The sequence below is a fragment of the Amphiura filiformis genome, chromosome 6, assembly GCF_039555335.1.
Source record: "Amphiura filiformis chromosome 6, Afil_fr2py, whole genome shotgun sequence".
NCBI classification, from domain to species: Eukaryota; Metazoa; Echinodermata; class Ophiuroidea; order Amphilepidida; family Amphiuridae; genus Amphiura; species Amphiura filiformis.
In genome coordinates, this window is record NC_092633.1 from 47,913,271 (window position 1) to 48,031,697 (window position 118,427).

General features: G+C 36.8%; 5 protein-coding genes across 5 annotated transcripts; all 5 read right to left on the reverse strand.

The window, feature by feature from the left end:
* Nucleotides 1–4,760: 4,760 nt before the first annotated feature.
* On the reverse strand, nt 4,761–29,821 carry LOC140155522 (prestin-like). The gene is made up of 16 exons (XM_072178395.1): nt 29,809–29,821; nt 29,324–29,687; nt 26,490–26,600; nt 25,739–25,881; nt 23,983–24,147; nt 23,229–23,411; nt 21,509–21,591; nt 20,313–20,460; nt 18,874–18,987; nt 16,493–16,570; nt 13,333–13,428; nt 10,119–10,295; nt 9,148–9,291; nt 7,413–7,641; nt 6,761–6,894; nt 4,761–4,956 (listed from the first exon to the last, which is right to left on the reverse strand). Exons 2-16 carry the CDS (start codon nt 29,649–29,651, stop codon nt 4,870–4,872), a joined length of 2,220 nt encoding a protein of 739 aa, XP_072034496.1. The 5' UTR covers nt 29,652–29,687; nt 29,809–29,821; the 3' UTR covers nt 4,761–4,869.
* A 16,108-nt stretch (nt 29,822–45,929) lies between these two features.
* Nucleotides 45,930–49,042, reverse strand: LOC140154269 (prestin-like). Its single transcript, XM_072176855.1, has 3 exons — nt 48,934–49,042; nt 47,033–47,169; nt 45,930–46,775 (listed from the first exon to the last, which is right to left on the reverse strand). The coding sequence occupies exons 1-3, from the start codon at nt 49,031–49,033 to the stop codon at nt 46,584–46,586; spliced, it is 429 nt and encodes a 142-aa protein (XP_072032956.1). The 5' UTR covers nt 49,034–49,042; the 3' UTR covers nt 45,930–46,583.
* Nucleotides 49,043–49,854: 812 nt separating this feature from the next.
* On the reverse strand, nt 49,855–64,240 carry LOC140154570 (solute carrier family 26 member 6-like). Its single transcript, XM_072177137.1, has 10 exons — nt 64,225–64,240; nt 62,397–62,507; nt 60,726–60,883; nt 58,775–58,957; nt 56,585–56,667; nt 54,124–54,271; nt 52,905–52,982; nt 51,663–51,758; nt 50,504–50,680; nt 49,855–49,923 (listed from the first exon to the last, which is right to left on the reverse strand). Exons 1-10 carry the CDS (start codon nt 64,238–64,240, stop codon nt 49,855–49,857), a joined length of 1,119 nt encoding a protein of 372 aa, XP_072033238.1.
* Nucleotides 64,241–74,176: 9,936 nt separating this feature from the next.
* On the reverse strand, nt 74,177–99,194 carry LOC140154571 (prestin-like). The gene is made up of 11 exons (XM_072177138.1): nt 98,888–99,194; nt 96,695–96,805; nt 94,093–94,250; nt 92,447–92,611; nt 91,229–91,411; nt 89,017–89,099; nt 87,028–87,175; nt 86,350–86,463; nt 75,808–75,984; nt 75,273–75,431; nt 74,177–74,362 (listed from the first exon to the last, which is right to left on the reverse strand). The coding sequence occupies exons 1-11, from the start codon at nt 99,192–99,194 to the stop codon at nt 74,177–74,179; spliced, it is 1,791 nt and encodes a 596-aa protein (XP_072033239.1).
* A 3,763-nt stretch (nt 99,195–102,957) lies between these two features.
* LOC140154572 (prestin-like) lies at nt 102,958–117,572 on the reverse strand. Its single transcript, XM_072177139.1, has 14 exons — nt 117,278–117,572; nt 115,879–115,989; nt 112,511–112,668; nt 111,214–111,378; nt 109,795–109,977; nt 109,567–109,649; nt 109,267–109,414; nt 108,274–108,387; nt 108,077–108,154; nt 106,804–106,899; nt 105,941–106,117; nt 105,633–105,767; nt 103,298–103,514; nt 102,958–102,971 (listed from the first exon to the last, which is right to left on the reverse strand). The coding sequence occupies exons 1-14, from the start codon at nt 117,570–117,572 to the stop codon at nt 102,958–102,960; spliced, it is 1,974 nt and encodes a 657-aa protein (XP_072033240.1).
* Between the last annotated feature and the right edge of the window lie 855 nt (nt 117,573–118,427).

A 118,427-nucleotide genomic window follows, 5' to 3' on the forward strand; every position in this document is an offset into this window, starting at 1 on the left:
AATTCTCAAGAAACTCGATTTCATGAATGCAGGCCTATGTACCTCTTCCGGGCTTCTACCTTTAAAAGCATGTAAGCTACATTCATACCGATGCCACCAATAGAACGAGAAGATTTGCCCCTTCATTTTGCATACCACTTTGACCAATTTTTTTTTCTGATTTCTTCACAAAATGCAAAAACAAGAAAAAAAATCCAATGGGTGTAGTACCCCCTTAAAGTCAAAATGGTGGAAGTGTGGTTCTTTTTTCGTGGTAAAACATTGATAGGAATGTTCTTAATTACATGAATCAAAGGGGTTATTTTGTTTAACATTTTCAAAAAGGAGGTTCACACAAAATAGCAAAAAGAGGTAAAAATTCGGGTTTCTATTCAGTGTGATTTGACATTTGCTTTTAGGTGTTCTTTATTTATAAATACAACTTTTGGGGTAAAGTGCAAGTGGTTTTTTGAAAAATGGTCAAATCTGTTTGTTTCCAAAAGGGATTAAACCCCATTTTGTCCGAAAATAAAGAAATACATAGAAAATACAGTGAAAATAAAAAACTGAAACCAAACCGAAACCAAACCGGTTTTTAATCTTTAACATATGGTATCTTTCATTCGGCTGAAAATAAACCTAATAAAAGAAGTGCAACATTTTAAATTAAAAAAACGTTGATTTTCTCGGAACTTAACAAAAATGGATTTTTAATCATAAATGGCTAGGCGTCTGCTAGTGCGGAAAAAAATTTCAGTTTTGCCAAGCATTTCCCATTCCCTTAAATGTTGAATCAGTGAAAGTATATACTTACAGAATAATAGGTATTTCCCTTTAGTAAGAATATCTCACCTATCTTCAAAGCTCTGCAGCTCAGCTACATTACGGGGAGCTACACGGAAGCTTAATTCCGGCTTAAAACTGGATTACCGGAAGCTTAATCTCGGACTGAACCGGTAACCTTACTGGCTCGATGTCAACATTATTATGAAATTACTACTAAAAGTAGTACTGTATACACAGGCAATACACCAGTGAGCAGCGCCTTTTGTTATAAAGCGTGAGACCTTGCAAAATTATTGATGAGCCCGTAAAATCGTTCACTTACCGAAGAAGTCACGCAAAATGTATCATCAATTATTGCCAATTTTATGACTGACCACAATTTAATAACCCACCACAACAAACAAGCAATAAAATTACGTAGTATATTCTACATCAGTGGAGGTGGTTTAGCTTGTAAACGCTGAATTTCATTGGTTTCTGCATGCTGTTTATCACACGGTAGAATGTTAGACGGCAGAAGCCGCGTCGTCGCGATACGCTTGTCGAGGTCGCGAGGCCCGAATATACGTGAACGAGATCGCAGTACTCGAAACTAAAACACTAAACAAGTTTCGTTCATTACAGATAATGGTAAATTTTTGCTAACCAAACACAGTGTTTAGTAATTAAATAATATTTAACTGACTAAAGATGTATGTGGATACCGGATGTAGTACCAGCATCCACATGATCCACTTCTCAAAATATTGGACCTACCTGTCGTCTATCACACGCAAGAGGATAGTAAAACGCTAAATAATTATAAAAGGAACTGCACTCATATTTAATAACGATTATAAACATGTTTGCCTATCCGGACCTTGATTCGGTCAATATTGATCGACCTGTGTGAGTGGACACTACGAATGAGCCGTAAACTCGGCAAATTGTATTCTGAGATACAGTGCAAAATGTACGTGAAGGTCGTATTCATAGGTGTCTCAATTAGGTGCGACATGTTTCTCATTTGATAGCGTTTCAACCAATCAATAATCCTATTGCTGAAGAGGATAATAATCTTCTACATATAGAATCATTAAATAGATCTAGTCTTTGTTTGCTTTGGCTAAATCCTGTTCAAGTGGCGGGTTACAATTGCATTGTATTTTGTCTAGGTATGTATAACCAACAATGACAATGAGAGGACATTCCTGAACCCTCAAGGGATGATTTGAAATGACCGCCTATTATGACTTATAAGCAATCACAAGCAATGTGGAAAAAGAGACACATGTCGAACCAAAAAGGCACCATTTTGTTGAAGGAGCAGAGTTCAACAAACCATAACCCCGCTTCTGGATATCGTTTGAAGTCAAATGATATACTATTTTAAAGCTAAATATATATTTTCTAAACACGAAATAAAACAAAATTGACCGGGGCCGACTTTGCGGCTGATTCGTAGTGTCCAGTCACATATGTGATGCGATCAAGCAGAATCAGTCGGAACTCGGAAATATTAAATTTTCAGATTCTTATAGGCTACTAATAGCATTTACAATAGCTGCTTTTGCAGAAAACCCCATTAAAATTGGACAACCAGTTCCAAAGATATTAGCAATTAAAGTGTTTCCAAAACAAGAGGAAACAAAAGGAAATATTCGCTTTGTTTGGCTATATCTCAAAATCAATATTGCCGAGTTCCGACTGATTTTGCTTGATCGCGTCACATATGTGATGCGATGATATGTGATCCAAATTCTATAAGCCGTGATCGTACGCCAAATAGGACTGCAGCGTCTATTCATCTACAGTGATTCAATTGTGTCCGATTAGAGCGCTGACATATTGGACAATTTTGCTAATCAATATTCATAAGATTGCCGTCCAGTTTCCGAAATTGGGTGACTTGTGTTAGGCAAGTGTGAAATATACCTGACTGGGCGTTTTAAGTACAACATCATCGAATGATGATCATTGTTCCAAGGTCCAATATTTTTCATTTCTCTGTTTCCTTTCAGTGTTCTTCTCCGTCTTTCTCATTCACTCTCTCATCCCCTCTTATTTCCATATGTTTTCCTTTTCTTTTCTTGGTTTTTTTTCATTTCTTCCTCATTCTCTCTTCCTCCAGACCCCTATCACACTCACACTCTTTCCCCTCCCTCTATCTTCCCCCCTCACTCCCTACCATCGTTGTTTCTTCCTGGTTTGCTTGCTTAACTGTCTATGCAGTGGCGTAGCCAGGATTTTGCCAGGGAGATGGGAGTAAAGAACGTCGAGGGGGAATTAAGACAGCTTTTGAGGGGAAAATTTGACGAAATGGTCGAAAATAGGTAACAGAAAGTACCAAAAAAAACCATGAAAATCTTTAAGTATCAGGACAGCCACAGGGACGTAGCCAGGGGGAGGGTCGGTGGGGGTTGGGGCAAATTGCCGCCCTACAGACAATTTTTACGGGATAAAATGGGGACGGGCATAGAGTAAAGTGTCCTTAAAGCCATATTGTATCATTTGTTGAGGAGGACGCCCTCAATATTTTTCAATAATTTTTTTTACACAATTGTAATCATAGACAGTATGTTGTAATGTACTTCAAAATATGCCCCCCATTCCCCCGATCAATGTTGTTAGTTGGTTTTTTGGTCATGCACCCCTAGAAACATCCAACATTTATTGGTGGAGCAGGGGGAGGGTTGTAGTAGTTGGAAATGGTTCAGACTTCACATCAAAGAAAGGAAAATTTTAATATGTCAAGTATAACAGAAATACGGTTTGAAACAGTCCTACTTTGACACAAGTGTTCGAACTATTTATGTCCGGGATTGCAATCCCGGTCATAATTGTTCGAACACTTTAACATGGGTACTTCAAATATGCCCCCATTCCCCCCGATCAATGTTGTTAGTTGGTTTTTTGGTCATGCACCCCTAGAAACATCCAGCATTGATTGGTGTGGCAGGGGGAGTGTTGTAGTAGTTGGAAATGGTTCAGACTTCACATCAAAGAAAGGGAAATTTTGATATGTCAAATATAACAGAAATACGGGTTGAAACAGTTCTACTTTGACACAAGTGTTCGAACTATATATGTCCGGGATTGTAACATACCCCGCAATAATCGAGACTTAAGGTGCTGTAGTTTTGTCAAAAGATTCGGAATAAAACGTAGGAACGGTTTACTAATTACGATGGAAATAACGAACGTGTACGCGATGTTCATAACATAGTACGTACATGGCGTGCGAGACGGTCATACACAAGGTCCGTACCGAAGCATTACCGACGGAGTGACGCGCATTGTTCTGCTCAAAGTTATATCTGACAGTAAAAGCAAATATTTTATGAAAAACAAATAATGATATATTAGTTATGGAAATGTTATAACATGGCTTTAAGATGACTAAAAATGCGACTAATAATTGACGAACGGGGACGAAAATCCTGGTTATGCTTCCAGCATTCCATTGGGAAGGCAAGACTTCTCACAGGGGGACAAGAGGCGCATTCCTTCTTTGCCCATCCCTCTTGTCTACGCCATTGTTTTTATGCCAATCCCCACATGCCTTCCTCACGGTGAGTTTGGAGCCTCCAAATTTTGGTCTGGCCCTGGTAATTCGGCCATGCCTTCTAGCATCTCTTTAATCAGCGCTTATTTCATTTTCTCTTAGCTTGGGGCCCCTGAACCCTCGGGGCCATGGACTTCGTCCACCCTTCTCCCCCCTCCCCGCTCCCGCTTGCTACGCCTTGACCCAAATTAATATTTAGCTCGTGCAGACCCCTTCCGGACCAGTCATGGACTTTTGCGGAAAAATATTCCATAATTAATGTCAAGTCTGTACATTAATTTATCTTGTCTTTGTATATTGTTGTTTTTATCAATAATTATGACAGTTAACATGGTTAATAAGCTAAAATGACTGAAAAAGCTCATTAATATGTAATTTTGATATTTTGATAAAATCAATGCATACATTTTCATGGTAGGCCTACTTTTATTTTGCAGACCTTTGCCTTGAAAACTGGTCATAGTGTTTCTAATATTATGTTCTTATGTATTATATTGTCTGGCAGCCCTCTAATTTACATTATGTAATTAGTTAATTTGCATAAGTGCTAATTAATCGGTTTAAAACACTTTAAATTTGCTGTTTGTTATCTTTTCTTGCATCACGGGTTGTGTACTCGAAGACATTGTACTTTCAGCCATCTCAACCTAAAAAAAACCAAAAAGAATTAATAATAATTATAAGTTCACCATGAATAAAATTGAACTTGTATCATTATTATTGTACTTCATCAAATAATAATAAAAACTAGACATTGTGCTCACAGAACACGGCCCTTAGCCAGTGATGTTGATCTTTTATGACCTTTGACCTGGAGTTGTTCATGTGACATTTGTACCACCAGCCTATGGTTCATGGTGGTGACGACATTGTACTATGTAATCTTCGGCAACTATAACACACGCGAATACTTAAGGAGCACGGTGGTCCAATGGGAAGCACGGTGGTCCAATGGTTAGGGCGCGAGCTTCATGATCGGAAGGTTGCGGGTTCGAGCCCCACCACGGCCAGTGTGTTGCGTCCTTGAGCAAGATAGCTTAATTCCCAATTGCTTCACTCCACCCAGGTGTAAAGTGGGGAGCTGCTGGGGGTAATCACAATCTAAGTCGCTGAGAGTACCTGCGCATCAGTTGCGGACTTGGTGAAGCGGAAATGATTCTGATATATCCTAATGGCAGCGGAATAATTGTTGAAGTGTGCTGATAATTGGGCCATGCCTAGCTGAAGCGCACGTTAAATCAAACAACATTTATTTTTATTTATTTAAGGAGCTATGGATGGCGGGAACCTTCTAAATACGCCTAAGATAACACGCCTAACCTTATTGACCAATGAAATATTAGACGCCTAAGATTTTACACGCTTAAGATTTCTTACACCTAAGATTAAATTGTAGTGATGGACGGTATCACCAATGTGATACCTTACAAAGGCACCTTGGAAGACTACTGGCAGCTCGTATTACAGATACCATGCGCAGTGTCGATCATATTAGAACTAGCCCCGTTCTCAAACCGCGGCGCCTCTCGAACAGCGAGCGCAGCGAGCGTAGCGAGCTAGTTGGAAAATCATCATACAGGTATCAGAGTACAGCTCAGAAGCCAGTGCTAGATCATATAAAAGTACAGAAGGATAATCAGTTCAGTTCAGTTTATATACTTTTTTTAGTTACGAATATTTTATTCACTATTTTATCAGCGAAGTGCTGTTATAATCCGGCAGAATTATGGCAAATTGCCTCCCCATTTTGTATCAGGTGCATGTAGTAGAACAAGTTGACCATATAACACGACCGCCAACAATGCCAACACAGCCTGCAACATCAGCTACACCTGGGTCTGGCTAACAACCGGGTCAACATCAACAAGCGCCAGTAACAAGTGACACCGGTCTAAACAACTGCCGTCCATCGTACGTTTTGATCGAATTTGCGATACCATCCATCACTAGTCACGGTAAATGGTCAATCTTGGACGTGTAAGAAAAATCTTAGGCGTGTAAAATCTTAGGAGTCTAAGATTTCATTTGTCAATAATTGAATACGCCTAAGATGATTGGTTGTTTGGGATTTCTGGTCATGTGATTCGTTGATTTAAGTCTACCGCGAAATTTGTAGACGTCTAAGATTGCATCTTAGACGTCTAAGATCGAATCTTAGACGTCTAAGGTTAGGCGTTTTATTTTAGGCGTATTTAGAAGGTTTCCGACATCCATACGGAGCTTCCTAATACGGCTGAGAGTCTTCGGTAACTTAAAACAGCACCATGTACAGAAACATACGATAATACTTTCGGAACTTCCTGACACGGCCATGACGGCTGAGAGTCTTCGGTATTAACACAGCATTGTGCACAGAAACACAATAAAATATTTACGGAACTTTCTGAAACGATTGACGGTCTTCGGCAACTTAACACAGTATCGTGCACAGACACACAATAGAATACTTACGGAACTTTCTGAAACGATTGACGGTCTTTGGCAACTTAACACAGCATCGTGTACAGAAACATACATCCGATCAAGACCGATTTCACCGCTTTGATTTATGGACGTAATAGTGAGTAATGCATTACGTACTGATGCTGCAATTAATTAAATGTTTAATAATTAAAGATTATGATCGAATCTATATGAACTGGATCCAAGGATTTCATGTACATTTATAGCTAATGGTTTGTTGAAAGGTGAAATTAGTGAACAGATTTAGGATTGAACGAGATTTAATATAGTCATCATGTAGACGTAGCTAGTAGGACACAAGATCATAAAAGATGTAAAGTATTATGGTCAATCTCGATTTGAAATTTTCAATATTTCATAATGAAAATAAATCTTTTAGATTTAACTTTACATCTCAAGTCGGATGGCCCTCAAACTACATCTGACACAATAAATGTGGTTATTGATCAGAACGAGTCTTACACTAACACTCCCGGCAACCCTTTAAAAGCGAAACGTTTCTTCTTAATATTATAACAACCGCGACGACAGAAAGAACAGTTTAACCCACCCAATGTGTTACTTACAATAATTAAAACAAGCGAAATTAATCAGTTCCAGAGTAAACTACCGATAAGACATGACACACTATTATACCAACCTTTACAGCTTGCAAATATAACACGGATATCAACTTTCTCAAAGTCAGCTACAATCGTCTGCAAAGTTTTCACTCCTACGACATCGACGTAAGTAAACATACCACATTCTATGATCACCGTATGTACATTTTGAGACATTGTCCGCGACAGTGTTGGATCTTCAGTATCTTCTGAGAGTGATTTGTATTTAGAAAAGAGCCTGCTGGTAAGAATGCTTCGTTCACTTGCCTGAAACAAAACAATTTAAAGCCATATTATAACATTTGCTATTGAGGACGCCCTCACTGATTTTTTAAAATTCATTTTTTTACACGATTATATTGTACTTTATTAAACCAATATACCCTGCAAAAATCAAGAATCTAGGTGCTGTAAGTTTGTGAAAATCCGAGATTTTGAATAAAGCGCCGGAACCGGCGTCTTATTATTACGATGGAATTATTAGTCGAACGCATACACGATGTTCATAACACACAGTCATGACAGTACGTTACATGGCATGCGGGACGGTGATCTACACAACAAAGGGTCGTACCACAACATGACCGAAGGAGTGGTACGTATTGGCGATTTATACGCGCTGGTAGTAAATTCAATTTTCTTTGCTTTGCCGTAGTTGTTCGGCTCAAAAATAAAGGGATATATCTGACAGTAAAACTAACATTTTATGTCAAAGAAATGCTAATCTATTTTGTATGATAATGTTATAATATTGCTTTAACTATTCGATATACTTATGTGTTTGAATATAGGGTGTTTTTGTGACACTAGAGCTAGTTTGGTTCAAAACTAGTGAAGAGTCAAATTTTTGACTCAATATCTACATCAACTGCGCGCTGTATATGCCGACAACCATGCATTTAGGGATGACATCAAAACTCGACCGGTTGTTGATCGCCTGTTCCGCCCGGTTTCCTTTGTTTAAAACAAAAGAAACAGGACAGAACTGCAAGTCGAGTTTTGATTTCATCCCTTATTGGTTGTCAATTATGCAGCGCGTAGTTGCAGTCGATGTTAAGTTAGAACTCAACAGTTACTGCCCATATCTGATCAGCGGAGCCGCATAGGAACCCAAAAACTTAACCTCGTATAAATTGTATTATCCGTGTGTTTAGGGAAATAATGATAGATTGTAAAGATAAGGGTAGCTATGTTTGTGTGATAGCAATGAGAACCAATTTATGAACAGCTCATATCAATATAAGCGCTCTTTAGCAAAGTCATATATAGTTCATTGAATTTACAACCGTATGACAAAACAGTAACTTTTGCACACAATTTGTAATTCAAAGAGAATTGGCCATTGCTCATTCTAATGACGCTAGTACATGGACAATATAAATGTGCTTTTTTTTATTTAATGACATAAAATGTGAAAAATATTGTAAGGAATACTTGAGGTTTTGACTTTTAAAAGCTACATTTTGGTCAAAAATGTGCTTAGATAGGTAGTTTTCAACATATTTACCACATTCGCCTATAACATTGAATTGCATTATCTGTTGACTTAATGAAGAAAAGTGTTTTTAGGGAGAAGTGTTAGCTTTCGTTTGATCATGAAATTTAGAGCCATCAATAAACCAAATTGGCTGAAAATGCACCAGAATCTAAACTAAATGGCTGAAAATGCACCTCGAATCTGCTGCACATCCCCGGACCCTCATTTCCACTTAAAGAACACCCCCGGGAACGGTCATAACGTCAATCAATCTGATTCACCCGTTTCTTCTTTACCTGTTTGCTTTCATTCCTTGTGATTAGTACATCTTTGGGATTGATGCCAACCATTTTGTACAGTGTTTTCTTGAAATGTTCAGCGTTTATAAAGCTCAGTGAGGAGGAGCTCTGGAAGATTTTAATCCCTGAGAGTTCGTCAATCTGGAGAGTAATATCAGATGAAATAAGAAAAAGTTTATTTTCCTTGTTAATGGCGATTTTGAAACAAAGCAAATTAGTAGACGCGTATTCTCCATTTAACATCTATGTTGGTTATAAAGTATGTATGTATCATGTGCGTCAATCGCGGGGGTGGGGGGGACAGGGGACGTGTGACCCATTTTTTTCTGTTCAGCCACATTTTGACAATTCAGACCGATTGCCTCCCCACATTTCAAGCAGGAGTGGCGGTAATAGTACGTGTTACGTTTATAACATTCAAAAATATTTAAACAAAATGTCATTTAAGCGTCGACAAATATTTAGCAAACATATTTGCCAAAATTATTCTTTTACATTGTTGTTGGTGTATTTTGTTCAAAACGTTTTAAAAAAGTTTTCATTGCCTTTATAATTATATTTAAAAGAATACTGATCTCCTTGGAATAAAGTCAGGTACATAGCGAACAAAACTTTTCCCCTCCTCTTTACCCCAAGGTCACGGAGATAATATGATTACTGGAAGTCTAAATTAGAGGGATTAGATCCATATGGCCGAGGTACCAGTTCTGAGGCGATTCTCTCTACTTCTAATTTCCATGGTTTAATGAACCCCTCGCTCTAAGACATGCGAGACAACTAGACCTTTACTGGGACAAACTTTGAATACATGTTAAAAGGGGACAATGTGATCAGTGAAAACTAACATTTAAATAAGAATCTATTCTTTATGCAAATCACACATTATTTCTTTGAAATATTGCAATAAACTGTCCAAAGGGCTATATATTACAGATTTTTTCCTTCATTTACAATTCCACTTTACTTACACCCTGTATACGAGAAATATCTCTGTATATCTCCGTATTTGGAATTCGTCCCATAAGAGCACAGTATGGACTCTGCGATCTGACGATGATAGTTACCAATGCAAATAACACTCCAAGAAGAAGTCCTAAGTCTACACCTAGTAAAACTACTAGTAAAAATGTGACGAACCATAAAAGCTGTGAAAAATATGACACACAAAATGTTCTAAGAGTTGTTATTGTTACATATCACTATCGACTGAACATCGAACCTTTTCATGTCTTTAACCCTCTTCGTGCGGGTGTCGACTGCAGAAGACATGTTTCAAAAAAATTCTAAAAATTCAACAATTTCCGAAATGTAAATTTTCATTAGCATATTTGGAATCAGCATGAAAAATGCATTAAAATGAGTACAAACAAGCCTAGTATTGGTTCAATGCATCTTTAGATAGCTCTTGATATTTTGAGAAAATATCTCAAAATTTGGACTTTTTATGTTGAAGCCTATGGCTAGCACGCAGAGCATTAAGGACCACTACATACTTTGGGATGTAGAATATTCGATGTAACATAAACTGGGCTCAAAAAGAAACTTATACTTTTTCACAAGATCATATTATAAAATCCTGTCCATAAAAATGAACCAAAAATTACTTCAATACTCTAACACATGTCAATACCCACGCAGTTGTACAACTGGCACAACAGCATTTACAGGCGAATAATTGGCACCCAGCAAAAAAACAACAACTTTTGCTTTTCACACACTTTCTTGAAGAAACATGTCTTGTTCCACACTATTCCACTTACTCACAGATTTCTTGTGTTGGGTGGCAATTATTGGGCTGTGAATGTGGTCCAGGATGCTCTCTCATGTCAGTGCATTTTGCTGTTGTGTCGGTTGGTTAACTGTTTGGTTACTGACCACTGAGTAGAGTATTGAAGTAATCCTGTGTGCAATTCTGGTTCATTGTTATGGACAGAATTTTAAGATTATGAACTTAAGAAAAAGTTTCTTTTTGAGCCCAGTTTACATATCCTTTAGAGAATAACAGATAGGATCTTATCTTTTACCTATCGTGTCATAATGGATGGGCTGGACAATATTTTGAGTAGTAGATGCCGGTGCATCTTTTATTCTTGTTCTTATTCAGTTTAAGTAAAATATTTATAAGTACAACTGCTTTTTTCCAGAAAAAATAAAGTTACTTTTGTGAGGACATCTCCGTTGTTTTATATGAACGAAGCCGTCAGGAACATCTAATCCGCCAAACCGCGTTTTTATTTCTCGCACGTGTATTACGCAAACGCATTATCGCGCGATCATTGAGGATCTACAAGCCTGTGGCCGTTGCGTGTCGACGCTCGCGCTGTCTTATATGACTATCCACTATCGTGTCATAATGTATAGGTGAAACCAATCAAATTGAGTGTATTCTTAAGGACGCACCAACTGAATTAGAATGTTATTTAATTTTATTTCCCACGTTTTGGTAACTGTAAAGTCATATGCAGGATGTTGTTTGATATCGAGCAAACACGAAATTAAAGTCTATGTGTGAAAATATATATGCTCCAAAATGGTTCCACTTTATTATCAATATTTTTTTAACTCTCAAACACCACGTTCGTCGCGCAAGTCTATTAGACGGGCATATTGTGAGGTCTATACTGCGATAAAATAATAGTGTAAACATGTGCACCAAATGGCTTCATTGTGCCTTCATTCCAACTTTCATTGTTTATTACACTGTCACATGGCTTCAATTGGGGTATATGTGGAAGTAAATAAAATAAGTCCGTGTTTCAAGACGGATTTGACGCCCCTGAACGTGAATTATTTTACCGTAGTTAACATTTGAATAGGGAGCCCGTTTAATTAACGCGGCTGTGTACTCTAGACTTTGTTTCTTTCGCGAAATTGAGCTTTTTTGAAATGCATTTACTTTGTTATGTTTTTTATAAATACAAGGAAAGAAAATCCAGATTTGTTAACTCCAACTGCTCTATTTTATGGATTTTATTTCACTATTTCATCAGGTTCCGCAATTTAAAAGGAAAGAAAATCTTTGTTGTACCATCGGGGTATACGCGCGCAACAGCGCATCGCGTTTTGTAGACACGCAATTTGTTAACGCACAGATACGCTACACATACGCAACGCTTATCTGCATGCGCGGCGCATCTTATGGAAGCACCACGGAAGCACTGATTTCATAAAAACCTAGCGGTCAAATGGCTCCGTTTTAGCTGATCAAATGTGAATTTTTTCAAGTTCTTTCCCCGGATTTAAACATCAAGATATGAATAGATTTCCCCCAAACTTCTCAAGGGGCTGTGGATTTACCCGATGTTCACGTAATGTAAGGTAGAAAAACGAGAACTGTCGCATTCTCCTGTGAGCTTCGATCAAAGTGCAAAATGTGACCACTTGACCACGGCCTTTATTTCAATGTTCATTTTCTCGGTAAAATGACGATTTAGGTACACGATAACTCGATAAATACAGCATCTATAGGTAAGCAATTATGCTCATCATAAAAAGCATGATCGACTTAAGAAACGGTTTTCTCATTTTTTTATATTTTGGTCTATTTCCGATTTTAGGCATCATTTTGTGCAAATAGGCGTTTGTGAATTTTAAAAAGTTCATTTTGATGCCTTATATGGTCAATATCTCAAAAAATAAGGCCAATATCAAAATTCTAAAAAAAACGGTTTTTGGAATGGTAAATGGTGTCTCAAGATTAAGAAAAAAACAAAACGAAAATTTTTGGAAAGAGTGTTTTTTGTTATGATGTACCAAACAAAAATTGCCAAAAACTCACTTTTTTGTGATTTTCTTCATAATTGTTGTTTTTACACCAAATCTGTATTTATATTAAGATTCATTGATGTATTGCCTTTATAAAAATGTATACTTTTATATGTCTTGCGTGAATAATTACAAAGTTATGGCACTTTTACTACATGCATATCTGAGAGTACACAGCTGCCTTAAGCAGCTGTATTCGTGTAGTCCCGCACAAGCACATTTCATTTAGGGTTATGTTAGGGTTAAGGTTAGGGTTAGGGTCCTTCTATTCAAATGTTAACTATGGAAAAATATTGCCCCCTGGACAGTGGGAAATTGCCACGCTTTCAGTACGTAGGCCAACGATGACATCATAATTATATTTTTTTTAGATGTGACCAAAGTCATGGAAATAATTCAAGAAAATACAATACTTACAAAATCTACAAGTGAAGCTTTCCACAACATCAGTAAGTCTTTAAGTTGTCTGAACATTCCACGTAAAGCAATGACAATGATAGAAGCCAATACGCACTGCAAAATTATCATATAAAATAAACATTGTGCTCGATTTTGTTCCTGGTCTATGAGTGTATAGAGTGTATGCAATAAACCCAAGCGGAACGAGAGTTGCTAAGTAACCGCTAACCGAACCATAAACACATGCATGATCAGAGAGCGAGTCTTCAATTTCCCCATAGCTTCCCACGTTGTACACACGTCAGTCGAATTTGGCGGTGTTCGTTTGTTTGTCCTCCAAGTTATAGCATTGTTCACTTTGTGTTGAACATTGTAAGTGGGCCTCACTAATGACATAAAGGTTACTGTTATATCATGTCAAGAGGCCACTTTCATGAATAAGCTAAACAGCCTATGTGGAGGAATTGTATGCATGAGCAATCACACCAATGACGTAGTAATGAATACCCTCTATAGCAGTATTAAGGTACGGGTGTACAACCTGATTCAAAAAGAAGTAAACTCATGTTTGAGGAGCTGTAACAACAGATCTATAAGGAATCCGCTGTAAATGAAAATATCATTGAAAAGAGGAAGTTCTAAACGTTGAAATATAAAATTGCTGTTATTGCTCACAGCAAGCCAACGTTTTATTCATTTGAATAAGTCCCATTTTTTAGCTGCACTTCCCAAGTACCTAGTGTATTGATTGGTAAGGCATATATTCAACATAATGTGACACATGACCGAATATGTACAATTATTGAACCTTACCTGGCTGGTAAACTAACTTTTCCCACATTATCATAATTTCGGGCAATAATTTATTTGTCTCAATTGTTATGAACTATATTGCAATGATGTTTGTCACGAGAACTGCATCATGCATCGTACATGCAATGATGTATTTCTTTTATAAAGAGAACCCTTCCAAGAACGTAACAGTGCGCATGGTCCAAGAGTTACGAACGATCCAATATTTACTTGCAATTTTATTCATTTAATGTTGTCGGTTGACCTACTTGTGTTTCAGAAGTTATATAGAAATGGATGAAAATCAATCAGCCGTGTGCAGCTACTAACAGTGTTTTTATTCAAATGGGTGTAACCCGGGTTTGCTACGAATAAATATAATAATTTGTTTTGGTAAATCTGCTCTTTCCCATAACATTTTTCTTTACAGCGGTTTCCTTATAGATCTGCAGTTGTAGCCCCTCAAACTTGAGTCTACTTCTTTTTGAACCAGCCTGTATAGTCATGGTAGTATGGCTATCAGAGATGCCCGGAAGCACCGGCAGGAAAACGCCGGTTGCACGAATCTTAACATGCACCGGCTACTTCATTATACAAAAATCGCAGCTTATTAAAATATATCAGATATTAATTGATAAAGAATAACATTATGAAATTAAAAACATCTTAATCTTTACAATCTTTGCGGGCGAGGGAGAATGTACATGGACGCTGTTGCTCACGCAAGACACCCTGGGAAACACCACCGCCTACTTGTTTTCTTTCTCCGGCTACTTCGAAAACTTTGAGAAATCCCTGTTTTTCAGTTCCAATTTAATGAGGTTTTTGATGTACTTGCACTAGGCAATTACGTAACAACTATCAGTTGAAGGTGTGTGACCAGTTGATAGCCTTACCCCGAATTTGTCCTCATCAAAACAGAGATTGTGGTATCAAAAGAAAGCAAAGCTCATAATTCACATTAACCCCAGGGGTCCTAGACATCAGACAACCATGACACCCTCTTCATTCAATTAGACAGTCTTGATTTCATAGGGATAGAGACCTAAATGGCCCTTGCAGGTCAAGCAGATTCAGAATTATTGTCATTTCATCTGGCTAATATGATGATTATCTAGTTACTATGGGCGGCCATCTTGAATCTCAGGTGTCCTAGACCTCGGACAACCATGAAACCCCCTTTATTCAATCAGAAAGCCTTGATTTAGTGGGGATAGACACCTTAATGACCCTTGTAGGTCAAGCAGATTCCGAATTATTGTCATTTCATCTGGCGAATATGATGATTATGGTTGCTACGGGCAGCCATCTTGGATTTCAGGTGTCCTAGACCTCGGACAACCATGAAACCCCCTTCATTCAATCAGACAGCCTTGATTTAGTGGGGACAGACACCTCAATCACCCCTCTAGGTCAAATAGTTTCAGAGTTATTGTCATTATACCTGGTTCATAAGTACATTTTGGCGGCCATTTTGAAAAAAGGCCATATACAGAGTTTGCCCGGGTTTGGAATTTTCCACCTAGTAGAATTTGAAAGACCTATGCATACCCTACTCGAATCAACATTCAAACTTTCTTCCTGAAAAATTGTATACGGGTCTGTAGGACAGGGCCAGGACTAAGTTACACGTACACATTCTAGCCTCTCATATCAAAACCGTCTGGAGCAATATAACTCAAAATTCTAGTTAAAAACACAATCTGAAAAATCTAACCAACAAGATTTAGATAAGATGGATATCACTCGGTGCCTGGCTTGTTTTGTACACGAGTTTGAATGTAACTGTGGTTCACGAACTACGGAATTTAGCAGAAATATAATTAAATACTTATAATTAAATTCAGTCAATATTTGCATCAATTAGCACACACAATTTTCATTATCTGAATCAATATATTATTGAAAAATAACACTTTGATGTTTTGCAAAAGGCCATTCTACATATCATATACTTTGAAAACTTGCTTAATTTATTGTTGTTAATGAGTTATGTACGTTTTATAAAAGTGTTGTTGTTTCAGCCCTCTTTACAACATAACTCAAGCACCACAGGACCTACAAAAGTATATCTGTGATATTTGAATTCTTCTATACGCTCGCTATGACTTGAAAAATACAATTTTGCTAAAGCTCACTACCATTCGCAAGATGCTATGAACTACTTTTATTCTGCTGCTTCGACCAACAATACATGTCATGTCTCTGCAAAAACGGAAGATATCGTATGTATGATTTCTGTATATTCAATTCGCACATCCATAAAAGTCTGAAGTCGTAAAAATCATTGCATAAAATGCACCTGTGAAATATTGCATATTTAGATATATCATCCCTAGCGCTCTTATCACTTATGGAAATTAATATCTAATAAAAATGGTAATACCTCAGGTAGTTGTGTCAACAAGGGTCCTAGCCAAAGTAAAATGATTAAAACTACCAATGAAGAAACGATGCCTGCCAGCTGAAAAATAAAAAATGAGCAAATTAGGAAGAGAGTGGCTACTTTGCATTGATTCAAGCCCGCAACCTAAGCCACTATATTTGGCTATAACTACCCAATTTTTAAAGCAACATGTTGCAAGGCAATATCAAATATAGTTTACTATTATATTTATTTTGAATAGTATATATATTCAACATTAATAAAAATAATGCATTGAAACTGACTGTCTTTTCCTCGAAAACCTGAACATGTGTTTATTCTTGATTGATTTGAACTTGCTCTAAATGGAATGCCCTTATGACAACCACAGTAGTCTAACGCAGCTGCAAGACCTTTTTTAATGTTATAATTTGCAGTTGCTGATTTGATTTGTGTAATTTGTGTAATTTTTAATTGATCGTTAGTTCTGCTACTTTATACTGTACATGTACTACTCTGTATTAACAATTTATCTCCTCTAAATACACATACATTTTGTGGTTGATACTATACAGCATACTGTGTGATCTGTAATTTACAGTATTTTTGTGGGACCTGAGAGCACATCAGCCACACAAAATTGCATTGTGAATACGAGGAATATCCTTATGATAATAATAAATAATTTTTATACTTTGAAATTCGCCATATAATACACTGAAATTTAATGACAAGTTATTAAAAGTTGATATTGTTGATATACGTAAACTTTGTAAATCTGATGATAAGCTGAATCCATCATTTGAACATTTTGACCTTTCGTATGGAAGATAATACATTTCTTCCCAAAAAGCCCTAACATTTTTAGATCTTTTTGAGGAAAGAAATGTATATCCTCTATAAGAAAGGTCACAATTTTCAAATGATGGACGGCTTTTCCTCCCAGCTACATACACTGTAAGTACATATCATTAGATTTATATAGTTTGCTTCGAGGACTAACAAAAATAAAAAAATTAAATTTTTAATGATTTGCCATAACATTTGTACTATATCACGAATTTCAACAACAAAAACAACAAGAATTATATCAGAAGGATATTCATCGTATTCAGAATGCAATTTGATATATTCTAATAATACATCAATCGCAAAACACAATAATTGAACCACATTTAACTGGAATTTAGACATACATCTCCTTACAATAAATTTTCAATACAATAATTTAGCATGCTATCATTAAAGGGGTACTATACCCCTCTATAAATTTGTGTCTATTTTTGCATTTTTCTCAAAAACTAATAACACAGTGGTAACAAAAGTTATGTATATTATAGGGGCAAGGAATCCAATTACTACACTGGGATTTCAGTGACCCAAGACAAGCAGTTCGTTATGTATGATAAGAAATAAGGTACCGCTAGGATGTACCTCATTTCCGATCATATAAACTGAACCGCTTGTCTTGATTCACTGAAATTTCAGTGTAGTAATTGGATTCCTGGCCCCAATAGTATACATAACTTTTGTTACCAGTGTGTTATTATTTTTTGAGAAAACTGCAAAAATATTTACTAAATTACCACAGGGTGTGGTACCCCTTAAATGTGACTGATCAAGCAGGATAAAGACGACTCGGAGTTGTCGGCAAAATTGTCGGCAGAGGTGTGAGCTGATTTACCATTCAAATCCGTATTAATACTTAATTATGGCTTTGAAATTGTTTGATTGGCGTAACCCGACCGACGCAAAAAATATGCCCGACCCTTTTTTCTTTTGCCAAAATAAAAAAAAAAATGTGAGAGAAAAAAAAGAAGAAAAATCAATCAAATTATAAAAAAGAATGAGAGAAGTTCAAAGGCTTTTATCACACGCAAATTACAGCTTTAAAAGTTAAAGAAGAAAAATATCACTCCCTACCTACACTAATTTTTTTTATGTTACATAATCGAACAATTTTAATGCCTAATCAAATAGACATATAACTGATGTTACAAGTAAATGATATTGTTACATCAAATAAAAGCTCATAAAAATGAAATAAAGGTGAATATCAAACAAAATTCTGAAAAAAGAATCCTTGTCACAACATTGTCCTTATTTTGCTTGATGTATACTTTGATCAGCTCGTAATCGACGGGCCTTATAACATCGCGGATTAATATCAATATGTTTTATTTCGAGAATTGCCTTGTGACATCTCGCCAGAAGTATCACAAATTATTTATTCAAGCCCTATTACTTTGTCTACTTTATTTAACATGCACAATAATAGACCAGGCAGGTCAACTAATCACTCTAAACGTGGGTCTACTTTTCGGCGTAGTGGTAAAAGCCTAACAATTCCCGCCGATTAAGAGCTGATCAAAGTATAGTTATCGCATTATCTTTATATTAACCTGTGTTCTGCCGCCAGAACCTTCCTGGACCGCGGTTCTTGACATTGATGTCGCATGTGGAAAACAAAGGAAAAACGATCCAACTATATGGCTATTTCCAATTGCTATTAATTCCTGTTAAAATAATTATGAGAAGAGAAATGAAGCTGACAAAACGTTATCTGCCTTAATCAATTTTCAGTCCTTCGGAGGGGACGTTAAGCCGTCGGTCCCGTCCCGCGTACAACTAAACCTTTACACATCTGATCGCGCATTCAGTTTCGAAAAGAGTAGGGTCCTAAAGCCCTAGTGGCGTATGTACACTCTTAGAAAAAAGTGCAATTTAGAACCTTTTTTGGCTTGTATGCATAACCCTAAGCAGTGATAAGGTTCTATGAAGAACCTTTTTCTTGGTTACAGAACTTTTTTTTTTTTTTTTCAGAACAAAAAAAATTATGTAGCCAAGAAAAAGGTTCTTTGTAGAACCTTAAGCTTTAAGGAACCATTAAGAAAGAACCCTCAAAGGGTTGGGCGGGTGGTTAGTTGATGGCGGTAGGGATCAAACATATTTCCACACTATTTTTCGAACGGAATTTAAACCAAGATAGCGATATGTTAACAACATAAGACAGCGCCCGCGCCACGTGCATAGTGCACCCCAATTCATACTGCAATAACGGCTATTTTATTACTTTTCATGTTGAACTTAATTTTTCTTTGAGCCCATTTTTTAAACCATTTAACTATGAAAAGGCGGTGAAAATAATTGATACCTTAATTCTTTTGCGGACTGTATTTACTTAAGGAATGGGATATTAACGTTTAGCGACGTTTTCACGTATTTTTTGTGGGAGCTGGGATGAAAAGCCGACGATCAATTGACAAGTTTGACCGTTCATATTATTGATATACGTTTTTTTCCCAAAATACCTTTTTTTTGTGTGTGTTTTTCAATTGATCGTCGGCTTTTCTTCCCAGCTACATACGATTTAAGTACATATCATTAGATATATAAAGTTTACTTCGAGGACTGTTAAATATCAAAACATCATTTTTTAATCATTTGCCATAAAATGCAATTCGATATGCCTGATGTGCTCTAATGTCCCACAAAAAATACTGTCCAAACGCCTATCCCTTATTACTCCTTGCTCAAACAGACCGGAGACATGCCCTGCTTCGTAAATGGTCATTACAAGTGTAAATGAGTAGATGACCTACGAAAGAAAACTAGTAGCCCCTTGTTTTAGATAATTCTCGCAAAGTGTGTGACAAATATGTTACTCTGAAGTGGTCTACCATAGAAGAAGGTCTTTTTAGACACGGACTAATCTTTCGCCCACATGTGCTCTGGGCCTGAGACATTAGCCTCTGGCCTCCTAAAACCTTTGATGCTCTCTCCATTGTTGTCGGACCTGATTATAATAAGATAAGTACAGTAACTATGATTACAGCTTCACCTGGTTAGAGTCCACTTCATAATTGTGCTTCTTCGCATAGGTTTGACCCAGAGAGATGACTATGGCAAAATTAACGATAGCAATGGCAAATGCATTACCGATTAGATCACCGAAGTATTTGGTGGATGGTACTATCGGCTTCGGCAATCTGAGATATAACGGAATTTGAATGAAAAAATAACGATAAATTGATAAAAGTGATTATGACGAAGACGATGATATAAATAATGATGGCAATAATCTAGTACATGAATCCTAGAACTACAAGGCGTACCAACAACCCTAAGATTTCCTTTCCGTCATAAATAAATCCGCATGTTTACGCCCAAACGACCTAAGCTAATCGTAGATCCATCATTTGCGCTCATTTTAGTGATCACATTTTTACCCCAGCACCTTACCCGGGGTACTACCGGCCATAAAATATTTACCATAGGGGGAGAACGGGAGAAGGTGAGGTGATGGTGAGGCCCACCAATATTATTCCCACTGATCTTTTTCTTTTTAGAAGTTGAAGAATTTTTAGTGGAATTTTTAGCCGAAAATCAATTTTGTCTATACTTTTGTACAAAGCCATAATGTCCCAAATTTGCACGGGCGTGCCCATAGTATGACGTCATAGCGATATTATATGGGGAGTGTTTGTGCTTATTTTGCTGTCACTAGATAGAGGAGGCCCATAGCTTACTTTGGTATCAAATATATACCGGTATATGACGGGGGTTGCAACAAAATATGGCTTAGTCGTTCGAGGGTTAAAATAATCTTAAAGTGCTAAAATTGAGCATAATAGCGCCATCTGTTTTGACACAATAAAATACACAAATGACTAAATTGTTTTAACAATAAAGTTAGAGTATCCCTGGCTGTAGCGAAGGTGGATGATGGAAAAATAACTAAGCCACAAGCCATCAAGACTGCCCCGCAGGGCTAAAAGAAACAATAGCCTTCAAGGGTACCTGAAGAATGAGGGGTAAATATAAAAAGGTAATAATAATAATAATAATAATAATAATAATAATAATAATAATAATAATAATACTTAATGATGATAATAACCCCCTGCTGTAAAATACTCCTTCGTGTACATGCATCGGGAACCAGTTTTAGGATGTTTTGCAAAAGCTAGGTGATTTGTGGTGAAAATCTGCTTTGGGTGAACGGTAACTCAACTTCAACAAGAAGTGTATACTTACCCAGTCGGTATATCGCCAACTACCGGTAAATCGTACTTGGATTCAAAGTTTGCCAAGTACGACGCTGCTGTTGAAACGATAACCTGTAGATAGGAAACTCAAAAACAGGTAATAAGCAAAATTGGCATTGAAATTTGCAATACATTCATTGTGGGACAGATTTTTCAGTTTGGGGACACTTTGAACTCTGAGCTATCAGGAAAATTGTTTTTTGTGCGTACATAATTTTATTTACAAAGTTTATTTCAAATGTTTTACTAGAATAAGAACTGTTTAAAAGATTATGTTTCATAGATTAATTATTAAAAATATTGTTAATGATAACATTATTACAATAATATTCGAAGGAATAATAATTACAGTAATTTCAAAGATATGTCAAAGGGCAAAGTGTCCCAAAACTGCTCTCAAAAACAGGAAGTTACAATGCCGATTGGGCTTATTGTCATTTACCTTTTGAATCCTTTAATATATTTGGATAAGAAGTGAACGAGAAAAGAAGAAGACAAAGAAGGAGAAGAAAAAGGAGAAGAAAAATAAAAGAACATGATGATATTAACTCAAACTATATTTACGTCGAAACCTATAGAAATCTTATAGTGACCTGACACCTCATTTTATGTTTTTTTGTCATTCCATACACCGGATCGACTGGGCGATGATAATAACAAAACATTATGGTTTTCGTAATCAAATTAGACGCATAACTTTAAATACAGGTTATCCACTTTACTCATGTGTGACTTCTAACAAAAGGCGCTGGTTCCCTTAGTATTCCTCATTTAAACCAATTCAATGCATGACTTCGGTGTTACCTGTATGACTTTGGCGGGCTATTTTGAAACAGCAGAAACAGTCATTATTAGTTATTACAGTAAAATAAGTTTACGCAAAATACATCATATTTTTTGATTGGCCTCTTCAATATTGCCACTTTTAAATATGTTTATCCACATAACCAACTTCTTTCAAGTCCTGTGAACACATAAAACATATTCATAACCATTCATACTGTTGTGTCATAAATGATAACAGCTATGGGATATATCCAACATTCCTTGCCCAAAAAACAACAAATTGCTTCACGTTCAAATTATTATTAAATTACTCGCTTTGTTTACAAATGTTTACAAAAGAAGCTCAATGCTTCAGAAACTTATTAAAATAAGTTTAAGAAGCTATCCACATGCCCAAATATCTGAATGGTCTTAGTTATTTTCAGTTTTGTACGTTTACTCTTCAGATCCACTGAAATGCATGTAGGGATAGCACTTATTGCTGAGAGGAATCTTGTTCTCATCTGATCACAAATATATCCTACCTATCTCAATATGCAAGAGGTGTCAGGCTAATATAAAATTACTTTAATAGATTTCAATCTTCGACTCTTTATGTGCTGGCTGCTATAGGCAGGGACAGGTGATTTGCGCGGAACTTTTTTTCCGCGCAATCCCGCGCAATTTGCTTTTTTTCCGCGCAAATCGCCTGTCCATAGCTAAAGATTAAAATTTATTCATATATTCAAATCTATTTGGTTCGGCCATTAAAATACCAACAAAATATAAACATAAATAAATACAAATATAAGTAAATAAATAAATGAATTCAAACAGTACATCTCTTTTATATAGATACACTCAATAGAATTACGGAAAGAAACACCTTACAGGTGATGTATGCATCAACTGTACGGTGTATTATTTCACGTAAAGCGACTTACCACTACGAGTTCGGACGGTAATGGTAATTTCTTTCCCTTTTCTCCATCTTTTCTTAACCAGCCTTTATTAGCCTGCAATTCATTAATTTCGCCGATGGAGGCAAGAAGTATAAGCGATAAAACGCTAATGATAATCGCTGTAGGGTTTGCTGTATATAACACGGAAAAAAACTCAACATACGTCTAAAAAAGAAGGAGAAAGTATTACTTGATACATATTACAATTGTTGTAACGTCATTGTGCCTTATTACGGTAAACAAATATGAAAAGTTGAGATATTGGCACAATCGAATACCAAGAAGATGCAAAAAGTTGCAATTTTACTCAGTGGCGGCCATTTTGAATTTGGCGGCCATCTTGAAAAGAAATAATTTTGGTCCTTACTCCAGATTTATTGAGCACATCAAAATCTACAGCTGAGCCAAATGTAGTACTATTCCGAAAAAATGCACAATACTTTCACGCATCTGCAAGACTAGTATGTAATAATGTATGTTCATGTTTTGAAGATGAAAACATTATGTCTCTAAAACTAAGTTTTTTCTCAATATCTCAAAAACAGGTTTGATGGAGTTGGGCCTTTCTTCCTCTTAGGTATTCAATTTTGTTTCAAGTTTTACCGAATGTTTACTCAGCTTCTGAAACTAGGAGTTCTTGATTGATGCATAAATTTATTGTACAGGTTATATACTTCTTCTTGTGAAAGTTTCATCCGTAAAAGTAATTTGAACTAAAGAAACTACATAATCTTACATAAACTAAAGCAAATACTCCGTTGTATCTTGTCACAGTTATGCCGACCATCTTGGGGAACTGACTAGTAAAGACGTGCACTGCTGCTCCTGTAGTAAATCCTCTAATAAGAGGTTCGGATAAATAAACAGTGACGATGCCAAGCCTTAATACACCCATTGCAACCTGTAAAATACAATTTCATAATCTCATGCGATCAAGCAAAATCAGTCGGAACTCGGAAATATTGATTTTGAGATACAGACGAATCCAACGAGCCAAGGCATGGTCATGATTTCGTCGGCCATTATTGGGTCCCCGGAACACCACACTGGTGTTGTGACTGCCCAATTGGGTGGATTAAAGCCACTTAAAATTCGATGTTAGATTATTTTGTGTTATGAACTGTCATCATTCTTTTGTCTACGTGTAACACGGGTGATAGAATGCAGTTTAAAATACCCTCCAACATGTCCAAGACCGCATCATTTCACATTTTAGGTGAAATGGAGCCGACGGGGACCCACAACCTTGGCGGAAATTCGTTGCCACACCAGCCCGTGCTGGTGTTAAAATAAAGCAATCGCCAGAGGTAAATATGTCACAGTACCGCATTATCTTTGTATAATAGTTGCAAAAATGCATGCACACTCAATTTAGACTCCCCTTCCCCACCCCCTTCTTTCAATGTTGGGAGACTGAAATGTAGACACGATGACGATTTTGTCCAAATCAACATTTCAATAGGGGAGCGGGGAAGGATGTTGGCCAATTAACGCTCAGGTGTGGCAACCTTTTTCGCCAAGGTTGCAGCTATAGCTGCCATTGAGGTGTAGGAATGCGTGAAATTGGATTCGTCTATAGCCAAACATAGGTTTTATTTCCTTTTGTTTCTTCTTGTTTTGGATACTCTTCAGTTGCTCATATCTTTAGAACTGTTTTCTGCACAATGCAGCTTTGTAAATGCTTTTTACTATCATATAAGAAAATCAAAATATAATATTTCCGAGTTCCGACTGATTTTGCTTGATCGCATCACATATTATGTTTGAGGTCCGTCTACGGTTGGTTTTATAATTTCATTATGTACTATAATAGATTACAATAGAGCATTGGGTTTACCATTGACCAGAATACGACATAATAAAAATATTAAGTTATTTTTGACCTCTTAATATATCTGCAACTTAAACTACCGTATAGTGTGGGGTCAATGACCCCAAACCTGTACAGCTTCCTCGCGAAGTGTAGACTAAATGTAGAATTTTGATAAAAATATGTTATTATTAATCATGATGAACGCATTCTGTTAAACTCAAAATTATACTGATGTTTATTACAATTCAAGTGTTCAATAGTAAATGGTCATAAAGAGCTTATATAATTAGTAAGAGTAAAAGTAAAGTATACGCAGCCCTGCCTACTCACTTCAATACTGAACAATTCTGATTTTGGAATCTACCAGTTTATTATTAGCGAAGGCACGAGTAAAAACATCTTCAATACAAAATTTTCACATGATGGTTGCCGTTTTCTTCAAGCTATATACACTTTAAGTACATATCATTAGATTTGTAAAGTTTATTTCGAGGACATTTATATGATGTCAATTTTTGCCATAAATTATTTGATATCAGAAGGACATTCCTCGATTCAGACTGCAATTGGATGTATCTCTCATGTGCTCTCAAGCCCAACGAAAATGCAAAAGTGAGTTACAGAGCCCTTACGACAATAAATGTTCCAATTCATTGTCTGCTAAATTTAAAATTCATACCTGAATAATGCCAACAAGTAGACAGAGAGAAATAGCAATTTGTACTCTGAGTTGCGTATCTGAGGTTGGTTTACTTTCCTCTTCCTTCGCTATGATCTCGTCAATTGCACCATCAATCATAATACTGGTAATCGCCCACGTCCCTAGTAGTAATATAATAAATCATATAATATAATACGGGTGGGGCCGTGTGCAATCTGGCCGGCACCGCTCCGCTGGTTGCCGGGGTCGGGATTCATCGGCTCGGATTTCTCGGCCGTGTACTGCGTCTTGGGGGCGGCGGGTCTGTGGGGGAGTGTGCCCTTTATGTTCCACCGCGTGGGGGAGGAGGCCGGGATGCTGCAGCCGACCGATGATAATATAATATAATATAATATAATATAATATAATATAATATAATATAATATATTATAATATAATATAATATAATATAATATAATATAATATAATATAATGCGTTGTAAAACAATGCATTTAAAGGTTAATAAAGGTGTATTACTTGTTGGAAGTGAAATTCTATAAAATAATGCACGCGTACAGAGATGTTGATGCGTCGGCACGAATTTTCACAATCTTTTTTTTAAAAACATACCAAAGTGTTCCTCTTGTCATAAGGATTCGGAAAAAGTATAGTTTGTCCTATATGTGATGTATAGATGATTGATTTTTATTACACTAAACGTTTTAGATATAGTAAAAAAGACTAAATTGAATATGCGTATTAAATCAAGAATAACAAATGCTCTCATACCAATTGATATGTGCTTAGATGTCCCGAATATTGCGTACACTAAAACTGTGAAGAAAGCAACGTAGAGTCCATACACAGCCGGTAATGTGGCAAGAATCGCATAGGCCATAGCTGAAAAAGAAAATGGCGAAAGTAAAACCGAACAGAATATAGGCAGTACGTACATTATCATTTTTTTTGGTTGAAAATCAATAATAAATAAGCTACATAGCTCGTAACTTACATAGAAAGGTGACATATATGTGTTGAAGATCAAAGGCACAGCGCGAGCAAAACTAAACAGGATTATGATTCCTCTGAAAATCTGCGCTCTCAACAAGCAAATTGCAAGCATTTTGAAATTGTGCGGCTGGACGATGGTAATAAAGGATCTATATATGTGTTATGATGCCTTTGCACTGTAAATTACACACATATACAGTTTTCGTCCATTTTCAGTAATAGCAATGTCACTCCAAAACGAATCAAGCTACTTCCATGAAATTCGCAGAATAAGTAGGAGACAATAGAGAGCTTGCGGAATGAAGTTACTGGAACTTTAACGGCAACTTCAAAAATATCGATTCGATTTCTTGCTCAACTTCACTTCAACGCGAACGTCAGATTGGTTTCTGTAGCGTCTTGTTGTTTAAACTAGGGGAAGTGTGTCAATGGGTGATCAAAAGAAGGGTATGTAAAAGCGACTGCATCAAATTTCTCCTTTTGTTTGCTGAAGTGGTTTGTTGGTAACACTTATTACAATAGGCGCTTAGTTTGAATAAACATGGATTACATCTCTTGGCGATGACCAATGCAATGGGAATTAGGCCTATGTTATGAGCTATACGCTAATATTATACTTCTAAACATGTTTCAATTAAATATTCTTGTGATATGCCTATATTATTGTCCCGGATTATTATAATAAAAGCTCAAATATTATTCCAGTAAACGTCAGCTTTGTCAATTTTATATTTCCATCAGGACATAAGCCCATTTTATCTGTTTGCCCTCCCTTGCCCCCCCCCCCCCACCACCATCACCACCTCTCCATATCATCCCCTCCCTCCATCTATTCATCTATCCTCACTTTCCCACTCCCCAGCGGCGTTGCCAGGAGTTTTCTTTTAGGAGGGCAAGGACTCCCCTTTGCATTCTGATCGAATTAAATATATCTCCCCGAATGATCCTCATTTTGTTCTTTAAAAACTCCCAGAATTTTGAATTTCAACCAACATATTTCTGGATGCTCCTTTTCTGACATTCTTATTTTTTGTAACAAATAGGCCTCCTCTTTTAATAATGAATAATTTGGTTGACATACAATACCGTACCCATAGGCCTATAATATGCGTATAATAGCGTGGCACATGTTAGACCAGCTTTCTGCTGAATTGGGGTACATAATATAGGCCCGGGGGGGGGGGGCACTCAACACAAATGACCATACGGGTATGCTCCCCGGAAAGACCCCCCCTTTTTGGATTTCGCAGCTCCGAAAGAGCCCCTATATTTGACCAAAATAAAGCTCCGAAAGACCCTTGATTTGATAATTTCATCTCTAAAAGACCCAAAAATTGCTCATTCCTCATATTTCTTGTTTTTTCAGGCGATTTTCAACGAAAAAGCCAAGAAAGACCCTTGATTTTGACTTTTCGCAGCTCCAAAAGACCCCGTTTTACTTGTTCACAGCCCGGTTCGCAGCTCCGAAAGACCCCCTTTTACCGGTACGCCGTCAGCTCCCAAAGACCCACCACCTCAAAATTCCGGGGGAGCATACCCACCACAATTGTTTGATGTGCCCCCCCCGGAATATAGGCCTAAACGAATAAAATAATAATTAAATAAAATACCTGAACAGTACAAACATATTTGGTTATATAGAGGTGTAATTATAAGACACGCAACGTTGTAAAAAAATGTTCCAGTAGCTGCAATTCGCACGTCTTTACTAGTCAGTCCATTTTACTGGAACTTAATCCCCTTGGCGTTGAAGTCAAGCCAAAAACTTGGTTCCGCAAGCTGATTTGGTGTACGTCATGAGCACACACAAATGTATCAAGACAGTGTGACGTTTGGAACAAAAGTTATTTTGATCTAATTCAATCAGTAATTTTAGCATCATGTGGCATGTTTTTACCCAAACCAAATTAGATTTCCAATAATTGGTCTATTAACTAGACAATACATAAGTGGTAATTATGTAGTCTATGAAGAAATATGCAAACCATTGTTTTAATTATGACGTATTTTCATCATAATTTACGGCACACTATAGATTCTGGCGTTAACTTTAACTTCAAGCGGCTTTAATGGCAGAATGGTTTTGAATACATAATCCTCTATAATCCTCTAGACGTTAAAGTTAAAGTTAAAGTAACTCCATTTCGCAAGCTCTCTAATATGTACCATTGCACTTATTAAAATTAGCTACACTGTTGACTATATATTTTTAATATTTTTTTCAAACACGGTATAGATCATTGTGGGACACTCTATATTATTTATAAACGCAAACTGCCTTTTATTATTGCACTTTTAGAAAAAAGTTCCGAGTAGAACAGAAAGGTTCTAAAGCTCTATGTCCTTACAAAGAAATAAAAAGGTTCTACAAAGATCAGAAAAAACAATTAGACATAAAAACAGTTCCGTACATGGTAAAGGCCAGACAGAACCATTTTGGGATCCTTGCAACTTCCTAGAACCCCTAGAATCCTAGTTGTCATGTTTCAAAACTGGACTGGCGGTTGATCGCCGGTTCCGTGCGCTTTACATTGTTTAGAACAATAGAAAACAGACGGAAACGGACAGAACCGGCGGTTAACCGCCGGTCGAGTTTTGATTTCATCCCTTACCTTGCGGAATCCTCATAATAGCCGTAGTTATTCCCGATATTATATCACCTATTAGATCATCTTTCAGATTATAACTTGGGATCCAATGAAGGATCGGGAGCAGTCCTAAGAGAAATGTCCATCCTCCCCTAGGTGAACAATCGATCTCCTTCAGTTTTCTCTTTATTTTCTCGTACGCTCCAATTTGGTCTTCCGTATACGTATAATGTTGTTGGAAATCATCCTCCGAGTAAATTGGACGAGAATCCTGCATACCCTTTTGCCGACGCCTGCGTTTTTTTCCGTCAGCACTGTCATTTTCATCTTCAACAATGAACTGCGAAGGCATGATGTATTTGATTGCAAGGTAGACACAAATCGATCACTGTAAAAATAAATGAAGTATATTACTTGTGTATAAACGTTGGCCAGAAATTAAATACACATTGAACTTGAACTCTAGTTCACAACGGTTTGTTTGCATTTGGTTTCGCATTAGTATTTACAAAATTATTATCATACATGCAGCCAAACAAGGCGCCGCTCCAATATCTGGAAAACATATCAAATTGGGAGCTGTGTAAAGTTTGGTGGTAAGATGTGAAAATTGTCTTGATTACATTTAAGTCTACTTATTTGGGTTAACATAATATTTGCGGACACATGCAAGGACAAACATATAGTGGGGTGTCAGTTGATTGTATGGCAGACCTGGAATTCTTGCATAGTGAACTTTTTAGAATTTTTAGAACTGAACCATGGAGAATTGTGTTTAAATTATAATTTCCCCCATTAATTGACATTGACCTATTTTGCTGTGTTACCTTGGTAACGAAACTTCAAAGATGATGTAATCCTATCCTTATTTGATTTGTTTTATCAAAACAAACATTTTGATACCTCTTTTGGCAAAATAGGATCACTTTGATGTTTTTTACCCCATAGAGCCAAAAACCGTGACCTTTGAGACCTTTTTTTGGTTATAACGGTACGTAGTAGATAGTTCGAACTATACAATTTCTGAATCTTTTGACTAGAGGAATACCCCGGGAGGAATACATTGGACTAGTTTTTAATACAATTTGAGCAAGTTTGAAATTTGACCATGTGTAAAGTTCGATGACCTTCCCCCGCCCCCTTGGGGCCAGTTTATATTTTTGGGAACATCCTGGTTGTGTCTTTGGGTCATCTCAGGAACCTACAAAAGTTGGTTTGGTTCGGTTCTATGGGGGTGCAAAGGAGGTGGTCCTAGCTCCCCTAGTAGTATCAAACATAAAGTGAACAGTGTTTCCCATCCGCGCGTGAATGAGAGCCTGACTATATTTTTAGTCAGTGGAAGTGGTTTAGCTTGTAAGCTCTAAATTTCCTGAATTTCATTGGTTTCTGCATGCTGTCTATCACACGGTAGACGGCAAAAGCCGCGTCGTCGCGATACGCTTGTCAAGGCCCGAGTATGAAAATACGTGAACGAGATCGCAGTACACGAAACTAAAACGGTAAACAAGTTTCGTTCATTTTAGATAAAGAGGAGTTTGCAAGACGGTAACTTGCTTGGTAATTTTTTGCTAAATAACAAGTGTTTAGTTATTGAAATATATAATATTTAAAGGAGTGTTTCGTAATCCTAGCATCCTCTTTTTATGACATTTTCAGTACATATCCACGAAAAAAGCCTATTCCCAAAATTTCAGTTGATTCCGATTTTGCGTTTGCGAGTTATGCATGATTATGTGTATTACACTGCTCCATAGACAATGCGTTGTAATTTCGTTCTGGTGCACCAGAACGAAATTCAAATATCACGATATCTTTGCAAAACGAATTAATCTGCAAGAAATATTTTGTACATAAACATTATGTAGCCAGAGGTTTCCAGTGATATAAAAATCTCAACATTTTTTGAGAAAAGTGGGGGGGATGAGGTTGTGGATCACGAAATGCCCCTTTAACTGACTAAGCATGAGTAGTGGATACGGGGAAACCGGCTGTGGATACCGGATGTAGTGCCGGCATCCTCTACTCAAAATATCGGACCTACCTGTCGTCTATCACATTAGGGCAGCAGAACATAAGCTGTAACACACTCGACTGGAAAGTTGGGTAGATAAAGGTTTTTTTGCTAAATAATGCAAGATAGAAGTCCAAAGTATTATGAAATGTTGTATTGTATCGTAATGGTTATTAGTACTTGATCGATTGTGGGCCTATTTATAATCATTTAATTGGTACTATCTTGAGCGCAAAGTTTACTAGTTTACTGAATCTTATGCGACCGTTGTTTGAATAGTTAGTATGTACATATTTAATATGTTTTAGTTAAAACCATATCATTAAGAAATAATATGCTATACGTCATGTTTAAGAATAATAATATGTTGGCAATATTGCATTTTGATTTTATAATGTTGATACATCATTATTGTACTTAACACTTAAAAATGAAGTATGATCCAAACTGGTGATGAATTTCGATCTTGAAGCTTTATGAAAAAGAAAACCACGTGTCCAAGGCAAACGAGGACCAAATTTAATATTGTGAAGCTGAAGAGCCTGAAAAGATTGGCTTCGTTTCTGAGCAACTCGGCACTGACTGGTACAACATGAGCATGCAGAAAAATGCACAAGCACCGCTGTATTGAGAAGCGGATGGTCACATTAAAGAGCATGAAGAAAATATATATATAGAACGCTGGATCAATGTGTGGAAATTGAAGAGAGCCTGACCATTAACAGCAAAAAGGCATTGAACCTAACAGCATATAAAATGGGATGTTCTACCTCAATCCCAGAACAAAATGGGAACAGGAAATTCACAGTAGATGGACAGAATATGACTGAGAGCTGGTACACCAAGAGGTTTGGATATTAAACTGCAGTATTTAACAGCCAACATCATTTTAAAATCGGTAATTTTTAAGGGTCTTTTCTGTATTTTTCAGACAAGATACATGATTAGCTCTATTTAGTGTATTACTTATCTTGTAATGTTGAAGACGTCTAAAATAAGTACAAGACACCATTGCTAAGACTTGAACTTCTGATACCTAGGTTATCTACTAACAAATGCCTTATGAAAGCTGAATTATTGAAATTGTGTCTAGACTCTAAAAATTATTATCAGTGTAACTTTGATTATGTTTGATCAGTATCTAGTAAGCTATACGTTTTGATATCACTGACCCGATGTTCATTCAACCCAGTTAGTGGTATAATCTCTTTGATTCAACTCCATCCACATCTTAATTTAACAGTCTACTATAGACGAATCCTTTTGGTGCTGGGTTTCCCATGGGTGTTTCTATCTATCCCAATGGGTGCTCCGTTTAAGGGTGGAAGGAAATGGCAAACCACCACCTTTCACTTATTCCATCTGTTATTGCCATGTGGAGAGGGCTGGTTCTTTACCAGAGTGAGGATGCGAGCTTCCTCTGCCTCCCTAGCTCATTCCTCTCTGTCACTCTTTCTGCAACTTTCTTCTGACTAATTTTATTTGTTCTTCTCTTTCGCAAGCCAGTTTACCAGGATAGGTAAGCCAATTTAGTTGGCTTTGTTAGTTGTTCCATCATTCATTCCTTGGTTTGTCTGGGATACCAGGCTTTTATCCTACTGCTAGGGTTAGAGGCGCCTGATCCGTGGGATAATCATGACTCAATTATTGATTTCATTCTGGGGTACTGGATACAGATCCCCAGTCTGAAGGTGACGGCGCATCCCACATGGACGACACCCTACTTCTTTGTGTTGTCAGGTCAAAGCTAGTGTGGGCGCAAACTGGTATTGTGACTATCTCTCCTCTCTTTTTTGTATATTTATTTATCCATTTACACCACTTCTCCCCAGCTATGGGTTAAATAGACGTTGTTAGGATAGACCAACTCAGTTGGTTAGTTAAGCCACTGGGCAGCAGCAGTGGTGGATGGGGTCTGGTGGCAGAGATCAGTCTTGATACTACCCTGATAATGGCAGCAGTCCTTGAAGATCCTAGTTAGTTGGATTTCTACCAGAAGTTAGCTGGTACTGCGGGGCAACCTGGATCCTTCCCAGTCGTCACACCTCGGTGTTCCATTGGATCCGAAGTATTCCAGGTCCAGAGAGTTTCAGAGCTGGTGCGCAACAACTCTGGTACTATAAATTGTAGCGTAGGCGTATGTCGGAGCTGTGAAAAGCCCTGTAGCGAGGCAGAGAAGGTGGTGATGGCAGGCTTGAGTGGCTGGAAGCTGTTAGCTGTATCTGCCCATGCAGGCGGGCTGGCTTGTTAGGTCGCAGATTTTCTGATGGATGCCAGAAACCTGTAGGCGCCATTCAGCATGACCGAGCAGCCCTATTTAGGGATAGCACTGCTTGCCTCAACCTGAGGAAGCCCCGATAAAAGGAGGGGTAAACAAAGCTCATCTAATTGACTCTGGCCGGCTAGCCGCGGTCGGCGGATCCTCCACCTTGCGGTAGAAAACAACAAAAGAAAGAAAAAGAAAGAAGAAACTAGAAACCGCTGTTCCATAGAACAGGTACAAGCCGACTCTTGAACTTTGACCCATAAAACTTGACCCTGGGTCACGGATGGGGTCGACTGCTCTTGCATTGTGCTTAGCATGTCATAAGAAATATTTCTGGTGAATTTCAGCTTAATCGGAACTTATACATGGATTTTGGATTTTTTTAAAATTTTTGATTGACCTTTTGACCCCCTTAATGACCTTTGACCTGAATGAAAAAAAAACCTAACGTACACCGACAAAATGCATTGTTCCAATTTTAATTAAAAAATTCTACCATGTTTAGTTGTCGAGATAAAAATTCTCAAAGTTATTTAGCTAAAAACAGGAAGTGACCCCTTAATGACCTTTGACCCCTAAAATAAAAATACCATGAATACATCAGGTAACACTGATTCATGTATGATGGTTATATTACTCTGGTCTGTTTACATTTTGAGATAAAAGTTTTTTGAACATTTTTGATAATTTTGGTTTTTGACCGGAAGTAACCCTTTAATGACCTTTGACCCCAAAACTGTAGGCATCCTAAAGACCCTGGCTAGTAGCGATGCATGTGTGCTAATGGCGACTCTCTGCTATGTAATTTGTAAAGACAGTGATTTTTTGAATATTTTTTAGACTTTAACCGGAAATGACCCCTTAATGACCTTTGACCCCTTATCTGAGCACACCCTATAGACACCGACTAAAGTGGAGTCACATGATATAACCATGTCCTCATCGCATGAAATTTGTGGAAGGAGTAGCATTTTTGTGAAATCACATTTTGACCATTATAGCTAGGTCAAAGGTCACAGCAAGGTCAAAGTCAAATAGAAGGTTTGGCCTATCCCAGTGGTCTTTTGGGTCAAGTTTAGTTGAAATCTGTCAATCCCTTGCGGAGCTAGATGCAGTTGATTGGTTGCCAGAAGAAAGAAGAAGAAGAAGAAGAAGAAACTAGAGTCAACAGACGCTGAATACAAGCCGCAATTTGACCCCTATAACTTGACCCCTGGGTTACGGATGGGTTCAACTGCTCTTGCATTGTGCTTAGGATGTCATAAGAAATATTCCTGGTGAATTTCAGCTTAATCCGGACTTCTACATGGATTTTGATTTTTTGAAAATTTTGATTGACCTTTTGATTTTAATGACCTTTGACCTCAATGAAAAAAACCCTTATGTACACCGACAAAATGCATTGTTCCAATTTTAATTAAAAATTCTACTATGTTTAGTTGTTGAGATAAAAATTCTTAAAGTTATTTAGCTAAAAACAGGAAGTGACCCCTTAATGACCTTTGACCCCCAAAATAAAAATACCATGCATACATCAGGTAACACTGATTCATGTATGATGGTTATATTACTCTGGTCTGTCTACATTTTGAGACACAATTTTTTTGAACATTTTTGATAATTTTGGTTTTTGACCGGAAGTAACCCCTTAATGACCTTTGACCCCAAAACTGCAGGCATCCTAAAGACCCTGGCTAGTAGCAATGCATGTGTGCTAATGGCGACTCTCTGCTATGTAATTTGTAAAGACAGTGATTTTTTGAATATTTTTTAGACTTTGACCGGAAATGACCCCTTAATGACCTTTGACCCCTTATCTGAGCACACCCTATAGACACCGACTAAAGTCGAGTCACATGGTATAACCATGTCCTCATCGCATGAAATTTGTGGAAGGAGTAGCATTTTTTGTGAAATCAACATTTTTGGCCATAAGGTCAAGGTCAAAGGTCAAAGCCAGGTCAAAGTCAAATGGATGGTTTGGTCTAGCCCAGTGGTCATTTGGGTCAAGTTTGGTTGGAATCTGTCAATCTCTTGCGGAGCTAGATGCAGTTGATTGCGGTTGCCAGAAGAAGAAAGAAGAAGAAAGAAGAAGAAGAAAGAATTGAGAAGAGACAGCACAAGCCGACGTTTGACGTCGGCTTGTAAGAATTGGAAGAAGACAGAACAAGCCGACGTTCCGTCGTCGGCTTGTAAGAAGTTGACCTTGGGATCGTGGAATGTACGAACTCTTCTTGATAACTCCACTAAACGACCTGAACGTCAAACGGCACTGGTTGCTCTTGAGCTTGGGCGCTACAACATTGACATATGCTGTCTTCAGGAAACACGCTTCTCTGGTCAGGGCCAAATTTGTGAGAAAGGTTACACCTTCTATTGGTCTGGGAGAGACCCAAATGTTCGCAGAGAGCCAGGTGTTGCCTTTGCTATTTCCAATAACATCGCTAAGGACTTAGTCTCTCTTCCTCAAGCCATCTCTGATAGACTTATCAAGCTGAGACTGCCTCTAAGCCAAGACCGTTATATGACCATTATTTGCTGCTATGCTCCTACGATGTCACACACAGATGAATCCAAAGAAATCTTCTATGAAGCCCTTAGAGCTAGTGTGAGGAAGATCCCACATGAGGATAAGTTGATGGTTTTGGGAGATCTTAATGCCAGAGTGGGCAGTGACATTGCCACTTGGCCATGTATCCTTGGGAATCATGGGAGAGGTGCTTGTAACTCCAACGGGGAACTACTGCTCTCATTCTGTGCTGAGAATCAGATGGCTGTGACCAATACCTACTTTCAGATGCCTGACAAATGGTACTACTCATGGCAACATCCTCGCTCAAAACGCTTCCATCTGCCAATTGGGTGGATTAAACCCGCTTAAAATTTGATATTAGATTCTTTTGTGTTGTAAACTGTCATCATTCTTTTGTCTACGTGTAACACGGGTAACACGGGTGATAGAATGCAGTTTATAATACCCTCCAAGGCGGCATCATTTCACATTTTAGGTGAGATAGCTGGGTCCCCGTCGCGGCTATGGCTGCCATTGAGGTGTAGGAATGCGTGAAATTGGATTCGTCTATAATCTAAGCGATGATAACGTTTGTTTTCTGTTTTCAAGTAACCAAATATGCTTTTGCCTGTATTTTGCAATTCAAATTTTGTAATCCAATTTGCTTCACAATTTTTAACAATTTTTTTTACAATTTTTCCCTTTTTCTTTTATCCTGCATTTGTTATTTATATTTATACAGGGTTATCCTTCAGATAAATATGCTATTACAGGGGCCCTGTGTCATGTCATAAAATATAAAGTACATAATAATTGGTAGAATTATATATATTAGAATAATTAAAAATACAAACATCCAAATAGAACCATATATCAAAATACATCAAATATCAAAAGTCATTAAAGTCATAAAGTAAAAAACCTTGGCCAGTTATTTACATTTCTCTGCGTCATAAAATAAACATGTAATACTAATACACATAAAATAATTAATAACTCAAAACATCCAAACATACATCAAAATACATCAAATAATATCGAAAGTTATTAAAATTATATATAGTAATGACCTTGGCTAGTTATTTACATATTCACTGGGTCATAAAACATAATATAATGTAAAATAATGAATAATACAAACATTCAAAACATAGACGCATACATTAAAATACATCAATCTTTAAAAGTCATAAAGTAAAACCTTGGCGTATTATTTACATTTTTCATATTTACATATTACAAAATATTAAAAGTGCAGAAATTATTGTTTGAGTTGTAATTTATTAACCTTATATGTTGTGGCATCTCATTCCACGCTGTAACACCTCGATAATGAAAAGTTATTTTTCCTGCTTCTGACGTCGCCTTGTTATGGTAAATAAGCAGGATACAATAAAAGTCTATTGTTCTACAGTTTTTTTTACTAATGCCTTCCGTCTATCGACGGCCTTACACGAACCGACGGCCATACTACGCCACACACCGACATCGCCTGGCTAATAATTACTTGGTGCAGCAGAGATACTAAAATCAATACCAGGGATCGATACACGTGAATGTGCTATGCACGATTTGATATTCAGACGATAAATCTTTGGATACCGGGATAGAAAATGATGAATATCTCCCGTATTTTTTTTTATTCTAAAGAAGCCATATTTATTTCCTTGCACTTGAATATATGTGTTGAACGGATATGATAGTTGTTAGCGTGCGTCTTGAGAAAGAACCGTGCGTCTTGAACACAAAAACTGACAAAAATTCTGATTTTATATGTGCCGGACTATAGCGCAGCGTAGGCTAGCTGCTCTCACTCGTGGAGGCAGTCTAAAAGCAGATGACCTCTTCATGGCGTACACATGCTCACTCACACAGAGACAGGTCAGTTACCAGGCTATTGTCAGTAGCCTTAGTCGGATGTCCCTCGGCTTATTATGCGTCTCAAAACTATTAAACAAGTCTGAACAAAATGGCCATGCGTGGCTGTTGATTCAACATACCATGGCGATTTCTGCCATGAAGATATTGGGGCGATGACACTGTGCGCTGTACGTGAAAAATCCTATATCTACTTCAAATGTTGGTTTTTCGTTAAGTCAATATTGATCGATTTGAATATGCTTTTGCTGCATGTCTGCATGGCAGAATGGTTGACTGCAGATCCGTCGCAAAATGAACTTGGCTGCTTGGATGATGTCACGATGAGGTTAGCATTTATTCCGTATTGAAAAGCGTGTTCCGACGGATCTGCACTCGACAGCCCTGATTGTATGATACGAATTCTATAGACCGCTTGTCATTGCCCGACGTCATGGCAATTTCCATTCACGGTTCTTTGCCCTGCAGTGTGCGTACGCATCGTAGTTTGCTCAGGACACGTGTATTTTAAATCGCCCACCACACACAGTGTCATCGCCCCGATATCTTCATGGCAGAAATCGCTATAGTAGGATGAGTCCACAGCCACGCATGGCCATTTTGTTCCGACCTGTTTAATAGTTTTGAGACGCATAATGGGCCGAGGGTCATCCGACTAAGACTATTGACAATAGCCTGGTGACTGACCTTTGTAGATGTCATTGGGCATGGTATACGCCATGAGGTCATCTGCCTTTAGACTGCCTCCACCAGTGGCCTATGCTGCACTATAGTTCGGCACATATAAAATCAGAATTTTTGTCAGTTTTTGAGCTCAATACGCACGACTATCATATCCTCTCAACGCATATATTCAAGTGCAAGCACCAATAACACAATTACGGGAGATATTCATCATTTTCTAACCCGGTATCCAAATATTTATCGTCTGAATATCAAATCGTGCATAGCACATTCACGTGTATCAATCCCGGTTATTGATATTAGTGTCTCTAGTGTCTCTGCTGTACAATGTAATTATTAACCAGGCGATGTCAGTGTGCCACATTTCATGTAGTACAAGAAAGCCATTGAACAGTATAGCGGCTCGTTCAAGCATATCGATAGACAAGTCCCTCGCCTTTGTTGATAAACAATGATAAACAGGAGGGTGAAAGTTCATAAGGGCAATGTCGCGTCGTGAACTTACGCCAACAGCCATTTTTGTTAATTGTAACGAATGGTTCTTGTTCTAACTAGAAAGTATCGGACGGTCTGTGGCTAGTAAGGAATCGGCTCGGACCATGCGCAGATAAAATTATTGACATGTATTTCTATGATGCATAACACCTGTCAATCATAGGATAAATATCATCGTCGCGTTGGTCATGATTTACTATAAATTAGTTGTTATAACATGATTATTTATCGTATTGATTAATGTGACCAAAAATGTGTGAAACACATGATAATATTATCATCTACGGACTTGGCTTGGCCTTGGCTACTAAGCATGCCGGGAAGGATACTGACCTTTGTCAATTCAAGTCATAGAGATGAGGTACCACTTGCGACCTTTGTGACCTTTTCCAGTCGCCTATCCCTTTATTTTGATCCCTGGCCGTGATCGTACGCCCCAAAAGACCGCAGCGTGTATTCATCTAAAGTGATTCAATTGTGTCCGATTAGAGCGCTGACATATTGGAACATTTTGCTAATCAATATTCATAAGATTGCACAATCAACGTCCAGTTTCAGAAATTGTGTGAGTTATGTTAGGCAGGTGTGAAATATACCTGACTGGGGGTTTTAATCAATGCATTGCAGGGTTTATTGTTCTACTGTGTCCGATTTGAGCGCTGACATATTGGAAATTGTTGCCAATCAATATTCATGAGAGTGTACATTCAACGTCCAGTTTTCAAAATTGGGTGACTTGTATTTGGCAGGTGTGAAATACATCTGACTGGGCGTATCAATTACGTAAAGCATAAAAGCATTGACATCATCGAAGGGCTGCCTTGTGCTGTAACGTAATTAGTTTATATAATCATTGTTCCAAGGTGCAATGTTTTTCCTTTCTCTGTTTCCATTCATTGTTCTTCCCCGTCTTTCACATTCTCTCTCGTCCCCTCTCATTTCCATAATTTCCCCCTTTTCTTTCTCTTATTTTCTTTCTTTTTATTTCTTCCTCATTCTCTCTTCCTCCAGACCCCTCTTACACTTCCCCTCACTCCCTACCCCCAGGGGGGGGGGGGTTCTTCCTTGTTGAAGGTATACGGGGATGTGACACGGTTTTGGGGTACCTTTTCAGCGATTTTGGTATATCGATAGGTGGGTTTTCAGTGGAGACCAATGCGCCCAATTGGGCGCATTTTGGCAAAAGTGCCCTTAAAGCGCCCAATTATGGCAAATTTGAGTGCTTTTTGGGTGCTTTTTTCTTGAAAATTGGTATACTGATGGGTAGCAAAAACAGCAAAAAGTAGGTATAGAGAAAGTCAGCATCCGAAAGTCTGCGTGGCACACCCTCGTACAAAATGTTTTGAAGAACCCCCCCCCCCCCGGGTTCCCCCATCGTTCTTTCTTCCTGGCTTGCATGCTTAACTTTGTATGCAGTGGCATAGCCAGGACTTTGTCAGGGAGAATGGAGTAAATAACGGAGAGGGGAAAAATGTGACGAAAATGGTCGAAAATAAGGAACAGAAAGTACCAAAAAAGTATACAAATCTTAAATATCAGGGCAGCCAAAGGGGCATAGCCAGGGGGAGGGTCGTGGGTGTTAGGGGCAAATTGCCGCCCCACAGAAAATTTACGGGATAAAATGGGGACGGGCAAAGAGTAACATTTGCTGAGGAGGATGCCCTCAATATTTGTCAAAATTTTGTGTTTTACACGATTGTAATGTACTTTATTAAACTAACAATAATCGAGACTTCAGGTGTTGTAGTTTTGTCAAAATCCGAGATTTCGAATAAAACGCAGGAACCGTTTAATTATTGCGATAGAAATATTAGTCGAAGGCGTATACGGTGTTCATAACACAGTATCTACATGGCGTGCGAGACGGTCACATCATATACAAGGTCTGTACCGTAGCATTACCGATGGAGTGACACGCATTGTTCTGCCCAAATTTAAACGGAGTCATATCTGACAGTAAAAGAAAATATTTTATGTAAAAGAAATAATAATCTATTAGTTATGGAAATGTTATAACATGGCTTTAAAATAACTAACAATGGGACAAACAATAAGACGAATGGGGACGAAAATCCTGGTTATGCTACTGGGAGGCAAGACTTCTCACAGGGGGACAAGAGACGCATTCCTCCTTTGCCCATCCCTCTTGTCTACGCCATTGTTTTTATGCCAATTCCTTAAAATAACATTAAATGGAATTTCAACAATTTAGCAGTTATGAGCCACAAAAGGTTCCATAATTCCAGGGTTATAAGACCATGCACCCTAAAGAGATCTTTAAGGCCCCGTATCCATAGGCTGTTCCCTTGTGGCGTGTGCCCTTGTTTCGTGTTCACTTGTTCCCATGTGACCTGCCACACAGACAACGAACCTTTGTTTTGCTTAGTGGCCGTATCCATATGTTGTCTGTTTGGCAGGTCACATGGGAACAAGTGAACACGGAACAAGGGAACAGCCTATGGATACGGGGCCTAAGCGGGCCCTTGGACCCCACGCCGAATTTTACAATTTTCTGATCCTTAGATACGAGCACGTATACTTTTGTTTATCTTATCCCTACATGATGGGGACATTTTCAGGGTCCCTGTTTTTAAAGTGATGGAATTGAACAGTTGCTAGATTTTACGGAAACTTGTCAAACACAGATATATATATTAAGGGATCGGATAGCAACATTTACACAGTATCTGATGATATCAAATTTTATTTGACCTTTCGTGTTGAAGATAAACATTTAATGTATAATATTCTATACGAAAGGTCAAAATTGTCAAATGATGGACTGCTTTTCCTCCCATCTGCATCAAATCAAGTCTCACTTTGTGGTGGTTTGATGCAAATTTCTTTTGAATGATACATTATCAATCCTAATCAGGATTTTCATAACTGTATACTTCCGCAAATATATAGCAATGCCAATTATTAAACGTTATAACGCGTAACACTAGAGGTCAACTTAACCATAAAAATAGTCACACTTTCTTTTTATTAATTTGTTTCATTTCATTGTAATTGTTAATAATTACAATCGTTATTTTGAACGTTCTGTCCTTTTACATAATAAAACAATATTTAATGATGTGATTTGGTCATTGAGTTCAACCTACGCTTATTTTGGAAGTACAGTACCATCTAAATTTGGCTGTTCCATTTGAAAACCCTACAGTACACCCACTGTGGACAGAGTTTGGAATCTTCAGGTTCAAGCGGTTTCATCCAAAAAATGGTAAAAAGGCGTGAAAGGTTTTGTAAATATTGTCTAGTTCTAGGCCAAATTGTGCAAATTTGAAACGGATTTTGATAAATTACAATCATTTTCAGGTGTAATTTCACGTCTGGATTGACCATAAGGTGCACGCAACTGGAATTAAGTTGACTGCACTGAAGCTTATTCCTGGGAACAATTTTCGCTGAAAGCAATAGAATCGACAATATACACAGGCGGCGGATGACATGATCGAGCCGGCAACCTGTGAAACCGCCAGGCCGTATGGCATTTTCCAATATACTCAGTTAGGTTTGTGGGGTTCATTATCGAACCCCAACGGTTTTAGCTTGTATTTATATTATTTATCAACATAGGCCTATTTGTTTGTGATATTTCAAGCGTTTTAAAATTTCAAAATAATCCCATTCAATTACACGGTTGACGATGAAAATTTACTGAATTTAGAGAATGCAATGCGGCCACCACCTGAATATACACAAAAATAGCTTGTAGTATCCTGGAGCCACCATCCAGGTAACCCCATTTGAAACTCACTCTCCCTGTGTGGAAGACTAAGGTCATATCTTCCATAGAAGGTGTATGGATTTCAACTGGAATAGCCCATAGCTGGTCTATATTTACATTGTTGCACTTTTTGAGTGTATATTATGTGTAACAACAAACAAAGCTGACGCCATCTGTTGCCTCTGTTCTGCACTATTAAATCCAAGGGTTCATGCTAGCATTGGATTGCAGAGCAATTTTAATGGATTTTTGCTCAGTATTTCAATGTTTGTTAAAGCCATATTATAACATTTCTGTAAAAATAGAATAGTATTTATTTTCCATAAAATGTTAGGTTTTACTGTCAGATATGTCCCCTTTTAATGTTGAGCCGAACACGTGAGGTAAAGCATAGAAAATTGGAATTTACTACTAGCGCCAATGCATGTTACTCCCGCGGTTGTAATACGGTACGATCCTCTGGGTGTGTGTGTATGTGTATCCCGCACGCCGTGTACGTACTATGCATACGTGTTCGACTAATATTTCCATCGTAATAATAAAACGACGGTTCCGGCGGTTTATTCAAAATCACGGATTTCGACAAAACTACAGCACCTAAAGTCTTGATTTTTGCAGAGAATCTTTGATTGACTAAAGTACATTATAATCGTGTAAAAACCAGAATTGAAATTTTTTTGAGGGCGTTCTCCTCAGCAAATGTTATAATATGGCTTTAAGTTGAGTGAAGATCCTTAGATAATGCCTATTTATCACAGCGTATCATGTTTACGGATAAATAAGATCCGTGTTGATGAGATGATTGTCGATAGCGAAAGTCATTCGGACCAGCTGTGTATTACGGTTTTGCAATGACGTGATTGTACAGAGCAAAATCGTAGTACAGCTGCTAAGCTGAATGATTGTAGCAAAGTTGGAGCAAGTTGAAATTTTCACCCCTGTACAACCAAAAATGTGCTGTGTTTTTTGTAGAATACCTCAGTCTGTAACAATAGGTCGTAGATAGCACAAAGTATACATTTTTGAGATCCTTGTGATCAGACAAATAATTTGGTGTATCTGTCGACATGATTGGAGCATTTTCTCCTGTGTGACCTTTCGTGACCTCTGACGGTCACTAGGGGTCAAATCCAAAATGGCACCACATCTTAAAATAAACTTCACGTACTTCATGTGTGGAAACTCCCATGCTTTTATCACAAAATGTACAATTGTACCAAAATTGGGAGCTTAGCAGCTAAACTATTGTGTCAAAGTTTGTATTTCTGAAATTTTCAAGTAGATTCATGTATTGTATTGACTGTATAGGTGCATGATAACAGACAACAAAAACAATAAGGGAAGTATATCATATGTGACAGTCCGCCACAAACCGCTCGTAAAGTCGGCAAATTGTATTCTGAGCTACAGCGCAAAATGTGTATAAAGGTTGCATTCATATGTACCTCAAGTTCGTGCGACATGTTTCTTATTTTGTTAGTGCCAGTCAAACACCTATAAACAAATCATTAATCCTATTATTGAACAGGATAATACGCGTCTACCTATGTATAGAATGAATTCTTAAATAGCTCTAGTCTTTGTTTGCTTTAGCTAAATCCTGTTCAAGTGATGGGATTTAACAATTAACAATGAGAGGACATTCCTGAACCTCGTTGACTTGGGGATGATTTGAAGTGACCGCCAATTATTACCAGCAATATGGAAAAAAGGTAGACATAGTAGCACTGAAATAAGGCACCTTTTGCTATAGGAGCAGTTTTCAACAGAAACTCCGCTTCTGGATATCTTTTGAAGTCAAATGATATATTATTTTAAAGCTTATGATATACCGTAAAACCCCGTCTACAAGCATATAGAGTGCTTCTGATGAAAGCTAATTTATTCCAGGCGCCATTATGGAGTTTGAACGAATAAATTACAGATTCAAGCATATAAAAACAAGTATTATCGTAAGACCAATCTATTGTATTGGTATATATACACGCCAAAGTAGTATAAGTTAAGCTTTCATAAAAAACCCATATATGCTTGTAGACGGGGTTTTACGGTATATTTTCTAAACAAGATTGACCGGATGCCGACTTTAAGAGCGTTTTGTGGTGGACGTCACATATTGCATTTAATGAAGTCGGCTACCAGTTCTCCAGCCCTTTATGCATAGACGGGTCAATACTAACACATCCAACCGCAATCGGAGGTCCCGGGTTCAACCCTCTCTAACTTAATTTCACCCACTGATTGCTCTTTTAAACTTTCATACATCCATCACGTATTTATTTACCTATGAAAACAAATCAGAACATCTACCAAAAAGTAATTACCCCCCTTTATTATGAGATAAAATTCTAAATCTATGCATTCAAATTTAAAACTGAAATAGCAAATGGAAATCCAGGTTTTTGTTTTACAAATTTTGATACCTCATTTGTCTTAATAATAATAGCCCAAAGTTTGTTGCCATGTTGAACCTTTGAATGAAAAGGATGCCTATTAAAAAGTTGCACCTAAACCCATTGAAAATATTGCTTTTGTAGCCGGTAGAGTGGTCGTCACTGGTCACCGCGGGACATCCTTGACCAGTCATGTAGAGAACCTTTGAAAATACATCTTTTTTCATTCAAGGATTCACTATGGCTGCAAATTTTGAGCTATCATACAAATGAGGTATCAAAATATGCAGAATTAACCTGGGTTTGTTTTTGCTATTTCAGTTTTTGAATTTGATGCATATAATTTGAGTTTTGCCTCGTAATAAAGGGAGATAGTTACTTTTTGGTAGGTGTTTATAAGAGTTTGAAAGAGCAACCAGTATGCGGAATTTTAGACGGTTGGAATAACTTCCCGAAGTAATCATGTCATTAGTAAGATTTGATCTTTCCCTAGAGAAGTCCTTTTGATCTTTCCCTAGAGAAGCCCTCTCAAAAGGACTTCTCTAGGGAAAGATCAAATCTTATTCATGTTTACCGACCTAGAGTACCAAGTAATTTCAAATCGTAATCATGTCATCGTTTTTGTAATTTGAATCGTTTAATATAAATGTCCCCAGTAAAAAGTACAAGCCCTGTTTTAACCTGAAATTGAAAATGCGGCTTCGTACGATAAGCATGAAATACTTCGCATAAACTATATGTGAACTGCTCAGTCCATTTTAAAATTCCATCAAAATTGGTTCCCTCCAATATGGTCCATTGTAGGATTGCGGGTCACTTGATCAGATCGGCTTGTATGTGAAAGACGATATTTGAACGCATTTTTTATTCAATAAAATGATTAGTCCAATGTCCTTACTAATACAAGTATCATGTTCATGATCCTGGTTGCGAAGGTTATTTGTGGAATGTCTAGGGTGTGCGCTCTTGAAGCAGCAAAGTCCCTGAATTGTTGTTTAATGGTTTATGGAATGATGTGGGGCCGTAGTGGTCAGCGACAACCTGTAAAGTGTGCTGAGGCTTGCGGATCAACGTCTAGGCGTTGTGCCTGTGCGTAGCGCACTATAAATCACTGCGCTTTTTTTTATGCACTTATATCTATTATGCGTAATTTGTTGTGATTATATTGACGAATAAGCCGTCCTTTTGTATTGTATTAAACCAAAGAGGGCGACATTTAACACCAATTTGTTACGATGCAATGTCAATTTTACCAAAATATCCGGATCTAAACAAACTATTTCACTCTTATCACAGGGTACGTCTGTAATTATTACAAATGTGTGTTTTCGGGATCATTTTTTGCTCCAGGGTCCGGTGTATAACTAATATTAGTAATTCCACCATTTCTACCCGCATCTATTTCACCTAATTGGATGTCAGAGGTCATCGTCATCTCCATGCTTGCTTTTTCCGGATTGTTGTTAGTAGCATTCATTGCTGCCGTGTTTTCCAATACTTCGAGCTATGTATAAAAATCAAAAATATGATGTTTCAAAAATTCTTTACTGAAGTCTTTAATCATGTTAATGATAATCTGCCTGTAAATTTATTAATTTATTCTTACTAATAAAAAAATTATTACAGCGTACGTGCGACACTACACTATACAATATTGTGTCCTATACCATCATACATAATCCATATCAAAACAGATTAATTAAAAAAAATTAAATAAAACAGTCTATTCAGTTCAGATCTATGTATCGATCTCTAACTTACGTAAGTGCCACGCCTTAACCGACCGCCATCCATACAACTCAATACTGCGTCATGTAAACTCACATACATACGACCAAGATCTATTTCATTTTTCTTGTTAATAGTAGATGATTTCAATAATGATTGGCGAACTTCAGCTGAAAAATAAGAGCAACAGAAACAAAATACAAAATATATAATAGACCTATCGCCAAGAATGTTCAAGAAATCTGGTCTACGTTCAGTCAAGAACAGATTTCTTGAACAAAGACGTCCAAGCACCACTTCGTCCGAGATTTCCAACTACATCCATATTGAGTCACCGGTCCGTCACGTTGACCTGAACAAAGTCAGAATTTTGGATAGGGAGCCCCGCTGTTTCAAAAGAGGTGTTAAGGTATAGCCATCAACATTAGGGACAACCAACCATCTCTGAACAAGGACGAAAGGCGCTATAAGTTACCAAAGGTCTATGACCCATTTATTACGTCACACTTCAAATGTGCTCGATCGTGTCATTTCGCTGTAGTAGTAACAGCTGAAAATTACGGAGGTAAGTACGTATTTTTGTATTGAAGGCAAAGAGTTAAAATCTGTCCATGGATTACCAATACAGATGAACTTTCATGCTAAAAGCAAGTCTATTGTAAAGGGCTGCAGGTTGATAGTCCCCAAGGTCCCATTAGTACAAAAATCCAATACCAACTTAAAACCCTAATCCTGACATAATATTGCCCAAACCCTAACTTAAACCCTTTCCAGACTAATGGATCGTTCCCTTGTAAAGTTGAAACGTCTTTTCAAATAAGAGCGATGGCTGTTAAACGTTAACAAATACATCGACGGTTCAGAACCAGAAAGCCGTAACTGACTATGACCAGCTCTCACAAAATGAGCATCAAATTGGCTCCTTGCTTTTGTCTTCAAAAATCAATATTTCCCCACAATGTCTTTTTTGTCATGATTAATTGTCATGATTTGTCATGACTGTATCTTCTATAGTGCCCTGGCGACTTTATGCTCATTTTACGGGAGTAGGTGATTGTGAGATGAGAGTTTCTGGCTGTCAACCCTGGGCATTTTAGATGAAAAATAAATAGGCCTACTTCAAAAACAAGACTGCTTACAGATACTGGATGGCATACTTACAAATTGAGAATAAAGAGAGGCGAATGGAAGGGGCAATGGAAATAATATCAAACGTAGGATTGGTCTTGCTATGGGATCCATGCAGAAGCTGAACCCCATTTGGAAGTCGAAAGTCAAGAATTCAACCAAACTTGAATTATACCGAGTACTGGTCCTATCCATCATCACATATAGTGCCGAAACCTGGTCACTCAAGAAATCAGATGAACAGAGACTGCGAGTGTTTGAAATGGCGTGCTTGAGGAAAATATTAGGAGTCACAAGAAGAGACAGAATCCGAAACACTAGCATCCGGGAGCGGCTGCATTACCACAAAGAACTGACTGCAACGATCATGACCAAAAAACCCAAATATTTTGGTAATGTGAAAAGAATGAACAACCGCCGTTATCCAAAAATCCTGCTCGAAGGTCACATAGAAGGCAACAGACCCAGAGGAAGACCTGAGAAAAAGTGGCTTGAGGATATCAAGCACTTCTGCACAGAGACAGGAATACCATCAGTCGCAGCGACAGGACACCTGCCAATCAACAGACAGCTGTGGAGACTCAAACTAGTTGGGAAGCCATTCCCGGGACCTACCACAGGAGGACGTCTTTAAGTTAAGTAAGTCAAGTGGAAGGGGCACATACAATGATCAGTGATAGATACATACCCACACTATGTACCATACCCCACCACTTCCCCATGCACAGGTGCATGCACAACATGCATTTTAGATTTTTATTAAATAGTAAGTAAAATTAAATGAAACAATAAGAGTACACACAAACCTTTGCAATTAGCAAAAACGACTTGGACATCTAATTTCTGATAGTCTGCAGTTATTGCTTGTAGCGTCTTTACTCCAACTAAATCAACATAAGTGAACATGCTGCAATCAATAATCACTGTGTGTAGACCGCCTGAAGATGTTGAAGACACGATATTATCTTGATCCGACTGAAAGTAAATGATGAAAAATAGTTCAATATTTAGGGTACTTATTAGACTTAGTCTTACGATATAATTATAAAGTTTGAAAAGTATTTTATTTTATTGCATATGTGTACATCCATATCAAAACGATGCACTTTTCGGCTGCTTCATGTGTCTCTTTTTACATAATAGCGAGGAATAAATACCAGACTCCTCTCAAGTAGAGGTCACTTCAAATCATCTCCAAGTCACATGGTTTAGGAATACAGGGATCATTCCTTATAACCATGTGACTTGAGGGATAATTTGAAGTGACCACCATTTGAGATTAGTCTGTTATTTTATTCCTAGCTATTCTGTGAAATGAGACACATGTAGTAGCCGACAAGTGCATCGTTTTGATATGGTATGTATTCTCTGATTATCCATTGAAGAACTCGCCGATTTGATTGGTACTACTCGTATAACTTACTGTACTGTAACTTTAAGGATTAAAATTAGGATTAAGGATACGATTAGGGATAAAGGATTAGGATTAGCACAAAAATTAGTTAGAATTATAAAAATGTTACCTTTACTTGATGCTTGTTCTTATTTTCTTCTTTTTCTATCAGTAGTTTTTGTGGGTTAAAACCAGCTTTTTTATAGAGCGAGTTTTTGAAATGGTCAGCATTAATGAAACTGAGCGAGGATGAACAACCAAATATTTTGATGCCAGGAAGTTCCTCGACCTTCAGGAGAAAACACATGCGTATTTTGTCATTATATGCGTATGATCATGGATTAGCTTCCGAAATTGACATTCCCAGAATCCTCTGAAATATATCGTCATTACGCACGTTGAACTACGCAGTAACAATGTGTGAATGAAGCATTCGTACATGTAAAAGGGGCATATTAAAGGATCTAAAGTACAGTAAACAGTTGTATTTGATTGTTTGTACCATATGTTTGCTTCCTTACTTAAAATAATAATGTTCCTTTCTCACGTTTGTCCGTACGATATCGATGGACTTAGAGTTATATGTAATAGTAGTGAATACCGCTTACTAAGCCGTCAGCCTTTTCCGCGGGATCCGCCATCTTGTGGGTACTGCCGTTCTGCATGTCATGCGTTAGACATTACGCCCCCGATTACGCGGAAGTTGCAGCGAGTGAAGCACCTCTTCAGTCAAGAGTCAACGCGGTGATCTTAGCAACAAGGCACTCCGTACCCACAAGATGACGGTGTTGACGTCACAATGACTACCTCTATACCTTTGGCTTGAATAATTCGTACATTATGCGACAACATTGTCAAAATATTTTCTTTTGCATGTGTAAGCTTATAAATGTCACTACTAGTTTTAGTTTCCAGAGTTGAGAAATTATTTATTATTTGGTTCAAAAAGTTTCAACATTTAAAAAAAAATCAATGTTACTTACATCTTGTACAAAAGAGATATCCCTGTATATATCCGTATCAGGCACTCGGCCCATGAGGGCGCAGTATGGACTCTGATTCCTGACGACAATAGTTATTAAGGCAAATATTACCGCAAGAAGTAGGCCCAGATCAACTCCAAGAAAGACGACAAATGTGAAAGCAACCAACCACATCAACTGTCAAACCAAAAAAGATGACGTTACAGGGTCATTCCGTGTCAGATCATGCAATGTGTTCACCGTCAACGTAACATAAACATCTCAAAAAAAAGTAACTAACCCCCCTTGTATAATGGGCATTATTCAAAAAGAGGCTATTGTATTTACAAATCTGTAAAATGCGTTGCAAGCAGAATTTATTTCTGCGCATTTTTGACACCTCATTTGATACGATAGCTTAGAAAACAATAAAACACCTGTCAATTTAATGTAGTGAGATCCAGATCTTAAAGTTGCACTTACAACAATACAAAAACACTCATATATCATTACACAGATTTCATTCCATTATACTGAATACAAAATCAATACAATTTACTGCAACTTTCAAATCTTGGGTTACATTGATTTAAATATACGCTGTGACGTCAATACTTAGTCAATTGCTACAAACGAGGTCTCAAAATGTGCAAAAATAATTTTGCTTCCAACGTATTTTATAGATTTGTAATACAAAGCTGGTTTTTTAATAATGATCATTATTTAAGGGGGGGGGGTTAGTTACTTTTTTTGAGATGTTTATAGCAAATAACGGAATATACACTTTTGTTGATTGAGTAGTTAACACCCTTTAAGAAAAGACGTTTGAGTTGAAACTGCATGTTAGTTGATGAGTAAATAAGAACAATGTCTACGAACGACGCACACCTACTTGCATATTAGACTTTAATTTGGGTAGACAATGAGCAAGAAGCACCAGGATCCACAATATGCTCATCTATCAGGGCACAGTTCTTCAACTCCAATACATTTGTACACTGCAGCTTGAGGTCAAATTTTGCACTATGATTGTTTAATTGAGGTTATTGAACTATGCTATTGGCATGAGGCCATCGTGGTCAATAGTGAAGACACTGCCAACATTAATTTATGTGACAAGGCAATATTACTTTTGTCTTTATTAATGCCATCTGACAATGAATAAAAGAAATTCACTTACGAAATCAAAGATGGACACTTTCCACAGCATTGGTAGATCAGATACCTGTCTAAACATCCCTCGTAATGCGATTACTATGATGGCGGCAAGGACGCACTGCAGTATAAAGTAATATGTCCGATTAAATGAGAGATTTGACATTAAATATGGAGTATTTTTTTTCAAATTCCAAGACTAGTCTGGAAGGGCCTGCATAAACCGCACGGGCTAAATATTATATGGGGTGTGTTGGGAGATGATGAAAAATAATTGTTTGATACAAAATGTGCTTTCCATGAGTTAAAATTATGGTGCTCATTGTATAGCGAATTTACCTAAAATAAAGGAATTTAAGGAGGCTGAATTTTAGCTTTGTAGGGGACAAAATGTTGGACTTTATGCAACATTGTTCTGTTATTATCAAATTTATTGGGGTTTTAGGTGAGATTTTAGCAATTGGCAATCAGAGCTGAAATGCAATTTCAATGTGCCATTTTTAAAAAAATTAGAGGAGCTTAAAAATATGATGGCTCTAAAAAGTGTGTATGTATTCAGAAAGTTTGAATGGCCACTGGGGTCAAATGTTATTCAAACTTTCTGAATACGTACCACTTTTATGAGCCATATTTTTAAAGCTCCTCTCGCTCTCAAAACTGGCACATAACAATTTATTCAATTTTAATGAACACATATTGATATTAGGTTCAGTGCTAATTATTACTTCAAATCTCAATAAATTTTATGTAAACATAATACTATAATACTGTACTTCACATAACGTTTTGCCCTGGTTTTTAGTTATACTACACCAGCTTTACAGAATATATTATTGATCTTTTCGGTAAATCCCATAAGCCTTTGCGAGTAGACCTGAGATGTCGTCATTTGAAGTCGCGCCGATGCACACATCGTTAAGTGAACATTTCTACTGCGCATTTCAAAGCCGTGAAGTACGCAGTAACAATGTGTGTGATGACATCACAGGTTTACCCGCAAAAGCTTATGGGATTTACCGTGAAAGTCAATTGCCGAATAGAATACAAGTATAAACCTTTCACCGCTAAAAAATCAGTAACGTCGCCCTCTGTTGATAGTACAAAACAATACCACAGCTTGATCGCTACTCGCGCTCGGCGAATCGTCTGAAGTTTCTTACATATTAGATTAGGACGGTTTATAGCAAACTGCTATTCGGCACTATGTCGTGTTTATAACGATATAAATTTAGACTAAGGATACAAGTAAAGGAGACAAAAACGTTACCTCAGGTAGCTGCGTTAACAGCGGTCCCAGCCAAAGCAAAATAACCAACACAATGACGGAAGCCAAGATACTTGCCAACTATAATTCAAAATTCAAATAGAAGTTAAAAATATATGTATAGCTGCAGAAAAGTAAAAAATACTTTTATAACAAAACATTTGAAAAAAAGCAGGAAACACATAAATGTTTCGGGTTTAATTCCAACGACCAAAACATGTATGCTTGCATAGTGATCTCACCTGTGTTTTTCCACCGGATCCTTCCTGTACAGCAGTCCGTGACATCGAGGTAGCCGAAGGAAGCATTGAAAAAACGAGCCCAGAATATTACTGCTCCCGTATGCAATCAACTCCTGAAGTTCAGAACGACAATGATGCAGATCAGATGCAGAAGGAACGATACAGAGAAAGACAGAAAGATAACAGGATCGACATAGAGACAGAAAAACAGAAAGAAAGCCGAAAGGTATGAGGTATTTCAAACTATAGTAGAGTATCTTAAATGCTGTGCTCATGTTCTCCTTTTTTCATTTCAAGTTATGCCGATATACGTGTCTTCCAAGTTCAACTAATTATCTTATAATATTATGTCTGCTATTTTAAGATTTCAGTTGCTAACACTAAACAAAATGTGAGTGGACACTACGAATGAGCCGAAAACTCGGCAAATTGCATTCTGAGTGTAAAATGTGCGTAAAGGTCGTATTCAATCTCAATTCGGTGCGACAAATATCTCATCAAACAATGTTTAAACCAATCAATATTCCTATTGCTGAAGAGGATAATAAGCTTCTACCTATTTCTATAGAATAGTTCTTGTCTTTGTTTGCTTTGGCTAAATCCTGTTCAAGTGGTGGATAACAAAGCATTGTATTTTGTCTAGGTATGCATAACCAACAATTAACAATGAGAGGACATTCCTGAACCTCGTTGACTTGAGGATGATTTGAAATGACCGCCAATTGTGACTGTTTGATATTCATTACCAGAAATGTGGAAAAACAGTCACATGTAGAACCAAAAAAGGTACAATTTTTTGAAAGAACAGAGTTCAACAAACCATAACCCCGCTTCTGGATATCGTTTGAAGTCAAAATGATATACCATTTTAAAGCTTATGATATATATTTTCTAAACACGAAATAAAACAAAATTGACCGGGGCCGACTTTACGGCTGATTCGTGGTGTCCAGTCACAAATGTCTGATCTGGAACATTACCTGGTTCGCATCCACTTCGTAATTATATTTCCTCGCAAATAACTGCCCCATAGCAATTGATATGGCAAATCCTACGACAGCAATAGCGATAGCAGCGCTGATGAGGGAACCGAAATATTTGGTTGGTGGTGCAACTGGAAACGGGAGCCTGTAGTACAGAATAAAAGGTGAGATTACATAAAACAAAGCTAGTACATGAGAAGAGAGATTGCGATGTTCAATACGGCATTCAATACGTGCGTACCTCGGTTCCAAGTTGCACGAAGGCGGCTCGTTATCGATATGGTCACAATAGGGCGGCACATTTAAAATTTAGTTGCCTCCGCGTCTTATTTCTACATCATGCCTGATTATGACAATAAACCAGCAATATTAACATTCCGCTTTAATGCTTTTAGAATAATATGGTTGCCAAAAATCCAAATATTTTGGTAGATTAACGACCACTGCGTGAATAAATCATGACTTTATTTCCAAAATGATACTTTTTCGTGGGGATATTAGTCGTGTTGCATGAACCGCGTGACGCCTTACAAACTTTTCAACTTCCACCGTGCGTTCACTTTTTTACACGTATTTCAATGGACAATTTCTATGTATGAACCACACGTATGAATGAAGGCAAGTTTTCACACCATAATGTTGCTTTATTATAACAATTTCTTACATATAAAATGGGTCATATTAATAGCCCGGGGGGGGACACTCAACTTTGGAAGTGACGGGTATGTGCCTACCGGAGTCGCGAAGTAGGGGCCTATTGGGTACAAAGCGTTATTTATTGGGTACAAACAAAATAAAAAGGGGGTCATTGGGTACAATATTTTGAAACAAGGGGTTCATCGAGTATAAGATTTTTAAAAAAGGGTCATCGGGTAGAAAATTTTGAAAAAATGGAGCAAAATTTTGAAAATTTCGGCATAATTTTGAAAAAATGGAGCAAAATTTGACAGTTTCGGCATTTTTTGTTGCATTTTGATGATGGTATTCTAGAAAAAAGGGGGTCATTGTGTAGCCGCAACTAAAAAAAGGGGGGTCATTGGGTATGGCTTTAAAAAAAAGGGGGTCATCGGGTATAGTCGACTTCAAAAGAGGGGGCCTATTGACAGGCACATACCGTCACTTCCAAAGTTGAATGCCCCCCCCCCGGGATTAATAGTGTGTTCAATATTCTTGATTGTCTGTAGTATATCGTTAAACGGACAAATGTTTTGCATTTTTGACGTTGTTTGCACGTTGATTTTGTACGTGCCGAATCGTCCACACTGGCTCGATACGTGACCCCTCTCCGTTACAGGAGACTGATTTTGAATACATAGGCGTGACGTACGGCGTATGGAAATCGTAACCTCTACAGTGATTGGCTTTTGACAGCGTACATGTATATAGAATCTATACCCAAAACCGACAAACACAAAACATACAAAACGAATATCAGCGGACTTCTCCAATAGGCAACCACCACACTCAAAGATTGATTGTCTGCTATACCGGGTATATTCCAATAAATCCCCATAACAATCGTGCAAATCATGTTAAATTTGCTGTATTTGGCAGAGATGGATTACTTATAGCTTTTATCAGGCCGGCTATGGAGGCATTTCCTTAAAAGGTCGTTGGACTATTACACAGAGGTCAAGTTCAAAGTTGCTCGGACTTGGATAAAAACACACTATTCATAAGGATTCAGAAAAAGTATAGTTTGACCTATCTGCGATGTACAATTATGGAGTTATGAGCAAAAAGGTAACATTGTGACGTCATAGGTCTATTTTTGGCACCACATGGAGCAAAATTGAAAAATGCTCCGATTTTGTTGAAAATTGTCCCAAATTATTGCTTTTTCCATGATAAATCAGAAAAACAATAGTTTAGGATGTAGGATGTAGGATCAAAATCGACAATACCTGTTGAGTTGCATTAAGGTCTATATTGAATTAATTTGACCTTGGCAAATTGTTGTGTTACTGCCAAGAAAAAACACACAAGATAGTTAAAACTACCCCTGATTTCTTGCAACAAGACCAGTTTCATCAAAATCAGAGCAAATTTCATTTCCCCCCAACGGGGACAAAATTGGACATATGACGTCACAATATTACTCTTTTGCCCATTACTCCATAACCGTACATCATAGATAGGTCAAAGTATACTTTTTCTGAATCCTTATTACCAGTGGATCACGATGGTGTGAGTGTTGAAAAGTCCGAGTAATTTTAAACTTGACCCTCTGTGCAAAGTTCAATATTCAGTATGGAGTATATAATATTCAGATATGGTGAACATTGGAGATATGTACCCGCTTATTAACACATCTGCAGCCTGGGGGGCATTCTGCGGCCTCCAGAATGTCCACCATGACAAAATAGTGATCGATCTGGTCGATTAAACTTTTTAACGACCTCTTTCAAAACACATGCATCCATGCCTTGGTGTTTGACATTTACATTTGTATACTAACCCAGTTGGTATATCACCGACAACACTTAGATCATATTTATCTTCAAAATCACCCAAATAAGAACTCAAAGTAGCGAGTACAACCTATATTAGAGATGTATCAAAATCCAATAGAAAATTGATTAGGCAAAGAAGTCACTGAACGAGGCTTCACAGCTTAGAAATATGGATGTTGTATTACTCATGAATGTGTAAATGTTACATTTAACATGGACTGATTATATGTGATAGAATGAAAAAATTTGATTTAAAGTATATTTTGTCCTATAACCAGTTAAATAGGGTATTAAGGTGGTACGAAAGGCAAAATCAAGTTGCTCTGATTGAGATTAAAATAGACTTGTTGCAGAGAGATATGCAAAATAATCTTAATTCTAAAATTTGAGCCAAATCGGACAAACGGTTTTTGAGATATTGCTGTTGAAAGATTCTTTGTATTCTATTGTTTTTGCCAATATATTGATGAAGTTAATGAAGAAAATTGGCAAAATGTGCTCATTAATATTAATTTTTGCCAATATTTTCCCAATATTTTATGAATAAACCTTCATACTACTTTTACCTTTAAGAATTTTGACCTGAAACTTTGCCAATGTGTCTCTATGACCTAAACCTTTAAAGGCCCATTCAGTGATTTGCTCATCCGGACGATCGTAAAAATCATCAAAATTCAGATTTTGGTACCTTTGTAATTGGCATAGATGTGCTAACATAGCCTGCTAGTGGTTCGGTCGAAAGCCGTGTATTTTAGACAAAATAAAGCATTTAGATGATTCTGGACTTTTGATACTGACAGTACAAAAAGTCCGACTCGAGATCAAAAGAAGCTCACTCTCCACGTACCAACACGCGTTGCGTATTGTTTCTACTACTTATTACATCAGTAGCTACTATTTTAAACAAAATACACAATTTTAACTGTTTTTCATATTTGAATTGACCGTTAGTTTGCCTCGATGACCTTTAATTGCTTATTTTGTTTTCTACTACAAAATTGTAGCTTAAAAGCGTCTGTTTTAAATCAATTTAGACTCTACTTCCCCGTGTTAGAAACACTGGACTAGGAAGTTTTTCCAGTCGATTGGCGGCGCACTGTACGAAAATCTCGATTTTCTCAGAGTTGAAGTAGAAAACCTTTCTAAAACTTCTGTTTTTGACTAATTTGTCGATGTATTCAGGGAAAAGTGGTTTAATGAAATTCTGTAGACTTATTCTTTATTTCTAAGCAACTCTGACAAATTTCCATTTTTTTAATGTTCCTGTGAAATCACTGAAAGGGTTTTTAACATGTGATTTTCCTGCAAATCTAATTTAGATATTTGCATAATTAATTAGCCTTAAGTATAATGCTAATTAATTATGCAAATATGCAAATTAGATTTGCGGGAAAATCACATGGTAATGTTTTAGGCCATAGAAACACATTGGCAAAGTTTCATGTCAAAATCATTTAAAATAAAAGTAGTATGAAGGTTTATTCATAAGATATTGGTATAATATTGGCAAACATGAATATTCATGAGCACATTTTGCCAATTTTCCTCATTAACTTCATCAATATATTGGCAAAAACAATAGAATACAAAGAAACTAAAAACATGCATATCTTGACAACCGTATGTCCGATTTCCTTCAAACAAAAACTATTTTGCTCAGTGTATTTAGCTTAACTTATTCAATCTATTCAAATGGTTCTAAATTCAGTTTCTGTTTTCCAGAAACATCGTTTCGAACCCCCTTAAATAAAAGGCACTAAATTTAATGCCCACGTGACCCATGGGCGCCGCCATACCAAAACCACCAAGTGATCAGTAGATGTGCTACAATGCTAAGAGATAGGAATTTTTCAGACAAATATCATCAATATTGCTGAAAATTTAATAGGCAACTTAATTATACATACGGGGATCCTGTTTTTAGTATGTTTTCAAGAACTAAATTTTGAAAGTTTTGGTCGACGGAAAAAAGTTATCGACGGAAACTCTTACAATAATAAAATGACAAATTTGCTAGAAAATTTGGACATGCGTCTCGCGTTTCCAATTGAAATACACAGGAACACCACCCGCTGTGCCAAAGGTCACTTTTCCAGACATCCTGCCTAGACGCTGTAATGTCAGCGCCCATCTTGTCACGTGGGCATTAAATTAAGTGCCTTTATTTAAATGGCTTAAGACGACTGATAACTTACGACTAGTAGTTCAGAGGGTATTGGCAGTTTCTTCCCTTTCTGGCCTTCTTTCCTGAACCAGCCTTTGGCAGCTTGTCTATCATTGATCTCACCGATGATAACGAGTATCAGAAGTGATACTATTGATACGATAATTGCACACGTATTAGCAGTATATAACTCGGAGAAAAACTCGATGTAGGACTGAAAAATTGCATTTTGTTTCAAAACATTGATTAATTCGTATAACATTGTGATATCTAGAACTAAAAACACTTTAGAAACACATTCTTTGAACTGCCTAAGGTGACGAAGACATCATAATTAAGTTTTCATAATGATAATAGTAAAGAAAACCCAAACCAAACAAACTGATTATAGTATTGGCGATCGGCAAAAGGGGAGGACCTTTGACCTATTTCCGGTTACGTGATGCAATCAAAGGAAGACCTGATACCTATATTGGAGAAAAGAAATTGCAAAACATGACTTTTACAAGGTTACATGCCACTTAATTAGGCATTGTTGACACGGGGTTTGCTCAAAGAAAGTTTCCTATTACTAAAACCTTACTTTTGAGACGGCTTGTTGAATGTTGCAAAATTAATAACAGCCCAGTCAGTAGTAAAGCTCAAGTTGGTCTTTCGTGAATTAAAGCTCAGTTAAAGCCATATTATAACATTTTCAAACAAAATAGATTAGCATTTCTTTGGCATAAAATGTTAGCTTTTACTGTCAGATATATCCCTTTTATTTTTGAGCCGAACAACTACGGCAAAGCAAAGAAAATTGAATTTACTACCAGCGCACATGTCGCCAATACGTACCACTCCTTCGGCCATGTTAAAGTACGACCTTTTGTTGTGTATATCACCGTACCGCACGCCGTGTACGTACTGTGTGTTATGAACATCGTGTATGCGTTCGACTAATAATTCCATTGTAATAATAAAGCGCCGAATCCGGCGTTTTATTCAAAATCTCGGATTTTCACAAAACTACAGCACCTAGAGTCTTGATTTTTGCAGGCTATATTGGTTTAATAAAGTACAATTTAATCGTGTAAAAATGAATTAAAAAAAATTCAGTGAGGGCGTCCTCCTCAGCAAATGTTATAATATGGCTTTAAGTTTTTAAATTAGAAAGTTTAAAACTGTGTTCTTTGGCTCGTTATTACGAGTCTAATAACTTACGTAGACGAGTGCAAAAGGTCCGGTGTATCTTTGGACGCTGACTCCAAACATTTTAGAAAATTGACTGGTAAATACGTGTATTGCCACGCCTGTCGTAAAACCTTTAATCAATGGTTCCGATAAATATCTTGTGATGAAGCCAAGACGAAGTATACCCATCCCAACCTGTATGTATAAATTTCGTTTTGAAAAAATGTCGTTTAATATTCATGTCATGAATGTTTTTTTTAATCTATTGCAAAATGCATTGTAATAAGTAAAATTATTATAATTATCTATTATTATTATTATTATTATTATTATTATTATTATTATTATTATTATTATTATCATTATTATTATTATTATTATTATTATTATTATTATTATTATTATTATTATTATTATTATCATTGCTATTATTATCATTTTTAATATTATTATATACGCTTTATTCTTTTGGTCAGTCACATGGTTTGCTTTTTTAACCTATGAGTTATTTTCAATTAAACAATGAGGGCTGGTTGATAAATAACAGATTACTGTGTAAAGTACACCGATCAAGGTTTATCATCGTACAAATACAGTACAGCCGTCTTAAAGAGTGTTAGCAAACATTTGTCATAACATCTTTTGACCAGTGCGGACACTGGGACAAATTACAATTTTCGATCTTTAGGTAAAAATATGATGTGAACAGAAAGAGGCAAGGTATACCAATTGATGTTGTCAAACCATAGACGAAGGTATGGAGTCAAAATGTTTTGGTTTAAAAATCGTGAAACTGTGAAAGTACTTACCTGTATGATTCCAACAAGTAAACACAGCGATATCGCCACTTGTATTCTTAGTTCGATTTCTGCGTCATAATCTATTTGCTCTTCTTGGTTATCTTTTTCCGTAGCCACTACACCATCAATTGCATCAGCAACCATTATACTAAGAACTGCCCAAGTACCTTGAAAAGGAGACACATAAGTCAATTAGGTGAACAATGGTGGAATAATTTAACCATGCATCTCATTTGTGTGCATTTTATAACAATATTTGTATCATTACCACCCTTAATCATCGATTGGGCCATTCCTGTTGCAATCCATAAACCTCCATTCCAGAAAAATACAGCACTAATTTTTTTGAGTGAATAATTGAAAGTCAACGTTATTCAATCCTAATTGCATTGCACAGAACTATCTTTACAGTAGTTGATGTTTCAGCAATACCTGAACCATTGTGACATTTCCTCTTCAAAAACCCCTTGCATCATTCTGCAACGCGATAAGGATTCATAGATTGTAAGGATTTGTTTTAAATTTACGATAAAATAAAACAGGTGATGACTGTTTCTTGATAGATGGCGATAGTGGTTATGTTACATCTTACATGCGCGTATTTTGCGGGGGCTTTGGGGGCGCCAGCCCCCCCGGGGTCAAAGCAGGGGGCGGCCAAAACGAATGGGCGGCGGGAAGAAGAAGGGCGGCAAAAAGAGGGGCGGCGGAAGAAGAAGGGGCGGCAAAAAGAATTAGTAAAGAAAAAAGGGCGGAAAATGTGAAAAAATTGTACTATACATCAAATTGTGTTGCTTTTGGGGCGGTAGCGCCTATATATCCTTTTTTTTTTTTTTGCTCTTCACTTTTTCAAACGACCGTAAAAAAATTGGGGCAACCTTTTCGGGCTGTTGAGGAAGGGGCGGCAAAATTGGATTTTCTTCAGCCCCCCCACTGTCTTTTGGCTAACAATAGACTTAACTAGTGAACAGAACACAAGTCAGACAGCGAAAAAGTAAGCGCCAAGAGCTTCACCCGGTCATAAAGAAAACTATCCGCTTCAGAAATTCCAAAATCTGCCATTGCCGAACATGTTGCCAACCAAAACCACGTTATTGGGTGGGAGGAGGCTCAAGTTATTGATCAAGAATCCGACAAAACTGCACGCTGGCTAAAGGAAGCAATCTGGATCAGGATTGAGTAGGGGAAAAGACACTATGCATAACGACGAGGGGACCAACCGACTGGACAAAATTTATGACCAGGTCATAAATACTCGGCAACAAGAAAGTTTGGTGACGTCATCAAAACCAAACAGAAGTATTGCCGGTGCTAAAAACATCTAGAAACACCACTACTAGAGTGAACAATATTCCTGATAGGAATTGAAATATTTCTGAGTGAGTTTTACCTCATTTGTTTGGCTCGAAATTAAAAAGGTGGCAATGTGTTCAGTAGCTATCAGAAAAATCAGTGAAAACTAACATGGGATATATTTTTTTATGCAAATCACACATTATTGCTTTCACCCTAGAATTACTGAGCCATATTTCGCAAGACGGACTACAAAGGGGGGAGGGGGAGGAGTTATTGTAAGCCACCTAATTTTCAGTTGTTAACGTCATCCATCCGCAACATTTGGAATTGCCCATATAGCAGTAAACCAAATCTTATAGATAGTTGTTATGAATCCCCGATACTTACCCACAGATATATGCTTTGACGTCCCTAGGATGGCATAAGTCAATACCGCAAAGAATGCCACATAGAGACCAGTGACTGCTGGCAGAGTGGCTAGGATAGCATAAGCCATTTCTGCAAAATAATAGCGGGAAATCATTATGATCACTATCAAAATCATTATAATCGCCACCACTATCGGCAGTATCATCATCATCATCATCATCATCATCATCATCATCATCATCATCATCATTATCATTATCATCATTATCATCATCATCATCATCATCATCATCATCGTCATCATCATCACCATCATCATCATCATTATTACCATCATCATTATTACCATCATCATTATTACCATCATCATAATCGTAATCACTATTATTTACATCATCACATTAATCAACAATCATACGATTCATAACATTATCATCACATTATCATTACTTTCATACATGCTGTGTCAAAATGATTGGTACCCATCAGCTTCCTGTGATTATGGACAGGACTGCCATCTCAAAATGCAACATCGGAGCAACCTTATTTTAAAGATGACTGTTATATAAAAGGTCCTGGGCATTTCAAGAGGATCCAATGTTGCATATTGTAGGAGCAGGCTTTTCACCAAACACCAAAACCGGATCAATTTTATACAGCCTCTTTATCAGTAGCAGAGTACTAGCAGCAGCAGCATCGACGTTGTAGTCTTCATGATCAGCATGAGTAGCAACCAAAAATCAGCATTGCAATGCTTTTCATCATTATACTACAGGGTCCCCCCCCCAAAAAAAATAGACCCTCTTTTTCTCCTTTTTCAGAAAAGTTGATCAAGTATATGTTGGTATGTAAAGAAGTCATTACCCGTTAGCTTTAATAAACCGAAACAATTATTTCAATTAACTCAAAACTTTTGAAGATTTGCCCTTTTAAAGAAATGTATCCGTTTTTCACTCTGTCCACGGAGTAGGTTTGGCTACTTCAAAGAGTGCATGAATATAAAACATTCCTCGATGATAACTTTATAAAATAACAACTTCATTTTAAATGAAATGGGCTTTACCGGTAGGCTTTAAGTGTCATTAATTTAGGCGAAATTGATGTGGAATGGGACTTCTTTTGCTATGCTTGCAATTACTTATGTTTTTCTCGGTTATTTTATGCCCTTTTTTGTTTTATTATGTTTCTTACTTTCTTACTTTATTGTTTCTTGCTTTCTTTTTATTGACAATATAAGTCATTTCTCTTTTTGGAATAAAAGGTAACACTGAAAAGGGCTATTTAGTTTGTCTTTTGTTCTTTTGAAGTGAGTTTACTGTGCTGCTCTGCCCTCTACCTGGTTGCCTCCTTGACGAATACAGGTTTCAGCGCTAGTCCTCATTGCATCAATTGCCACAAATGAAGAAATCAAGTGGTGTGAGGTTTGGTGATCTTGCAGGCCACTCCACAGCATGACCCACCCCAACCACTCAGTTTGCTATCCGTGGACACAGTGAAAAACGGGTACTTGTTTTTAAAAGGACATATCTTCAAAAGTTGTGAGCCGATTGATATAATTGTTTTGGTTTATTGAAGCTAACAATTAAAGGTTTCTTTACATACCAAAATATATTTGGTCAGAAATAGGCGAAAAAGAGGGCGCAATGAGGGGCCTCTTTTTTAGGGCACCCTGTATTAAACCATCATCATCTGCACCTCATACTCCCGGGCTCATGCTCCTATTCTTCATATATTTTGGTCAAGTCGACTTAATATATTTCAGTACTACTTACAATTGAGCAATTTCTGTCCCATAACTATAAAACCATCTCTCTTTTTTTCCTGTCTCTGTACAATTCAGACCTACCTTGAGGAACTCTCATAATGCCTGTGGTGATGCCTGATATCGTATCTCCTACTAAATAACTCTTGATTTTGTAGTTAGGTAGCCACTTAACAATAGGAACTAGCCTTTGAATAAAACGCCATAAACTCGACGGTGTTAGTTCTATTTTATCAACTCTCTTTTCAGTTTATCAAGATTTGATTCGTCTTTTTCTAAGTGCTTATACTCCTTCTGAAATTCATTTTCACTGTAGATTGGTCGGTCAATTTCGAGTTGCACATGCATACGCTTCCTTGTAACAGGATCTTCGGTGTTACTTGTAGCAGGCATTCTGACCAGAGATTTTATTGTTGAAATTACCTATATCTGTTAATAATAATAATAATAATAATAATAATAATAATAATAATAATAACAATAATAATAATAATAATAATAATAATAATAATAATAATAATAATAATAATAATAATAATAATCAGGATGATAGTAGGATATAAATCGTCTTACTAACATGCAAAAACATTTTAAAAATTTGGTGCAAATGAGTCTAACATAGACCTAATTTTATGTAAGTGTTAGCAAATTTTGTGCAAAAATCTGTGCAAAAATCTTATATAATAAAATGTTGGCAACAGTTTTCAGAAAAATATTTTTATGACCTCTATATAACCCAACATTTAAACGTTATTTAAGCCAAAACCAAACCACGTTTATAACGTTTTTAAATCATTTTTATGTTTGCTGGGAGCTTTGATTGTCGGGTGCAATTCGTTAGAATATGGCCGTTGCTAGGTTTACTGGATCACGCTTTCATTGTTACGAACCACTGATCGAAATGATCACAACACAAAGCCTGTGGCATATCAAAATTCGGAACAGGTGTATGAGCCCAGGTTTGGAGCAGTAACCAAAAATTACTAACGTGCACTACGACAGCGATTTATCCTCTCAAATGATTTGCATTGTTCAGTGCGATGTTCTCCTTCTTGAAGTTTCTGCAGCAGAACAAACAAACCCACTCTAACTTACCTTATGAACCAAGTAATTGAAAGTCAATTAAAAACGTATTCCATTGAGCCTCCTTTGGCCGTAATTTAATATATAAATTATTTTCCGATACATGCACAATTCAGGATTCTGTTAGCCTTTGTTATAAGGTTTGTATGAAAGGGTTGATAAATCATTTTATCTCCTTCAAAAACTGCCACCGGTATTTGCTCTAAAGATTAATGCTCACATTATCTAAGAGTTAGGCAATCTCGTGTTAAACCATACGTTGAACGTCATACAACCACGGGGTGAAGCTGTACACTATGTATTAACATTCATGTTTATTTCGTCACAGAGCGTATAGCACGAGATTGAAAAGCATTGGACATTGACATAGGAGGTGAACATTGAACTATCCAAATGAGCATCTTTAAGATTGTGATATGATGTGCTTTGGGCATTAGTCAGCAGTCTTTAAAGACCCATTCAGTTTTGTTTATAAATTGCTTAAAAGTGAAGGATAAGTCATTGAAATTGTCATTTAGTATTTTTGAAATGACAAATTTGGCAAAAAAACGAAGAAAACAGCAGTACTGACGAAGTAATTACTTACAAATATATGTAGCTAATTTAGATACTGTCAGTATCTAAATTACAGATTCGTGTAAAATGTCTTATTTTGTCTTAAATATAAGGCTTTCGGCAGAACCACTCGCAGGCTATGTTAGCACATCTATGACTATGGGCAAATCATTGAATGGGCCTTTAAGTTATATTAAGAAATGTAAAAATCCACACACACCCTGTAGAAGATTCACATGGCCAGATCAGCGTGAGCGCAGGCTGTTCGCTAGTTCTATGAGAAATTCCACCTAAAAGTTGTTAACATTAATAACACCCAGTTAAATGGTGCACAATATTGCCGACTACAGGTAAATTAAGTAATTCTTGGCCAATCTCAAAAATTATGAACGCTAGTGGCTCCGCGATAAACACATGCGTGGTACAGAAGAAAGCATACACGCGTCTTACATTGCGTACTCGCTTAGTACGCTACATGGACGCAACGCGCATGTTCCAGCTTGGCCAAGAATTACTTAATTTACGTATAATCAATTTTGTTTGGAATTCAAAATCGTCCACACCTTTTTATGGATAAAGATGGATGGATCGTGAACAATTTAAACTGTTGTATTTTGTTAGAATTCAGAAATCTTCTGCAATGGGGATGTCATTTTCAGGTAGAAAACCAATTATTGTTTAGAGCATAAAACATTAAATATTAAACTACACTTTTCATTACAAATTCAAAACTTGGCCAGGTTTTTTGAATAATTCAGATTTATCGATTCGAGAAGACGTCGAGAAACCAGGCCTTTCCAATTTTTTTTGTTTTCAAAAGATATGTAATTTAAAATTTAAAATGAACAAAAATCAGGTTTGTGATGGAGTTAAACATATTTCTGTAGATAAAAGAAACATAAAAACCCTCGTTCTGCTACAACCAATGGGTCAACCTGTACATAGTCTTATCGTTATTGGATGCGAAAAAGCCTAAAAATGGGCATCTACCAATAAAGATGTATAAAAATTATGAAATAAGTGAATTTTAAAAATAGCCTAGAGAGCTCTGTTGCAACTTGCGACCAGTTTTTAGCAATTTGAAACTCAAATATCGAGGGTTGAGAGCCAGAAAGCCTCAACTCAAAATCTCCTGCTCCCACAAAATGAGCATTAAGTCGCCAGGGCACTATAGAAGATACAGTCCATTAATCATGACAAAATTCAATAGGAAACGAAAAGACATTGTGAAGGAACTATTGAATTTTGAAGACCTAAGCAAGGAGCAAACTTTATGCTCATTTTGTGAAAGATGATCATAGTGAGTTACGGTTTTCTGGTTCTGAACCCTCGATATGATATATTTGACGTCATTAATCCCTGAACTACGAAACCTATTATGAAAACTGACTTGAAAATGTTAGGGATTCGTGTATTTTCCGGTCAACTTTTTGAGATTTATGTTTTATATTTTACTATGACTTAACATTACTCCCTGGAGATGTAATAAATTGTACCATTTAAATAAAAACGAATGCACCGTACAAATGTTCAGGGTACGGTAACAAGTGTCATCGGTACCTCTTCGGGCACCGATAGTGATATAGTACCAAAAACGATGTTGAGCCTAACAGATCGCTGGTTCGAGTCCCATTAAAACCGTGGAATATGCATACTTGTATTACGATTCATGAAATTGAGATCTGCAGGATAGCTGGAACCAGAGTACCCGATGTTTTCTTTAATGTTTTACGAAATTATTTATTATGAAGCATCATCAAAGTAAGTCTTTTTCTTGTTTAATTGTAATTGGTCGTACAAACAGCATTTTGTTTCATTATTTTTTGACAAATTAAACTTATTATTAATTTCAGTTTAAAACAAGCCAAGTCGGTTGAGAGGGTGTGACGCACACACCTCCATTGGCAAAATGCTACCATATATATAGACATCGAGAGGGTCCAACATTTTGAAAATTCCCCACCACTCACAAAAAAAGTAAAATAAAAAACAAATCCTGTGGTAGGTATAAAAAATTCGATACAAAAAATTATGACATATTTCAAAGCACCGAAATATTAATACATATACAAAATTGCACTTAAAAAGCGAGCAATATTACTGGGTACTGGGATTGTATAGATGACAATACCAAATTTTTCTTTATTTATTTCTATCTATTTCTAAAAGAAACTATATATTATACAAATTCTTAAAGGATTGTTTATTCATAGAATCTTTAATAGAAGAATCAACATTGACCCACATATTTTTTCCGCGGAAAAATTCTCCAGTTACGACAAAGATGTCACGATTATTTCTTCGGGGATTTTTTTTTCCTTGGCGTAATTTTAATTGACTAAGAAAATAACCTAACAACACAAGGTTTTGAATTAAATCAAATACTGGAACTTAGATTATTTGCAACTTGCTACGTTGCGTCTGAAACCATCAGATTTCATCAGACTTCATGACCCGATGGGCTGGTCATGTGACACTTTGAGACGGCTAGGGATCGGGATAACCTAATAACCTTAGTATACATTATAGCTTTCATACAATTTTTGATAGCAAGAACCAATCAGAGCAAGCGTTAGAAAAATCCCAAAACATTCATTGATTGTGTATAGACCTTTTTCTCAGACGTCACCAATCAATCGATATTGGGGTCCAGCATTCGAGTGATCAGCACCCAAACGCAAATACCGCGCCGGCGCGCGCGATCAACTTTGCGCTACTCTAGGCGTCTTGCGCGGAATTGCCAGCTCGCAGTACGCGTTTAGTTCTTCACGGTGTAAAAACAAAACTGTGAAACAAAACAAAGATTGAATTTTAAATAGCATCGCGGTTTTTCCGTATCTTTTGTATTTTATGGCATCAAAACTAACTGGAACAAAGGTTACTAGTATACAGTTCCCGTAAACAATTATTTTATGGAAGCTAACGTGAAATATGACAAAACAGAAAAAATACGCAATATTTGGTGTTTTTACATCGTGGACATGTGAGAAACGCATGTTTGTTTACATCTCAGACCACAATATCAATTAGGTGACGTCATCAGAAAAAGGTCTATATTGTGCACTCCGCGTACTACGCGCAGTGTTTCGCACACTTCGCGTCCCGTAGGCTTGATTCATTTTCCGGACGGGTTGATGCATTTACATTTGTTTCTATTTTCCAACATTTTTAGTGATAATTTGTTATTAAAATAGAAAAAGCACGTGTTTATTTTTCTTCTCGTGTATGAAATAGGTTAATGAATGCGTATTACTTGTTGCTCGAGAAATTAGACCAAATAATGCACACGCGCTGATATTGATGCGTCTAATGCACGAGCCCCGAAGGGGGAAGTGCATTGGACACATCAACAAATATTTGGCTACGAATATCTCCGCGGAAAAATAATTAGTTACCAATCTTAGTAAGAAGAGCTACGATTGGTTATAATTCTCCCCGGAGGAATTGAAATGCCTGCAGGTATGACGCAGATGACCAATGAAATTGGTAAGGGGTAGCTCTAAAACCCTTAGATTTCTTAGGAATATGCCTATTTACGTCGTCAAACATATTATGCTACATAATATATTATTATTCATAGCAGGCTTTTGAGCGATACAATAAAACTGTATATTGTACAATTTTGCAAAATACCTGGATGCAATAATGTTTTTAATAATGTGCGAGTATCTCGTACGCCACGCGCGTTACTATGGTGATAGCACCTGACAGCACCAGCACGCGCCACAATACAACAGCACAGCAATACAGACACCGTATCGGCTCACAGGTGATTTCGTACTGTATAAACAAGTAAAGTCACAAACTTAATTTGCGGCAATTCTGGATGATGATAACCTCATAAATATATATATAAATATAATCCACATAATAAACCTGTATATATTCCGAAATTGTCTTTGGCGAGTAAAGAGCAGAAAACAAGAAGATCAAAAGGTGATCTTTCATTACAATACACATTAGTTAGGCCCGGTTTCTAAGTAAGCTTAAATTTTCATTTTACCGCATAGCAAATGCCTGATATAAATAATAATAATATTGAATGTCAAATTTTTTGATATATCATATATAGAATTTAGGACTATATAGAACTTTAATTTCATTAAAATTTTATAAACATGATACTCATCAGTTTTATGCATACCTTTCATTGTTTTACCCTTTCTTATTGCATATATTATTAAATCATCACTGATATTCTTTTTGACTAGACTACATTCACCTCACATTTCATGATTAAGCTTAACATAAGCTAGACTTGTCTGAAGCCCACTTGCCCATCGTACATACTCTAGCTATTACATTTATCCATAAAACACTGATCTTTTCAGTGACCATACTCCCTCTATTCGGGAACTAAAACGGTAAATTTAAAAGATAGCCATTGTCAGGGCCTAATGCTATTCAATAAACTGTAGATGTTGTGTACAAATTCGCGCTTCTCTGTACGAATCTGCACTCAAACTGTAGATTCGTGCAGAAAAGTCAAAGTGTTGACTCGATAAAATAACCTTACTTTTACACCATTGCTTTCACTTATACTGGCGTGATAGCAATGGTGTAATACTTTTAGTATCACAGAGTACGTTTGTAATTACAACGGTGTGTTTTCGTTATCATGCATGCGGGTATTTTTTGGGGCGGGGTGGGCTTTGGGGGCGTGAGCCTGGGGTAAAAGTAGGGGCGGCCAAAATGAAGGGGCGGCGGAAGAAGAAGGGGCGGCAGAAAACAGGGGCGGCAAAACGAAGGGCGGCAAAAAGAATTAGTAAAGAAAAAAGGGCGGAAGAAATGGAACTATACATGAAAATGTGTTGTTTTTAGGGCGCTAGAGCCTATAATCCTTAATCCTTTTTGTTTTTGTTTTTGCTCTTCACTTTTTCAAACCACCGAAAAAAAAAATTGGGTCAACCTTTTCGGGCTGTTGACGAAGGGGCGGCAAAATTGAATTTTCTTCAGCCCCCGGGGTAGGAGCGGCCACGGTACGCCACTGTCATGTATTGCTCCAGGATATGTATCAGGTATATAACTAATATTAGTAATTCCGTCATTCACTGAATTGGGTTTCAATGGGTTTTTCTTTTACATGTGTAGCGTTTCCTTCAATGCCAGAAGGTTTTCCAGGTATATCCATCTCCATGGTCAATTTGTCGAGATTGTTAGTAGCACCCATTGCTGTCATGTTTTCCAATACTTCAAGCTATGTATAAAAAACGAAAGTAACAAAGATCTTACTTAATTTCAATAGGGCACTACATCATATTTGGTCCCATAGCATAGTGTTATTGTTTTTCTTTTTTATAAAAAACGAATGTACTGTACAAATGTTCAGGGTACGATAAAAAGTGACATCGGTACCTCTTCGGTCACCGATAGCGCTATAGGACCAAAAAAGATGTTGTACCTAAGTATCTAAAAATGTTGTTTCTTTTAATATTTTGATTTATTCTTGCTAATGAAGATTTAAAGATTAAAAAGTTAAAAATTATGCTGGAATTTACATGCTTATTTAAACTTACATAAGTACCGCGCCTTGACCGACCGCCATCCATACAACTCAATACTGCGTCGTGTAAACTCACATACATACGACCAAGACCTATTTCATTGTTTTTATTAATGGTGGACGATTTCAATAATGATTGACGAACTGACGCTGCAACAAATAAAAAAGCAACACCAAACAAGATATAATGATCATGAGGGGAAATTTATAACTTACAATTAAAAATGTAAAATATGGATTTGCATAGCGCGTTAGAATCTAAATTAAATGGTCATGAAACCGCTTTACATTTCGTCCGCTACTACAAGTTTATATCACACCATTTAGCAACTAACCAGTAACCGATATGATATGACCCAATTCTAAGGATTATTGGTCAATATAGGGTTGTGTAGGGCTCATTCGAACAAGGCAGTCCAAGAAAGCTAACTGATTGTACTTATAACTTTCCTGAGTACATGTGTTTCTTAATCAGTGGACTTCGGGTATATATATAAATGCGCTAATATAAATGCGCACGTGACATCTACAAGTCGCCATACCGTGTTCAACGATGCAAGGTACCCGGATGTACACAAATTCCACACGCAGGTTACAAGGAAAATTGTTTTTGCAAAATAGTGGCATTGATTGCAAAGGACAAAATAATTTGAGCGAAACATACACTCTTTATTTAGATTTTCCATTACGGACAAAAAAAAATAATGACGGAAAAGCTAGATATAGCTAATTTAAAAACTTGTATTTCAGTATTTCCGTGCTAAATGGGCGTGGTAATTGGCCATATTGATGACGAAATTATTAATGGCATTAAGGTCAGAACTGAGTAGCTGCCGATGATGTTATTTGATAATTTTTTTTTTTTTTGATAGGGAACTTAGGGGCTGCCATTTTCTTCAGGAGGAATGGGTCATGGATTTATTTATTTGGGAGTCAAGATAAGTATTTCCACTCCCCCCTCGTAGTACCGCCACTGAACATAACCCTGACCCTAATTTTAACTCTAATTTTAACTTAAATTGACGAAACTATAACTTTAGCCCTTTTCGGAATAATGACCCTCTCGAACTTAATAGGCTAGTTGTCCCCGCCCAACTTCCTCAACCCCAACTTACTCATTCGCTCGCTCACATTTAATTAAGTATCAAAATGGACCAAAAAAAACCAAATTCAAAATGTGTTTTTAAGCACCTTTTTGTGTCCCCCATGCTAATCGGTAATCTGTACACCCTTTGACGTACAATTTAGAGTATAAATACGTAGATGACTGTACATGATCTAATCATCCCGGCTGGAAGATGTTGAGGAAGACTCGTATACTATACATCACGCTCATACGTTATATGACAATTTGACGTACAATCACGTATGTTATGCATGGTTTATTCTTCTAGTATGGTCGTCATACACATTATTGTCATGGTATTATATATTGTAATTGTATACGTCAATTTTGTTCAGTTTGGTTCAAACGGCTTATAATGTTTTACTTTACACGGAAGGGGAAACTTAGCAAAAAACAATTAATTTATGAGTGTAAGGGGGGAGGTGGGTTTTGCTTAGCCGAAAGGGGGAACAAATAATATTTGTAAAATTATAAGTGAGGCTAAGAAAAAAAAAACTCTGTTCTACGGGCGGACGGACCTTTCAAGTAGGGTCGATCGGTCGGTTTTTGTTGTTGAAATAACCCAAAAAATCACCAAAATCTGTAAATAATTTGCAATTTGAGAAAATAAAAAAACATTTATTTGTATCGAAAAAAATTATTTCTATTTCTCAATTTGTTCAAAATCTGGGTCGGTCGGGCCCGTAGAACAGGGTTTTTTTGTCGCCTAAGTACATAAGTAATAATAAATAAATAAATAAATAAATAAATAAATAAATAAATAAATAAATAAATAAATAAATAAATAAATAAATAAATAAATAAATAAATAAATAAATAAATAAATAAATAAATAAATAAAAAATAGTTATGTTTGTACATGGGGGGGTGCTGTGCAATAAATATGATCCTTCGATGTCCATGATTTATCCTTGCAAATTTATAGCATCGAACCTCCAGCCAATGTTCCTTGCCAGTGCTAGCCACGAAACAAGGTCAAAACTATAGCCACTCCCTCAATGGTCGTCATTTCAGTGATTGACAGAGATGTAATGCAAATATGGCGCTGGCCATCTGGTCACGTGCGCATTTATAAAAGCGCATTTATATATATAACCGAAGTCTACTGTTAATATTGGAATCAACTTGATTGATATACTTGAAAATGTTGATATACTTCATTCGTTTGCGGGTCTGTTTATAGTATTGCTCTTTTGTACGACCAATACGCTATCCGACAGATAAGACTCAGATAATTGCTCAACATTCAGATTTGTGCGCTCGTTGATGTCTTCCAGGGGCTTGATAGCTGGAGTGTCTGTTACAACATCATTCGACGGAATAGATATAAATAGCGCAAAACGCTAACTTAATGTTCTTATCGATGTCCGCCAACCCTGGACTTTCTTGAACTTGGTGGAGTGGGGTTGACTAACGGATCACGCTTCCTGATTCCATAGTTTGTTTGTAACTTGAGACGCGTTTGTAATTTTCAGATGATTTCCTTGTTAGCACTTGAAATCATGATCCCGAGGTGTTAGGTACCACTGCGCAAGAGCCCTGTGAACTACAGTGCTTGTCCCAAGCTTTAGCTTGTGTTAGGAGGGTAGGCAAATAGGGAAAACTCTTGCAATATAAGAAGTAGCAATAATCAGGTTTTATTCCCATGGGAGGTGCCATTTTAGATCAGACGGCCAGCGGTGTGCCAAGTTGCCAGTCGTAACGACGTAAGCCAGTTGCCAAAATGAAATAACCTAAATCAAATATCCCCACATCATGGCTCCAAACATTCATAACAAATACGAACCTTTGCAATTAGCAAAAACGACTTGGACATCTACTTTCTGATAGTCTGCCGAGATTGCCTGTAGTGTCTTTACTCCAACTAAATCAACATAAGTAAACATGCTGCAATCAATAATCACTGTGTGTAGAGACCGTGAAGATGATGAAGACGTTATAGCCTCTTGATCGGACTGAAAGTAAAGGAAGAAAAGAAAATAATGAAGTGTATTATAATTTTTATCCTTACTTTTTGGTGTGATCACGGCATATTGCCGAATTCGCCATAGAAGTGTTGATGTAACATGATTAGCTACAATAGGTGAATACAATTTTGAAATAATAGTGTATCGCTCTTCACTACAAGTATATAGGTTGCACTCATCACATCATAGATTAAATCCAATACCGCTCTTTTCAAAGATACTAATCTAAGGTGCGAGTGATCAGCATTCTATAGAATTACGATCCAGTTCTTTGTCCCTCTTCTTTTTGGTGTGATCACGACATATTACCGAATTCACCATAGAAGTTTTGATAAAACATGATTAACTACCATAGCAACAGGTGAATACAATTTTGAAATACTAGTATATCGCTCTATGCTACAAGTAGGTTGCACTCATTACCAGCGTATGTCTGCAATCATAGATTATATACAATACCGCTCTTTTCAAAGATACTAATCTTATAGGTGCGAGTGATCAGCATTCTATAGAATTACGATCCAGTTCTTTGTCCCTGCACCCCCACACATAACCTTTTATTAGTTAATTAACTATGTACGTTCCTCAAACCTGAGGGGTGCTGATAACTGACTCGGGGTGATACCCTACTCTCTTTTTTTAAAAAGATTCTGTGTCACAATGTATGCTGATTACAACGTGGCTTCTGAACCACGGCCGCAGTCTAGATGGTCTGAAAATTTCAATTTATATGTCTCTATTGATCAACAAACAAACAGACAAACATTTCGGCTTCCAACATTGTACGTATAATGTGAAGGAAACTGGAGAAAGAATTTCGTGAAAGCTTGTCACTCTACATCAGTTTCGTCGAGCATACAAACCTTCGAATATAAAGAATTCTTCAATCTAAACTTACATTTACTTGATGCTTGTCCTTCTTTTCTTCTCTTGCTATCAGCATTTTTTGTGGGTTAAAACCAGCTTTTTTATAGAGCGAGTTTTTGAAATGGTCAGCATTAATGAAACATAGCGAGGATGAACAACCAAATATTTTGATGCCAGGAAGTTCTTCGATCTACAGAAGAAAAGACATGTATCTTTTATCATTTTATGCAGACATGATTTGCATTTACAATTGCAATACATGGATTAAATTTAAAAACTGGCCTTTTTGATAATTTCTAGAATTCTTTACAGTTATCGATGCGCACTTCATTGTTGTGCACGCTGAACTGCGCAGTAATGAAGTGCGCAACGATGACGTATAATAATTTATCAAAATGGTCTATTGAAGAACTCAGATAAATGGGTGTATGTAAATAGCACCACGCAATAACACCATCTTTTTGATGGTCTTTTGTTTATAGATACAGTCGATTTAACTTACCAGTTTGTTTTCTCACTTTTAGCAATTGTTACGTATTTTTAACAAATCAATATAGCTTACTTACATCTTGTACAAATGAGATATCCCTGTATATATCCGTATCAGGCACTCGGCCCTTGAGGGCGCAGTATGGACTCTGATATCTGACGACAATGGTTATTAATGCAAATATCATCGAAAGAAGTAGGCCTAGATCAACGCCAAGCAAGACGACCAATGTGAAAGCAACCAACCACATCAACTGTCAAATCGAAAAAGACGACGTAACGATAATTCACCCATAAGCCTTTGCGAGTACATCTGAGATGTCGTCATTTGACGTCACGCCGACTTGCAATGCGCAGTAACGATGTTCGATAAACGATGTGCGCATCCGCGCAAATCGGCGTGACGTCAAATGACGACATCTCAGTTGTACTCGCAAAGGCTTATGGGATTTACCGAAAAGGTGAATTGAAAAGGTTGTGATTACTGATGCCTTGAACTTACGCTGCACCAGTGTAACTATTCACAAACAATCGCTCTCCTTTGGATTTATTGGTGTTAATCTCATTGTATTGATTAAAGGAACACTCCAGCAATCACAACATTATGTCTCATTATGTTAAAAACAATTATTAAGTACGAATCACACGCTTTTACTTAAAAACAAACTAATATTGACCATAAAAACAACCGGCTCTCAACACGCGATCTTCAAAGTTCCCGCGACGAAATTGTCTAGACCAATGACGTCATACCTATTTGTGCTCAATCGTCAGCCTTCATTGTGTTACTGGAACGTCATTGCCACAGGCAATTCGGTACCTGACAAATTTGACTACCGCGTGGTAACAGACGGCTGTTTATTTGTTTTAAAGGTCAATATGAGTTTTAAAAATAACCAAACCACGTGATTCGTGATTTATAATTATTTAACATATCTAACATATAAGGCATAATATTGTGATTGCCGGAGACTTCCTTTAACTATCGTATGCGTAGATGCTATAGTGTTGGCGTAAAAAAATAATTTTCTGTCAAATCGAATACTAGCGAGGTAGAGGTAGACCAGAAGTATGGATGTTGTGATGTGCCCTGAGTAATTTAATTTAATTTAATTATTTAACTTTGTTTACAAGCTGAAAGTATGTCATGAGATGGGAAAGCCCCTTGTACGTGCAAGATAATGATGTGGAAAGTCGTTTTGGAATTCCCCCAAATTATTGTAAACAAAGTCAGAGCTATGTTTGGAACTTGGAAAGCCCCAGTTCATTATTGCACCATCAGGAAAACCCCCCAGGAAGTGATGTAATGTCAAAGGTGAATGTATAATTAATCTTGGGAAATCCCAAGATTGCAGCAATGTTGTGAAAATGTGATTGAAGTAATGGTTTATTAATAGATGACGGGTTTTTTGCATGAGTACTGATATAAAAAGCTTGAGGCTTTTGTTGGGACTTTACAGAATGCCATGGGAGATTGAAAACTCCACATGTGTGTGATGGTCTTCGTGCTTCAAAAAAGAAGTACATTCTAACCAGTTTATATAGCCAATAATTGAGCTAATTTTAATACAGCAACGAAGAAGACAGCGAGCACACAAAAGTGCTCTTCCTCATCAAAGGATTAAAAGTTCTTCTGTCAAATTGCTGGAGTTTGCTGGGTTTGTGAAGGCCACGCATCTGTCGAAAACAGCGGAGCTGTGTTAAAGAAACCTGTTCCCTGGAAAAAGAGTGATTGGTGAAAGAAACACCATTTTGGAGAAAGCAGCGCAAAGAGATATATTGCGGAGAAAGCAGCGCAAGGAGATGTATTTGTGGAGATAGCAGCGCAAAGGAGATTGGAGGAAGCATCATCATTTTCGTATGAGGATTTTAAGTGCAAGGATTTGTAAATGCAAGTGTACGATGGACTTCGCTGATTTTCGCAGAACAAGTGAATAAGGATATATTACATCAGTCGTCCAGAACATTGCAAGAACTCTAGGATCACCAACAAGAAGACAGCTGGTTAAGTACTGATATAGTAAAACTGTCATTGTGTGATTTTATTGTGTATGCGATATTGTTATTATATGTACCAATCATACTCTGTTTTCAATTAAAGACTTAGATTGTGTTAGCTTAAACAAACAGTGTATTTGTGTTGTGCATTCGTGTGAGTTCGGGAAAAAGGTGATTTTGGCCTTGAGTCAAGTACGACTCGTAACAAAAATTGGGGGCTGGCGTCCGGGAAAATACACTGTAAAAAAAGTTTACATTAATTTACTGAGTCTTAAAAGTGAAAGTACAGTATGGCAGAGTTCAAAGCAGAAGAGTTTCTTGAAACTATAAATTGGGAGAAGTTTGATGAGTTGAAGAAGCCTGATTTATTAGCATTTGCTAAACATTATGACTTGAAAGTAAAGCAAGCTACAAGAAAGCAAATAATCAAAAATGCCTTGATTGATGTTTTGGTCGGGGAAGATATTTTGATGATTCCTATTTGGAAGAGAAACGTGCAGTAGAAACTGAAATTGAGGATTCGGCATTTAAATTGAAAGAGCTGGAAATTCAGTTAGAAATGAAGAAAATGGAAATGGACCAAAAGAAAATAGAAATGGACCAAAAGAAAAACTGGAAATGATCAAGTTAGAGAATGAAAATAAAGAAAAACAACAGAAACTAGAAATGGAAGAAAAAGCACGCCAAGAAAAGATGGCGCTTGAGCATCACAAATTAGAAACAGAAGAAAAGGAAAAGGTAGCAAAATTAGAACTTGAAAAACAAAAATTGGATATGGAAGAAAAGGAAAAACTAGCTAAGATTCAAATGGAAGCACATTTGAAAGAAAAAGAAATTGAGTTTGAACAAGAGAAGTTAGCAAAACTAGGTGACAAATACTCATCAAGTTTCTCCTCAAAGTCAAAGTCAGGGTTTGATGTTACAAAGTATGTAAAGCTTGTGCCTAAATTCAAAGAGAAAGAAGTTGACGAGTACTTTCAACATTTTGAAAAGGTAGCTACAAATTTGAAATGGCCTCCAGAGCATTGGACCCTACTGTTACAAAGTAGTTTTGTGGGAAAGGCCAGGGAAACTTACTCAGCTCTACCAATAGAGAAGTGTAATGATTATGAAGAAGTCAAACAGGCAGTTCTCAAGGCCTATGAACTGGTGCCTGAAGCATACAGACAAAAGTTCAGAGATTCAAGAAAGCAAGCAGATCAAACCCATGTAGAATTTGCTAGAGTAAAAGAACAAATGTTTGACAGATGGCTTGGGTCAAAAGAAGTCAAAGATGATTTCGGCCAACTTAAGCAATTAGTTCTTATAGAAGAGTTCAAGAAATGTGTCCACGTTGACATAAAAACTCATTTGGATGAAAGCGCTAGCAAAATTAAGACGCTAAACGAAGCGGCGACAATGGCGGACGACTATGGCTTAACTCACAAATTGAATGGGAGTAGATTTAGTCATAACAGAAGTTATTCAAACAGGTTCAGCCATAATCAACCTAGAGCAAATCAGGGTGGTACACAAGAAGTGAAACCTCAGTCTAATTCACAGCATAGTGCTGGTGGTAGAGGGACCCCAGGGAGTTCAGGTAACAGAGCAAAATTTGGGACTGAATTTAAAGCCAAAGTAACTTGTACTCATTGTAAGAGACCAGGGCATACGATGACCCAGTGTTATTTCTTAAAAGGCAGACAAGACGCACAAAAACAGCTGCAAACTGCTAGTAATACTGTGGGATGTGCAGTGTCACTTGAGTCAAAGAAAAAGTCAGTCAAATCAAGAAACAAGAATTTCTACAAAAGGGAGGTGAGACAGACAAGGTGTGTGAAGAATTTGAACCATTTGTGTTGGAGGGAGTAGTATCACTTGGTGAGAATGGTAGTCCAAAGCCCATCAAGATTGTGCGAGATACGTGTTGTGCACGGTCTATGATTCTGGAAGGAACTTTGCCCTTTAATGAGGATAGTTCAGCAGGTAATGCTTTGATCCAGGGTATTGGGATGGAAATAATTAGTGTACCTCTCCACAAAATTAACGTGACATCTGACTTGGTTTCTGGTCCTGTAACCATAGGAGTTAGACATGAACTACCAGTCAAGGGAGTGTCCATGTTGCTAGGAAATGATTTGGCAGGGGGGAAGGTTTTTCCTGACCCAATAGTCACAGATAAGCCCTGTATACAGGATGATAATAGTGAGAAAGAGGAGATATTTCCTGCATGTGCAGTGACACGGGCAATGAGTAAGAAGGCCTCATTACAAACAATTGAGGACAACCAAATTGATGACTTAGGCTACAATTTGGAAGACACATTTGTGTCAAAGTTGAATGAGAAAGAAGAGAAACTTCTTTCTCCTGGGGATAAAAATACCCCTAAAAGTGACACAGCCTCTGAGCATGAACAAATTGGGGAAACCATGAAAGACCCATTAAGTCATGACAAGCTGATTCTGGAGCAACAAAATGACCCAGAACTCAAAGAGATCAATCAAAGGGCATTGACCCTAGAAGAAGCAGAACAAAATTCTGTCTGTTTTTACAAACAAGATGGTGTGCTAATGAGAAAATGGCGCCCTCTTGATGTTCCTGCCGATGAAGAGTGGAAGGTAGTGCACCAAATTGTGGTACCAAAAGTATACCACACTGAAGTAATTAACCATAGCACATGATAGTCCCATGGCAGGGCATTTGGGTGTTAAGAAAACTCATGAAAGAATTCTGAGACATTTCTGGTGGCCCACTCTCAGAAAAGATGTTTCTGAATATTGCAAAACATGTCACATATGCCAAGTAGTAGGGAAGCCAAATCAGAAAATACCTCCTGCTCCATTGAAGCCAATTCCAGCCTTTGATGAACCATTTAGTAGGGTTATTATTGATTGTGTAGGGCCCCTACCAAAGACTAAGTCAGGTAATCAATACCTTCTGACAATTATGTGCGCGTCAACACGCTTTCCTGAAGCCATACCATTGAGAAATATTAAAGCAGTGACCATAGTGAAAGCTTTAACCAAGTTCTTCACATTTGTGGGGCTCCCCAAGTCCATACAGTCAGACCAAGGATCAAACTTTACTTCTGGAGTATTTCAGCAGGTCATGTATCAATTAGGTATAGAACAGTATACCTCAAGTGCTTACCATCCAGAATCACAAGGTGCACTAGAAAGGTTCCACCAAACATTGAAAAACATGATCAGGACATACTGTTTGGAATTTCAGAGGGACTGGGATGAGGGAGTACACTTGTTGTTGTTTGCTGCTAGGGAAGCTGTTCAGGAAACTTTAGGATTTAGTCCTTTTGAGTTAGTGTTTGGACACACAGTGCGCGGGCCCTTAAAGTTGTTGAAAGAAAAGTGGCTCAATGAGAAATCAGATATCAATTTATTGGATTATGTCTCCAATTTTAAGCATAGGCTTAACAGAGTAACTGATATTGCCAAAGAAAACTTGAAACAGGGTCAGGCCAAAATGAAACAATGGTATGATAAACATGCCAAAGAGAGAGTGTTCAAACCAGGTGACAAAGTTCTAGTATTGTTTCCAATTCCAGGACACCCATTACAAGCCAGATATCATGGCCCATGTGAAGTAGAGTCAAAAGTGGGTGAAGTAGATTATATTATCAAGACTCCTGGTAGACGCAAGAGCAGGCAGTTATGCCACATAAATATGCTCAAAGAGTATGTTGAAAGAAGTGACAGTGGCATTCCAAAACCTGTGTGTACAGTAAAACATGCTGATAATGTAGACAAACATGCCGATGTAGACAAAATCGCCAATGTAGACAAGAGTAAAGATGACAATTCTGATGTCACATATGACCAGGAAAAAGAGCTAGAGCACAAAGAGTATAATGTGAAATTGAACAATTCTGATGTGCTCACTAATTTGGACTCAAAGTTAGGTCATCTTTCTCAAGATCAACAAAGTCAAATTGCAAATTTGATTCACAAATTTGACAATATATTTCCTGATACGCCAAGTAGAACAAATGCTGCATTTCATGATGTACTGTAGATGTTGGTGATACAAAACCAATCAAGCAGCATCCTTATAGAGTCAATCCATTGAAAAGGGAACATCTCAAAAATGAGATCAATTATATGCTAGACAATGATATCATAGAACCAAGTAGTAGTGAATGGAGTTCACCGTGTATACTTGTTCCCAAGCCTGATGGTTCATACCGATTGGTCGCAGACATGAGAGCTGCAAATGTTCATTCAAAGACAGACTCGTACCCAATTCCAAGAATTGATGATTGCATAGACAAAATTGGAAATGCAAAATTTGTTAGCAAATTTGATCTTTTGAAAGGGTACTGGCAGGTTCCACTCACAGACCGTGCCAAAGAGATTTCTGCTTTTTGTACACCATTTGGTCTTTACCAATACAGAGTTATGCCATTCGGTTTGAAAAATGCGCCAGCAACATTTCAGAGAATGGTGAACCAAATTGTGGCAGACATAGAGGGATGTGAAGCGTATGTAGATGATTTGATTGTTTACAGTCAAACTCGGGAACAACACATGGAACAACTCCATCAATTGTTTGAGAAGCTGTCAGAAGTACAATTGACAGTCAACCTGGTAAAAAGTGAGTTTTGCCATGCCACAGTCACATACTTAGGATATGTTGTAGGTCAAGGTCAGGTGAAACCTATCAAAGCCAAAGTTGAAGCAATTGAGCAATACCCACACCTGTAAACAAGAAGGCACTCATGAGATTTCTAGGAATGGTTGGCTATTATAGAAAGTTCTGTCCAAACTTTTCAGAGATAGCAAGTCCTTTGACTGATTTGTTAAAGAAAGAAGCAAAATTCATTTGGTCAGAACAGTGTGAAAATGCTTTTCACAAAGTCAAATCTATACTCATGAGTTCACCAGTGCTTACTGCACCTGATTTTCAGAAGCAGTTCAAGTTGACTGTTGATGCCAGTGACATAGGCTGTGGAGGTGTTGTGATGCAAGAGGGTGAAGATCAAATAGATCACCCTATTTGTTACTTTTCAAGGAAATTCAACAAGCACCAGAGAAATTACTCCACAATTGAGAAGGAGTGTCTAGCATTGCTATTAGCATTGCTACATTTTGATGTGTATTTGGGTACCACAGTATACCCTGTGCTTGTTTTCACAGATCACAATCCCCTCACCTTCATCAACAGGAAAAAAAAAAAAACCAAAGACTGGTGAGGTGGAGTTTGACCTTGCAAGAGTACAATCTGGACATCAAACATATTAAGGAAAAGACAATGTAATGGCTGATGCCCTGTCCAGAATTGCATAAAACTTGACAAACAAAAATTTCCTTTAAAAGGGAAGTTGTGTGTGACAAGTAGTCACTGTGTATGATGAGTTAAATACTCAAAGTTGATAATATGTTGAAGTTGATGTAAAAGAAGAAAACATTTAAGAAAGTTTTCATTACATTCGAACTTTCTTCTTTTAAGGGGAGGTGTGATGTGCCCTGAGTAATTTAATTTAATTTAATTATTTAACTTTGTTTACAAGCTGAAAGTATGTCATGAGATGGGAAAGCCCCTTGTACGTGCAAGATAATGATGTGGAAAGTCGTTTTGGAATTCCCCCAAATTATTGTAAACATAGTCAGAGCTATGTTTGGAACTTGGAAAGCCCCAGTTCATTATTGCACCATCAGGAAAACCCCCCAGGAAGTGATGTAATGTCAAAGGTGAATGTGTATAATTAATCTTGGGAAATCCCAAGATTGCAGCAATGTTGTGAAAATGTGATTGAAGTAATGGTTTATTAATAGATGACGGGTTTTTTGCATGAGTACTGATATAAAAAGCTTGAGGCTTTTGTTGGGACTTTACAGAATGCCATGGGAGATTGAAAACTCCACATGTGTGTGATGGTCTTCGTGCTTCAAAAAAGAAGTACATTCTAACCAGTTTATATAGCCAATAATTGAGCTAATTTTAATACAGCAACGAAGAAGACAGCGAGCACACAAAAGTGCTCTTCCTCATCAAAGGATTAAAAGTTCTTCTGTCAAATTGCTGGAGTTTGCTGGGTTTGTGAAGGCCACGCATCTGTCGAAAACAGCGGAGCTGTGTTAAAGAAACCTGTTCCCTGGAAAAGAGTGATTGGTGAAAGAAACACCATTTTTGGAGAAAGCAGCGCAAAGAGATATATTGCGGAGAAAGCAGCGCAAGGAGATGTATTTGTGGAGATAGCAGCGCAAAGGAGATTGGAGGAAGCATCATCATTTTCGTATGAGGATTTTAAGTGCAAGGATTTGTAAATGCAAGTGTACGATGGACTTCGCTGATTTTCGCAGAACAAGTGAATAAGGATATATTACATCAGTCGTCCAGAACATTGCAAGAACTCTAGGATCACCAACAAGAAGACAGCTGGTTAAGTACTGATATAGTAAAACTGTCATTGTGTGATTTTATTGTGTATGCGATATTGTTATTATATGTACCAATCATACTCTGTTTTCAATTAAAGACTTAGATTGTGTTAGCTTAAACAAACAGTGTATTTGTGTTGTGCATTCGTGTGAGTTCGGGAAAAAGGTGATTTTGGCCTTGAGTCAAGTACGACTCGTAACAATGTACATAAGAGAGCTTGTGATTTCCAAACGTACGTATCCATGTATCATACGCCCCTGCATCTATTCAAAATCCCGTGAGAGTGATAAATGCATGGGTGTTACGAACGTTTGGAAATCGCAAGCTCTCTGTTATCTCATATCAAATATAACAACTGATGTTCTGCCAGGACACAGCAGATAGGCCGCCCTCTCTAATTATAATTAATTTACATTGGCCGTGATACATTTACGAGAGAATAAAATCATTACATGTTCAATTCGCCGGTAGATCCGCCATGAGCTGTTGTGGCGTGTGGTGGTGAGCTGATCGACATGTAATCGTCAGTGCACGCTGGTTCGAATCCGAACGGTTCTGATTTTTTCTCTCCTTTATTATAATGCCAGTTTGTCTGAGCTCCATTTCTTTAATCTTATATGAAACTTAACTTAACTTTCCCCTTTTCATTAATAACTCCAGCCTTATTAGTCGTAGGTTGGTCAAACTATATCCCGAATCCTTGTGAGCTGCGGAATATTTTGGTATAGCTTCTACTGCCTTTATAGTTTTGACCCATGTATAACCTTTGACCTTTTATTGCTCAAGTGTGCCTACTGATCACCTGCTTTTTATTTGTGTACTCTCAACGTGTTAGGTATCAACTTTATGTACGCAACTTTACACTGATATAAGGGGAAACAATAAAACTCGTATACTGAATCAATACACAAATAAAAGAAATACTTACGAAATCAAAGATGGACACTTTCCAGAGCATTGGTAGGTCAGACACCTGTCTAAACATCCCTCGTAAGGCAATTACTATGACGGCGGCAAGGACGCACTGCAGTACAAAGTATTATTGGCTCATTATTAAATTAGGCCTGCTAGCTATTGTCTCTGGTGTCGTATGGTGATAAAATACTCGGAAGCACTCGGAGTAAGGACCACCTCAGTTGCATCCCTTGAGATTATGATTTAATGTTTTTTAAAATATGAACCCATGACCCCGGGAATTATATAACATTTTGGACGTCATTACTGCTACATTGTTAGTCTAAATTATGTAAAAGTATACACATTTAAAGTGAGGTTAGTAAGAATGTTGATTTTGGGAGAAAATCATAAAAAAACACAATTTGTACCTGAATTTATATTTGGGTAACATAAAAAATTATTTCTTCAGTTAAACACACTTCATAATAAATTTCAAAAATTAGATAATTATGAAGATCTAGGTAAGGCAAACTATTCTTTTTTACGCTTGTCACTAGCGGATTATGTTGGTATAGATAATTATGGAGATTATACCTCAGGTAGCTGCGTTAACAGCGGTCCTAGCCAAAGCAAAATGACCAACACGATGCTTACAGAAAAGATACTTGCCAACTATATTCAAAAGAAATAAAAAAAGGATTAACAATATTATAAATAAACATGTTTATTTATTAAATTCCCGTCGATCATGCCACTGTTTTCCGTGTAACAATATTATGTTAATGAAAACGGATGGATATACAATTTTCCGTCTTAATTCCAATAAATAGTTATGCGCATTGCAATCGCCAACACAAGGTCCGAAGGATGACTGGACCGTAGGCATAACCCAACATACTGAATCTCCCCTATACATAGTATAGGTGAGATAAGGGGAATAATTTGCCCGACCGGGGAAAAGCAGCGGCTGCTTCAACATAGTGAGGAGACCAGTGGAACCCTAGCGAGCAAAACGGAGCGACAGGAGGTTCACTGTTCTGGCTATGCGAAGCGAATTGGGGCCTGTGAAAAGTCACCAAGCGCTGCCCGATCGCCTGAGCAACCGATTTCCCAAAACAAAAAGAAGATAACAAACTCTGAGATGAGAACACCAATGAGAGCATAGCTTAATTGGGTGGAGAAGGTGGGAAGTAGCAGCTAGAACACTGAAGATGCTGAAAATATAACAGACAATTGTGGAGTCTCGACAATAGAGGGCGACAAACATAGGCAGCCAGAGGGGCTCTGCACTGCTGAACAATAAAGCAAGTTAGAAATACTAACTTTCCCTTACTCAAACTCCCAATTACCTGAGTTTTTCCACCAGCACCTTCCTGTACCACGGTCCGTGACAACGAGGTTGCCGAAGGGTAGCATTGAAAAAATGAGCTCACAATATTGCAGCTACCGTATGCAATAAATTCCTAAAGTATAGAACGATAATGATACAGGTTAGAAAAGAAATGGACATACAAAGCGAGAGAGACAGGGACTAAAAGAGAAAGACAGAATGACAGAAGGAAAATATAGAAACCTAGGATCTTATAATCTACAAGAAAATGGTTAATTTTAGGAAAAGATAAAATAAGTGTATCAAAGATAATGAGATTGTTAAATTAGTTTAAACGGCGGTACCCGGTGTCCCCTTTTTATTTGATTGATGCCGATAAGCGTGTCTCTAAGTTCCTAAGTTCTCAAACTAATTATCTAAAAATAAACATCTACCAAAAAGTAACTACCCCTTTAATGAATGACAATTATTTCAAAACGGTTGATTGTATGCCAAATTTGGATGCTTTCAAAGCATAATTTATTTCTGCAGATCATGACATTTCATTGGTTGTAGTGGTCTCAATATTGATGTCGCAGCGTACATTTAAATGAACATAACCCAAAGGTTTGAAAGTTGCAGTAAAATCCCATTGTCTTGTATTCAGTATTCATTAAAGGAAATCTGTTCAGCTCTCATTGGATTATATTGACCATACCTGATTCGCATCCACTTCATAGTTATATTTTCTTGCATATAAATGAGCCATAGCAATTGATATGGCAAATCCTACGACAGCAATAGCGATAGCTGCCCCGATGAGGGAACCGAAATATTTGGTTGGCGGTGCAACTGGAAAAGGGAGGCTGTAAAACAGAAAGGCAAGGTATTAGGGTAAACCAAGCTATAATGACTGGCTTTCAACAGCACACATGTAAACTATGGTCTTAAAAATAACACACAATGGCAGACAATGGATAGCTGTTATTATTATGGGTCTCTTCTATCCAGTACGTATAATTAATTATTAAAGCCATGTTATAACATTTCCATAAAAATAGATTAGTATTTCATTATTTACAAGGTTCTAAAACAAATATAATAGAGCAGGTGATGTTGGCATACCTCAATGACGTTTCGTGCTGTAACACAGCACGTTCTCAAATTGAATGATCAGATTTGACCTTTCTCGTCACTTGCTTCCTGTTGGTAGCTGACGTAGATGGCGCTGTTAGTAACTGGTCATATATACGGAAGGAAGTAGTTGCCACAATCCTTGTTGAGCGTCCCAGCAAACACAAAACGTTTTCGACATCATTCGCAAAAGGTTATAAAAGGTTGTCAGAAAACGTTTAAATGTCGGGTTATATAAAGGGTATATTAAGGGTATAAAACGTTTTCATAACATTAAAAATCATTTTCTGATAAACTACTGCTCAGCAAACAAAAATGTTTTACAGAAAACGTTTAAATGTCGGGTTATATAAAGGGTATAAACACGTTTTAATAACATTTCCAAAAACATTTTTGAAAACTTCCAAAAACCCAAACAGAATGTTATTTTGGGGTTGAAAACATATGTTGCGAAAAATGTTTGCCCAAAATATTTGCAATAACGTTTTTAAAACGTTTTCATGACCTTTATATAACCCGACATTTAAATGTTATTAAAACGTTTTGAAAAAAACATTTTTAGAACATTTCTGTGTTTGCTGGGTGCAAATATTTTAACATAATGTTATTTAAGTGTTGACAAAATATTTGGCACCAATTTTTTGCAAAAATAGTTTACAATAACATTTTTGAAAACATTTTAAAAATATTGTTGTAGTGTGTTTTCATATAAAACGTTTTAAAACGTTTTCATGACCTTTATATAACCCGACATTTTAATGTTATTAAAACGTTTTTATGTAAACCAAAAGCCAAAATATAACTTATTAAAAACGTTTTAAACGTTTTTGTGTTTGCTGGGGTATTAGCCTGCCCCCTCTTTCGTATCCAAATTTATTTCTTTAAGTGTCTTCTTTTCCTGTTGGTTTCAATGTCTCTTATTTTGGCTTCGTCCCATCCAATCAAGTGGTTGTCCTCAGGACATGATATGGAAGAGCAGATTTCTTGGGGGCGCTTTCGACCGATGTTTTTCGTTGTGCCCTGGTGTACGGTTTTTGCGAAGCTGCATCCGATTCAGATTTATGATCTTTCTTTCGCGAGCCAAAGAGTCTTGAGGTTTCACCGATGTACGATTTTGGGCAGCCTAAACAGGAGATTTCTCCCATAGGTAGCTCCCATCTACGTCAGCTACCAACGACAAAGGTCACATCTGGTCATTCAATTTGAGAATGTGCTGTGTTACAGCACGAAGCGTCATTGAGGTATGTCAACATCACCAACTGAAATTTACTACCAGCGCAGATGCCCGCGCAGATGTCGCCAATGCATGTCACTCCTTCGGTTGTGCTACTGCACGGGCCTTTGATGTGTGTGTGTACCATCCCGCACGCCGTGTACGTTCTGTGATGTGAACATGTGTACGCGTTCGACTAATCGTAATAATAAAACGACGGTTCAAAGTCAATAATTGGTCGAGTGTTTGAGATGGCACGAGGGTTAAATTTTACTTAGTAGTAACTTTTGTGACATACCTAAGAATGACCTTAATATCAAGACACATTTGGGTGCATGACATTTGCCTGTGTATACTAACCCGGTTGGTATATCACCGACTACGCCAAGTTCATATTTCTCTTCAAATTCGCCTAAATATGAAGACATTGTAGCGAGTACAACCTATGTTAGAGATGAATAAAAATCAAGATAAAATATCGCGAATATGTTAAGGGATGGGGTATGAACGTTTGGACAGTATTTATTGTGGGCCATTAGAGCACATCAGACATATCGACTTATCTGAATACGAAGAATATCAAATAATTTTGATTTTTTGAAATGTAATACACATTGTATGGCAAATGATTAAAAATTGAGATTTATAAAATTCACTTCGAGGACTGTTATATATCAAAAATATGAAAAATATCAAATTTTAATAATTTAACATAAAATTTGTATTATATTGTAAATTAAAAAAAATGAAAATTATTTGATATCAGGAAGACATTCTTCGTATTCAGAATGCAATTCGATATGTCTGATGTGCTCTCATGTCCCACAAAAAATACTGTCGAAACGTTCAAAACGCGCCATTCCAGATCCCTTAATATCACACCACAATCTCGCATCCAGCGAACACAAACATGTTTTTTAAAACGTGATAAGCGTACCCTTGTCATAAACGCGCTTTGGTTTTGGACAAAACGTTGTAATAACATTTAAGTATCAGGTTATAAAATTGTTAACGTTTGATATTATATATATAATTTTATATATAAAAAAAAGCAAGACAAAAAAAAACCAATAAAAACAAAAAACAACACTACAGCAACATCATAAAAATGTTGTCAAAATGTTATTGTAAAATGTTTTGGGGTAATCATTTTTGGAAAATATATTTTATCAACACTTACTAAGATCACGCTAAAATGTTTTACATAAGTTTTCGCGATGTTTTTTGAATGCTATTAAAATATTTTATACCATAACCTGACATTTAATGTATAAATAAAATAAATTTTATGTTTGCTGGGTAGGTACAGTAAATAGCTCGCATGGGCTACTTAATGAGGATTAACAGCATAAAATTGTGGACGATATGTTATAATTATACTGCGCCAATAAAGTATCCTTACAGTTGAAAAAATAATCATAATTTCAAAACTGAACAATATTGGGGTATATTTGTTTTTTTAATAGATGCACTATCTAATCCTGCACATTATGATACCACATTGAATCCAATGTGACCTCAAGAAGTAAAGTTATACGCAATTGATGAGACGATGGTCCCGTTTTAAAAGGGACAAACTGGCCTATACAAGGCGCAAAACAGATTCCAACAAGCACAACAAGAGACACACAGTTTCTTCAATGAAGCGTTATTCAAAGCAGTTTTTATTTCAGTTTTTTTTTTCCATTTTTATTCCCTGTACTTGGGACTGGTGGGTGGAGAAAAGTTACAGAAAACCACCAGCCCCCTTCTTCATGTCAGCCATACAATATTATAAACAAATATGCAATTATTCCTTTAAGCCCAAATTAAAGTTTGATATGCAGTTACACTTGTAATTATTGACACCCACCACTCACAAGTGCTGTGATGTACTTCTCTGTACTTTTCATAACTTCCATTTTATTTGTCAGTTCTTTTGTTTCAGTTTTCTTTTGTTCCTTTTGTTTTAAATTAAAGCTAAGCGCATAAATTAGCCATTCAACACTCCCAAACCAGATGTCTAGTCCGTGGAGTTTTGAATATATATAGGCTAGTGTGTCACTTTTAAAACTGGACCTTCTTCTAATTAAATGCTTGTAACTTTGCTTCTTGAAGTCACATTGGATCCAATGTGGTGTCATAATGTGCGGAATTATTACCCCAATATTGTTCAGTTTGGAAATTGTGATTATTTTTCCAAGTGTAAAGATACTTTATTGGGGCAGTATATTATACTCGCGTATAATTTTACATTTCAACTGGAGACCGATTCTTTTATTATAATTACCTAGTACACAACCTATACACGCATACACAGCATTGTACATTATTCACAATACACGTGCAATCAAAAAGCCATGAACACACCCACAGCACATTTACAACTCATTAAAATATGACATTAACAAAATATATTAAATCTATTATTTGCAAAGTAGGATTTATTGTCGCTGGATGTCCACGCGAAGTATTGTAAATCAGAGTCATATAAATACGCAATCAAATCAAAAACAACCAAACCGGCCAACACAGCCCATGCCCCTCCCATTAACCATACACCACATGGAAACTACATGTTTGTCCTACTTACGACTAGCAGTTCAGTGGGTATTGGCAGTTTCTTCCCTTTCTTGCCATCTTTCCTGCACCAGCCCTTAGCAGCTTGTCTATCATTGATCTCACCGATGACAACGAAAATTAGAAGTGATATTATTGATATGACGATTGCACACGTATTAGCAGTAGCCAACTTGGAGAAAAACTCAATGTAGGTCTGCAAAGATATTAAACCGTAATGGAAACATTGAACATTGTCTCTACAGTTATAAGAAATGATACTGAAACACCTTAGTCTCATCAAATACAATCGAATACCTTGGGATTGAGAGAGCGGGTTTGTTTTGCGCAAGCAGCGATTGTTCCCTCGCCTTGTACCATTGAGTTCTTGGTTTCAAGCTCGATCCATGCTCGCTCTGGCAGTTTTTCTCCGGGATCTCGTTGATTATCGTTATCAAAAACTTCCTTCACCCAATGGAATTTGGGGAGCTGCACAGATAATTGGTGGATGTTACAATCTAAGTGCTGATAAGTTTCAGCCAGATTCGGCTGCAGCCGGCTTGATGTGATCTGATTGTGATGATTCACCAGTTGCAGCGAAATTACAGAGAATCTTCCGGAAAATGCACGAAATATGCCATTTACAAAAATGAGTTTTATTGCCAGCAGACTGTTCGTTTTTGTGTGTGAAAGAACTGGGCAAATCCACTCTAAATAATCTAAATAAAGTACACTTGGTTTCCATTGAAAAATGCCCAACTCCATGGTATTTCTTCCACAAATATTGGGTTAAAGAGAAGCATGAAATCTGCTTTTCACTACAATAAACTTTTTGTTAACATATTACATACTTCTACTTATGCAATTTATAGATAATTACTAAATTTCTGTAGCTATTTATAACACGGAACTAGCACTTGCAGTATATTATTAGAAGAAGGATCCTATCATTTCACATGTTTATAATAATGTATGTTCATGTATTAAAAATCCCTTTAAAATTTAATCATTCTGTTTCTAAATTTTTTCAAATATTAAGTTTTTTCTTAATATCTAAAAACAGTTTTGATGGACTTAGGCACTTCTTTCTCTCAAGTACTCAGTAATAATGTGACCATAACAACATAAATAATAAGCATCATTTACTAAATGAGCCAATCATTTAATTTGATAGTTAAGAAATTTAATTAGTTTAATTAATAGTCCGGTTTGTTGCCTGGCTGGCTGGTTATTCGAAAGTCAATTAACCTACGTAGATTAGTGCTAAAGGTCCACTGTATCTTGCGACGCTGACTCCAAACAACTTAGAGAATTGACTGGTAAATACGTGTATTGCTACGCCTGTTGTAAACCCTTTCACTAGTGGTTCCGATAGATATCTTGTGATGATGCCCAAGCGAAGTATACCCATGCCGACCTGAATGCAGAAAGTTTGTTATAGAATATGCATCGTAATAATTAACAGTGTAATAATTAACTGTGAATGAAGATTTATTTGTGACGTGTCATGTCAAAAGGAGACACCTTTGGGCAGGATCGTAAATCGAGAAATAACCAAAAATCTGCCCGGGGTGATTTTTTCACAATTTGGGTTTGCTATATTGCGAATTTGTGATGCTATTAATGTAAAAAATATTGTGTGATAGAATCAGACCTGAATATAACTGGCTTCTTGTATTTTTGGACACATTTTTAAGGTAATTCCTACTCTCAATATTGTAAATTTCCAATTTTATAATTATAATATTTACGAACTCAATATCTTCGCTTGGAAATGTCCGATTTCATTTGGGAAAACGGCGTTGTGGAGCAAAATATCTCTTTATTTAAGATATGTAAAAACCTGAAACTGTCCAGTAGTGTCTCCTTTTGACATGATACGTCACATTGAAGTGTAAAAATCAATTAAAAAACATACATTTGCACCTACTTTAAGTAAAATTGCTTTGACGTAATTGACACAAATGACACCTATTTCTGTCATATTTGATAGTTATTCTTTCACAAAAACGGAGTAAAATGGAGTAAATAGGTGCGGACATTATTAATCGAAACAAGATTAGTATTTTCAATGTCAATAATAAAGGTTTGGGTTTTAAAAATAACAAAAGTAACAACAACAACAACAACAACAACAACAACAACAAATAATGATAACAATAAATAGTAAACCTGATGCATCTTATTACATTGAATAATAATAACTTGAATAGTTAACAAAACAGACAATCATTACTAATTTTTTAACCACTGCGCCCACAAAATGCCGTAGCCCTACCCTTAGTAATAAACCCAAGAAGGTCATACTTTTAAAAGAAATACTTTTAAATGGCTTGAACTGACGAACCCTTTCCCGGGGTACTTATATTAAAATATAAATTTCGATGTCCGATCTTGTTTTTAACAGATTGCTTTCATCTTTGCTCGCTTCAATAGTACTATGATTGTTTCAAAAATGTAAAATCCAAATTTTGATTAAAGCCATAATGTACGATCTTATAATATGAAATTGGTTAATTTTTTTCAAACCTGACTTTTTTGCATATTTGTAACGTTTGCACCTAAATGGAATCGGCCAAATTTGTTGTCTTTGTAGGTCAACAGAACAAAGTTAGACATATTATCATAATTTAAAAATTATGACAATATGTCCTCCCATAGAACTGCACGTTAAAAGGCCAAAATTTCTTTCACGTTACCTTGTTATTTCAACTTAAAATGGACAGCAACCCTTACCGGCAGTTATTACAAATAGTATTTCAACATTTTGAATAAAGAATAACAAAGTAAAAATTTGATGGAAATCGTACATTAAGGCTTTAATTTGACGGTGTTATGGTTCACACATCACAGAAAAGACCTTTAGATATGTCCTCAATAAATTATTTCGGAGTGTACCTGTATGAATCCAACAAGTAAACTCAATGATATTGCTACTTGTATTCTTAGTTCAGTTTCATCATCAGCGTCTAGTGGTCTATCTCGATTACTTGTCTCCGCAGACACTACATCATCAATTGCGTCACCAACCATTATACTAAGAACCGCCCAGGTACCTTAAGAAGGCGACAAATAGATCATGTTAGTAACAAATAGTTATTTTATGTTGGACAATTTTGTTATCTTTGCTATTGTACATTTGTTAAAATTATAATCTTTGATACCGTTAATCAACGAGGACATTATTGGCCAGACCCAATTAGCAGTACTGGTTAAATACCACTAATAGGCCTGGGCGATACATTGAAATACGACGAGGAACTATTTGTTTTCATGGCATTCGAAAAGACTGCATTAAAATCGCTGAAATTGATCACGTTATACAGCCAAAAAAGTACTTTTTAGAGTTTGATGCTTCAAAATGGTACATTTTCTCTAATTATATGACATTTTTGTTGTAATAGTACCAAAATTCATACGCACGGCTTCGGTTTTTAGTAAATATTCGCCCTATCATATTGTAACTTTCAGCTTCGAGGGCGCACTGTCATTTTAAGGTGTTTACGGTTCAGTGCGTTAAAACAAGAAAAGTCTCAGGTCAACCTATGTTGAATTTTTGATCATTTGGCATCTAAATCATATAGTTTCACCTGATATTAGTGGCATTGAACTGTGAGAGTTCTGAATATGAGAAAATTCCACCCGGAATTAGGCATTTTCCCATTGAAACCCGTGTAATACATAATTAGTGGTATTTAACCTATAGAAACACTGAATTCTATGGATCTGATATTCGTCATGAAGACTTTTCTAGCTATTTTTTGCTTACATATCTCAATATTTAACTGTATTTGCCCTGGCAAGAAAGCGTGCATCTTATTCGACTACTAAGGTATGTTTTTAGAACCCGTTGAGGTAGTAACGAGTTGGGGGGGAACTTGTGGCATTAGTATTGGGTTTACCGTACGGCTGGTTTCTGTGATTTCAGGGCTTCTAAATTCAACAACCTTCGCTTGCCTGCGTATACACATAGATAGCTTAACGATGATGAAAAATCAATGTTGATGATCATATAGACATGCCACTTTGTTAATTAGACCCACATGCACATTTTGTTGGTGATTTCCTTGCCCTAAATATCGTACATAGGCCTATACGTGTAAAATACAGTATAGGCCTAGGCTAGGCATTTTGCTTAAGCTTTAAGGCGCATGTAAGGCCTATAGTCACGTGTAAAATAAAACCTAGTCTTTGTGTACACGTTGTCTATGGGCCTTTACAGCATCCTGTATGGCCTCACTCTATCCTAACTCAAGCCGGAACCCTAACTTGATGTATAACTATATTTTAAACCCATATCTAATCCTCGGACCTAGCCGTATCTCTATCCCTATCCACGAGCCTAGCCCTATAAAACCCTATTCCTAATGCGAACCTGACCCTAATCAACAATTCTAACACTAATCAGCAAGCCTGAATCGGAACACTAACCCTAAATCAATCTTAATCTGATCTGATCGTGCTAGGACAGGCTACAGATACGAATCTCCAGATATAGTCCTAGGTTGAAGCAAAAACAGCGAAACAGTCATCATACAGGGTGTCCGAAAATCATTGATATTTTACTCGTCATGCTGTTTTCCAGAAATTTTCTTGTTAAAACATGTATTGCAAATGTCAATGTTTACATTCATGGCATTTTACCCGAGATTGGAGCACCTTTGTGCTTATATAGGTTAAATACCACTAATAGGCCTGGGCGATACATTGAAATACGACTGCATTAAAATCGCTGAAATTGATCAAGTTATACAGCCAAATAAGTACTTATTAGAGATTGATACTTCAAAATGGTACATTTTCTCTCATTATATGACATTTTTGTTGTAATAGTACCAAAATTCATACGCACGGCTTCTGTTTTTAGTAAATATTCGCCCTATCATATTGTAACTTTCAGCTTCGAGGGCGCACTGTCATTTTAAGGTGTTTACGGTTCAGTGCGTTAAAACAAGAAAAGTCTCAGGTCAACCTATGTTGAATTTTTGATCATTATTTTGGCATCTAAATCATATAGTTTCACCTGATATTAGTGGCATTGAACTGTGAGAGTTCTGAATATGAGAAAATTCCACCCGAAATTAGGCATTTTCCCATTGAAACCCGTGTAATACATAATTAGTGGTATTTAACCTAATCCATTCAAATCCATCAAGATATGTACGTGACTCTCACTACTCTAAATGATCTTTCACTAGGATCATGCTCATCAATCAGGGCACAATTCTTTGACCCCAATACATTTGTACATTCATTGAATGACCTTTAACAATTTGGGTGTAAAAACTCATATTTTGCAACTTGAGGTCAAACTTTGTACTATGATTGTTTAAATGAGGTTATTGAACTACGTCATTGGGATGAGGCAATTGTGGTCCATAGTGTTTGACCTTACTTCATCACGACAAGTGTCATTGGTTCATGGTGTCAAAGTGTCAAAGAGATATCAAATACCATCCAATTAAACAAGGTTCCCCGAGATCGAGTTCCAGTAACATACCCACAGATATATGCTTTGATGTTCCAAAGATGGCATAAATCAGCGTCGAAAAGAAGGCCACATAGAGACCCATGACGGCTGGCAGTGTGGCTAGGATACCATAGGCCATTGCTGCAAAATATGAGCGGGAAATTTGAAATGATTAATAATAAACCACTCTGTATCATATTCTGTGAACCTTGGAAGAGCGCGTTGCTAAGTTGTTAGAGTTATGGCTTTTGGTGAATGATTCCCGGGTTCGATTCCCTGCTCAGGAAACCTTGCTGGAATATTGACTTGGACAAATTATTTGGCAACATCTGTAGATTAAATTTTGCACTACATTTCCACTCTCCCCATGGTGCATTTTGAATTGGATAAATGAATAACGAGAGAATGTTGTCCTTCGCAGGGGACGTTAACTTCGTTCCCATATACAGAATAGTCATACCTGTACATGTAGTTCGCAGTCAGTTTCGAGAAGAGATAATTGTTAACCCCTGACTGTCCCAACCCGTACCCATGTCCAAATATACCATGTTATTTCAATTGAAATAAGGTTCTATAAGCGGTTTTTCTCCGATTGTCTAGGGTTGCCGAATCCGATATTAATCAAATCAAATATTCTCATTTCTTCCCGACTTGATTTTCTCTTACAATTTCCGTCCCCTTTGTTCTAATTATACCACTTCCTCATTTTTCATGTTTCACTGTTATCACAGCAGAGGAATTAAAGGCTGCTGGTGATACAGGAATAGACATGATTCATAAATTATGCCGAAGGATCTGGGAATCCGAATGTGTACCAGAGGACTGGGGCAAAGCAATCATTGTCCCCATTTTCAAAAAGAAGGACAAATTAGACTGTGCCAACTATAGAGGCATAAGCCTACTAAGTCTCGCAGGGAAAGTCTTCTGCAGCATACTTCACAGCCGGATGAAAAGCAAACCGAGGAGATACTCTCCGAATCACAAGCAGGGTTTAGACCAGGCCGTAGCACTGTTGACCAGCTTTTTACACTAAGACAAATAACAGAAAAATAACAGAAAAATAACAGAAATAGACAAGGCGCTGTATCTCTGCTACATAGATTACCAGAAGGCCTTTGACACCGTGTGGCAAGATGGACTATGGGCAGCAATGAAGCACCTAGGTTACCCGGACAAGATAGTTCGACTCTTACAGGCTTTGTATGGCACATCGAAAAGTGCAGTGAGGGTGGACAAAGATATCACAGAGTGGTTCAGGACTGCCACAGGAGTAAGGCAAGGTTGCATCCTATCGCCACAGTTATTCAACATACTGCTGGAATTAGTCATCAGTTTAGCAATCCAGGACCTGGACACTGGCATCAAAATCCAAGGCAAAACCCTCAACAACCTGCGGTTTGCCGATGACATTGTTTTAATGGCAGATTCAGAGGAAGATCTTCAATCACTTGTAACTCTAGTCCACACTCAAAGCAAGAAATTTGGCCTCAATATAAATAAGGGGAAAACTGAAGTTCAGATCATCAACAAAGTCAGCCACCCAATAACCATCTTCATAGAAAGTGACCAACTGAAGCAAGTCCAAACCTTCACCTACCTGGGAGGAGTTATCACAAAGAATTCAACCAGTACGGAAGACATCAAACAGCATGCGGAAGTTGACCACAATATGGAAGTCAAAAGAAACTAGTATCAACACAAAAATGGAACTCTACCAGGTGCTAATCTTTTCAATAGCAACATATGGGGCAGAAGCTTGGACGCTCAAGAAAAGAGACGAGAAGATATTGTTGGTGATCGAGATGTCTTGTTTAAGGTGGATAATGGGAGTCTCCAGAAGAGATAGGCTACGGAACACATCAATAAGAGAGGCAGAAGCAGCCAGGTCACAATACTAGACAAAATCAAAGCCAAACAACTGTTCTACTTTGGACACATCGTACGGATGCCAAATGACAGATACCCTAAACATGCCCTTGAAGGTAGAATACCTGGACACAGACCTAGAGGTAGACCCCCAAAGCGCTGGCTTGACAACATAAAAAGCAGCTGCCAAGAACTTGGGATTACATCAATCTACAATGCAAGGAGTATGGTGACGAACAGAGGCATATGGACTTCCATGGTGAAACGGCTGCTAGCTCCAAGGTTCCCTGGATCCGAGGGAGGAAAGCAATAAGTCCAAGACTGTAATTATAATTATTATTCATATTATGTACCTACCTTGAGGAACTCTCATAATGCCTGTGGTGATGCCTGATATCGTATCCCATAGTAAATCACTCTTGATTTTGTAGTTAGGTAGCCACTTAACAATAGGAACTAGCCTTTGAATAAAACGCCATAAACTCGACGGTGTTAGTTCTATTTTATCAATTCTCTTTTTCAGTTTATCAAGATTTGAGTCATCCTTTTCTAAGTGCTTATACTGCTTCTGAAATTCAGTTTCACTGTAGATTGGTCGGTCAATTTCGAGTTGTACATGCATACGCTTCCTTGCAACAGGATCTCCGTTGCTGTTGACGGACATTCTGACCAGATATACTGAAATTGCCTGTATATCTGTTGGAATCAAGTTCAATATAATTACAGTAGGTAAGATTAATAATAATAAACAGACAATGGGGGATCCCAATTATTTCAAACATATCGAGCAACTTTAACATTTTTAGGAGGGATAGTTTTGTATTGCAATAATTTATGTATAAAAAGTTATATGTTGGGACTTTTGGTTCTTCGTCGTGAGCTTCGATGGTCTGCTGCGATTTCTTGCGGAAATGATTTGCATTGCTTAGGGCTTGCTTGGTTCTTCTTGTTTACGTTTTCAATGGATAGGGCTGCGGCCAATGTTTGTCGCGGCAGAAAATTAATTTCTATGTCTGTCGCAATGGAAAGCACTTGGAAGACGTCGGACTATACACTAACTTTAAGAGTCAGGTAATTATAAATTAATTAATAAATGTATTCCACGCGCCTCATTTTAACATTGAGTTATTTAAAATGTATGTTACTTACCTGTACAATTCTGGATTCCGTAAAAACTCGATAGTTAGCATATGTGCTTACTATTGAGCGCTTTTAAAAATGCAAACGTGAAGAGCCCCATCCACAAAAGTTTAAAGCGTTTTGAGCAAATCATCAATACACATAGTTATATACGTACAAGTAAACTTGCAAATGTGTGTCTCAACCCCATTAGCTCAGTTGGTAAAGTGTCGGACTTTGGTACAACTTTTTGAGATTATTAGTGTCATTTTTATTATGTTAAACTGTATTTTTATCTTGTATATTGATGTATTGATGATGCCGGTGTGAGGTGCACCGACAGTCCCCCTGGGGATTTTGTCGGTGGGCCTCTCACTGGTGTTACTCTTGCCATTCTAATGTTGTTTGCTTGCAGCTGGTCTGCTGTTTTATGCATATTATTGTTTGTATAATTCTTAAGTTAAAATCATTTATTGTAAATTAAGTTTGGTAGTTTTTAAATCTGTAAAGCGCATTGAGGAATCTGAGATTCACAATGCGGTATATAAATGCTGTGTTATTATTATTATTATTATTATTACACTTTTATGTTTTCAAAAGAGCTCGACAGTAAGCACATATGCTAACTATCGAGTGTTTACGGTAAATAGTTATGAATGAAAGGTTTGATAAATTCAGGCTGTATACGTGCATTATATCTCCTTCTGTCAACGCTAGAATGTATGTCAAATCTATAATTATTATAACGGGTCTCATCTATCCAGTGATACCACAACAACTATTATTTCCCCCGTCTATATGACGACATAATGTGAGCGCGACCTCGCAGATTGGAGGGGGGTTGTTCTGACAAAAGTGTATGCGATTTTCATCTAAAAGTTTCTAATAACTATGAAAGGAAATTACTATTTTAAGGAATAGGATAGCAGATTTTGCACAATAGTTTTGTGGGACATGGGAACACATCAGACACATCAAATTACATGAATACGAGGAATGTCCTTCTGATATCAAATAATTTAGATTTTATTGAAATTTGCGATATAATACAAATTTTATGGCAAATCATTAAAAGCATTTTTTTTTCAAAAAGACCTAAAATTATAAGGTCTTTTGGGGAAAAATATATTTCTTCAATATCAATGATCACAATTTACAAATAACAGACGCCTTTTCATCCCAGCTACATACACTTTTAATTACACCGTTAATTATTTAGTCGCACTTGCCTTAATGTAAATAATCCTCGTTACCTTCCTCTAATTTAGAGCCATAAGTTTTCCGTCTTCTACTTTTAACATTTCGTTTTATCAAATGTCTCCACATCTACGTTGAAATATAGCATGATTAGATAGGCTTTGGCAGCGATGTGGAGGTTGGTTGGGGTATTATTTATCGCACTTTTTACACGTTTATGTTATTAAAAACATCAACAGACACACATTTTTAGATTTTTTTCTCTGTATTTGATTCACTTTTTTCAATAATTTCACTTGAAATCCGTTTTCTACCTCGGATTCCGTGAAATTCGTCCGTTTTCCGTATCGCGGAAAATGTATGGCTCTACTCTAATTTCTCCACAAAACAACCCCAAAACAAACAAACAAACAAACAAAAAACAAACAAACAAAAAACAACAATATATTAATAAAGGATCCTAGCAATAAATAGCTCAATCAATTTAAAACTACTATAATATTTTTCAATATTTACCGAATGCCAAGAGTATTATTTCGTGTATGTACATTACATCAATAACACTACCATAATTATAACATATTAATTATTATGTGTGATTTATGCACCATACTCGTGTAAGCTAATTTACATGAAATATATTAGTTCCTCATGGCCAACTGCACAATCACAATTATATATTTCACGCTCTCTTAATATAGACATTCATATTATTATCGGTGCAAACAGTACATTTATATATATTTCACTTACACAATAGCCTCTGCTTTGGATGTTTTATTTTGGCGCCCGGGTTTTGGCGTTGAAGTTTCAATTAAAGAAACGATTCATTATAAACACACTGAATCGCTTGACAACTGTATTTGCTAGCCTGCGATCAAAGTTCGAATCGCAACATTGTTGATATCATAAGTCATAGTTCACTATTGTGTAATTGAATACATTGAAAATAAATTAATTCGTAATATGTGATACGACCAAGCAAAATCAGTCGGAACTCGGAATTATTGATTTTGAGATATAGCCAAACAAAAACATTGCCTCCTGTTTCTTGCTGTTTAGGAAGCTATTTAAGGTTATCAACTATTTTAAACTGTTGGATTTGGTAGTTCACAGCATCTTGCGAATGGTAGTGAGCTTTGGCAAAAATTGTATTGATATTTTCATAGCGAGAGGATAGAAGAATTCAAATATCACAGATATACTTTGAATGCTGGAATTGGTAATAATTCGTTATATTCTTGAGACACGCCTTGGCGCAATAGATGATTGGAAAAAGACACACTTGTATGGCGTGCAATAGGTGACTGGAAAAAGAAACATTTGTAAGACGTTCTCTGCATGAAGAATGGAATAATTCCTTTTCTTTTAATTGTGACTTTTTTTACAGTATAGTGACAATGCTCGTAATCGGCGGGAATTATTGGGCTTTTACCACTAAAAGCCCAATAATTCCCGCCTTTTTCCAGTCACCTATTGCACGTCATACAAGTGTGTCTTTTTCCAATCATCTATTGCGCCAAGGCGTGTCTCAAGAATATAAATAATTATTACCAATTCCAGCATTCTTGTTCACATCTTTTTCATTTAATTGGATATCAATGAATTTTCCCTCTATAACTTATCCTTCAATGTCAGAGGTTTTTCTGGGTATATTTAGCTCCTTAATGTTTCGAGGTTTATAGCACTCGTTGTTGTCACGTTTTCTTCAAGCTAAATGTGGAGGAAACAAACGAAAGAAAAATGTTAAGAGCTTTATTGATACATATCTAAACAATTATGTGTCTGTTATTATTAAGATTTACTCTTGAATCTTGAATGAATATTAGATATTAAAAAGTATAATTAAAAAAAAAAGAAGGAAAAAAGATTGATTAAATAAAACAGTCTAACCCATTACTTCAGGCTCAATTTACCAATCTCTAACTTACGTCAGTGCCACGCCTTAACCGACCGCCATGCATACAACTTAACACTGCGTCGTGTAAACTCACATACATACGACCAAGATCTATTTCATTATTCTTGTTAATAGTGGATGATTTCAATAATGATTGACGAACTGTTGCTGTAAAAAAGCACGATCAAACTGAATATGACGAGAAAAGTGTCTATAATAGGGTGCCTGAAATAAGGGGTTATAATTAAAATGATAAACTTATTGTATGACATACTGGCAATTCCCACAGTTGTTTGATGTAGTCATTTATTCATTTCTCGAACAACATTATTATAATGTTCAATTCAAGACCTGGACAATACCAATGACTATCTCACTACTATAATATATTTAGCTATTTTTAACATAGATTTTTTTTTTCATCAACTTGTTCATTTTTTTTTGGCTTTTTTGTGGTAATTTACTAATTATTGTTCTGTAAACTGGCACACCCCATACACATAGAAGCCATTTGTAGTATTTGTAAATTTGAATGAAATAAGAACACGAACCTCGGCAATTAGCAAAAATGACTTGTACATTCACTTTGTTATAGTCGGCTGTTATTACTTGTAGTGTTTTAAGTCCAACTAAGTCAATATAACTGGACATGCTGCAATCAATTATCACTGTGTGCAGACACGTGCTAGCGTCATGATCAGGCGATGATATAGACGTGCTTACGTCATGATCAGGAGTTGATAGAGACGTGCTAGCGTCATGATCAGACTGAAAGTAAAGGAAGAAAACAAAACCGTTGTGTTACAGAAAGTGAAGCTAGAATGTTTTAACAGTTTGCCTCGCACTTCACACCTTCGGGTTGAATTGTTATTCGACATTCTACAAAAGTCAATATACTGCGCCAAAATCATATGAAAGGTTTAACTGCAAAAAACGATTCTCTTATAAATGCATCTACGCACAGTTTTTCACCTCGATACAACCGGGCACACAAATATTTCCAGCACAGCAGTCTGTGTTATACTACACGTTTGAGTGGAAAGCATCATAAGAGCTGTGTGAGATATAGTGGAAAATAGGATTCTGTGATTCTGGTTTTTGTCAAAACCTCAAGTGTTCCCTTCGTCCATTCAGAATTTATATCAAATGAAAGCTAACACTTCATCCTAAAACACTTTTCCCCATTTGGTCAACATGCATAACGCAATTCAATTTTATAGCAAGGCGAATGTGGTAAGTCTGTTGAAAACTACCTATCAAGCACATTTTTTGACCAAATGTTTTATGTCATTAAATGAAAGAGAACACTTATATTGTCCATATACTAGATTCATTTAAATGAGCAATGACCAATTCTCTTTAAATTGCAAATCTTGTGCAAACAGGTACGATTTTCGCCTTAGCTGTTTTGTCATACAGTTGTAAATTCAATGAACTATGACTTTGCTAAAAATTGATATGTGTCCAAACACTTAAAACAAAAGCCATATCTTTATGACATTAAATCTAAATTACAAAGTACAGATATCGATAGATATAGAATGTTGTTCTGCGTACTTTGATACCTTATTCGACACGATGCGATTTTGTTCCACTAAACTATACTCATATGAATGATAATGGTCGAGTTTCAAAAGTGACAAATTTACATATTTCCTCCTTTAAGGCGATAATATTCGTTGGCTGTATTCCATAGTGGCGAATAGTGGGAGCACCGCGAATAAACAACTCTTTGAGAAAATCAGGTTTGAAGAAATGTCAATATGAAATCGAGTGATTATATTTCATTATTGATGTGAAATTTCCGTAGTAAAATTAGTAAAATAAACATATTTTATCATCTATACTTTAAAGAAAATAAATAAAGACATATTGTTACTGGTTAAGTGAAAACAATAAGTACAAAACTATACGTCACTATGGAAAACGCGCAAAACGCAATACCCTAACCTACGCCACCTTAGTCGCCGTGTAATCCCTCTGGCCTTACTTTTCGCCGGTTTCATTCTATAGTGGCTTATCGGTCCGATACGTCACTATGGAAAATACAAAATACGTCATTATAATATATATGCCAATTCAAAAACGGGTTCAATAAAGCGGATGAAAACTTATTCCGCTGTGATCAATATCACTTGTCACTTTTGAAAAGCTCTCTTTTTTATTCAATTTAGGGGAACAATTTTGGCACCTTTTTGTCCTCATAAAATGATTAAAAAAACATAAGAAATCAAACAAATTTAAAGTGATGAAAAATTCTCACTTTTTTCCTCACAAAGTAATAAGAAACATAACGAAGGGAAAAATTTCTAAAGTGTTAAAAAAAACCTCACTTTTTCCATCACAAAATAATATGAAATATAAAAAATTTGCAAAGTGAGGAAAAGAGTGAGGATTATTTTTCTCATTTTTAACTTCCCCTAAATCGTGCCTCAGCTGATTCAATTTGCTGTAAGTTCAAGTAAAATAAAGTCGTATTGTACCGAATGAGGTATCAAAATTGGTTTTAGTATCTTTAAGAAGTTGCTCTTGTTTTATGTATTTGGCTACTTTTTGGCGCAGTATATTAACACTGAAAAATATTGTTATCCTTGTGCATTATACTTATTGATACGTTAAGAACACGTCGATTTATACTGTTACGGTTGGTTCTCATTATTTTGGATGTGATATGTGTGTCAATCATTATTGGACTCAAAACAAACATTATTATTAACTCATCCAAAAAAAGGTGGCCTCAACCCAAACAAACAAAAAACTGGTATGAAAACATTCAACCGAGCAATGATATATTACAAACAGCGCATTTAGACCGCACAGCCACCTCGTCAAATAGACCTACCTTCACCTGTTACGAGAAATAAAACTCAATCAATATCACCTTACCTTTTCATTTGGCATCAACGGGTTTTGTGGGTTAAAACCAGCCTTTTTATAGAGCGAGCTTTTGAAATGAGCAGCATTAATGAAGCTTAATGAGGATGAAAACCGAAATATTTTGATGCCAGGAAATTCTTCCACCTGCAGACAAACAGACAGACACAAACCACCACCATTGTGGTCATTTAGAAGTAATAGTGGCATCAATAATTAACTTTCAACACATTTGTACTCTCAAAATGAACATATTTGATTATTTACAATTTTACATTTGTATTTTGTTCCAAATAAAAAACAAATGTGACCTAACTTACACCTGGTACATATGCAACATCCCTGTATATATCCGTGTTGGGTACTCGGCCCATGAGGGCGCAGTATGGATTCTGATTTCGGATGACAATTGTTATTAAGGCAATTATTACTGCAATAAGTAGGCCCAGGTCAACGCCAAGCAAGACGACAAATGTGAACGCAAACATCCAAATTGACTGTCGAACAGAAAAACGACGTTTATATAAAATTGAAGCTTACAGTGTTTTGGGTTAGCGTTAGAAGTCACTATTCTCTAATTTGTAATATTAAAGGAAGACATTATGACTTATATAATCGAATCACATGGTTTTATTTAAACAAACTCATATTTGCCATAAAAAAAACGAATAAAAGCAGTCGTTTCTCAACAAGCGATGTTCAGAATTCCAGCGCCGAAATTGCATAGTGCAATGATGTCATGGTTATATGTGCTCAATTGTCGCCAGCCTTCATACTGGGACGTCATTGCAATTTCGGCGTCCGGGAATTTTGAATATCGCGTGTTGAGACACGACTGTTTTTATGGTCAATATGAGTTTGTTTTAAATAAAACCATGGGATTCGTGCTTGATAATTATTTTCCTAACATATAATTCATAATGTTGTGATTGCCGAGGACTTCTTTTAAAAGAGCAGGGGTAGGAGATAGTTGGGCTAGTTGTAACTAGACGTTAAGAAAGACGCATCGACACAAGTTTCAAAAGGGTACATTTGGATGCATGTATTAATTCCAGTGACTGAAATGGTAAAGATTGACTTGAAATAACAGGTTGAATGAATAATAATGTAACTGTGTCTGATTTGTCTGATGAAAGTTAGATGTAGGACTTATTTTATTAATGAATAAAAGAAATTTACTTACGAAATCAAAGATGGACACTTTCCACAGCATTGGTAGATCAGATACCTGTCTAAACATCCCTCGTAGTGCGATTACTATGATGGCGGCAAGTACACACTGTAGTATAAAGTAATATTGTCCATGGATCACGGTTGTTTGATGCCTGTAGAATTGGCTTCATTATTAAGCAAATGCAAACTATAAGTGGCGCTATTTATCCTAAATAATATTTCGAAATTTGCAAGGGGTAGGTAATCAATACTGCCATTAAAACAGATGGATTAGGCGAAACAAGCAACAAAAACATTTTATAAACACATTTCATCAAAAAAATAAAATGAATTATTTTATTTATATTAAAAGCTTGAAAGAGTAATTTCCAGTAACTAAATAGCGTCACCAATCTTGTCATAAATAGATACATCTTATATCCGAAAAAGCTTTTAAAAATGCTTTGAAAGTGAATAATGTTGTAAATAACAGGACATTAAAGTTGAAAAGCATCTGCATACATTAGCATGATGCCTAAAATTAGGTAGCACATGAAATTTTATTTTGAAAAACTAATAAATGATCACATCAAACAACCGTGGGATTAAAGTAATTATTGTCTATTGATTAATTTTAATTCGATCAAAGCATGCAGTGCAGAAGTATTTCAGAGAAAGGTCAGGTGCAGAGGTGAGAAAGCAGTGAAAGTATGGCAGGAATTAGATGAAAAACAAATGGGGTTCTTTGTAGAACCAACAACAAGTTCTGTAGCCAAGAAAAAAGGTTCTTTGTAGAATCTTCAGCTAGAAGAACCTTTATTGGGTCCATCAAGAAAGAACCCTCAAAGGGTTCTAAGTAGAACAGAAAAAAGGTTCTTTATCTAAGAAAATGATTTTTAGTCCCAAAAAGGGTTGACACTACTTTTCACTCTTCTTAACTTTATGATGAGTCCCTGAATATTAAGTAATTAGACCGTTCCTAAGTCGATTCAAATCTTAAAGGTTCTTTGTAGAATTTTTGAAGGTTCTTTACAGAGCCTTATCACTCCTTAGGGTTTTGTATGCGGGGCAAAAATGTTGCACTTTTTTTTCTAAGAGTGTACGGCTTCGTAACCTTAACGTAATTAACTAATGCCTATAATAATGTTAAGGGGATGATTATTTCAGGCCTTAGGCCACAGCATCCCCTCTCTAACATTGTGTACATTCTGTTGTTGTTGTATATATGTATTTGAATGAAAATAAAAGATACGATAATGTTAAAAGAAGAAACAGAGAAAGGTTACAAGTTACAACAACGTTACCTCAGGTAGCTGCGTTAACAGCGGTCCCAGCCAAAGCAAAATGACCAACACAACGATTGAAGCAAATATACTTGCCAACTGCGAGTATTAAAAAACAAGATTAGAGATATATGTATCGCTGCTAAAACCAAGATGGTATTAATATTTGAAAACTTTATAAGATTTGTAGTTATGTTTGTGATTCATTATGAATTTACCTGAGTTTTTCCTCCAGAACATTCTTGTACCGTAGTCCGTATCATCGAAGTAGCTGAAGGGAAGCATTGAAAAAATGAACCCACAAAATTGCTGCTCCCGCACGCAATCAATTCCTGAAGTATAAAATGACAAGGGATCAGATGAAAAATAAAATGGACAGGGAAAGAGAGAGAAGCACACCAAAAAAAAAAAAAGATGGTGACAGAGAAACCAATAGAAAGATAAATATCAGTTTTATAATATGGATGGAATTTGCTACTTTAGGATAGGACAAAATTTGTGTATCAATTTGTACGATTTCAAACTATCATTACTATATAATAGAATATTTAAAAACCCTTTTCCCTATTTTATTTTAAGTTAAGCATGTGGCGTGTCTCAAAGTTCCCAAACTAAGAAACAAATTTTATAATTATAATTATCGCATTATGTCTTTAGTATTTGCCTGTTATAAAATCGGCTTATCACAGAGCCATAATACAGGGCTCTGTTGAAGAGTCAAAATGGCCGCTCAACGCTCGACGTTCGAAATTATCAGTGATAACAATGTTTAAAAAAAATGTAAATTACTTCAATCCTACAACACATTTTATACCTATATTTTTTGCGTAAACTGTTCGATTTACGCCCGAATGTAAAAAATCTGTGAAAGAGATACGTAATTAGATTATTCAAACAAGGTGGGAAAGAGCGGCGGTATTTTTAATGTCGTCTGCCATATTTACATAATTCATAGCTCATTACCATGCAAAGTCCAGTTCTTACACTGACCAGCTCTTACACAAGCTCCCGCTCTAATGATTTAGTATTCATAACAAATGGTAGTCATGTTGGTGAACAGTGTCAGAGGGACAGGTCTCTAGTTTGATTCCACATCTATGCATACCTATCACCTATTGTATGGGATTTTTCATGTGAATTACGCCGTGGAGGCCACTTGGTGGACAGACTTTTATTTAAATGAGGATGTGTGACGTAGGGTGGAACATTACCTGATTTGCATCCACTTCGTAATTATATTTCCTCGCAAATAACTGAGCCATAGAAATAGACATGGCAAAGCCTACGGTAGCAATAGCGATAGCTGCAGCGATGAGAGAACCGAAGTATTTGGTTGGTGGTAAAACTGGAAACGGGAGGCTGCAATTGAAGGCAAATCAAGGTAAACTACCTTAGTGATTGGCTTTTGAAACTTTTATTACTATATTTATTGGGTTGTTACCAATTAAGGTAAGATTTACCCTGTGATGAACATGAACGAGTTAAACCATATTTATTGCACGTATACTAACCCCGTTGGTATATCACCGACTACACGAAGGTCATATTTTTCCTCAAATTCTCCAAAATAAGAAGACAATGTTCCGAGTACAACCTATATTAAAGATGTATAAAAATCAAAGAACAAAATCGGTTACCTTTTGATATTACGTCAAATATTCACACCTACAGTCAGTGGTGGCGCTAAGAATATTTTTCTTGGAGCGGAGAAGGGGGGGGTGAAATTTTGTCCTACTTACGACTAGTAGTTCAGAGGGTATTGGTAGTTTCTGTCCTTTCTGGCCCTCTTTCCTGCACCAGCCCTTGGCAGCTTGTCTATCATTGATCTCACCGATAACAACAAGTATCAGAAGTAATATTATTGATACAATAATTGCACACGTGTTAGCAGTAGATAACTCGGAGAAAAATTCCATATTAGCCTGAAAAGGTGAATTGTTCAAAAACATTTTAAGTGTAGAAAATTAACTCTTAAAGTCATATTATAACATTTCTGTAAAAATAGATTAGAATTTATTTTCCATAAAATGTTAGCTTTTACTGTCAGATATGTCCCCTTTTAATTATGAGCCGAACAAGTGAGGTAAAGCATAGTTACCAAAATTGTTATTTACTACTAGCGCCCATTACTCCCGCGGTTGTAATACGGTACGATCTTCTGTGTGTGTGTGTATGTGTATCCCGCACGCCGTGTTCGTACTGTGCATACGTGTTCGACTAAAATTTCCATCGTAATAATAAAACGCCGGTTCCATCGTTTTATTCAAAATCTCGGATTTTGAAAAAAACTACAGCACCTAAAGACTTGATTTTTGCAGAGTATCTTTATTGACTAAAGTACATTACAATCCTTTAAAACCAGAATTTAAAAATTTTTTGAGGGCGTTCTCCTCAGCAAATGTTATAATATGGCTTTAATATAGCATTACAAAATAAATTAACTCTTAATCATAACATTGCATAATTTCTACACTTTTAGACAATGATACCAGTTATAAAGAAACACGTTAGTTTTCTTCAAACACTTTCTATAAAGGGCGTTATGCTATTGTTCCGTTTTGTTCCCTTTTCAGCAGTTTTTCTTAACCCTGGAATTATGAGTCTGCTTAATTGTTGGGCTAAAGTATGTAAAAGTATACATATCTAGAATGGCAAAGTCCGTCCGCGAGGTCAACTTTGGCCAAAACATTTCAGTTTTGGAGATCATCTCAAAAAAGCAGAGCTTTAATTTGTCCTTGAAATAGCCAGTTTACTAGTTTGTCATAAAAATAAGGGACATAAAACATGACCCAGCGAGGGAATCACTTCAATCAGATGACATGCGGCAAATCGTCATCAAATGTTGACAGTTGGTAACAGGTGTCATGTTGTAAGCATTTTTAGCCATATTTTGGTTTAATGTCTTAGCTTGGGGTGGAAGTTTCTTGAAAAAAAGTTCGCCCACCTTTAAAAAGTTAACTTTTTTCGTGTCACTGATGAGCAAAAAAAATTCCTCCACCCCATCCCAAAGTATACATTAAAATCGACCCCCCCCCCCTGACTCAAGCTTCCATGCCCTCTATGAGATTCAAACGGTGCGTCCGTAAAGTGGACTGATTTGTTTATGCAGTTGGAAGTGTAATAGCCTGGTTGGTTGGCTTGGTAGTCAAGTAACTTACGTAGATGAGTGCAAAAGGTCCGGTATATCTTGCGACTCTGACTCCAAACAGCCTAGGAAATTGATTTGTGAAAACGTGTACTGCCACGCCTGCTGTAAACCCTTTAATCAATGGTTCAGATAAATATCTTGTGATGATGCCAAGACGAAGTATACCCATGCTGATCTAAATGTAGAAACTTTGTTTTGTTAAAAATACATAGTAAAGGGCGGCTTCAAAACTCAACCACCAGTTGCCTCCGGTTCCGTTCGGTTAGAGCCGATTTCTGTTGTTCCAAACAATGGAACGTAGTTCAACCGCCATTGACCGGCGACCGGTGATCGTCATTAACATTATGCATACATGAAGATAGTGTGGTGTGGATATTAATCATTGAGACAAAAGTTTCTACGTTAATATCTATCAAAAGATACACAGACAAACTACACAAATATTTGTTAAAAAATACTTGCTTTTTCCTCAACATTTATTTTCAAAAGTCCATATACCCTCCTCGAGACAGTAATTTAAACTCCTACAAAAATGAGCAGTTTTTGAGAAAATTACAAAATTTTATTTTTTATTTTATTGCCTCGTGGAAGGTATACGGACTGAAAGCGTGAGATTGGTAATCACTACATATCTTCTATACATAATAATTGATTGAGTTTAAATAATTATATTTAAGTAGCTTGTTGCCTCAATTGCATTAAGGGTAGACGCGGTATTGTTGGTCGAAGCAGCCAAAATATCGATTCTCATTATCTAAATCAATACATTATTGAAAAATTATACTTTGATGTTGTGCAAAATTTCATTCTACAAACCATATACTTGATTTATTGTTGTTAATGAGTTATGTACGTTTTACAAAAGTGTTATTGTTTCAGCCCTTTTTGCAACAACAACAGGATCTACAAAGGTATATCTGTGATATTTGAATCCTTCTACACACTTGCCATGAAATGATCTATGCAATTTTTGCCAAAGCTCACTACCATTCGCAAGCTGATGTGAACTACCAAATTGCAACAGTTTAAAATAGTTGCTAACCTTAAGTAAGTACACCTTATAGTACAACAAATTCAAGTAACTCAAACTATATCGGGTTATGACTTGTGGCTAGTAAAGCCACTTTGAATTCGGTCGTTTGACAAAAATAATTTTTTGGTTGTCTTCAGCCCAAAATTTTGGAAATAAGTTTTTTAACTTACGTAATTAAACAATATTTTGGATTCCTCAATCAAAATAAGGCAACAAGTACCATCAATTTAATGAAGTATTAAAGTTCAGCAAAAAATAAAGTTTAGGAGTATACCTGTATGATTCCAACAAGTAGAGACAACGATATAGCTACTTGTATTCGTAGTTCGGTTTCCTCGTTAAAATCTAACTGTCCATTTCGGGTACTTATTTCCGCAGACACTATATCATCAATTGCGTAACCAGCCATTATACTAACCGCCGGCCAGGTACCTTAAAAAAGCAAGTAAATTTAGCGACATAATAATAGAAATCGTTATTTTGTGAACGATAAACTTGTTATCTTCGGTCGCATCACACACGGTTCTATTCGAGATGCTTGACCTTATTGATGTGTTTGGAGCTCTTCAAATCCACCAGCTTACAGACTTTATTCCTTTCTAATTAATGAGATAAAACATTTTGATTTTGGCCTATTTGCTGATATTTCTAAAACTTGTTTCACATATAGCACTACTCAACAACGCAAGGTACTTTGATGCATTCATTTTTACGTATAGATGAATAGACCTCAATTTTTATCAACAAAGGCACTGGTATATCGATATGCTTGAGTGAACACCATGGAACCACTACACTGTTGAATAGCCTTATTGTGATGTGGCGGGAGTTTTAAAAACACGAGTCCTGAACAAAATATGATGCGCGCGCATACTGTCAGGCAAAAAACAATGGAAATTATGATGATGCGTCCGAATACTGCCAGGCATTTGACGTCAGAAGTCAACTCATCTATACGGTGCTCTCACTTTATGACGTCACAGCGCCATATTATGGAGCATGTTGTTACTTATTTTGGTATCATTGAATAGAGATAACCTATAGCTACCCGTTGATATAGAATAAAATATTAGAACCTAAGGGTGTAGAATGCACACAGAGAAGCTGGTACCCCTCCCACCTTAGTTAAGAGCGTAACCAAATTATCATAGTGCAGTTACGTCCACGGCAAATTCACCGTGACCTTTCCAGCCACAAACCAGCTTATTGAAGATTAAACCGATATATGCAGTACTAAACCATTATATAGTAATCTATTGTCCAATGCAAATTTATTACCACCTGATAATATTAATCCAATAAGCGACCGAATTGTCCGCTACGGGCGACTAATCCAATCGATAATGACGCTATTGACATGTACGAGCGGAGCTCCACTGACCGAGTTTTGGGGTATTTTTCACTGAAAGGCAGCTGTTTGCTGTCATTTACTCATCAAGGCGGACCACCGTTATTATAAGGACTATGCCAATTATTTAAAGATTGACATGTAGAGAATAAGCCATACTTGATTGACAGAAAGTACTAAATTTGTACCTATGACGGTTTTATGACACCAATCTTCCAAATATGACCAAGCCAGGGCTGCCCTGTGAAGCAAAATGTGCATTGGAATAACACAGCGAGTTTGGATAGATGGTAGGATTTCTTTTTAATAAAAATGTATGTTCTCCCGTTATTAAAGCTTGTACCGGGTTGAAGATTCAGATATTTGGAAAAGAATAAGTAATTGAGACATAGAGCAAGTACTAAAATCATAGCTTTTATACTTTTTGATATATGATGCTAACTAGTTGCTAAACCTCTTAATATGATATTTAATTTGTCTATATCTACTGGGATTGTTCCTGATAAATTAAAAATAGCAAAAGTCATACCATTATACAAAAAAGATGATGCTGAGGCATTCTCAAACTATCGTCCAGTTTCTCTCCTACCGTGTTTTTCAAAAATTCTTGAAACGTTGGTTTGTAACAGATGTACGGATTACATTGACAATAAGCGAATCCTTAACCCCAAACAATTTGGCTTTCGGTCAAAACATTCCACATTTATGGCTATAGAGCAAATGGTAGACAAAGTTACTGCAGCAGTTGAAAGAAACGAAACGACTATTGGAATATTTTTGGACTTATCAAAAGCCTTTGATACAATCGATCATAACATACTCTTACATAAATTAGAACACTATGGCTTTCGTGGTATTGTGTTAGAATGGTTCAGAAATTATCTAAGTAACAGAAAACAATACGTTTATTATAATTCTTATGAATCAGAATCACATGATATTATATGCGGTGTTCCGCAAGGATCCATACTGGGGCCACTTCTATTTATACTCTATGTCAATGATATAACTAATGCATCTAAAGTACTCGAATTCGTCCTTTTTGCAGACGATACCACCATTTTATACTCCCATAAAAACGTAGACCGCCAGACAAACCTTGTTAATGAAGAGTTAAATGAAGTAAGCAATTGGTTTAAAGCTAATAAATTGTCAATTAATGCTACCAAAACAAATTACATGATACTTGGCACACCCAAAATGACATCGATGAATCAAGACCTGCAAATCACACTAGATCACACGACTTTAGAAAGAGTGCATCAAACTAAATTCCTTGGTGTACTAATAGATGAATGTCTCACTTGGAAATGTCACATAGATTGCGTATCTAGAACAATTTCAAGAAATGTTGGTGTCATGAATAAATTGAAACATTTTGTTCCAAGTCGTATTTTATTTACACTTTATTGTACGTTAATATTGCCTTATTTAAATTATGGAGTACTTTTATGGGGAAATACATGTAAAACTTACTTAAATAAAATTGTAAAAATTCAAAAATGGGCTATTAGAACGGTGGCAAACGTTCACTATAGAGACCACACAGCGCCATTGTTTGCTAATTACAACATATTAAAAGTTGAAGATATGTATGCACTGGAATTAGGTACATTCATGTACAGGCACTCTATAAATGAGCTGCCCTGTTCATTTGATAATTATTTTACCAAACGTTCTGACATACATAACTACAAGACACGATATGTAAATTACCTAAATCTAACCAAAAATAAGAAAGTCTTTTCTGATCATGCCATACGTACAAGAGGTCCCATTCTTTGGAATTCTTTAGATAAACATCTGAAAGCTTCAAAATCTGTTAAACATTTCCGCAATCAATTCAAAACAAAACTGATCTCTATATATAATTAATCTTTTCCGTGAGCACCCCCCTTCCCTTGTCTTTTGGTTATGTTATGTGATGTTGATTTATTTTGTTAATTTCATTTGATTTCAGGGAAAGGCTAACTTTCAGACCTTTTTGGTCTTCCAGCCTTTTCCTCCATATGTACCGTGTTTATAAATTATTTTTTATGTAATGTCTTTGATTTTTATGGAAATAAAATATGAATGAATGAATGAATAGTTCATCCCCTATAGCTACAACACAGCGCTACCAGTAGGGTTCAATTGCCTATTGTGAGTGCCCCTGTGTTGTGTGCATACATGTAGTTAACAATAACTGCATGATGTAAGTTGGTATAAATCGGGTGTTATATATGATGTATGATGTACATGGTGATGTATATTTTAATTGAACAAGCCCTCCGTTAAAAGTCTCCGTCACTTACCCACAGATATGTGCCGTGACGTCCCAAGGATGGCATAAGTCAACACCGGAAAGAATGCCACATAGAGACCATTGACTGCTGGCAGTGTGGCTAGGATAGCATAAGCCATTTCTGTAAAATATGATGAGCGATAAATTAACAATAACCGCCACCACCATCACCGCCACCACCGCCACCACCATCACCGCCACCACCATCCGCAGCAGCTGCTTTCGTCATAATCAATATCGTCCTCCTCCTCATTATCATCACTATCCTCATAATCAATATCGTCATCCTCCTCATCATCATCACTATCATCATAATCTTCAACATTGTCATAATCACATGATTAACCCCGTTATCATTATCACCATCATCATCATCAGCAGCAGAAGCAGCAGCACTAACGGCAGCACCAGATTTGTATTCTTTATTCTTTACAACGTCGTCCTTTAAAGTAATCTGAGCTCAAAAAGCAACTTATAATTTCTTAAAATCTATCAAAATGAACCAAAATTGCAACAGAGGATTACTTTACTCAAAACACATGTCAGTAACCAAGCAGTTGCCTAACTGACACGACAGCAAAACGCACTGACATGGAACAGCTTCCTGGACCACTTCACTTTCACAGCCTTATATTTGTTGGCACCCAGCACAAGAAATCTGTGAGAATGCATACAAGATCCTTGCACAGATGATGAAAAGGTGCTGCTTTTTGTTTTTCACACTTTCTTCAAGAAACAGGTATTGTTCCACACTATTCCACTTACTCTTTGGGAATTAACATCTCGATGCAAGGATCTTGTACTCATTCTCCAGGTTTCCTGTGCTGGGTGCAATTATTGGGCTGTGAATGTGTCAGTGTATTTTGCTGTTGTGTCAGTAAACGTGTGTGTAATTTTGGTTCATTTTGAAGGACATTTTTTTTAAGATATGACCTTGTGAAAAATTATAAGTTTCTTTTTGAGCTGAGTTTATTTTTTCATCTTGATACTAACTATCATATTCTGTACCTTTGCTCCTTTCCTCACGACTTGTTATTTTGGGCGCTTTGATTTAGACATCGTTCAATATTTACGCCAGTTTTGGAAAAATATTGACATAAAATTTACGAGTTTTGGAAAAATATTGACATACAATTTAGCATCCACCCTCGTGTCCGCATAAAAGGTTTGATTTGCCAAATTTTCTCCATTTAAAAGTTATCATTCTCCCTCATGGTTCAAATAATACAATTCCTTCTCAAGACCCCACACTGTTTTTGGATTCACACAAAACTCCCACCCCGTTGCGTTAATATTGTCCGGTTCCTGTTTCTTGCTTATTTCGGTCTTATTTGTCCTATTTAAAATACTTTCGCACTCTTTCTTTTCCTCACAGTACAAAATGATAATTATTATTTAATATATAATACCTTGAGGAACTCTCATAATGCCTGTGGTGATGCCTGATATCGTATCTCCTACTAAATCACTCTTGATTTTGTAGTTAGGTAGCCACTTAACAATCGGAACTAGCCTTTGAATAAAACACCATAAACTCGACGGTGTTAGTTCTATTTTATCAGCAATCTTTTTCAGTTTATCCAAATTTGAATCATCTTTTTCTAAGTGATTATACTCCTCCTGAAATTTATTTTCACTGTAGATTGGTCGGTCAATTTCGAGTTGCGTCCTTGCAACAGGATCTCCGGTGTTACTAGTAGTCATTTTGATCACATACGCTGACATTTATAATATCTGTTGGAATCAAGCTCAATATTTTAACAGTGGATAATAATAATAATAATAAAAAAATAATTATAATCACAATAATAATAATAAGAACCGGTCATTTCCATTAATATATGTGACCAGATCCAACAAAACCCGGAACAAGTTGCCAGGCATTTTTTGAGTTATAGGGCTTTAAAGATTACATTCCCATCAAAATATAAAAAAACAAATTTTTGAATTCTTAATTTCATGGTATTTTACATTGGGACTGAGTGGACTTTCAAATCCTTGATAGTACTTATTAAAAATATCAATTATTGGCTGTTGAAATATCAATTATTGGCTGTTGAACTATCAAGGGGAGGCAGTGCCTGGCACTGCCGAGGAGCTGAAAGTTACCCTTACCAGCACCTTTGGTGCTGGGTTTCCCATGGGTATATTTTATACCAATGGTTGCTCCTTTCTTGGTGGAAGAAAATGGCAACCACCACCCACAAGGGACAGACTACGTTCCTAGCCCTGTAAGGCAGTTAGTCTAGGAGATGGATCTCCGAAATAAAAATCTCCCTTCCAACCCGCACAAGGCCAGCGTGGAGGGGTAGGCCTACAACCAGCATGATGAGTACGCCAGAAAGACAATGGCCCCCAGTCCCCAGCAGTTCTGCAGCCCCGGACCAAGATGGCGGCCCGACCAGGCAAGGAACAGGGGTGCTAAGAATCCCTGGGTTCATATAGGCCATCATTGGGATCTAAGAGTTGCTACATACAACATTAGATCACTACTAGGAGACGACCGACTACTGGAACTAGAAGAGGAACTAGAAGGAGTCAATTGGGATATAATAGGAC

Excerpts from the sequence above, each read along its gene's own strand:
- LOC140154269 (XM_072176855.1), bottom strand. The coding sequence starts at position 49,033 with ATGTTCACTTATGTTGATTTAGTTGGAGTAAAGACGCTACAAGCAATA. Across the intron at positions 47,170-48,933 it reads CGTTTTTGCTAATTGCAAAG|CTGAAGTTCGCCAATCATTA; the intron begins GTTTGTGTGTAC and ends CTTATTTTTCAG. Across the intron at positions 46,776-47,032 it reads GGTTAAGGCGTGGCACTTAC|CTCGAAGTATTGGAAAACAC; the intron begins GTAAGTTAGAGA and ends TTTTATACATAG.
- LOC140155522 (XM_072178395.1), bottom strand. The coding sequence starts at position 29,651 with ATGCCTTCGCAGTTCATTGTTGAAGATGAAAATGACAGTGCTGACGGA. Across the intron at positions 13,429-16,492 it reads TGTTGACACAACTACCTGAG|TGCGTATTGGCTTCTATCAT; the intron begins GTATTACCATTT and ends ATAATTTTGCAG. Across the intron at positions 7,642-9,147 it reads CAAGGAATGAAAGCAAACAG|GCAAGTGAACGAAGCATTCT; the intron begins GTAAAGAAGAAA and ends GTTTTGTTTCAG.
- LOC140154571 (XM_072177138.1), bottom strand. The coding sequence starts at position 99,194 with ATGTCCGTCAACAGCAACGGAGATCCTGTTGCAAGGAAGCGTATGCAT. Across the intron at positions 87,176-89,016 it reads GTCGGTGATATACCAACCGG|CCTCCCTTTTCCAGTTGCAC; the intron begins GTTAGTATACAC and ends TCTGTTTTACAG. Across the intron at positions 75,985-86,349 it reads GTGCTGGTGGAAAAACTCAG|TTGATGTGGTTGGTTGCTTT; the intron begins GTAATTGGGAGT and ends TCGATTTGACAG.
- LOC140154572 (XM_072177139.1), bottom strand. The coding sequence starts at position 117,572 with ATGACTACTAGTAACACCGGAGATCCTGTTGCAAGGACGCAACTCGAA. Across the intron at positions 109,415-109,566 it reads GTCGGTGATATACCAACGGG|CCTCCCGTTTCCAGTTTTAC; the intron begins GTTAGTATACGT and ends CTTCAATTGCAG. Across the intron at positions 108,155-108,273 it reads GTTCTGGAGGAAAAACTCAG|TTGGCAAGTATATTTGCTTC; the intron begins GTAAATTCATAA and ends TAATACTCGCAG.
- LOC140154570 (XM_072177137.1), bottom strand. Across the intron at positions 52,983-54,123 it reads ACGAAGTGGATGCGAACCAG|TTGGCAAGTATCTTGGCTTC; the intron begins GTAATGTTCCAG and ends TTTGAATTATAG. Across the intron at positions 49,924-50,503 it reads ATATCTCTTTTGTACAAGAT|TTCAACGTGCGTAATGACGA; the intron begins GTAAGTAACATT and ends GTTACTGCGTAG.